The sequence below is a fragment of the Enoplosus armatus genome, chromosome 23, assembly GCF_043641665.1.
Source record: "Enoplosus armatus isolate fEnoArm2 chromosome 23, fEnoArm2.hap1, whole genome shotgun sequence".
NCBI classification, from domain to species: Eukaryota; Metazoa; Chordata; class Actinopteri; order Centrarchiformes; family Enoplosidae; genus Enoplosus; species Enoplosus armatus.
The window spans coordinates 5974096-6118274 of NC_092202.1; the positions used below are offsets into that span (position 1 = coordinate 5974096).

The 144179-nt window shown below is 41.0% G+C and overlaps 3 protein-coding genes across 4 annotated transcripts; 2 read left to right on the forward strand and 1 right to left on the reverse strand.

Moving 5' to 3' along the window:
• Window positions 1–4081: 4081 nt before the first annotated feature.
• On the reverse strand, window positions 4082–9973 carry cckar (cholecystokinin A receptor). The gene is made up of 5 exons (XM_070929890.1): window positions 9847–9973; window positions 9078–9329; window positions 5952–6213; window positions 5310–5437; window positions 4082–4689 (listed from the first exon to the last, which is right to left on the reverse strand). Exons 1-5 carry the CDS (start codon window positions 9971–9973, stop codon window positions 4082–4084), a joined length of 1377 nt encoding a protein of 458 aa, XP_070785991.1.
• A 1608-nt stretch (window positions 9974–11581) lies between these two features.
• tbc1d19 (TBC1 domain family, member 19) lies at window positions 11582–25938 on the forward strand. The gene is made up of 21 exons (XM_070930078.1): window positions 11582–11677; window positions 11841–11913; window positions 12041–12086; window positions 13687–13762; window positions 13932–14006; window positions 14439–14502; window positions 15586–15632; window positions 15747–15857; window positions 16043–16115; window positions 16843–16881; window positions 18633–18745; window positions 20142–20216; window positions 20453–20515; window positions 22436–22520; window positions 22766–22810; window positions 22976–23008; window positions 23144–23253; window positions 23363–23454; window positions 24427–24542; window positions 24746–24816; window positions 25864–25938. Exons 1-21 carry the CDS (start codon window positions 11582–11584, stop codon window positions 25936–25938), a joined length of 1578 nt encoding a protein of 525 aa, XP_070786179.1.
• Window positions 25939–30715: 4777 nt separating this feature from the next.
• stim2b (stromal interaction molecule 2b) lies at window positions 30716–68109 on the forward strand. Of its 2 annotated transcripts, none has more exons than XM_070929554.1 (12): window positions 30716–30848; window positions 47254–47384; window positions 57915–58026; window positions 59185–59296; window positions 60818–60933; window positions 61072–61249; window positions 61448–61625; window positions 62041–62202; window positions 63233–63333; window positions 64192–64430; window positions 64526–64769; window positions 65724–68109. In XM_070929554.1, exons 1-12 carry the CDS (start codon window positions 30716–30718, stop codon window positions 66352–66354), a joined length of 2337 nt encoding a protein of 778 aa, XP_070785655.1. In that variant the 3' UTR covers window positions 66355–68109. The 2 variants fall into 2 exon arrangements, with proteins under 2 accessions (XP_070785655.1, XP_070785656.1); XM_070929555.1 differs by having other exon boundaries at window positions 64526–64715.
• The last annotated feature ends 76070 nt before the right edge of the window (window positions 68110–144179 follow it).

Genomic DNA, 144179 nt, shown 5'->3' on the forward strand with positions numbered 1-144179 from the left:
GTACAAAGTCTCCCCTTGTCTTATGTCAAAAAGAAAAGAAAAGTGCATTATTGCCCGTGCTGCCTAGGTTGGCCTGGGACTATTTTTTTTTTTTTTTTTTTTTATAAAAAGAGGCCACTTCCTGTCTTGTTCCTGGAGTCGTGGAGGAGTCGGTGCTGCAGCGGTAGTGTAGCATCCAAACCGAACATTTTTGCGCTCCTTCACACAGAAGTCTTGTGACGAGCTGCAGGTCGACCTGAACCCTTTACTCTGCAGGATGGAGGTCACGAAATCTTAACTGTAGATTTTTGACTTGAGTGTTTTTTTCTATGTTTACTAGCTCTAAATTCAGCCAGTTTTTAACATAGCCTGTGCATTAGCATCACGCCTACCCCCTCCCTGCCTCCCTCCCCCGCCCCCTCGAGCTTGGATATTTTTGGGTTTTTGTTTACATGCCGAGTCGCCTCTTTAGGCCAACCTCCCCTGGCTCCTCTTCATCTCCTCATGCGAGTCTGAACAAAAGCAGCTTTGTCACATTTGCTCAAACTAATAAAGGGGGTGATGCATGCTTTTAAAAAAAATAAATAAATAAAAAAATGTGTCGCCTTGACAATCCGAGCTGGTTTACAGTTTATTTTTCTCTTCAAGCGTCTTGAGTTTGAAGAGATAGGGAGGATACAGAATAACTTGATGACACGCCTCGCTCATGAAAGGGGATGAACTGTCAAAAGCGGTCAGAAAAAAAATGTTACATGCCTTCGTAAAAACGCACGCTCTATTAACCTGGCGACAAAGCTTTCAGAGAGAGAGAGAGGAAACAACCGCCATCTCATTAGCGATGCTTTTACAAAATATCTTAACCGGTTTCTTTCTCCGTGTGTGTGTGTGTTTGTGTGTCTGGTCATATTTGTTTTTGCTCTTCCAAAAGCAGCTGTTCTTGTGTTTTGTTTTTTTTATAATGAGCTCTGAACAATGTATGTATCCTCTAATATGCCAAATGTCTTTTTATAATGTAGGTTTCATGCACTGCTAAACAAAACAGGGCAGAGTGAGAGGCAGCTTTAAACAAATTAAAAAAAAAAAAAGGAGTGTGAAGCCCTTCTCTGTCGCACTCAGCCTTACTTCTCCTTAAGACTATTTGGCTGTTTGCACTACAGAGCGCTAACCTTTCTTTTTTCTCTCACACATTTCATCCTCACTCTTTATCGCTCATGTTTATGTATGTACATTTGGAGTTTTCTCGCTTCTTCCCGCCCTTCCTTTTTTTGTTTTTAACATGCAGCCTGTTATGCTTAGCTTTGCTACAGTTGGATCACTTTTTTTTGTTCTCACCCCCCCCTTCCTCCTCTTCTTCTTCTCCATGTCCTTTCACTATCTTTCACTCTCACTGTATCTGTGTATTATTCTAGTAAATGGTAAGCAGAGGTGTCATTGTGGTAGTATACTCAGTGCTCCAAAGGGTTGCTGATGGTAGAAACCTGTGCCGTTTGTAACATTTTAGCAATAACGTCAAAACAAAGGGGACGGTTTTTTGATAACATACGTTAGTTTGTTTTTGTACATATTGCAGCTCCAGGTCATGCTCAAATCTGTATGTCATTAAAAGAAGAAAAAAACGAGAAAAAAAACTTGCAATATTGGCATAAAAATGAGAAATAAAAAAGTGATATAAAGTCTCACTTTGTGTTATGTTTTTAATTGCCATCAGAAGCGTAAGCATGTGTGTTTTTTTTACACTTTATCACAAATAATTCTGTTTTTTCAGCTGAAAGAGAACAAATGAAGACACAGACTTGTGTATCTTTTATGTAAAGTATAAACATTTTGTTAAGCCATTTTCACTCCCCCAGTGACGGTTAAGCATCTCCCAGTGGCTGCAGGGTGAAGGTGGGTAGGGCTTTGGGCATCTACCAAGCCCAAATGGAGCTCTTATCCCTGGGAAGAAGTCCCAACAGATTCCCCCTTTTCTTTCCGCCACTTGTCTGGGCCCTAATGCCTTCTGTCCTTTTAGATCCACTTTTATTAAAGCCGTTAAAAGCTCCGAGTTACTCTGCCCAAAGTCTTTGCCGACGCAGTTGCACACCGGGCACTCAAGGTCTTTATATGGTCAGCCAGACGCTGGATTTTCGGAGATGGGTTGTGTGTCTGTACATAACCAAACGAACATAATACCATTCCCAGAATCACTTCCAGATGTAAATGACAAACCTGTAAAATCACTGGGATTACATTCAATTATGCGCCCGCAGGTTTAACGGGACAAAATAGGCACATTATCATGCAACGAAACAACATACTTCAAAAGCGAAATCTCTATTAATGCGTCAAACTAAAAGTCAGTCATTTTAATAACAAAAAAAGGTAATTTGCACAACAATTAACATTTCAACATATTGTTACAAGAAAACAAAGTTGCTACATTAACGCTGCTCTATTTAACAGAGTGAATCAGGTGGCTGATGCTGGGAATTCACTCTTTGAAGAAGAGGGAGGATACAGGTGTTCAAAGTCCCACTAAATGATAAGGCCTCTCCAGTTCCCATAGTACACATAGTACAACCCCCTTAGGTGCGCACACACACACACACACACACACACACACACACACACACACACACAGTGGGTCAAGGACGAGAGCAGAACTATTTGTGCACTAGAGGGCTGTTTTGAAGCAACCGAGTACAGTTAGCGTGACAGTTAGCCGCTGCTGATAATGACAAACAAAAGCCTGTTTACAAATATGACAATGAAAATAAATTAAAGGTCCAGATCTAGCGATTTTTCATGTTCTAGCCAATTTCGTACAAATCTTGAATAGTTTACATTACTGCTGACGATTTTGTGTTTGCGATTCTTTAAATGTATCTTCCCAACTTCCAGGCAGCCGTTACTTACCAATTATTATTATATTATTATAAAGAAATGTGTTGACATTTTGGGAAATAAGCTAATTTGCTTTCTCTCTGCGTTTAGCACGAATGAGGGATGAGGCGCTTAGCTTAGCTTAGCATACAGAGCATTGGTACACAAACAGGAACAGCTTACCGTGTTTGCGTCTCGTTTGTTTAATCCTTAACAGTAGTAAAGTGTTAATTAGTGATCTTTAGAGGTGTTGGTAGTTGGTCGTCTCCCCTAGTTGCTAATCGCTAAGCTAACTGCCTGCCTAACAGCTCTAGCTCCATACTTGAGACAGAACATGAGAGTGGTATCGACCTTCTCATCTAACTCTCCACAAGAAAGCGACTGGGCAATTTCCCCAAATGTCAAACTATTTCATCTCACCTCAATGTCTATTTAGTAGCTGGTTAAGTGCTTTTGATCATATCACATGATTATCATCAGTATATGGAGTTTGCCCGGCTGTCATGGAAATCTGGATGTTCAAATTCTCCTTTTTTTCTGAGCACTTTAAGGACTTTCTGCCCATGTTGGCTTAAAAGTTGAATTTCAAGGTTCAATCTTGACCTTGGACATGGTGTGTATACTTACTTACAAAAGTATAGTATAGTATACTTTTGGAAATTTGGATGAACTGATCCTAGTGTGCAGTCTAATCCTTCTGACACTGATTGTGGTTTTGGATATTTCTCACCTGGTGCACTAAGTTCAAAACAATGAACTTTTTGGAAAGACTATTTGGTCCCTGTACTGTTACATATGCAGTGGTTTACTGGCTGTGGTGGAGGAACAACTAAAAAAGACTATAGAGAGAGTGGAGAACTACATTAATTGGCATTCTGCTTCATAAAAACACTCTTTGCTATGCCAGACTTGAGGCCCTTCAGTGCTTGCATCCAACCTGGACACTGCAAGCTTCAGGGTAAACATCTGGCTGTGTTGATCTTCTTGTTGAAGTGGTGCACTGAATGTACACCACTTCTCTCCACAGTCGTTAACTGCTGTACCCGCGTCATGTCACGCTCCAAGCTAAAGCAACGTAGCTGCTCATAAACTAGTCCTGTAAGCGCTGTGAGGGCTTTACGTTAAAACAACACACCACAGATTCCCTTCAAGAGTTTGCACTCAGGCCAGAGCTCTTAAACACACACACACACACACACACACACACACACACACACACACACACATGTATCAGTCCAGTTTAAGTCAGCTCACTCCAGGCGGATGCACGGATGCCGGTGTAGGTGAAGCGTGTGCTGGCTCCGCTTGGCGGGGTATGACCATTCTGCTCAGTGGTCTTTGGCCCCGCTCTTGATCTGCCCACTTCCCCTTTAGCCGTTCCGATTCCGGCTGACCTCCCTAAGCCGCTGCTCCCTCCGCCGCTCCTCCTTAAGCAGCTGCAGCAGGTGAACGTTGCCAGCATGCCCTGGCGGAAGCGCTTGTTCATGAAGCAGTAAATGATGGGGTTGACACAGGCCGAGGTGTAGGACAGCAGGTGGATGAAGGAGATGGGCGCGCCGGTCAGGCGGTAGGCCGAGCGCCGGTCGAAAGCCTGCCACGCGTTGACCACAAAGACGGGAGTCCAGCACAGGAAAAAGAGGAAGACGATGACCAGGAGCATGCGGATCACGCGCTTCTTGGCCATCAGGTTGGCGGTAGAGCTGCTGCCACACACACGGCCCACCGTGGGCTTGCTGCTGGAGTTGGCGAAGTTGCTTGTACTCTTTGTGATGCTCTTCTTCTTAGACGGCTGCAGGTAGCAGCCATCACTGTCCCCGGGCTTGATGCTGCCGCTGCTGGATTGTCTGTCTGTCAGGGGAGAGATGTGAAGAGAAAAAGACTGGAGTGTAAGAGTGCAATTTTATCAGAGCCCTCATGACTTGGAAAGTTGGGGTCATGTCTGTCACTTAAATGGATGACTTTCCTAAAAGCCAGGGCTGCATTTCTGAAAGATTAGGGTGAACTTTTACCTAAAATGAAAGAAAATCTGGTGATGTTCTATATTGTCAAACAATGAATTGAAAACTATTAAAAACACATCAATAAGCTACAACATTGCTCCCATTCCTTTTTAGTATCATGGAAATGGGCACTGTTTATTTTGAGTCAGTCTCACAAACACCGTCCTGCTGCTGCACAGTAAACACTCGCTTGAATGTTTGCTCAAATCTACAGTGCCCACCTGTTTTATTTGTTTTAAACTGAAGTTATATACTTCTGATGTGGTTTTAAAGATGTATGTCTTCAAAAGAAACCAGAGGGCTTGTAGCTGAATACCACAGACAGATGGACACATGGACTAAAACGTAGTTGGTTTTCACGGAAGTTCACAGAACTTATTGACAAAAGGAAAAATACAGAATAATGCCAGCCTTACCCTTCAAAAGAAAGTGTTTCTTTTGACCACTTGCTATGTTTTATTTTCATACCTCTGCTAGATTTCCTGCTGGACACCTCAAACTTGATGCCCCGGTAGAGCTCCAGGGAAATGAGTCCATAGGCTGTCATCATGACGATGCCGGGGATTAGGAAGAGCAGCAACAACAGGGACACGTACCTGCAAGGGACACATTTGGGGGAGTAAGTAGACGCAAACGAGCATTCATTGTATCTAATTTAGATCAACACCGGAACCAAATTGCTTTGCTAATAATAAAAAAACCCTGTCTTTGAGTCTAGACTAATATCATCATGTATTTGATGTGCTTTCTGTGTATTATACCTTTTATTTTTCTAAACAGGTCCATCATTTTTAATAATAATGTAAAACAACTTTGGTCAACATCTGTTGTTTTTCAAATGTGCGCTTTAAGTAAATATACCTGACAAATTGACTTTATTATTTAAACAAAACGTGCTTGTATTTAAAATATCTGTGTCATGCCAGAGGATTTCCCCAAGTGGTCGTCTCTCACCAGCAACACGAGACTGAGAAAATCAATAAAGTGGCCATTTGGAATTAGAAAAGGGCTGCTTCAGCTGCCACACAATCTGAGTGCATCTGAGTGTGAGGACACCCTGGTGGGACAGTAAAGGTATGACGTTCCATAATGCACTTGTCTTCAGCTCACCAGGACTGCTGGATGACGTCATTGGGCCACACCAGGCGGCACATGTGCCCGGTGCTGTTGTTGAGGCGGGTGAAGGGCTTGAGGGTGCTAGAAATGGGATAGGGCAGCATCAGGATGAAGGACGCCACCCAGGTGGCGGTGATGACCTTGGCGGCGTGGGATTTGGTCTGCCACGTCCTGGAGGTCAGCGGGTTGCAAATGGCGCTGTAGCGCTCCAGGGAGATGGCCACCAGGTTGAATGTGGAAACACTTACTGAGAGACCTGCACAGATGAGAAAATCCAAAAATGGATGACCGTCACTTTTTCAGTTTCAGTTTTGAGCTCTGATTTGTTAAAAAACATTCATCTGAAATATTGGACGTATAATGTAATAATAATAATAATAATAATAATAATAAATCACAGAAACAGTCAGTTTTGTTAAAGGAATAGGCATATGAAGCCAGAGCCAGACGATGGTTAGCTTAGCTTAGCATAAAGAATGAAAACTGGAGGAAACAGCTAAGCTAACTGGCTGCTGGCTTTAGCTTCATATTTACCATATGTCACTGCGTCCAGCCAAGAAACACTCCAAGTTAGCTGAGAAGATTGATACCACTGTCATGTCTGGATGATAAACATGAAGGTACAGCCAGCAGCCAGTTAGCTTAGCTTAACTGCCACAGAAACCACTTCAGTTTATGTGCGAAATAGACAAACGAGATATAACGGGTTAAGTGTGGCGCTTTAGAGGAGCTGGTAGGTTCATTTTTAACCTTTGGACAGAGCCAAGCTAGCTGTTTCCCCTGTTTCAAGTCTTTATGCTAAGCTAAGCTAACCTATTTAACGGAAAGACATGAGAGTGGTATCAATCTACTCATCAAACTCTTGGCAGAAAAAAAGAGAATTAAGTGTATTTCCAAAAATTTAACTATTCCTAGGTACCCTTCCCCTTCACCTTGGTCTTGGTTTTTCTGCCATGGGCTTTGTAACACCCAGAATGGTCAGCATCCTCTCAACATGTCTCTCTGTTTACTGGAGTGCATGTGATGCTATGGCACATTAATGCTTTGTCACATTAAATTTAACTGCTGAGCAGCGACAGGGCACATCCTGCACTGCCTGTTACCAGATCAGCGTTAACACACTCAGTAACAATAACAAGAAGAACTATAAATACATTCAAATTGTCGCTGTGTACAGTAAGAGAGGAGTGACACGTAAACAGATAAACATGGGGACAAATGAGGTAATAATCCCGGATGGCAGTGCTCTGATCTCACTGCATGGCTAAATGGAGCAACAGGAAGTAAGGAGAAAAGTGAAAATCAGATTTCCTAACGGACTTGTAATTGGATGAAAATGAAATATTAGTCAAGGTACACCATCTGTAATGACTGCACCTTGTTACAAAGCTCCCAGAAGAGGCTTTCTTGGGGAATTCATCAAAATCACAAGCAAATTAAAGCCACAGAGAAGTTGATTCACATCCTTTATCTGATTGACTCATCTCCCCTGGTATAAAAACTGTGTGATCAGTCATTTTCTTTCTAAATGTTGTGCTTGTCCACTGCCATAAACACTAACTCTGCGTTACGGTTTTAAAGTCTAACAAGTTTAACAAGCTAAACTAAAAGCAGGCATTTTGGTTTGGTTATGTCCTACTTTTGGTCATATTTAACACAATTATGTGATTTACTTGAAGAGGTAGGCTTTTGTCCTAATTATTTTATTGACCATTAAAGTGTGCAGAAGCTAATAATGGTTTGAAAGTTAAGTTTGTGGCTTTTGTCTGTCTCCCCTCCTTTGGCTCTGTCTCATTGAAGCAGGTCAGGCTGTGCTGTTTACTTGTAATGAGCTTATGTTCAGCTGCTGTATCTTAAAGACGTGTCATACAAAATCTTTTGCTTTGAATGACAATTTGTGTCTGAATTTCCAAATATTGTTCATTTCTGCTGGACACAAGATGTTTATATCAAACCTCAAAATGTAACATGTGAAAGGGGTTCCTTCGTGTAATGAACCCACAAAGAATTATCTCTGCAGAATGATGAATGTTGATAATGTTGCTCCATGACTGCTGGATCTGTAAATAAACAACTGTTTGCATACACATCAACTTAAAACATGTGTTCATAACTTGTTTGTGCTGCACCCAAGTGGCCAAAAAAATCAGTTGTTGCATGTTTAACTAAGAGGTTTTCAGTCTGTGCGCACTGGAGGGTGAATCTGCTGTAGTTTCCACATCACACTTCTGTAAACTGCATATTGGACCCCGCTGGATTGACTGTTGTGATGTCACAAAATCCTGCTTGTCCAGACATGTCTTAAACTCAGATTCAAAGTGAGCACAGAGAAACTTTCTCCCTTCAGCAGATGAATATGAAAACCGACTCTGCACATGCATCATTCTGCACTGTGGAGCTCAAACATCCAAATATACCAATAAGCAAAACACATTTTTGAGTCATTTCGCTCAAGACTCTGCTTATAGACTCTTTAATTATTCATGAATGTGACTTTGAGGATGAACGACTGTAGAATAGAACAGGAAACAACAGACTGCACATAAAAATCATAAATGTAGTAAAAACTGGAAAAACTGAACCGATTGCTTCAGGTGAATCTACTTTCTGACAACATGTTTCCTTCTACCAGAACTGTCTGCAGCTCATGTTTAGCTCGTTAAACCACCAGGAGCATTTGAACGTGTAGGGAAATGAACCTTGCGCAGGACATGGCCTTAGATGACTTCTATTACCTATTGTCTCCGACATATAATACAATTACCAGGGCAAAATCATAATAATAATAATAATGATAATTCACCATGGACATGCAGGCTTTAATTGTTTTGCATTGGGTATTTTCCCACTACAGTAGGATGAAGTATGAGGAGATGGTGGATATTGTAGAGTCAACATAAAACTGTAACAGTATGGCAAAGGTTTGGGTATGGCTGTCAGTGTTTTCACACAATATTAAATAGTAGGGACATTAATTGTTCCCTTATTTAGCTAGAACATCATAAAAATGTGTAGCTTGACTGTAAAGGAAGATGTAAGACCAGAGGAAGACAACAACAAAGGTAATTTAATTTAAAGGTAACCAAACGCCCAAATAAAAAATAATCTGATATTACTCACCCATGAAGTACATGACCAGCTTGCATATGCCGGTGCCGAAGATGAAGTCCCTCATGAGGTTGGGGATGAGGGTGAAGGGGATGCAGACCAGGGACACCATCAGGTCGCTGACGGACAGAGACAGCAGGAAGAGGTTGGTGACGGTCCTCATGCGCCTGTTCCTCACCAGGACGGCGATGATGAGGCTGTTGCCCAGGACGCTGAGGAGGAAGATGAGGCTGTAGAGGACGATCCGCACTGTCTGGTTGATGTCTGAGACACAGTGTAAGCAGACGCATGGGCACTCACGCACAAACTACTGGGAATGTCATTCTTAAAATGTGACCTAAGTGCTGTTTGACTCTCTTTCTCTCTCATACACAGACTCTTCATTTTCTTAAATTAATTTACATTGTTCTTAAAATATTTCTTAGGTTGTATCCCTCTTCTTGGGGCTTTATCCTGCATAAAACTGTGTGAAATTTGTGCCATTTAATTCTCTACTCTGTTGCCAGTAAGTGGCAGTTCTATTCTCTTGACATTGGCAGAGGCAGTGGTCAGTGGCAACACGTGTCACCACTAACATATAGCAGACTACATTAGTTTTATGGATGACTTGAGCCGTATGCGTAATGCGCACTGACGCAAAATAAAATGCCCAAAGCAGTCGCTTTTCTGGCATAAACTGGAGACAACTGCTTGCATTTGGAATAAAATGAATATCAAATATCTGAATAGAATAATCCACTTTTGGACAGGGTGGAATATAAATAGATGAAATCCTCTGTACCTTGAGGTTCAGGCGAGGGATCCTGCTCGCTCTCGCACTCCGAAATGTTCTTGATCCCTAAATTACATAAAATCTTGTTCAGGTCAGTTGAATTCACGAGCATGTCGTGTATTGTAAACGTCTCCATTTCGCTTTCTCTCCCTGTAGCCTCAAGTGAAGTCAGTCATACTGTACGGACGGCATTCGTCAAGCTCTCACAAGAAAAGAAAGAAAATGCTCCAAAGGATGTGATGTTTGAAAATTGTGTTTTTCCTCTCAGCCGATTTGAAAAAGAAAAATTAGAATAATGATACAATGAGAATAATAATAATAATGATAATGATAATAATAATAATAGTATTCTCTACAAGTTCCCGTGCGCTCCCAGTCTGGTGCGCTGCGCTCCACCAGTGTTCAGCATTTCCAGCGACTGCCAACATGTGGACGGGTCGCAGAGTGCTCAGCCCGCCTTTAGGGTCTGTGCAAGTCAGCATCTCCCCCCTTTTTTTTATTTAAAACACCCAGTCGTAAATCATTGCAGCAATAGAGATGCTACACGGTATATGTTGTCTGCATTGAATATTCTTGTGTTCTTATATAATATCTCAAATATTTCTAATTTCCCGGATCACTTACACGAGGAGAAATATTTAAGCCAAAAAATTCAAGTAAACAACATAAATTAAATTGACTTAAAGCAACAGCAGTGTTCTGTAGTGCAGCTACTGTGGGATCTCCATGTCCATGCTTCCCTGGCACATTTCAGAGCATGATATTGCCTGCTGTGGCATTTCATGTGAACATGTCAGCAGCAATACGGAGGCTCGTTGACTCGTGCTGTAATTGTTCTGATGGGTGGAGAGATGGGCTGTCATTAGTGCCCAAACAACGCCAACTCCAATATTTTGGAACCAGTCACGTGTTGAGCTGCAGTGGATATTGTCTTTACATCCCTGCCAAGAGGCAAGAAATTATTGTTATTGCTCGATGAGCTCCTTCAGAAAAGGCTTGGGAATGAAGCTGCTAACACGTGAGAGAGACAGTTAGGGATCTTTTTAAATGTTTTTTTATGATCTGTTATTGATCAAACACAAGAGATGAGTGGCCTTTTATGGCAAAAATAAGTACCATCACAAAATAAACCCTGAACCCAGTTAAGCTCAGTTTAAGCAGTCATATGTCACTGTCACTGAGTCTTTACATAAGTAAAAGTAGCCTACCAGAATGGACAAATAACCCATTATAAGTAAGAGTCCTGCATTCAAAAGCTCACGAATAAGAGTACAGTAGTATCACTAACAAAATGTACAAAAGGTATAAAAAGTAAATGTATTAATTCTGCTAAATGACTGTATATGATTGCATATTATATGTTCCAATGCATTATATTATATTATAGCCTGTTTCAAATGTGATAATGTGTGAAATGTGTGTATTTTCTTGCATTTAACCTGTGAAATCACACAAAAATAATAAAATGAAAGACTACTAATGTATTTTTTTTGTTTTTACCAAGAAGTCTAAACTTGTCCCCCTTTCATATTGCTCTGACGTCCCGCCGGAACAGAGATTTTCAGCTCGGAACCAAAGTGATGGCTTCCTGTTTCCCCTGCACGCGCACTGGCAGTCCTCAGTTGCTAAGTAACCTCTGCAGGGGGCGGCTGCCGCATCGCCGGATGCTAGCTAAACAACTAGTGTACAGTAAATCAAACGGTGCCGTTTCACACGCAAAACTAAACTAGCGTTGATAAGGAGGATGGACGACGGCACCGAGTTATCTCTGACCATCGCTCAGATCGTCCAGCGGCTGAAAGGAAGCCATTTACACTCTCAGATAGAGAGACAAGCCAAAGTGAGTGAGTTAGCATGTGGCTAACGATGCGGAGCAGGTTGCTGTCAATCTCAAAGAGTGTCGCCAACAGTTGAATTTGTACTTCTAGTTTATCTTAATGTAAGCACACAAGCTACACAACTTGTAAAATGTATAACTTTATTTTTTCCCAAATGTCATTTAGGAGTGTTTACATCAACCTGAGATAAAATTGGAGTCCCTTAAAGAGGACGTACGCAGTTTTCTCAAAACATCAGGTGGGCACATTTCAAGGTCGCGTTTTCAGCATCTGTAACACATACACTGCCAAAGCTCACTGGCTATTATAATAAAAATAACAATTAGCTTTTCTGTGTGGTGATGACATGTTTCAATGTTTTACAGGCTGGGAAAGAAAGCTACAGAATGCAGTGTACCGAGAACTGCAAGTGTAAGTTACATTCAGTATAATGTGGTATTTGTGTGAAACACTGGCATACACAAACATAGCAAACACACCTGTATACACACACAGACATGTGCTGGGAGTCAATTTGATTCCTAGGGTTTGCAGCTGAGCCGTATCACATTTGTAAATATTGCAAATGATGCATGAAATTCTCAATATTAAACTACTGTAGGCTGTTATAATATACACTCAGGTCTGTAAATACTCTCAGGAATTGCCCCTGTGCATATCAACAAGAGGGACACAGATGCGACAAAAGGCTGTCACCCACTTAGCAGCTCGGCGCGCTCTGTCCTCTCATCAACGCTAAATACTTATCCTCTCTTGGTCTTTTTATTATGCCTTGTTCTGAAGCGACATAAATAATATTGAAAAGCAAATGCACACACGTACGTTTATATACACTATATACACGGGTGGTAGACGGAGGTTTCTAAAGATGTTTATGCATAACTACATCCAATAAACTCCATTAAACTATAAAATACAGTTTATAGGTATTTATTTTAATAGTTAAATTTGATGTATTTCTGCCTAAGGCCTACTGTAATTTCAGGTTGGCTCAGCCACAGAGAGAGGGCGGGCAATAGCCTATGTGTAAGAATTAGCATAAAGCTTAGGAAAGTATCCCACATGAGGTAAACATGCAGTTTGTGTGCAGTGTGTTGAGTTTTCAGTATTATAGCTTGGATGGTATTTGCACTTTACATTATTGTCTGAGACACACAGAGAAATGTGCAGTGTGTGTTTTTAAACAGAGGGATTACAGCACAGGCCCAGCTTATTGCTCTGCCCCTGCAGCAACTCAGCGTCTTGCTGACATTATGTCTTGTTTTTGTCACCTTCCCCTGTCAGTATTGTTGGCTTCATATGTTGACAGAAAACACTGAAATTAAGGCTATCAAGAGATTTTTGCAACTTTAAACACTGATAGTTACTCATAAGAATCCAGATTTATGTTCCCTTTTAGTTCTCTTCAGTAATCTTTATTAGAATCAAATGACTAAATCTCTTGAAAACGTTTTGAACTTCAATAAACAGCTTTGAAAAGTGTCTTACCTTTGAGGGTAACAAACCCTCCTTGCTCTCTCGAGGCTCAGACTGAAACATAGGACGCTTGATGCTTTGCTTTTAAAGGATGACATATAACATTGACAAATGCCTCCTTGGCCATTAGTCAGCCCTATGTGCTCTTATAGGTGTTTAGATTAGGTTGAATGTTGTTTAACGCACTGAGACCTTGAGTCATTCAATATGCCTGGAGCATGCTTAGTGAGGAAAAGACGAGACTATTGCTGCATCTGGTGGAGATGTGTTCTGACTCATCTGAGCTCTATGTGCTGGGAGCTAATGGTGACCGACTGCCTGTTTTTAAGAAAAATCTTAACATTTGTTTGAAAGCTTGCTTCCACTTCAACGCAGTTCTTTCTGAAAAATGTGTACGCAGTGGCTTCAGTTCCTCAAAGCTGGCAGTTTTTTGGTAAAAACAGGGGCATTTTTATGTATTTACTGTACTTGATCAACCCTTCTGCTATTGTACTATAACGCTCCTCACCCGCGTTCTTGTGTTTGCTTATTCAAGCCAGCTGCCCCCGAGCCATCCCGCGGCTCCTCCAGAGCATCTCAAAGAGCCGCTGGCCTACATGCGCAAGGCACAGGTCAGTCTGTCTCCTCTTATCTCCATCACCCCTCATTTATTCTTCTACCTCTCTGACTCTTTTTTTTTGCTTGCCGAATTTAAAGAGGTGGCCCCTGTTTTTTTATTGCCTAGGTTTTTGCAATATGGTATCTGAAGCCAAATGTGTGTGTGTGTGCTCTCTTTCACAGGCCAGCTGGGAGAAGCGTGTCCTCAAAAGCCTGAACAGCATGAGTACAGAGCTTGAAGTGCCTCTGGCTCGCATGGTAGCTACAATATTGTCAATCACAGCTAACATAGCATATTTACAACAGCTCTTAATTCAGGTTCTCTTCTCTAGTGCAGGGGCCTTGATAACATTGCATTTTTGTCATATGTGCGTCTTATTATTATTGTTATTATGATCATATTAACCCCAAGCTGCCTGAGCTTTGAATTGTGGCTGAGTTTGATAATAGCCAAGAGCTAGTTAAGCCCTATTCAGCAATGTTAGCAATGATTCTGTAGCTGTAGAGTGATAATAAGCAGGCAGTGCTGTTTGGAATTTGTTTAGCAGTTTTATTATTTGGTTCTGTGCACACATGATTGTATTCATGACCAAAGAACCCTCATTTCTGATGTGACATTTTCAAGATTGGTGCCGTTTTGGCTGTATGGCATTTGTTTGTTGAAATCCTCTCTTTCCGACTTCTCCACAGAGGCCCGCGGTGGAGCAGAAGGAGCTCACCAACAAATGGAACGAGATGGGCACAGATGAACCAGGTCTCAAGACATTACCCAGGGTTTTTTTTTTGCCCTGGGCTTTTATGAAAGATTAGTGTTGGTGTGTCTGTGCGCTGGTGCATCAGTCATACACTGGTGTATTTTACATCAGCTTAACACATCTCTGAACCAGATCTGCCACTTCCATGTTTGCTTTTTAAGTGGTATTTATCCAGGGAAGGTTTTCTTGGGAACTGCGCTCGACACTGCAACATCTGAAAAGTATTTAGAGTAGTTTCCAGATGTTGACTTGGTTTTCTGTCTTTACAGATAGGTGCTTGCTTATATCAGGTCTAAATCACAGCCTTTGGGTGAGAATAACAGCTAACAGTACATGGACACATTGACACCTTGAGGTGAACCACAGTGCAAATTGTTATTTTTAATTTTAATTATCGCCCAGCTCAAGTGTATGTTAGTAAATTAAGAGGAATGCATGCAGTATATTGACATTTTTTATATATAGCATTTAGTTTCCGAAGACGTCACAAGGAAAACCTCAGTTGTCTCTCAATGAACCAACCATTTGCACCTCAAGCCAGTACATTTACAAAGAGCATGGTAACCTTGAGTCCTAACAATGCTATCACAGCTCAGTGGCATATAATAACATTTAGGATGTGCCGTCCCCTGGCTATAAACACTTTGGACTGTGAATATAGAAGCTGTCCAGACTCCTTGGGCAGAGCTGCGATAACGAGCAGCACCTCTCCTTCCGTCCAAACCTTAATGTGCCCTCGTTCCGGGGATGCCACGGCACTCGAATTTACTGCAGCGTTACAGAGACAGTGTATGGAAGTCCCACTTAAAGTGGCCCTGTACTATTCTATTGACTGTTCCATAGGAGGCCAGCTCTGGCTGTGCAAGTGTCACAGATGTGTTCTGAAATTCAAGTTGATTAAAAGGACTGTAAGGTTGGATTCATTTGTGTAGTCTAGCTTTTACAGCTGTTAAACCTGTTCTGGATATGTAAACATTGTGTACATGTAGCAGCTGGATGTACCACTTCCTAGGTGTCCTTTAGAAGTGCTACTATCAACTCATGTATTATAGAGATACTTTAATGTCTTTGTGTCTCTACAGATTTAAGTCGCTTTAGGCCTGTCTACGCTCCTAAAGACTTTCTGGAGGTGAGCATATTTCTTGAAGCTCAGAGTATTCAATTTAATGTATCTGACGTAAAGAAAAGCTCTTTAAGTAAGAAAAAATGGTTCCATTAAACTACATTATTGCTTTCTACACAGGTGTTGATCAGCCTGCGGAACCCGAATCATGATAGCAGCGAGGACATCAGCGCCAGGAGCCACTGGGGTCTCATCCAGGTTCCCCTCAATGTCAGGGACATCCCACAGCTGGTAGGGACCCATGTGGATGTCTGGTTCATTGTCATTGCTCGTGTGTGTGTGTCTGCAGCTGTTTTGTCCATTAGTGACCTTGTGAGTTCAACACATATAACAGTATATCCTATTAAGCTGCCCTTGAAATGCAATGGATTTGAAATCAGCGCATGTTTTGGTATTTTTTTGTGTTAAACTCTCAGAGGCAGGCCTACTCAGAGCTGAACCTGACCACTGGGCAACTGGGGATTGATGACCATGCACACATCCATCCAGGTACTCACAAAAGCTGCAAATATGCAGCTTCAGGCGCCATTGTACTTAAACAAATAGCTCGACATTTTAGGAAATAGGCTCACGTTTTCTTTTCGTCTGTACGGTAAATATCTTTATATTTAGTGGACAGACATGAGAGTGGTATTGATCTTCTCTTGTAACTCTTGGCAAGAAAGGGAGTGAGCACGTTTCCTAAAATGTTAAACTATTCCTTTAACAAGCCAGTTAGTGTGCAGGACGTTGTGTCATAGCTGAATAATTTCCTTTGGGACATTGGGCAGCTGAAATGACTTTTTACAGTATTTAACTTTTTAGAAGACTTTTTATCCTATCAAATATATATCATATAATATATGATTGGTAATAAAGAAACCTGACATTTTCATATCAGACCTAAACGCATTTTTAATTCTAGCAGTAATGAAAACAGAAATAAATATGTTTACGTTATGAACGCTGGCGTTTAATGGTGCGTTCACCGGTCTGGCCTCATATCAGCCTGTGTTCCTCTGCTGTGCCACATGGCTGTCTGGGTTTTCTCCAACAGTATCTTTGTTAAGTCCTGATATTGACATTGTTACGGTCTGGTGTTTAGGCTTTAAATAGAATCGTATCCACCATCTCCATGTTTGTAAATCAAAGAGATAACATTAGTTTGAAAAACGGAGCCACTACCAGACGATTATTGACGCATCTGTTTTGCTCTTTTTTTCTTTCCCCTTTGCAGACTTGTTTGAAAACGATTATGTTCAAATCGGGAAGAAAGGTTAGTGTTTGGTTCTTGGTTTTAAATTGTTTTCATGTTAAATGTCTTTCTTTAAATAGTTTTCTTGTATTCTAGCTCTTTAATTGATGTATTTAAATGCATTAATGTGAGACATTTTCTCTACAAATTGATCTAAATGAAGTATAAATACTAGACCTGCAAGTAGGTATATCTGGATCAGTGTTTACTCCCTCCAACTGGGTAGTCAGTAGAGGAACCTTGTCTGTCAGTATCGTGTTATGTAATTTTGTACTTAATTTAGACCATTAGAGATTAGGTTTTATTTTTACATTAAAGAGTGTTTGTCTGGACATAAGTGTCAAAAAATCTAATTATATCCACTGTGAATCCATTTTTTAAAAGAATAAGACCTGAAAGAGAGGGGTGAATACTTATTATAGGCACTGATATAAAAAGTAAAAAAAGATGCTGTAAAGATATATATATATATATATATGTGCATGAAATAATATATCCAGTATATTTAGAAATGACCACCACATAATAGCAGAGTATCTCCAACGTCAGCTCCTTCCATCAGTGAATCCTCCTCTTTGGCCTCTCAGGTGCCTTAATCGGCATGAGAGACACTTTAACTCTTATCTCATTGCTCTGCTATGAACCCAGTGTAAACACCGACCTTATTATGGACACCAATCAGACATCAATCGACAAGAGTCTTAAAAACACAAGCTGTATTTTATACACACAGCCACGAGGCCCCAGTCCACTATTTTACCCTCGGTTGGCTGTGTGTTGGCTGCTGAGCTGCGAGTTATATTCCAAGCAAAGTGTTAAGTGCACTCAAATAGGAAATTTAAGAGTCGAGGAGTGTGTTCGTTTATGTTATGACTGGCCAGCACCTTAAGTCAAGGGCTGCATGTTTTTGGCTACTGTCACAACAGAGATTTAGGGTAGAATGGAGATGTGGGAGAGAGTGTTTCCAGCATGTGCCTGAGTGTTTTTGGAAAATTATGTAGTAATCACCATTATGGGATTGTCTGTGTTATGATTTTTTATGTTTATACGTTTTCAGAGGACTAGAATTAAGTAGTGAACCTGTGTGCACAGTTTTAGAGTTTAACTGCCTACTTGTTGACGTACAGTCATTCAAGATGTGCAGGTGTTTGTTTTTCCAGCTGATTCAGTCGGCTTTGTACCATTTTGGATGACTCTGCTGTTTGTACATATTATGTCATTCTGGCAGCAAATCACAAGGCTTTCTGTTGATTCTCGTTGGTGAGATGCATTCTTGGTCGGCAATTCATATTTCAGGATTTTATGCATTCTTTGTTCCTCCAGTCTTTTGTTTTTAGCTTTATAGCTTGCCTTCAAAGGGAGACTATGCAACTTTTGCTGTATAGTGGTCACAAGTGACAATTGTGGGATAATGCTAAATGTTAAAATGTACTGTAACAGCAGCACAAGTAGAGAAGAGTCATAAAGTCTGTTAACTGACTGAGTAATGTCAGTTAGACAACAGAAGATTTACCAAATTTTTGCTACCATTAGCCACAGAAGATTGATACCACTGTCATTTCTATCAGTTAAATAAGTTACAGCCAAGAGATGGTTAGCCTAGCTTAGCATAAAGACTGGAAACGGGGAAGCGGCTACCCTGGTCATTATGCTAAGCGAAGCTAATTATCTCGTAACTCCAGCTTCATATTCTTAATATGTGTTTCTATCGCATGTACCCCCCCTTCTATTGTTCTGTTTTGTGTCTAACGTTTTGTCTCTCTCTGGTCTAGTGGTTGTGGAGCAGGACAGTGCAGCAGCGCAGCAGTACAGCAGGCAGGGCTGTCCCACTGGGCTCCGGGCAGACCTGTGGGCCCTCATCCTCAACTCTACTAACCAGCCACAGGTACTATGTGCACATACACACAAACACACAGCTGAGTTTTACCCTGGTGGTGGCTGTCAGCTGTCAGTGTTTGTTATAAAGCAGCCGTGCACACACAGCTGCAGTGATTCCCAGACTGCATGTTTACAATTTTCAACTGCAGTCATTTTCGCAGCTAATAGTCGGGTCTTTTTTGGGCCTCTTGTGTAATTGTATCAGTGGAGAATTCTAATTGCACTGCTCATTTTGGATCTTGGGATTTACACTGTGCATTAAAAACCAACATATGGGACACCAACTGACCTACAGCTCCTACGTAATCTGTGTATTAGCCCCTGTGTTGTTTATCTTAGCTCACTGTGGCTTGTCCTGTGTGTACAAATGCTAAGATAATCAAATGCTGGCGATTTAGCACAGTTAGCCCAAACAGAGCAGCTGCCTGCCTGTGTGGCAAAGTGCTGTGTAAACGCTGGAGTCCAGAGTCTCCTGTTGAGGCCAAGCCGATAAAACAATGCTTGTGATGGGAAGATTGATTTGTGAGGGAGAGTTACCGGGACCTGACTGAGGTCTGGAGAGTGTTAGCGCGGCACTGGCAGGCACAAGGGCAAACACATTAAACAGCGGGAGTTGGCTAAGACAGTATGTACATCAGTTTTTTTGAGTAGTGTAAAATTGTGTAACCTGCATCTTGTTCATTTTTACAGACAGCCTTCACAAACACCAAAAGACCCAACGTGAGGTTCTTTGTTCATCCAACACCAGTATTCTCTGAAGAAATAATGTATTTGTTTCATCTTGGCTGATTTTATTCTTAATAAATACAGCAATAGTGAACTGCCATGACCCTAATTTCTTAGATATATAATCACTTTCAAGTATTTTAGCAGAACCTATTTAAGTCTCCTCCAGTGATGCTTTCCATATTACTGCAATGGTTTCAATGTTCTACCTCAGCTGTCAAAATGACCATCTCTGTTTCTGTTCTCCTCACATCCGCAGTGCTGATCATTGCCAAGGCGCTTCCCAACTGTCATAGAGGACATTTTTATCGCTCCATCCACACTGTTGCCTGTTTCTTTTGTTCATTTATGATAACCTGTCTCAAACCGGAGACACGTTTGAGTTTAACCATGTGGTCGGATACACGATACCCATCCGTTAAACTTGGTTTAGTCCTTCTGTCATGGTTGTCAGAATACATAAAGTTGGTTCAGCAGTATCCGTAGAGGGGGGGGGGTCTTTTATTTATCACATTTATCAGAGAAGTGGAACTTTTTGTCCAGAGAATTGCATTATAGAATTAACACCACCTTCATTTTGTCAACCGTTTAATTTATCAACAATACCACACACACTGGGTTCTGGATTTTTTATGTAAGTTATTACACACATGAAACATGTTGGATCTCTGTTTCAGGATGTGATGCACTATGAACAGCTAACGGCTGGAGTCATACAACATGACCTGCTGGTGGACAACCTTATCTATAAGGTACATTTCTTTACTCTTCACTGTTCATGTTTATGACGCTGCATAGCTGAGATGTTACAGTGAAAGCTTTGCCTTTCTGTTGAATTTATGGAGTCCCACCACCAAAACATTTATCCTGCGTAACATCAACTTTGATACCAAAGTGGTTTCCTTGAAATATTTTCTGTTTTGTTGTCTGATAAGGTGTATGTACATGTACAGTACTTCTGTTTTAAACATTTTTTTTCTTTTCCAAGGATGTGAAGCTCACCGCCAGTAATGACGACTACTACTTTGTTTTTGAAGATTTCCTCTATCAGGTAGAGTTCAGTCTCTCACAGTTCATCCATCTCTTATTACTTACCATACCAGTGCTCTTGCTTAAAACCCCTGAAAACTCGGTTTGAAATATGTGTGTTTTCAAAGTGTTTCTCTATAACAGCAAAATAAGCAACAATCACAGGTAAACACCCTTATTATTTATTAAGACTTAAATTAAAAAAAAGCTCATCTAATCTGTTTCATCTTGACTGTGTGGGTGTGGTTTGATCACACTTTATTGACAATGGCCTGGTAATATAAGCAAACCATCCCAAAACTGTCATCACATTCAATTAAAATGTTGCTGAATCCTAGTTGGTGCTCGGAAATATGTGACATCACCTTATCCCAACTGAGCCCACGTCAGACCAGCGAGGAGACCACAGAAAGAACACAAATACAGAAATCGCTCATGTTAAATTACTACAACTTTGGCAGAAAGGTGATTGTTGGGGGATTGAGGGATAAAATTGCTTACAGCAAGAAACTAAAAGTGTTTTTAGAGCCTTTAAATGCACAAACCTTGACTCTCAAATGATTTTCACTAACTGTTTTTTATAAGGGTAATAGCTTTATTATTTGACTGGCCCAAACCTATCAACTTGTGTCATTTCACTGTCATGAAAGGAAATTTACTGTATGACAGCATTCCTCTTCACTTACAGTCACATATTCAGCCCTGACAAGGATATAACCTGTTGTTATTAGCCTCTCTGGTAGTCACTGCTCTGTTTGCCTTTGCCGCGCAGCTGATAAACGAGCATATATACTCGGCAACCGGTTTATTCAGCAGCTGTTAACATGTCATTCTCCTTGGTGGCTAACCGATGAGTACACAGGTGTAGCAACAACAAAGCTCCCGTATCACTCTCAATGTTGACTGATGGCAAACTCACTAGGCAGTGAAAGAATCCACTAATTGTGTGGTGAGCGTGGATTCACACAGATCTTCAGAAGTTATGCAAGAGGAAAGTATAGGAAGTTCTTAAGAAGTGCAATTCCCCAGAAATGTTTGAAGAGAAGTCACTTTGTGGCTTTTTATGATGTGTTCCTTCATGGATTATTAAAATAAATACATTTTCAACACAGGGAATAGATGATGAATATGTCTCTACAACACTGAGTTTATACTAAATGAAATGCCTTTCTGCTCTTTCAGACTACATTAAGTAGATATAACATATGCTGATCTGTGACATCAAGGAACAGCAGCCTATTTACACCCACTTTCTTGTGATTTTTAAAGGTGAACAACATTTATTAAACTCTGTCTTGAGAGAATGCCCCCCAGTATACAATCACAAACAGACAAAAACAAGTACGGCGATAGACTACCCTGTTTTTGTACCCAGCAAGTACTCTTAAAGGTCAGACAGGAGGCAGCTACAGTCTTATTAGCTATTTTTTCTTATTAATCAGCTGGTATGAATGGCTGGTCTCATTTTTGCCCTGACAGATTATTCCCCCCCGATGTAATTTATCTTAAGTGGCCGGTAGAAATGAAATCGGTCCTCAAAAAGACACAGAAATGGGACTGTAATGTAAAGAACTCCCACTCATACTGTAATTTTGTGAAACAAGCAGCCTCTCGAGACTCTGTTACTGTCTGCTTCAGTACATCCTGAAACGCTGGCTCCAGGTGTACTGCTTTAATATAATTATTACTCAAGAGGAAGCAAGGCCACTCAAGGCCATCACCGGCTCCCGAACAAAAAAAAAAGTGTATTAACTACTGTGTCCCTTATCCCTGGTCGCCAGGCAAGGATAATATTACATATGTGCATGTAATCCATACATACGTGTGTGTGTGTGTGCGTGAGAGAGGAGGGCAGCACCTTTTTAAGGTTAAAGTTCCTTATAGCATTATAGATAAATGTATGTGCGTGAGCATGTTTAATACCAAACCTGTGTGTTCCCAGGTGTTGCTGTGTTTCTCTCGGGACACCGCCGTCTTGGATCACTTCAAATACAACAGTGCCACTCCTCCCAAATCCTACATCCAGGGTGAGATGATGTGCCCTTCGCCGAGGACACACACACACACACACACACACACACATAGACACACATCACACATATAGACACACATCACACAGCTCACAGTGAGTGCCGCTTCACTCAGATGACCTTGTGCAACGTGTCTACACACAGATACTTGTGCGTGTACATGACAGTAGTAATGAGGACAAACACACACACACACGGTGCTGTAGGTCTTGGTTACTGATGTCTGTGTGTCTGTCTGACAGGGAAGGCAGGAGATGACGAGTGTGCTGTTGTTTATCCTCCTAACGGTGAGCCTGCAACTTGTCATTCACATCATATTATTTCATATGAGAATTTCAAACAACAAAAATATGTATTTGGGTTATCTATGAAAGTTTTAAAATAGATGTTGCTTATCTACATTGATAATACAAGTGTTTATGTGTATTAACTGAAAAAACTCATTTGAACAGGTGTAATCCCTTTTCATGGGTTTTCAATGTATGGTGAGTATGTTTTGTTGACGTTAAAGTTCTCACACTAAACTTGCAGGAGGAACTCTGCAAGAGCAAGAGATAACGGGGTGTGTGTGTGTGTGTGTTTGTATGTGGATTTGTGGGATGTGCGTGTTTGTCCCACAGTGGCACCTTTGTGTTTCTTGTACAACGAGCCGTCCAAGCTGTACAGTGTATTCAGGGAAATGTACATCCGCTACTTCTTCAGATTACACTCCATCTCCTCCTCTCCCTCGGTGAGCTCACAGATTTTTGTATGTGGCCGCTGCCAAATGTCAAGATCAAAATATTCTGTTTGTGACTGCACACTTACATTCATGCATGTATTTAACTACCTCCTCGCAGGGTATAGTGTCTTTGTGCCTGCAGTTTGAGCGGCTGCTCCAGACCCACCTGCCTCAGCTCTTCTACCACCTTCGACAGATCGGGGCGCAGCCGTGAGTAAACCGCACACTGCTTCATCCTGTCTTTGTGGTCTTTGTGTAGCTTCCCAGTAAGGTGTGGTACCAACACTACTGAATGAGGGGCTTAAGAGATTAAATCATTCGCAGACATGTACTATTCATCTACTCATCACAATGATAAAAGTGACTGAGAACCAAAAGAGCAAAGAATGTTCCTAAAGTTCCTAAAGTCCTGAAATTCATTTGAACATGCAGTTAAATGCAAACAAATGCTCAATATTTTTTTCTCTGAAAAACATTAAGGTTGATTTCAGTATCTGAAACTAAATAAAGTTCTCATTCAATTTTCATTGCCATGGAAACTCACTATACTGAATCGCTTCTTCTCTCAGTTCTTCCTACACATGTGTCTGTCTGCAGTGATAAATCTAAGAGACTTCCCCTTCATGAAGAAAGTTCAGTAGCTAGTCTTTGTGACAGGATTTCTACCTTGTCAGGTCCATAGAAGTCATATATTCATCTTGGTCCAAGATGGTGGAGTGGTCATAAAAGATGCCTTTTCTTGTTTTAACAGTCTATTCCTATCTGGGTAATTAAGACAAAATTGTATTTCTATGTTTAGCTGTTGTTTATATGGTGTAGGAGTCACATTCCCCCTGCACACACTGCATATTTTATTCTTGTAGCGTGGCACTCTTGTTGCAGTCCTTTAGTTATGAGCTACTGCCATCTTGTGGTAAATTAATGGAATCACAATTTCTTAACTAAAAATAAAAAACATATTCATGAAGCTCTTATGAGCAAGATGCAGTTGTTTTACAAACAATTACATTACCTATATATTCAATTAAAAAAAAATGAGAAAGAATTAAAGAAGTTTGTGTTTCATCTGAATTCCCCTGGTTAGCTCTCAGAGTATTATTTTTGCTCGCTGTAGACCTCAAGCTCTGGAAGCCCTCTTTAATGTTTCGACTATGCAAACAGATGTGATGTGTTTGTCCCCAGGTTGCGAATCGCCTTTAAGTGGATGGTGCGGGCCTTTTCTGGCTATCTGTCTACTGACCAGCTGCTTCTTCTCTGGGACCGGATCCTGGGATATGATTCACTGGAGGTGGTTGCAGGTAAGAGTTGTCGCGCTCATAACTCATCTACAAACTGCCGTGATATTTGTATGGACACTATTACAATCTGACAGCTACTTTTTCTTTAATTTACTCATTCCATTATCTGTCTCTATTTTAACCCCCTCCCTTCATTTTCTCTCTTCGTTCCCCAAATGCCATCCTCCACTTCTCTTCTATTACTTTACACACACATCCTCCAGTCCTAGCAGCTGCAGTGTTTGCCTTCCGCGCCGAGAACCTGATGGAAGTGACGTCGCTGGCTTCAGCTGAGGTATGTCCGTCTCACATTAGACTTGTGTGTGTTTGTGTACTTTGAAACTCCAGTCCTGTCCCTGTCCCCCCACATACTCTTGGAAGGCTGTAAATAGCCGTTGATGACCAGCCAGTACCAGTAACCCAGTCTTCTGCTTGCACATTGCTGAAAAAAAATGGCTGGCTGGACATTTAAGAACCCTTACCCTCTTACCCCGCCCTGTGTACGAGCCCGCCAACACTCCCCAAGTCCTCTGCCGCCATATCCCAGCACCACCTCCACTGAAAAGGAACAAGCTTGCTATTTCACGAAGCCGATGCACTGTTACACAAGCCATAACAGATGCCATCTTTCTGCAACACACAACTAACAGTTAAACAAGTGCCTCCTCTGTTAGCTTCTGCACTGCCACTCATGTTGCATTATTACAGTAACCAGTAATGTAAGTCTTGTGCATGCCTGCACTGTATACCGCTCCCATACTGTGATCCCACTATCATATGACTGAAACCAAGAGTAAACCATACGATGACTCGCCTCACTCGCTCCCCTTTCCCGCCCCATCCTCCCCTTCCTAAGGGTGAAAGGGTTAAACTACAATATGACGCATTGGGGCGACAGGCTGATCTGCTGCTCTAAGACGCTGGCCGGCACTATTTGCTTGCTCATTTACCACCTGCCCCAGCAGAGAGAAGATATCATAACATACTGCTCCTTATCTTATATTTAGAACCTCATGCCCAGCGTTGAAATATTAAACCCTCTCTCTAAACATGATAGGGTCCCTAAATTTAATCTCCACCGATCCCAAAAGGACAGAGTGGGGAGCGGTGCACTCTTAAACAAGGATTGTCGCTTCCCAAGGATCCTGCATCATCATTATGCATGTCGCTCTGTGTGGTTCTTTTTTTAAATCTTGAAATATGTCTCTTGAGAGGGGGTAGGGTGTGCTTTATGGCCCTTCTCATGGGCTTAGTGGGCTCAGGTAAGATTTCTTTGGTCAGGAGGGGTGTGAATTTAGATGACGAATCTTATTTGTGCTTTTGTTTGACATACACACTGCAGGCTGTCCTCGCTGACCTCTCAACTCTGAAGGTCATGCCGCTCATCCAGATCTTTCTATTTGCCACCGCCATCTGAGGAGCATTGAAACTATAGTGTGTGAGTTGTGGTATGTACATACCACTTGGAGGATAAAGGGACGCTACAAAAATGCCACTTTGCAATGCCGTAACCACACCAACACTATCCATCATCCATCAGGAAACACCGGGCTAAATATTGAAGATATCAAGAACTAATGAAGGAAAACCTACACAGGCATTACACACCTCATCATCTTGCACTGGTTCAAGCAAAAAGCCAAATCACTCTTTAGCATGTATGCCCCATAAATAGTGAATACCCTGTATCATGTTATTAGATATTATACAGTATGTAAGTATAGCCTACAAACCAGTAAGGTTAAACTAACCTCCTTAAGCCATATGCTCTGCAGGAAAGATGATCTGCACAGCAGTGCTAGGATCAGCTGAGCAGCTGATTAGGCGATGAGTTGCATGAAGCAGTAATTGTATTGCGATAGCAGCGTGCGAGAGAGAACAACAGTAACATCTCCAAGCTTGGCTAATGAAGTGTTAATTAGCTCTTGCAATTTATTCTGCTCTGTAGCTCCTACTTGTTATAACACTATTAGATAATGCTGTTGCTGATGAGCGAGGAGATTGAAAGCACCAGTGTGTTGAAAGAAACACAAGCTGGATTAATATGTAACTCATATGATTAGAAGCTGCAGTGTATACACATATTTTATTGGATTGATGAAGAAATTGCATATTACTGCACTCTTAAGGGACATTTAGCACCTCCAGTGCCAGAATGTATTTGATTTCATTATGAACATTTTATGGTTATTTTTCATTTTTAAATTATGCATTTAATTCCTGAATGTATTCACCTATTTTGTACAGTTTTTCAAAAAGAAAAAAATACAGTGTATGTCACCTTTTGATTTAAGTGCAATCAAATCCTTTGTCAGTCATTGCCAATGCCGTTCATCCAACACATTTTAATGTTCATTGCGACTTCAAACTGTTTTTTAAATAATAAAATAAAATAACATTTTGTTGAATTGCTTCCTCTGGGCTATTGTATAAAACCTTAAAAGACCTTGAACTGTTTGACAGCTCTTCAGTCAGTGTCGCCTCAGTACTGATCTTTCCTGCTTCTTAATTGAATATTTCTCTCAGTTTGTGTGACAGGGTAAATATTTGGACAGGGTGTACTGTATTTTGGAAGCTCACCATAGGCAGAAGAAGGCAGAAGGAGTAAGTGACAGGTAGCAGCTTTGAGGGACTTAACCCTCTGCCCCCCCCCCCCCCCCCCCCCCCGCCGCCCTCCTCCTACATGTAGCATCTGCTCTGTTCCTCCCTGGTTGTTGGCTGCCGTCCTCCCTGCTGCCCCCTCTGCGGGCTCGTATCGAATTATGCTGTTCTTCTCTTTCGTGTCTCCCGGTTCCTGCTACATCTGCCACCTGTTTACTAGGACTCCCACGGCTTTTATCATGCACCTCCTTTGGCCCCCAAGAGTCTGTTCCTCCTGAGACAACCATTACCTGCTGTGTAGTTCACTCGTGCAGAGGTCCCTCCTGGTGGCTGCTGTATTGCAGGGAGATGGGCCTTCTGTCCTTCAGCGCTCTGAGGTTGGCCATAGCTGAAAGATTTGTCGTTGAAAGCTGTATCGAGTGCAGAGAACTTAATAAGTGTTTTGACAGCAGCACGTTGCTTGTTGTTTTTGCTTCATGTTCTCATCACTGATGATATAAAATGACATGCCAACGATGAGGTTTGCCCTGTGTAATGCCCCTGTCCCAGTTTTGTTTAGACAGATTATAATTACATACTAATTTGTCTTATGCTGCATTTAATTGCGTATGAAATACTGTGGATATAGTAGTGTTCTAACTAAAATATTATTAATAAAATAAGTTATATCTGAATTCAAGGTTTCAGGTTCAAGTTGCTTATTTACCAAAACAAAGGACAAACCATTGAAGTTTTTTCATATCTGGGACTCCTTTCTGACTTAATCTTGGAGCTGACGGGGCCCAGGCCCTTCATAGTGGTCTCTACAGACTAGCATGGACTGAGATCTCGAGGTACACTTCCATGTAGGTCTTTTAATGTGTTATTATCCCTTCATTATGCCTGATTACCCTTGTTATATCTAATTGTATAAACCTTCTCCCTTATTTATTCACTTTGTTTCTTTGTTTGGTTATTTGTTTATTTATTTTTTGTGTGTGTGGAGAATATGTTTGGTGTTGAGGGTAAGTTGGAAAAAAGAGTACATATTTTTATCATGCCCTTTCATTCTTAATTGTTTGACCTTTTGGAAATCAATAAATAAATATTAAAAAAAGAAGCATGTGTCAGAGAATTTCACAGAGTAACATCAAAATCATGTAGCTCAGTATGCAACAACATGAAACAGAAGTCAAACAAGAACAGGACAGGGGGCTTCCTGACACCCCCGGCCACCAACCCTCAGTAGATGCGAAGCAAAAAGTATATTAGGAAAACAATAAGAAATTTGGGCACGCCATGAGGGATCCCAGACCAGGACTGAGCATGCAATAAGCCACACGAGACATGGAAACGTCAAGGGCTGTTTTAACACAAGGAAGCAAATGGCCTAATATTGAAATTAACCTCTACCTAGCATGGGATAGCTCAGACAGTCCCCAGGCACGCACTGCGGGAAACCCTGGCTTTAAGGTCCACTTACTAACTTTCTTACCTTTTAACCAGAGAAAGATTTTAAGTGGACCTTGAATTTAGATTTTTTTTTTTTTGGTCAAACAATCCTTTTTTGTGTGGCAAAAATCAAAGATGTTTACATCTCTCTACATCTCAGTCAATAACTTTGTAATGTGTTGGGCCCAATTAGATTCATTACATTTACATAACAATTGTTGTATTATCCTTCAAAATACACCCAAATAACACATTGCCACAAACCTGTCTTAAAATTAGCTGCTGTCTCAGAAAGACACCAAAGTAAAATATGGATGGATGAGTGCTGTCCTGATTTTTTTTTGTCATACTATATGAGTACATTTGGTAATAACAACAACTTAATAATAGCTTGGTAGCAGTGTAAATTAGTAGTAGTAGTGGCAGTAGTATGTGGTTGGATGGGGGCATTTGTTATTATTAGTATTATGATTATTGGTAGTATTAGTAGTAATGCTAGTATGGGGTGGGATAGGGGCCCAGAATTTCCAGTTATACCCCTCTACTGACCAGAAATAAATGGCAGCAGATGGCTTCGAAGTAAAGAACATGGCTATTGCTATAAAAACACCGGTATTATCCTTTAACATCACTTTATTTCCCGCGCTGAACGTCTTCAAAACCCACAAAAAAAGTGCCGTCGGAAGCAGCCAATCAGGCTCTGCCATGTTGGGACACTCCAGCCAATGAGATGCGTTCAGCCGGGAGAGAGAAAACTTGCATGTCCTGGAGTCGGAAAGTGAAGAACAATGAAGCGGGTATCATCATCCGCGTCACCATGACAGGATCAAAAAAAAACCCGTGAAGTTTCTGTGGAGGATTCCTCAGAATCCATCTCAGCCTGTCAGCTCAGCCCAAAACACCCGGCGGCAGCGAGTTGTGTTGCCCACTACCACTGCATGAAACCCGGGGTAGCGTGGGAGTGATGCCCCGCTGCTCAACAAGCCCCTCTGAATTTTTCTAAAAACAAAAACAAATCCCTTCGGGGGGGGGGGGGGGGGGGGGGGGGGATCCTGCACGCGGCAGTACCCCGGGCCAAATTACCCCCCCCCCCTCTCCTCCTCCTCCTCCTCCTCCTCCTGATGTCAAACCATTTTGCATACTGACTTCCGCCCCGCTTGGCTCTCCCTCCCTAGCCTGCATCAGCCGGCGAGAATATGACAGGAGGATACGGTGTCACACGGAGCCACGGAGAGCTGACTTAAAAACTTCATTTAGAAAGTAGGCGGATGTCGTGTGCGTTTGATATAGGTCGGAGAAGGATTAGAGGAAACGGAGGAAGAAGAAGCGAGTGTGTTTTTTGATGCGATGGGATTTGCTACTTTCGTATGAAGAGGCGGACCTATGAGACGCTGCGAGTTCAATATGCTGAAGCTGTCCCCGGTGTTTGTGTACTGTACGTGGAAGTACAGGGACTGTTTTCTTCCAACTCACAGGCCTACGTAAGGATTTAATACAGCACTTGATATTATTTGTAGCTCCCGGATATCCACGGTAGAAAAGCTACTACCATTTTCTTTTTTGGGGTCTGTTTTTGTTTTGGACAGGGGATTCCTTCAGATAGGCTGCATGTGCTTCGCTGTCTGTATTCACTATACGGTCTTTTTTCTTTTTTTTTTAAGCTAATACATTTTTCTTAAATTGATACATTTAGATATGGGGGTCTGGCTTGTAGCTCGCAGCAGTCACCCCTCTGAAACAGCCAGTAAACCCATTAGAGGCTATTAGATTTTTTTTTTGAAGGGGGTCTTCTTTCAAAGTAGTTTGGCTTCTCGTTGACCCACGATGAACTATCATTTTGTTGGTATTTTTCACGCTCCTGTAAGGTTTTGTGACAGCAATGACTGCTCCTGGTTTAGCTGTTAGCCGGTAGGTTTGCAAACTAGTCTACTGCGGGTTTTTTTTTTTTTTTTGTAAGTTGGTGCATTTTCCAGGTGTCTCTTTTTTTGTGACACCACCGTATTTATACTTCTGCTTAAAAAGACTCATTATTATTATTATTATTATTATTATTTGACTGGCACTGACACCATTTTTGTGTGTGTCGGGATTGCCCACACTGTGCTTGAAATCCCCACTCCCACGGATACGAAAGACTAGATCTTCATCTCCTTTTTTCCACCATGAGTTACATTCACAAGGTATTGAATGTATTGCTACGTGGACTCGTCATCTATGCGGTACTGGGCTTGGAGTGCACTTACTCGAATGATCTACCCAGCCACTCGTCTGATGCTGCAAATGTAGCCCCCACAGGTAAGCGCAGTCCATGTCGGATACAAGTGTCTCCAATTTACTTAAGCTTGCACAGCATAACCCCCCCCCCCCCTTCTCCCCCATCTTCTTCGTGTTCCCTGTGGCTTTCTCGGGGAAAGCCGAGGAATGCCCTGCGCAGGGGCTTAATGGAAAGTGATGCATTTCGTGTCGACATTCACCTTTTTTTTCCTCCTCCTCCTCCTCCTCCTCCTTCTTCTTCTCTCCCCCTGTGTACATTGCCGAGGAATGCATGACATGACAGGAATGCAGGATGCATCCTCACAGAGGGCATGGGTATTTACTGTAATGGTACTCTTCAAGGGTGTTGTGGAGGGTAAACCTTCCCATCCACGATCCATACACCCATGAATAACAACACACAGGCAGTGTAGTAAGGAGCATCACAGGTATGCTACAAGACGACAGGTCCCTTCTAATGAAGGGAGCTCACCTAAATGCTCTCTGTTTGCATTAGTAGGTGTTTTGAGTTATGCTGATCATTGCCACAAGGCCACAGGTGACCCCCCTCTGGAACTGTGCTATTGACATAACCTAATGAGAGGAGGCTTTCCATATATTTGCATCTGTTTTAACCAGGCAACATCGATTGGCTGTTCATTTAACAGGCTTTTGTACACGACAGGTGCCTTAACTGACTACGATAAATAAATGCATGTAGAAAGTGTTAATTTCTCTGTTTGATAATTCAACATGGACAATCCAGATGAACATTGATAGACAGGTAGACATTTTGATAACAGATATAATGTATCTATGGCATCTAGCTGAATCTTAATTTGCAGCTCATGTCACTGGTTTTGATTTTAAAATGTAGGTTAATTTAGGTAAAAACAAGTAAACCAACAAATAGACAAGACAGACTGCGTGCATGTGTAATGTACATATGCACATGATTGTGTACACGTTGACATATAGGTGGTGACATACTGTATACGTGTATCTGTATATATGGAGGTGTACACGTTGGAGCCATTGTTTTAGTTGTCTATTGGAAACTTCTGGTAGTGTGTCTGATAGCCTATATTCAGTGGAAAGCTACTTGAACCCTCCTGACTGAGTCGGATAATAACGCAATGCTGATATGTTAGTAAGCTGAAGTTTCTGTCTGTTAGTGGTGGTTAGTTTTAGTTCGTATCTTATTTTAAATGTGGATCACTTCCTAGCTACTTCGACCGCGGTCAGTAACAGACAGTTGAATTGAAAGTGACCACAGACGAAGGTCAAACAACACTCAAGGTATCTGTAGTGACTGGTCTATGTGTAACTGGAGTGAACATTCATGTAAATATTTTCAAAACGCTGATCTATTTTGGACAGGCCTGCAGAGATTTGTTTATGGTTGTGCTTTAAGCCTTTTGACTTCTTTTCATGCGCTGGACAGTTTGTTGTAACGCTGCTGTCTCCGTTAACAAGTCTCTAAACAAAACAGCGCTTCAAACACAACCTAGGATTTAAAGGGATAGTTTGATATTTTGGGGATATATGCTTATTTTTTTTTATTTCTTGGCTGAGACCAGTTGCCAGGCAACCAGCGGGGAGTCCAGGAAGTTACTGGTCCCGGCCAAGAAATAGTCCGACACAAACCCCCTGTAAAATGGGGAATTTGTGTTTTTACACTTTGGTTTTTGTACAGGTTAAACAAAGAAGATATAACGTGTTAATTAGTGAGCTTTAGAGGGGCCGGTAGGTGGATTTATAAGCTACCTGGCCACAGCTTCACATACAGATAGATATGAGAGTGGTATCAGTCTTCTCATCTAACTCTCTGCAAGAAAGTGAATATGTACATTTCCAAAAATGATTCCATTCCTTAAATGGACTTAAAAAACAAACCAAATCTTACTTGATTCTTAGCACAAGCTCTACTTATTGGGAGATTTCCGGAGCTTTCAGGCATATCTAGTAGCCTACATCAGAGGTTGAGGTTTGCTCAGTTGTCATGGAGATGGTACAGTCTTGAAATGACATCCTTGAAAAGAAATAATGGTTATGATCTCCCCGTTCATGTATAACCACCTGTTATCAACAACTCAACCATTTCTGACAAGTGAACAAACTGCACCCACTGATGAAGGCCACCAAATGCGGCTGAAAGCTCCAGAAAATGTGCAGTTCTGAGAATGTTTTTGTCAAAAATGTGATTTCTAAGGACAATAATGAACCTTCAAGCTCAAACCACATCCTCGTTTTCACATCGACACGTGTGCTAGTGAAACATGCGCCTGCAGCAGATATCCTTCACCTTCCTCCGCTCACACACACCTTACAGGCAGATTATCCAGGATGAGTCAAATTAGGTGTCACTGATGCAAATATTAGCATTCATTTTTAGCACAGTTTCAAGTGAAATCCCATGGAGGTAAATTTAAAATGTTAATTTCATGTGTTTATTTTTTGACTCTTTCGCACTTTGGGCTGTTTACACAAATACTAAATGAGTTCTGTGTTGTACTGCCAACATTGACAAAACACAGCTTGGCGCTGCAACTGAAGACACACACAAAGTCTTGCAAGCGGAGGCCTATAGACTCCTCTATATATTTATGTTCATCTATCACATCTATCCCTGCCTGTCTGTTAAGGCTGCTGGAGAAAGTAATAAAGCTCGTCCCAGACAGCTGTTAAGCATTCATGACTGCCTGTTTACAAGTGTGAAGCAGCCCCTGAAAATAAACCCGGGATGTTCAGTATATTGATTAATAAGGCAAAAGCACACTTGCCCTTTTCGACAACAACAGCTCAACAGTGTAAAAGTGGCCCGAGGGACGATGTCAGCTCTCTCTCTCCCCGCAAACAATGAGGTGTAGTGGATGCAGAGATCGTGGTGACTTAATACAGTGTCAGTAAACATGACCGCAGCGTCACCCGTTTTCCCAGCCGGCTCCATGGAAAGGTCAGCTGCCTTTTCACTGGTCTTGGCGTCAGGAGACACACAAGTCTATGTGTGTGTGTTCATGTAGCTCCTGTAAATGCAGAGTTTCCTTTGTAGATTAGCAGCTGCCTGAATTCTGCTTGTGTTGTTATGATGTACTTAAATGACCTTAATCTTGGTTTTAAGGTGTGATATATTTTTTCACAAATCTCCTGAGTTGTAAAGCTTTAATGCAAGACTTTGTAACTTTTGAGAGAAGAAATAACACGTTGTTCCTCTTACAAATTAAAAGTTGAATTTATAGGGAATAAAACACACCATTGCTCAATTCAGTTCACTCCATATTGGTCTGTTGCCCCAGCCTTAGTTGGTCTGGTATGACCAGTAGCTTATGGTGGCTAATATAAGCTAACTTTAGGTAAATGTTGCTGTGAAACAGACATTACTGAGTCAGTTTGCTGACTTTAGGACTATAGTCCACTTGTGCTACTGTTACTGTAGCTTGACATTTTAGCTAAATGCTAACAGTAGTTTAGCTAAACTGCAGTTTGGCATGTAGCATTAGCATTTAGCAAAAGTTAGATGGTGTTGCTTTAATGGTATGATTCTTTATATCTATGACTAGGATGTTTGCATATTCAGAAAGTAGGTTACAACACTCAGTGATGCTTGTCTTTGGGAATGGCTATTTGTGCCTGCAGGTATATTTACACACACACACACACACACACACACACACACACACACACACACACACACACGTACCTCAGTTTGTACCTGTAATTGCGACACACATTCAGTAGTCATTTCTTGTCCTGGTAACTAAGGTTAGAGATGAGGCTGTTGTTACTGAAGCAGTTGAGAGTTCAAAGCTGCCATTTAGCATGCTGTGAGTGGTGAGGGGGTGAGACCTGGGGGGGTATTGGGTTTAACATTTGGTGGGTTGGGCAGCTCCCTTGTGATCTTCAAAAGACCAGACCAGCGTTTAAGAGAAGCTGGAATTTAGTTTGTTTTTAAAGCAGGGGATGGAGGATGATTACACAATACAATAATAATGAGAACACATTTCAACACCAATATGACTAAAAGAATAATCCTTGTGTAGATTATCAGCTTGTGTGACAGCTAATTGTACCATAGTTAATAGTTGGCAGTCATTTCTGCAACCGCAGCTAGCTGTCATCATGTTGAGCATCAGCCGTCGTCTTTGTTGCCGTCTAGAAAAGGTATGTAATTTAAAAATAGAAAATGGCCGACTTTTGTCTTTCAGGAACTTCCTTTATCTTGGAAGAAAGACAAAGATGAATCAGGCGCTGAAGTAGTAGCTGATGTTGGTGTTTCAGATAACCAGTTGCACATGATTTGAGTTGAAAGTCACGGAGGTGTTTTTTGTGCTGGTGTTTAACTCATTTCACAGTCTGCCTGAGTTGGAAGTAATGAGACATCTTTCAGGTCTTTGTCCTGCCTTTCCTGGCTGGTTCCTCATTGCTGCGTAGCGTTCCTGTTTTTTTGTAAATCTGCTTGCATGCACTGCAGTATGCATCAAATGTTTTTAAAACACGGGCCAAATTCAGAGCAGATGCAAACAATAGGAATCATAAATCATCTCTAAACACCTTGAGGAAGAAAATGGGGTTAGAAATTTTAAAAAGCAAAAAGAGAGGAGTGGCGATGTGAACGTGGTCTTCCCCTGTTTTAATGGTGTTGTGTATTTAGCTTGTTTAGCGTTTCAACAAACAAAGCCCTTCCCTCTGGCAGCAAGGAACATCCAGTTCTCAAGTAATGTGCCCTCTGGATGATAGCTGTCTCAGATACAGGGCCCCCGATTTGGCAGAAGCTTTATATAACGTACAGATGCAGAAAGTGGCTGCTGTAGGTTAAATACAGACTCAAATGTAGTAAAGCAAACACGTGTAGATCTTTCTGACAGCTTATTTGTCACATACTGTATTCCTGCATGATTTCATTCAAAGTTGACCAAGTTTGGGGAGAATTCACTGAATATTGTTTGTTTATGTAGCTAAATCAGAGGCGACTGCATTAATAAAGGGATTTGTTTGGAAAGGAAGTTCAGCATTTACCTATCTATCAGCGCTTGCTTAAGTACTGCAGGGATCATAGGAATTTGCATTTTGTGATACTTCCGTCGCTGCTGGCTGGCCCCTGTTGTATCAAACCAACACACACACGCGCGCTTGAGGAAAGCCAGGCTTTCTTACTCACTGTGGTGTTGGAGGCTTTCGGGTTCGCTCTGGGGGCTAATAGTGACAGAGTGTCAGAGTGAACGTGGAGCGAGTCATAATGTCCTGGTTCTGTGGTGTACAGCTTAACAGGCAAAGCCATTTCCTCTTCCTGACTAGAACAGACTGTTCTGAAGGGTTCTTCATGAGCCAACAACAAAAAAAAAATACTTTGTGCTTCAGAAGTCAAACTTTACCAAAACTGTGCAACATAAGCCTGAAAGTCACATCAAGGAGAAGTGAAAAGTTGGCACATTTCATTACTTAAAGCTGCAATAATAAAAACAGTGGATCAAATTGTTATATGTGATGTGAGAGAATCATCACCCGACGCTGCAGTTTCTCTCAGCTGAAGGATGTTAAAGCGCTCCATAGTTTTAGCATCTTTCAGCTCATTTTGGTTTTGCTTTTACGGACTGCAGCGTTGATGTTTTGGTTCAGTCTCACCACTCTCATCGGCCTGCAACAACAGCAGGCGGCTCTCAGGAACCAACTGTACGCTACCTACCCAGCACCAAACGGCAAGTTAGCGAACCTGCTGTCATTAGATGGCCAGAAACGTATCTGCTGGACGGGTAAATAGGCAACTGTTTGCTATTACATCTCCCATATCCACTGATATATAAGCTGATAATATGTTAGTGTTGTGTTCATAACTTGTTTCTGCTGCACCCAAGTGGCCAAAAAAATCATTGACTACTGCTTTAATGCAAAATCCATCTGTCAAAAGAGAGCATGTGTCCACTTAAAGATCATTAATAACCTCAAACGAAAGGCCGCACTGACGCCGCTCAGCTTCCCAGCCGGCTTCCAAAGGAGGACAGCTGCTGCCCAACTCAATCAGGGGCTTTAGGCTTGTGATCCAACCTAATGAGGCTGGTCACCAATCAGAAGACAGTCCGCCATCCCTGGTGTATTTATAAAGCCACTGGTGAAGTTTTCCATGTGCATTTTCCATCACGCTCCCTGTTGTGGCTGCTGCTGACCCAGTGCTGACATTGATGCGGTGGGTTCAGAGTGTTTCTTATTATTGCTGAGATCGGTCGCCGCCGCACCGGGACCAGTCTCGACTCTCGACTGGGCTCATCGGGGAGATAATGGGGCTTTATTTAATGGTTTACCACACTGTGCACACAGCCACCAGTCATGGCAGAGGGCTGATACTGGATTTGAAGTCACCAACAAGCGTAGGATTGTTAAGTTGCTCATCCCCTAATTCTCCCCTAATAGTTTATGATTATGAGTAAAGGAACATCATTTTTTTGTATCACTGTCAACTAACTTCAAGGTTACACTGAAACAAATGCTTGTGTTACATTCTTGAATGTCTAATGCTCTAATTCTAGATAATTAATTCATAAGCAGACAACAGCAGCAGCCAGTAAGCTGCTTCACTCATGCAGAAAGCGCCTCAGTAACAGATGTAGGTCACTGTACTCAGCTGTGCAGTATTTCCTGCTGTGAGCGAGTGGCCTACAGTAGCAGAACCGTCTGCCCTCTCCCAGTCCAGAGGGGGGCTATTGTTGTCCCGCTCAGCCACACTTTAAGGTGTTGATCCCTCGAGCTGGCAACGCATGGGCGCTTATCTGGGTGCGCCCTTCGTGATGGATACCCACAAGCTGGCAAACGCTGCATGCAAATAGGCAGAAAAAAGCACAAAAACATACAGCGATGTGTACACGCAAACAACTCGCTCTCACTTCCTCTGTCTTCAGCTGCTCTCAGTTTGATGTAGTCAGGTGGAAACGCAGTAGTGCTGAAAAGTTTAGTAGACAGAAAATGAATCGCAGCTATTTTGATAATCGTTCAAGTCATTTTTGAAGGTAAAATTGGAAACATTTGCTGTTTGAGGCTGATAGGGGTAACGACCTCGTCCTGTTATGAGAGTGGCGTCCTGCTGTGATAATACTCGTCACCTTAACACAGGAAGAAGCCAATGCCATGCCCTTCACAGAAGCCTAGAATTGTCCCCGTGGCTTTCTCGCTTTGCATGTAATTTCCTTGCTAATCACATGTTTTTACTGAAGCATTAGTTTTCTCTGCGCTGCAAGTGAATTCTTATATTTTATTTGTTATGAGATTTAACCTCTTTTTGTTTTCCAGTGTGAGACTATTTGTGACTATTTAGAAATGAGGAAGGTGAACAGATTTCACATTTTATATATATATTTATATATGTACATATATACACACACATATATATGTATATATATATACATATATATGTATATGTTTTTATTTTAGTGGGATTTAAAGTTAGATATTGGATGTGAGGAGCGGTCCCCTCTGATTTCAGGGACTTTCCCTTGGCAAAGGGCACGTGATGTGGTGGCCTGGACAAGAGGGGCAAAGAGCGGTGTGGATTTCTTTGGCATGCTGTCCCCTCTCAAGTCTGTCTCCACCAATGTTCGTGCTCTGGCCTGGGCTCATAACAAACTACTATACAAGTAGAGAGCAAACATAACAGGGAGACTCTGACACAAATGTAATCAATGAAGAAAAGCAGCATATGGATGCATGCCTATGTGCTTTGTCTTGTGTCAGTCACTTTAATTAAATCTGCTATAATCAATATTTTTTATATTAACACTATAAACACTATTAACACATTAACACTACACATGATTATCATCCCACTCTTTTGATGACGATCTCCTGGTGGATGTAAACCTGAATATTTGTTCAAAGTAACATGAGATCCAGCTATGAAGCAAGCCGATGACCAGTTTTTTTTCCACCCCATGTCTTGGTTGGGCACTGTAAGGCTGTGGTGAGTTGACTGCTAATCCGTCGAAGTGCTGCTAACAGTAGCATGTCCGGACCAACAGGTGGGTTCCCAGGAGCCACTTGGCCTTCCCCTTGATCTGCTCCAAAATGGGCCCAGTTTGAATTACACATCAAAGGACCTGATTGCAACAGAATGACTTTCATTTGTTTTCCTCTTCTTGTTGGTCAAAGGTCTGCCAGAGGTTCAGTCTTCTGTCTGCACATGATTTGTCTCGGCTCTGTGTCACATCAGAGACAGCAGCTTATGTTTGGTTGTAAGATGCAGGCAGTTGGTAACCTTATTGCTGGTGTGAAATGTAGCATGTTGACATTTTGTCTTTGTGTTGCCACTGTTAATCCTCTGCACGTGTGTTGCATCACTTCACTCAGCTGCTTTCCTTTGTTCAGATTTGATTGGCCTGTATTTGGATTAAACTCCTACGAATGTACTTTTCTTTTGTCTGAAGTGTGTCGCTTATTCTTAGCTTCCACACGTCCATATTTAGGAGTACCGAGTTAAAAAAGAACCAAACATCAGAATCCTGTCAAGCAGGAAGGTAAAAGACATACACCGGAAACTGGCAGAGAGCCAAACCTGCTGTCTGCTGTCAGCTACAAATCGTCCCAGCGAGACGTTCCCACGCTAACGCAGTGACGGGGAGTGTCCAGAACCATTAAATTGTTCTTTTAGTGCCACTTTTCAAAATTGAAACTGAAAACGCACATCCTTGCCCACTGAGCACGCAGACATCGTCTTGTTTTGACAAACCTTGTTGGTTTAGAGGTAGCAGTAAAAGGTTGAACAGGCTGTTCTCAGTGTTCCTTCACATAAATGTCATTTTAAATCTTTCTCTTCCAAGGCCACGCAGAGGTCTGAGCCGTGGACTCTGACAGTCCAGATATTTACAATTTGCACAGGTCTTGAACGACGCTCCGGTAATATAAGATCCAGCAAGATGTAAACATTAGTAACAATCCTGATTTTAAGTTGGGTTTTTTTGTGTCCAGTAGTTTAAAAAAGAACATTGTAAAGTTGCTCAAATAGCCTAGCTAATCTAAAATTTCAGGTCAGATCAAAATAGTGTTTCTGCTGCTTATAAGATTCAAACCATTACAGCTATTATTAGCTTCCATACACATCTGGTTTTCCTTCCTTTATTTGCTCCACCAGTTTGTGACTAGGTCAGGGAACATGGGGTACCATACCCTAAAAGAGATGCTTCTCAGAAGTCCAGTGGGAAAGTCTGAACCCTCAGCTTTTCTTTCCTGAGGCCACCACACAGACGAGGAACACTTAATCCCAGCTGGGGATATCCAGACTGCGTCTTTCGTACACTTGTGTGCATGATTTATACTACAATAATTGATTTTGCCTTGTGATCACTGCTGTTCAAAATGCTCACTAGTTGTGCTATACATAGGTGATATTACTAAATGGCCAATGCATGTTGAGCTCTCTTGATGCTTTTCATTGTTCATTGTTTAGCTTTTAAAGCCGGGCATTTGATCTCTTCCTCAACCCGGCCCTCTGCTCCCTGCCTCGCTTTCTATAGACATACAATCCATTAACCTTCTATCCAGAGGAGCATGTCGGAGGCCGAGCGAGCTAATTAAACGAGTGCTCGGCCTCTTCTTGTCTTTTCATTCTCCCCTCCTGCTTCTCTTCCCCGGGCCAGCCGCATATATCACACATCTCGTGTTCAGGGCTGTTATTGAAACATTCCTGGGACGCCCGGGCGCAAGGAGCGTCTCCTTTTCTGGAAGTTTTTAGATCAGACTTGACCCCCCTCCCACTTATTTGCCCTCTTTTTTTAAAGCTGTGGCCTAAGCAGAGGATTACTGATGCTCATTAAGGTGGTTTAGATGGGTAAGGGATACCCTGTTTCAGTGGAAATGACTGGGTTCAAAAGGTCAAAGACGAAGAGCTCTCTATCCCCTCTTGGACCAAAGATAGGGAAGTAGAAGGCTCAGAAGTTGAACTGTTTTAGAGTCTACTTTTTCAAACTGTGCAGATGCCCTTTGGAGTTTTCTGGTAAACAAACAAAGGTTCTGTTTACATTCAGGTTTCTCTCAATCTAACCAGGGACCCACTCCTAAAAACCCAAACTTTACGGGGTACCTTTAACGTGCTCAAAACAGTCAGACCTTTATTCATACACTGAAAATGCACACTACTTTCCTTCTTTAACTGCAGCAACCTGAGCTCATCCAGCCCCACCTCCACCTGTTTTACCTATTGTCTCTTACATTCAGCAAATTGCGACAAAGATAATACAGCTCAGGGTGGATCAGGTTTAGTTGAGACATGTCGAACGTCTGGAGCCTGGACAATGTAGCTAATGTAGCTTAGTGTGTGTGTGTTTTGCAAGACTTTGTTTGGGCTGGGACTGGGACTCTTGTCTCTGTGTAGGTGGCTCTTAAGAAATCTGGATCACGTTCATGGTTGCATGGGGTTTCAAAATCAAGGTTTTGACTCTTTGACTTTTTGTAGTTGTGCGTTTGTGTGTGGCACTGTGCTTTTGTGTTTGCTTATTGATGATTTTGCAGTACAGCGTTCTCCTGCCATGCCCTAGGGCACCCCGGGGAGTTCGAAAACTCACCTGTCAGCATAGCAGGAGCTCAAACATAAATAATGCTTTCTTTTTGCAAGTGCATCAAGACGGAGAATCAGTCGGAGACTTTTGCTGTCGTCTGTCAGATCCTTTCCCTCCTGCTGGCTAACTTTATTTAAGGCACCTCAAGCTTTTCTTTTTGTAAAAGTTTCCCGTGTCACTCAGTTGAAAAGGTGACAGAGGTCAGTTTTTAAATGTGCGCGTCCATTTTAACGGCTTGTGCGAACTGAGAGTAACACTTTCTGTATCTTGTTTCTTCCTCTTCAACTACTCTCTCTCTCTCTCTCTCTCTCTCTCTCTCTCTCTCTCTCTCTCTCTCTCTCTCTCTCTGCACTAGCTGGTGGCATTTGTAGGCAGCTAATGATATTTGTGTCTTATTAATGGCTGCTGATGAGCTGAAATGGTAGACTCTCCAGAAGCTTTATTTACTTGCCTTTAATACTGACCCGTCAGCTTGACTTATGACACTGCCATATGGGCACAGGCTACAGGGGACGAGTCTGGTACACATTGACATCACACTCCTCCCCCCTTCCCCCCCAACTTTCACACAGTTTGGAGCATCTAATTGGAGTATTGAACTCAGTGCAATTAAGAATTATATCAGCTTTATTCACAAGACACACAGGCATATGACTGTAAGTGATCACAAGACGGAGTCAGACATGTGAGAGCAGAGGTTGTCTAAGGCTCCTGAAGCCTTCAATAAAACGCAGGAATTTATCAGAATATACTTAACATCTCACTCATCATCCATATGTGCATACATCATAAATGTGTGAAAGCTGATAAGAGTTTGGCACGGCGCCTGCAGGATCTGATGAACTGCTGACACGGCTGGCACAGTGAGGTAATATATTCACCCGCTGGATGCACCTTCCTGCACGGAGAGCGGAGTGACGTGCAAGCTGGAGGTCGCCTCAACTTGTAGCTGCTGTTGTTACGTCAGGGCGGAGACAGAGTTGGAGGAAATAAATGAGACTGGGAGAAAAAGGTTCAAGGCTGAGAGTCTGCGATGCTGACAGTCATGGAAAGTTTTTTTTGTCAGACAACAACACCAGAAATATCATTGGCCACTCTGGCTTGTTCTACAGTCTATCTGGCATCTTGTGTGTCATAAAAATGGTGGTTCCCAGGATGTTTAATAATCCCTATAATTGACCAATTCTAAGCTAATGCTAGCCAATGTTTCTTGATGAGGAAAATGCAGTAAATGTAATGTAAATGTAATTCTGTGACAGGAAATATATTTTTAGGTGGTAATTTTAGCTTTGGAGAAGGGTTTTGGGTATGAGTCTGAGTAGCATCTGAGATGTGTTCACTGTCATGAGGCTGAAATATGAATAAAGTGAGCTCACTCTCATCTGTTTTAGCGTGTTTGCTGACATTCTCTAATCTGCTTCCGCATTACTTCATCCTGGTCTGCTCGTCGAGTCTGCCGCCACCTGCACCATGTTAGATACTTGAGAGTGTGTATGAGTAGGTGCTGTATGTGTGCGCAAGGTGTGTGTTGTTGTGGAGACAGTATGTGAGCAGGAAATAGCTGAGGACACGGGAGAAATCTCGAGCAGTTTGCGGGTAAGAGGAGGCCACTTCAGCTCCCCAGAGTCGCATGTCAAGCCCATCATATCTTAATTCCACGTTGGCTCTCGGCCCACACCCACCAACGAGATACTCTGACACTGAATCTGGCCTCCGCTTCCAAGATCGGGTTTGAAGTGAGGCGGAGGGAGAGGGGGCGTGCCTCTCCTCCCAGGTGGAGAGCTCCCACTGTGGGCTACGGGAAGCGGACATGGAGCCTCTACTGCTGGTGCTCCGAGCCGAGTTATCGACTCCTTCTATTTATCAATATTTGATGGTGGAAAATAGGTACTTTCTATGTGAAATATGTCCATCAGGCAAATGATCAATGAAAGTGCAGGGAATCTCAGCTAGACAATGTCCTTATTGTCTTATTTTGTACATTAAGTCTTAAGTGGAGAAATCTTCCCTACCCTTCCTGTGGCACACAAATTTATTAATTTTACTGCCATGCTGCCACTTTTGTCATATTACCACATCAAACCTGCATGAGAAAATGTTTACCTGCCGCTTTGTGAAGATGTCGCTCTCTTTGAACATATGAACAGACCACACACCCAGAATGCAGTGGTGTTAGGGAGCTAGGTCTGACGTATCTATTCACTTATATAATATGTATAAACATGATGTCCGCATCTCTCAAGGGATCAGGTTCAAGGAAGTCCCCCAAAAAAGTCACTGTAAACACATCAGACACACACTCCTCCCTGTCTGCTTCTCATTCGTATATTGTGTGAAAAAAACAAAAAAAACCCCAACATATTTTGAAGTGTTGGGATTCACTTTAAAGGAAGCAGCTGACAGCTAAATGCTTTTGTTATCAGATTCTTTTGAAGCAGACCTGCCGCCCTGTGTGACAGCTTGCACACATTAGTGAGTTATAGCAAAGTGAATTACGGTACAACTGCTTTTCCTGCTTGTGTTTGCCTGCTGCATGTGTGTGTACTTAACATCTGCTTGTGTGCGTGTGTTTGAGCAAGGGAGACCTCTGCCATTGTTGGGCTTTTACATCCTGACAACTGGGAGCCTGATGGGTTAAAAATAACCCAGCGCTTTCCAATTTTGTCATCTTTTGGGACTACTTCTCCCGGCTGTTTTGATTTGCCGTGTGTCCCCCTGGAATGCTCGGGGTCACCGACGGCCACTTCCTGTCACATGGTCTCTCATTGCTCGCAACTGTCCCTAAATGTATTAAACATACTCAAAAATAGGACACCAGGGAAGGAAAGGCTTGTGCTGTCATATTTCTGAATTGCACACTAGGTGGCCCAGCCTAAATACTGTCAGTGAATGACAGCGTTTTTTTCTTGTTTTATCTTCGAATTATCTTTTCCTCTATGAGCTTCTGAAGATAAGTCGATCATGAAGGGTTCTGCACACACGCAGAACAGAATTAGGCCACCAGTATAGAAAGAAATGACAATGAAAAAAAAGATCAACATCAGAGAAAGTTGTTTGTAAAAGTGTTCCGTTATCAATTTTGATGTGTCTGCCAAACAAAGACTGAAAGTTAAACAGGGATTCACAGCAGGATGTGCAGTGTGTGTGTGTGTGTGTGTGTGTGTGTGTGTGTGTGTGTGTGTGTGTGTGTGTGTGTGTGTGTGTGTGTGTGTGTGTGTGTATGTAAAACACAAGTAAAGTATTTGAGTTTTGTGCCTGTTTAAATAACCAAACAGCCAAATAGATATGCATGCTATGCAAACAACAGGCTATGTAAACTGCACTGGCGAGCTAAGCAAATGCATTATGTAACTCGTTCTCAAGCATCAGATGCTTTTTGACTGGAGATGGACGGACTCTAATCTGAAACAGCCTTATTGTGTTGATAATCTTTCCTGTCACAGATAGATGTGCATTTTTATCTTGTGTGGTGACGTGAACATGTGAAAGTGTCAACAGGGCTTTTCGCAGTGTTTTGTGGTTGTTTTGTCCCTCAATGTTTCACTGTTTTTGTAGTGCAGTGTTTAGAGGAGTTACGGTACGTGCGATTAAACACCAGACAGTTTGGTCAAAAAGGCCGATTCTTGATTGGTTGTCATACCAGGAAGTAGCTGGTGATTTTCTAATTGCAGCAGCTTAGTCAAAACACACGTTAAATATTGTGTTCAGTGCTGCCACACCATCATGTTAACAGGTGGAGATCTTAAAGCCACTCTGGTTTCACTCCCTCCAGCCAGCCGACTGTGTCCGTTTACACAGAAACAAATGACCTCTGTGTTATCCAACCGCCGGTACTGTATCGTCGTGAGGCCCAGTCTGGTCGCAGCCCAGTTTCTCCATTTGACCTGGACATCCTCCCCAGCGTCCTGTCATCCAAACTTAGCCCGGGCACACGTCCAATCAAATGTCTCCTTTTGCTTCTTCTGTGGATTGCCAAGTGGCAACTCTATAACTAACGTGTCAAGTCTTGTTTCAGTAAACAGATCCTACATCAAAAACCCACAGAAAATGCCACATGGTCGCTTATACACTATACTGTACATGCTTATGCATTTTACATGCATCCAAAATAGTTTGGACTTATTTGCAATATTTTTGCAGTATTTTATTATGAGCTTTCTTTTCAAATAGTGTGATAGTTTGATATTTTGGGAAATCTTATTCGCTTTCTTGCTGAGAGTTAGATGAGAAGTGAAAAAAATAGTTTGAGTTTTGTGCATAGTGATATTCACAATATTATACGATTTTCTAACTGTCTCCTGTTTGCATTTTTCTGGTGGCTCCTCTAATACATTACTCATTGCCAGCAGCAACTAAAAGCTGTCTACTTGTTGTTTGGGTGTTTCCCCTTGGCTGCTGTGTGGCTTTGTGTTTGGTCTGAAACTGTTGCCAAACAGGGAGCATCATTAATTGTTGGGCTTGGACAAGGCCTTGGCACCACTTAGACTGACAAACAATTTTTTTTAACTTTTAACCGCTTGTTTAATGTCATTTTGTGTCCAGTTTATGGAGTGGTGTAATTAACATTGTGACTTAAATCTTCATAAAATGTGGTTTTGTGCTCGTATGTATGTGTATATGTGTGTATGTGCCACTTTCTGTGTGTGTGTGTGTGTGTGTGTGTGTGTGTGAGAGAGAGAGAGTGTGTGTTTTGTGGCTCCACTGAGACAGTTTGGCACCTGGCCAGCTCAAACTGTCCGTCGCTTGGAGGCCTGGAAGTAATGGGCTCATTTCCCCCGTGGGACGGGGATGCCTGGGGACGCTGCGGGAATGACAACAGCACACGCGAGAGTGCTATGAAACACATTTCATTACTTGTCCTTATTCCAGATCACACAAGGAAGTGGAGTGCATATTAATAAATGCCTGGAGGACAGGTGTGGTCACCCCCTTGGAGGCAGGTGGAGCCACGTTAGCATTAACTGCCCGTAAGCGGTGCGCACAGGAGGAAAACGACTTCCACTATTCTCTTAGGAAAGCAAATATTATGCAAGGCACATCTTAATATACTTCACTTCTAAACCACAGCTGGTGACTGTGTTATCCCGACATGTGTCTCAGCATTATTGCCTCTTTACTGCAAAATCAGAAGTTTAGTGTAACCTGTCAGCAGATCACTCTAAAAGCTGCAGCTCAAAATGAGTCTGTCATTCTTTCTTCACTTTCTATTGCATGGATGCCAACAGGAATAAGAAAACAATGAGAAATATGCATCACAACTTCCAACCATCAAATTTTTGGCCTTTTTTGCTAGAAAAAAACAACTTAAATGATTAATCAATTATCAAAACTGTTGCAGATTCATTTTCTATCGAGCAACCGATCGATTAATCAACTAATCCTTGCAGCTCTGTATGCCAAAAAAGATTTTATCATGTCAGCTTATTCTTCTTGACTCATCAAATGTATTTACAAGTCGAACACAAACACAACCTAATTTTGCTACAATAGATGTTGTGTCTCTGTGATTGTTTTGTTTGGAAGGCATTTTGCAGCACTTATCATCTCCTGTGTGCCAAGTATGCAGATTTCAATCAATCACATAGCAGCCAAGACTTCCTCTTCCATCATTGTCAGACGATTCTGTATCTATATGGTGTTTTTGAATTAGCATCTCTGCTAATTCTAATTTTGTTGGCTGGTACAAACTCCTTTACCTGGAAGCTACTGTTTGCAAACCATAAATCCACACACAGCAATATATACTGCTGCAACTAGAAGTGACACGTAAACGAGGAAGGATGTTCATTGCTAATCTGTTTGCTCCTGACACGTAGTAACTGGACATGTGATCACTGTGTACATTTCCTCCAGCTGCTTCTTAACCGTCATCTGACCTGTCACCACTGACCTGAATCCTTTGTCCCCTGCAGACCCCTGTCTTCTAGTGATGCCACCATGCATAGGTGAGGCCGACCGCTTCAGTCTGGAGGCGCTGCGTCACATCCACAAACAGCTGGACGACGACAACGACGGGGGAATAGAGGTCAACGAGAGTGTGGAGGTGAGCCTTGGGAATGTACATTCATGATTGTGGGCGTGTTGCCTGAGGACACATGACGAGGCACATGGATTGTAAACAACACTTAAGGCAAAACCTGGGAGCTTTTTAGGTTTAAGTATTTGTCTCCAACCTGGGGTCAGGACCTCCTGAAGGGGTCCCAAAGTATTTAAAGGGATAAGGTATTTCTGTTACACAAAATTATGCGTACTTTTAGTGATTGTTATGTAAATGTAGCCCTTTTCTTGTGAAATACTGAATGATTTTACCTCTTAAGGCCTTTAGAAATCCTCCAGGAGGAAGATCAGTTAACTCCGGTTGGACTCAGAATTCACGTACACACGAAGGCCATGAACGGTGATGGAGGTGTCACAAGTAGATATTTTATTTTAAGAGGCCATGGGCAAAAAGGTTGGGTACCGCTGGGGTAAAGGACCTTCAGGCCTCATATTATGTCAAATGTAATAATTTGGCTCTTCATCCTTTAAGACGAGGCGACCTTTATGACTGTTTTGTCACCGTTTGATTTTGATTGGTTCTTATATTTGTGGATATTTGCCCACTATTGCCGGCTTTCCCATGTCACCATCTCAGCAAAAATCCAGTATTTTGTAGATCTTCAGGTTACCTAAGCCAAACCGCTTGTGAGTGTTTTCCAGTGTTGACACAAGAATAGTTGCCGGCTCTGAAAGTGGATTGGCGCGTACAAGTAAATATTTAATTTACAAAGCTAACAGTGAGTAACAGCTCGTGGCAGTGGGTCAGGCTTTTGTAGCTCTCCTAAAAGTCAAATCATTTTTAATATCAAACAGTTAGTCATCGGGGGAGACAGCCAAGCTGGTGTCAACATTTTTAACACAGTGACACTGTGGACAGTGATCATCAGAAACTCACACGCAGATCCTTAGTGGCAATTTTACAGACATTACACCATCATTTGAAATAAAAAAGGTTTAAATGTTTGATGTTTGTAGAGAGAAAGGCCTTTTATTTGAGATTTTGTGCCTTATAACTAAAAGCAAAAGTTGTATGGTGTATAGAATGGTGGTAGTGACACTGGGTCTTTGTGTGTGTATGTGTGTGTGTGTGTATGTGGTTGGGGGGTCTGGAGAGAGAAGGGACTGGTTTCTCTGAGTGACTAGAGGGGCAGAACTGACACCTGAGAGCACTCTGACCTGCTGTGCCCTCTGCGTCTCTTGGTAATCAACGACCTCTTACGTTCAAAAGAAACCATGGTCACATTCTGTGCGTGTGTGTGTGTGTGTGTGCGCGCGCGTGTGTGTTGGCAAGAGTCATTTTTAACTGCCTGAGAAGTGCTGGTGTGAGAAACGGTTATACCCTGCAGCCCCCAGCAGTGGCCCCTCAGTAAAGAGCTGGATGCTGTATGAGTCCTGCCTTAAGACCCCTGAGGGTCTGCAGTGTGAGAACTGGCCCCCAGCCCACATTAAGGTGATGTGCGTCTGTGCATACATCACTGATGCCGGTGTGTGCTGCACTGTATAGGTGTCACCTGTTACCCCCCGCCCTGTTTTCACCCTTTTGTCTTTATAAGGGCAGAGAGTCGTGTCTGTTTCTTTCCAGTTGATTTTGGCTGCCGCTCATTACTGAGGATTTCCAAGCTTCTTCTCTGGCCTCCGGTGGCGGGTAGAGCCGGGTTTCATAACATGATGGATGCTCCTTTCACCAAATTAAAGGCTGTCTATCAGTTAGTTTTATGGAAGACGGACATTGTCATGTGACCGGGAGCGCAGGGCCGAAACAAGTGACCAACAGTTTCTTCCCACATGCCATAAGACTTCTAAACAACCAACCCCCCCACCCCGCCGTCAAGTGAAATTAACTTATTTAGCACTAAAGCCACTTTTTGTATCGTTGCACCCATTTAACTGCCTGATGTGCCTCGAAATTAGAAATTATTACTTATTAACTTATTAACTTATTACTATTTATTGCTATATTACTTTTAGATTGTTATTTATTGATTGACTACGGCTCTGGGGATGCTGTGCTGTCTCGTTGTTTTTATGACAATGACAATAAAGAACTTTGAACTTTGAACAAGTTAACTGATATTAAGTGAAAAGTCTTTGCTGCAGGGGTGTCAGTCACTTATTTTTAATTAATTTCGTCGGACTGGCTAAGGCCTCAAACTCAGGGTCTTTATGCAACTTTGAATCAAATTTCCTAAAGCAATTATCCTTGCATTGAAAGTTAATTAAAGAAAGGCCATGTGTTATCAGTTTTACAATGCACTGTGTCAGCCGATGAAGTAATGCTATGACCGAAAGTATCTTGATGGTATTGAAAATACAATACAGTACAGACAGATGGTCTGACCTCTTTGACTTTTAAACTTTCAGTATGAGATTAGGAGATCGACTCTATGTTTTACTTGACGACACAGCCTTGGATGTCACTTTTAACATCAAGGGTAGCTGTAGCTCATTTAAGGTTGGGGTTTGATCCTCGCCTCCTCCTGTCCCCCTGCCGAAATGTCCTTGAGCAAGGCACTAAACCCCAAATGGAGTCACTTTGGTCACTGTCAGTTTCAGTACACCGTCAGTCTCTTCCTGGCAGTGAAAGGAGTGACACACTATTATGAGGCAGGGTAACGAGTGAGGGGTCTGGATGAGCCCTCGTCACCCCTCGCCCCTTTGCCACCTGGCTGAAACCTTACACCCAACAAAGATCTCATTGGCACTTCCTGACCCCCCCACACCCACACCCCCCACCTTTACCCCAAAATCTGAGAGGATGCACATATTTGTAATGTTATAGCCGTGGTCAAGATATCCAGTTTTTCATGACATGCGTTTCAGAGATTCTTATGCTGGTGGTAAAGATGACACGAGTGGTGATATATGGTGGCAATGACACCGGGGGCTTTTGGCTAATGTTGACCTGTTTGTGGAGCACGTTGAGCGGTAAAGGAAATAATTTATGAATATTTTGCACAAAACCAGAAAAACAGAAACCCCATCTGTAAAGGCGGATTTGATGGAGGGTGAAATTATGTTTTGGAGGTTTTTGATGGCATATCTGTTTTAAATCCAGTATTTTTGGAACTTAACTGGACAGTACACGGTGGGTTAAGAGATCAATTTATAGAATATTAAAAAAAAAGAAACAAGGAGATTAAGCACAAAACAATCATTAGTTGCAGCTGTAAAGATCGTGGGTCTTATTTCACAACATGATACTGTCAGCACGTCAAGGTACGTGACTCTTGGTTCATGCTGTCTCTGTTGCTAGATTCAAGGTAGCATTAGATTGTCCATGTATTAATGGAGCTGCGGCAAGAAAAAGGCCCCAAAATATCAGAAATAGGTCAGACAAAGACAATATTCTCGGTTTGTGTTTGTTCAGCTAGTCTTCAGATGGAGTTCCTATCTTCCAGCTTTGTTTCAGAGTCTCGTGATCCTGCAAGTATCTTCAACTCACCCAGGAACTTTGGCTGCAAACTGAATAGTTTCACTCTTATTTATGGTATTGCTTGACCCAGACATTGACTAAGGGGGTCGTGATAGCATGATAACATGCCAAAGTCTCAACTGGAGGATCTGAAACGCTGTCTGCTCACCTTTCAAGAGATAAATATTTGACTTGCCATAGTGAAGCTTATCGTAGTAGTTTGTTTTTACAATGCAATTTTGAAATAACAGACTTAAAAAGTGGCCTTATCAGTTACTTGTGAGTTACCTGGTAGCGCTGAGATGTAAAGATTTGTTTTACCCTTAAAATTCCCCTGTAACTTCACAACAATCAGTGATGCTAAGTTACAGGGAAATGAACCCTCACAGGTATATTATTGCCTTCCCATGTATCACCACACACAGATAAAACACACACAGACACACACAGATGATTTACAGGTAGCTGAGACGAGTTGCATTGGTCACAACAGCAAGATGATCCAGAGTATTAAAACGCCTCTGCATGAAAAGGGCACCCATTAACATGTGTACTTGCACATGTTGACACTCGCTGTGGAGTGGTGGCAAACAAGCGAAGTGGTGAGGCCGACAAATGTCTCAGTTTCCTTTACAACTACAATATTCACCGACAAGTCGCGTCACAGAGTTATCAGTCAGGATGTTGAGCAAAAAAAAAGGCTTTGGCGGCTTTTGAAGTTGATATTTGGAGAGTTGGCATGATGAGGGTAAAAGGTCGATTTTGGCAGTTTTCTAGTTGCACGAGATTATGTGATATTTGAAGATGTGTGAAATAAATGTATTTATAGTCTAGTGTCCAGAAATCTCACGGAAAGTGATTTTCCAGAAAGTTTGTCTCAGATCTAGAACTATCTCCCCTCTACATCTACATCAGGCTAAACAAGTACAGAAACGATGTATTTATAGTCTCAAAATCAAAAGTAATCACTTTTTTTTACAGTCTTCCCGAAAGCGTCTGTCATACGACTACTGTGGAAGAATCTTATTAGGAACCAAATCCAGCTGTAATCCTGTGAAACATAATCCTGTCTCTGATTACTCTGTGAGTCTGGGCGTCGTCGTCGTCGGCGGGGGGGTTTGAGTGACGTTTGGGGGTCTGTTGCTGAGTGCAGTCCGCGGGGACGGCAGGTGGGCGTCCTGCGTGCTGCCCGTCTACCAAGGAGACGCTCGGCTGGATCGTGTTGCATCACTTTGAAATTGCAAGAACCCAACCCGCCTCACAGCAGGGGGGGGGGTGTTGATGGTGCTGCTTTTGTGTGTATGTGGACTTTATTAGTTCTTGACAGGCCATGGATAACAAGTTGGTGGAAAAATTAGGCTTGCATGTGAGTTCTACATCTGTGCAAGCATACTGTATATGTGACTTGCTGGTGTTTAGGCGGGTGAGAAGAAACCGGAGGAGGCTCGTGGAGCGTCTCGGTCATATCTATAGAAAGGACGAATCCCAGAAGGTTCAAGAAGGTGTTTGTTGACTTGTCTGGGAATGTTCTAGAGGGAACATTCAAGAGAGAGATTTTATTTATGACCTACCGCTTTGAATGGAGGCATAGAACTATATCTAGCAAGTTGTTCAACGTTTTGGGAAATGTGGTCAGTTTCTGAGATGAGAGGATTGATACCGCTCAAATGGACCTAGAGCTAGGAGGTGATTAGCTTAGCATAAAGACTAGATGCAGGGTGAAACTGGTAGCCTGGCTCTCTCCAAACACCTTTAAAGTGCAGACCATGTCATCTTTACATGTCTGTCTGTGTATGGACTAAACAAATGCAGCGTGTTAATAATTGAATTTTAGAGGCGCTGGCAGGCATATTTTTTAACTTTGGACAGAGCCAGGCTAACTGTTTCCCCCTGCTTCCAGTCTTTATGCTAAGCTAAGCTAATCGCCTCCTTCCTCTGGCTCCATATTTAACACACAGACATGAGAATGGTATCAATCCTCTCATCTAACTCTCAGCAAGAGAGCCAATAAGAGTACTCCCCAAAATGTGAAACAATTTCTTTAATAAAACACTCGATATGACTTTCTAACAGATGATATCTGAAAATGTATGATATCACAATGTAAATCAATATAGAAATATAAAATGATGGACAAATAAAACCAAAACTATTTTCATGGATATATTTTTGTAGTTTAGACCCTCTAAAGTAAAAAAATAGAGATCTCTGCTGCTCTGAGGATAACCTGATAAAATCTTGCAACAGAGCACATTGTTAGGCAAAGACACCCACTTTTGATCTTGGGCAAAGCAACAGGCCTCACTGAAAACAACAAGCCTCTGAAAAACTCGAGGAAGATTTTATCACACGCGCGATGGTTTCACAGTCGAGGCTGCCCAGCTGTCATGTGTGATGGATCAGCTGTGCTCCAAGTAGCTCACGCGTTTCATAAATCATATCAAGTACGGCATACTTTTTGTCCCAACAGATTAACAACAATTAATCAATCTAATAAGTTTCACATTGCTAGCAGGTTTGATTAATGTTGAGGTATGATGTTGGGTAAAAAAAAAAAAAAAATTGTTTTGGGTTTATGATGATAGGTAAGAGACGGATGTAATAACTTTCATGAGTAGATGTGGACAGATGGACTGATACAGTAGATATCAGGCGTGAATAGAGTCGCAGCCGACTGTTGGAGAGAGCAGAGGCTCATGGGTAGAGTCTCTAAGTCTCAGCCAGCTCCCCGCAATCTGGAATCTGATAGGAACAAATATGTCTTTGTCTGCTCCTCCCTGTGCCTGAGCATGTGTCATACCCTGTCTGTGCTGGGCCTCTGTCTGTGTACGTATTGTATTGTCTTTTCAGGACTGACTGTCGGTCCTCAGGCTGAGTTCTCCATCCCATCGTCATGTTTGCGAGACTTGCAACTCTTTTTGTTTCAGCGTTTACTATCATATCAAAGTGTAAACACAATCTTGAGACCACCTTATTTGTTCTCCTTGCAGGAATTTCTTCACCTTTTGACGTTTCAATAGGCTTCACACCATAATTATCACAGCCATCACATTATTTGAACTCTTAACCGCAGAAGCTGTAAGGCCTGTCTTTACACAAGGACCTATCTTTATATGTGCGGCTCACCACATATTTTATATGACTCCATAAAGCATCATAAAGCTGTTCTTGACCGTATGCAAAGCTGCTCCGCCAGCCTGTCCGCAAGTGGAAGTTTCATGCTGAGACGGCAGCACTTGAACTAATTACATTTACTTTTAATACTCTAATTAATTAATTCTAAATAATTGTAGTTTTTTGAGGAGAGTAATCTTTCTTTAATAAGTGCAAATAGTTTACATGTATCGTTTGTACGTTTTCTATCACACAATATGTCTTTAATAAACCGGTGGCAAAGTAGCCATTAACCCAGTTTAACTTTTAAAAATGATCTTTTATAAATGTCTTAATGTCTGAGAATAAAATGAAGACAAATATAGACATTTAAAACTTTTCCTAAAGAGAAACAAAATCTGTCAGTTCATTCGTCAGACCCTTTTCTATTCTTGTTCATGTGCTCTGGCAAATGTCCTTTTGTGTTTGCATCTTTGCAAGCCGGACGTCATTGCTCATGAAGTACAGTGAGCATTAAAGGCTTTGCAAGACATTTGTTTGGACTAGTATTGCACACATTGTGGTCCCTCCAGTGACTCAGCAGACATTTGGTTGCTTTGGTTGGTTCCTGGCTTTACGTCAGTGAGAAAACCAATTTGCATTTGTATTGTGTACGAAGAAGGGGAAGGAAAAAAAACACTTGGCCAAGATTTCAGGCTCCTCAGAGTATTTTGTCCACTACTGATGTGCTGAAAGAGCTTTTCAGACCCTAGAAAAACCTTTGACGTAGGTGAACACAGGCTACGACAACAGCTAGAGTTACTATAGGATTATTTTAGGTTCAGTACAAATCTGTAGTTTCTTCGTGTGGTGGACTTTGCATCCAGCGTCATCTGCTACTTTGACCTGCTCAAAGTTTTCATTTATTCAGTGAAATATCTCAAAATTTTGTTTTATCTTTTAGTTGTTTAGAACTTTTGAGATAAATAGAAAAAAACTACAATTCACCCAAAAAGACTATTTGATAAAGGGATTTAAACGGTTTTGTATTTGCTAAGCTAATGTGATACTGAATTCAGATTCTAATAAACTGCTATTAAAACCCAACCGTACTGAATAAAGACAAGCGCTGCATGAGGTTGTCAGCAGTGTCTGACAGGTTAAATCTCCATTTAGTTACAGAGAAATACAACAGCCATATTGAACAGAGAATTATACTGAGTCACATTTAAATCTGTGGTTTTAGCATCAAGCAAAGAATCATGCCACTTATTTTTCACTATTGTGTGTTCAGTATCCTGCGTCACACACCAGGTGTGGGTGTGTGAAGGTCTAATTGGACTGCTGATAAAAACACTTAACATCACCAGTTGGCACACCTTTATGCCACAGGCTGGGGCTGACATGGGTGTCGTCCACTCTTTTCTTTTTTTTCGAGGCATGAATCATACAGACGCTGAGCGAGCACACACATTTTGTCCATTACTGTGCTTCAATGCCACCAACTCCTTCCATGTAAGAGACTGATTGTGTGTTGACATTTTTTTCTTCACTCTGGCAAGTATCATCCCTTCACATCTCTTGAATGTGTGATTCGAATATGCATGTGAGTGCATGTGCCAGAAGTGAATCTCACGGAGGACGTTTTCAAACGATTTCTTGATCACAGAGGGAGATTTTTATTTTTTTTTCTGTGACAGGAAAAATGTGTTCAGTGCTGGAAACATTTGTTGCAGGCAGCTTCTCAGCACCAGACTGTCATTATGTATTCAATGTCAAACTCGCAGCTCTCCTTTAGACTCTCAGTGTAGATGTGTGAATAAAGCACTGGTGGATTTTAAAAATGATGGCCACGTGTACATGTGCATCTATGTCATGATAAATACAGTTGTTCAAGATGTATCGCTGAGTGCTTTTAGGACTATTTCAAAGAGACTGATTGATGATAACTTCTGTCTTATAGCTCAGGCACATGACATTTTTCAAGCTGTGTTGGACTCTGGGTGTGCTGTTGCATCAAGTCAGATGTGAAACTCATTGATCTGTAACTACTGTGATTCATAATGGTGTGAAATGTCAGCTACAACATTCAGTTGATATTGTAGTCTTTATGTTTGCCGATGAGGTTTCTCCTCTAACAGCAGTTCTGTACTTTCTGTTCCAGATTCAAAAGGAGGCTCTGAGGTTATAGCACCTTTTTTATAGACAGTACATGCTAGCACTTACAGACAGCACATTCAGCTCCCCACTGATCACACCTAGGTACCTTTTAATTCCTCTGAGAATGTACACTTTCGCTTAGGCATCTTTACTAGTGATTCTACCAGCTAAGCTTCTCTTTATGTGTCCCTTAGCAACAATTAACAGCCTCTAGCTGCTGACCTTCCTGCTAGCTTACATTATATATGTAATATATTTATATTAGATTGTTTCATGCAACTTCAGCATCGCTTATCTACCAGTATAATAACAAACAAGCTTCGGGTGGGTTTATCTACTTTGTACACAGGTCTTAAGACATTATTAGGAATTTTGTTGCACCAATAACTTAGGCTTCCAAAAGAGGACATAAAGAGGACATCCAGATAAGGTTGTGAATTCAGGGAATAGTTGAGACATTTTTAGAAACACGCTTATTTGTTTTCTTGTCGAGAGTTAGATGAGAAAAGATTGATACCACTCTCATGTCTGAGCGTCAAGGAGCTGGAGTCAGGAAGCATTAGCCTAGCTTGACGTAAAGACTGAAAGCGGGAGGAGACCGCTAATGTTAGCCTAGCTCACCTTAAAGTTCACACACAATTGACACATTTTATCTTGCTTGTTTAATCTGTTCAAAAAAGACAAGTTGTAGTTTTACAGGACTTATTTCTGGTCTTAACGCTAAACTAACTCTGGCTACAATGCTAGGAGGACTAGAACATTCATGGACTGCTACTACAATGAAAAGTTACATCAATATTCACATGTAATATATGTAATGACAAAGTAGACTCATCTTTTCAGTCATTGTGGCCAATTAAAAAAAAAAACTGTAAAAAAATCTAGGTGCAATGCATGGCTAGTATAATGCTAATCTTCAAAATATGGTATCCACCTTCGCAGTCAAACAATGTAATACATGCTTGAAAACCTTATGTGGAAATTCATCGTCTAATGATTAAAATTAGTCAATTTGTTTACATTGAATTGAGTGATAAAGAGTTATAGTATCGTACTTAACATTAGCCTAAAACTCATATATCCAGTTGCAGGACGTCAGGTCATATAAGGTCTTGTTGACATACAGTACCAGGAGAGCGATCACCCATCAAAGCTACAGTGCATGCTTGCTAGCATATAATACTTTACTGCAGTTATATCAAAGGCTAATTTGTTATCTAAAGCAGGTAGGTGCTAGACAGGAGGTATTCATTTTTTAGTTTGTGCCAAGGCCACACACACACACACACACACACACGTAGTGCTACAAAATGAATGCTTTGAGGTGTTTGGTTGTCCGCCATGGTCCTTTTCCTTTTTGTTGTTAATGCTGCTGGTGCTCCTGCAATTCTTTGGTGGGTCTGTTTGTGAAGGATTTCTCTGCAGGGGCATTAAGTCCTGAGCTACCAAAGGAGGACAGCCAGAAACTGAAAACACACACACACACACACACACACACACACACACACACACACACACATGCACACACAGGTGGAAGTGGTGGGTCTCTTTCTCTTTTCAAAGTCCCTAAAAGGAAAAAGGGAGAGCAAAAAGAGTGTGTGTGTGTGTGTGTGTGTGTGTGTGTGTGTGTGTGTGTGTGTGTGTGTGTGTGTGTGTGTGTGTGTGTGTGTGTGTGTGTGATCCAAAGCCAGACTTTTAGGCAAAGCCAACTCTCTACAGCTTTCTCTGTCAGAACCACACATGGACATACACAGACAAGCACAGCCGTCTGTGTCTCCCAGAGTTCATAGTAAAAAACACTCATTTTGAAATGTTGTAAACCAACAAAACTATATGTAAAATTCAACTCCGTCTCTCTGTGTTTTCTAGTTTATAATAGAAGACATGAAGCAGCAGCAAACCAACAAACACAGCAACCTGCACCGTGAAGACCAGCACATCACCGTGGAGGAGCTGTGGAAATGCTGGAAGACCTCTGAAGGTAAAGCAGGAGAAGTCAACTGTCTCTTCCCCAAGGTCACAAACACAGATGCCTCTACATTTACTGCCCTGTATTAAGATCTTCTAATCAAGCAGGAAAAAAACCCACAGGTTGAGACAGAGAAGGATCCTTTTATTGTTTTACGTGTCAGTCCCAGCGGCCTTTGTCGAGCTGCTTAAAGATGAAGGGACACGCTTCACTATATAAATACAGGTGTGGTTCTTAATAAGTAATCTGCAGGTGCGGCATCTTCTTCAAGCTCTCATCGACTATCCCTTTGGGAGAATCCCTTTGGGACTTTCCAGTTCTCTGAAAACTCAAGTGGACACACACTCAAGGTCTTTCCACTTTGATCCCACAAACTTTCCCTTTGAATGACACCATGAAGTTTGATTTAATCATATTATTGCATTAGTTTCCTCTCCACTTGTTTCTCTTTGTCCTACTTTTCTTATTTGAATTTCAGATGGGGACAAAATTTGACCCAAAGACTCCTTTTTATAACAAATCTGTGGTTTATCTTCAAACCCCCCCCCCCCCTGTATTTGACAGTGTTTGTTTTTGACTCTGAAAATATGGGTGGAGCTAACACGTTTTTAGCATGCAGTCGTGCTCCCTCAGCATTTGAAATAAACACACACTCTGCAGAAAATAATCTGTAGCTGTAGCTTTTGGTGCAGGTGTTCTATGGTTGCGAGGTTTTTCTATTACCTGCCACCTGGCCACCATAATCATACACATTTGATTTTTTACTGTCTTCAGATGTTTTTCATAGTAAATAATATATATTATGCAGTTTTTAATCAGGTTTTCATCATCTTAAATGAACCACTAGATAAAACAACCTAACAGTATCTAAAGTAGCTACAACAGCAAATCTGCATAGTAATACTGTTAATACAACCTAATGATATAATATAGAACAACATATCAGTCACAGGGTCAATTGTTCTGCAAGTACTTTTACTTTGATACTTGAAGTATATTTTGCTGATAATACTTCTGTACTTTTACTAAAGAATGAAGGATTTTTACTTGTTGAATTGGTACTTTTGCGGAAGTAAAGGCTCTTAATAATTCTTCCATTAACCTCCTGTTCCTCTGTGAGTGGCTCAGCAGTACAGTAATGACCTTCATCTTTCCCCTTTCCTCATCCAGTCCACAACTGGACCACAGAGGACACGGTGCAGTGGCTGAAGGAGTCGGTGGAGCTGCCGCAGTATGAGAAGAACTTCCGGGACTTCCGGGTCACAGGGAACACCTTACCTCGGTCAGTACGGCTCCCTCACAGCAGCAGACACATATTGACACGACATGTGTGCGTCTGCGTAGTGTCCTCTCTTTGCCTCCAATTAAGATGTTTTGCTTTGCCGGTGAGCAGTGAAGTGTGTTTATGAACAGTGACACCATTATGGTCTTTGTTACAATACCCAAAGGCACCTTTAGTTTTCATTACTCTGTTTAATGCTGCCCACTGCTGGTCATAAAAGGCAACACAGGGGGGAAAAAAGGCTTCTGGAGCAGGTAGATTCAGCCTCAGTGTGTTTGGTCTTCTGTTGCTGTGTAAGAAAAGGTTCCTCAGGGCTTGTAGACATTTTTATACCAGGCCAGATCACTTTTCAACACATGATCTTAAACACAACCATCACTGCAATCTGTAAATGCTGTGTAGTGAATCATAATGTGATAGTTTAAGTCCTTCGTTCAGCACAGTAAAGATGAAATTGTGTACAAAGTAATCTGACATTACAGAAGACGTCGGTGGGACACTTGTGGAATGTGACTCGCTGCAAACTGCATGTACGGCATGAGTAGAAGGAGGGGTGGGTGTGGGGGTGGAGGGGTTATTGAGGGGTTTCATGTTACGCCACAGGGCTGATGGGCGCTGACTCATGAAATGATGTCACAGAGAGGGGGTACAGTTTCCACAGGCTGCCATGTTGTGTGAGCCGTTTAAGATGGTGGTGGTGGACGGTGAGCTCAGACGGAGAAAACACTTGAGTGACAGCAGGAAAGAATACTGCAACCATTAAAAGACACTGGATGAAGTTGCTTTACATGAGCTCTCCATTTCAGCACCCCAATTATTTTTACCTTTGTTTCCCCCAGTGGTCTTCTGCTTGAATACTGTGTGTATTTATATATTATGTTACATTATTTGTTTATGTTTACAGAAAGAATCCAGTGAAAGGAGTTTAAAAGTTTTCTCCCACATTGATTTTTCATAACTCATTCAATATTGACTTCTTCCTGGATGAATACACTCACGCGTGTCAAAACAGCCTGGCAGCAGGTCTTTTTCTTAGCTGCACCTTTTATACAAATCAGATGAACTGCAGTCCGCACTTGTTCACATCAGTAATCCTCATAAATACCCCTATAAATTGGAAAATGTTGTACCCCTGACGGTAATTTTCAGCAGGCTTAGTAAATACTCCCCTAAAACTGCAGAAGTTCAATCACAGTGGTTGTCCATACAATCCTGATACGTTGGTATACTGATATATATACTTAGAGGACATGCCTTAATGTTTTATTCAGTCTGTAACCCTTAACATCATCCCTATTGTGTATCATTATATAGGGTCAAACAAGCCCTGACCCTAACCTTTAGTGGTTACACTAAAGTTACATTTGTTCTGTACACAACAGACAAACATTTTAAATGCTAAGGAGGCAAAAACACAGACACAGACAGATACTTAACTGTCCACACAAAGACAAATGTGACGCACACTGGGCACTGAAACTGTTGAAATCTGACAGATTTTTCTTTTTCTCCGTATTTCAGAATAGCGGCAAATGAACCGTCGTTTATGTCGATGCAGATGAAGATATTAGACCAGCGACATAAACAAAAACTAAACCTAAAGGCACTAGATGCTGTGCTTTTTGGCCCTCCTCTCCGTAAGTATGCAGTGTATTTAACTTGGACCCCACTTTGTATATGCCTATACTTTTTTATGTAGCTAGAAAAATGTAATGAAACATCCAGTATTTGCTAAAGCCAGACATATCTTCTGTTCTTCTCCCCTCCCTCTGCAGGTCCACAGCACAACTGGATGAAAGACTTTGTCCTGATGGTTTCCATAGTGATTGGCGTCGGGGGCTGCTGGTTTGCCTATGTGCAGAACAAGTCCAGCAAAGTGCACATCTCTCAGATGATGAAGGATCTGGAGAGCCTGCAACACGCTGAGCAAAGCCTCTTAGACCTGCAGAGCCGGTGAGAAAAGGAAATGTATCATTCGTATTAGAATGTGAATATAAACACACATATATATATAATATATATATATATATATATATTCACCCTGTGTAGAAATTGTGTGTGTAAACATGCTTACTAAACCTACACCATGCCAGACTTTTATTCTGCACTCGTCCAGCCTCATCCCGTCTTTCCCCCCGCCTCATCTCCCAGGCTGGAAAAGGCTCAGGAGGAGAACCGGACGGTGGCCGTGGAGAAGCAGAACCTGGAGCAGAAGATGAGGGATGAGATCACCGGAGCCAAAACTGAGGCTCACAGGCTCCGAGAGCTGCGAGAGGGCGCTGAATGTGAACTGAGCCGCCTCAAATATGCTGAGGAAGAGCTAGTACAGGTAGGGTCTCCCACACTGCCACTTGAAAACAGATTTATCATTATTGAAATGTATTTACATGTTCTACTCAAATAGCCAGTATATGGATCATCCCTGTATATGTATGTAAATGTATTCATTACTGCTGCTAAAACACCTTGAAATGAAAAGATTAATTTCACATTTTTCATTTCTTCCACAAAATACCTCCTTTGCATAACCACAAGATTTCTCTCATTTCCCTTCACATAAAAAATACAGCACCAATATATCACGAGTTCCTCTACTTACTGAGGATTGGACTCATTTTCACGCAGCGGATTATTGTATTCACCCTCACTTTCAGTAATGATCTCGCGGGGGAGGTTTTTAAATATTTCACAGTGAATTTAACTTGGACCCTGATGTATCGTGGTCCTCCTCCCTCCCCGCGTAGGTGCGGAAGGCTCTGAAGCGAGCCGAGAAGGAGATGCAGTCGGAGCGCTCGGTGCCCGAGGCCCTCCAGAAGTGGCTCCAGCTCACACACGAGGTGGAGGTTCAGTACTACAACATCAAGAAACAGAATGCTGAGTTTCAGCTGTGCGTCGCCAAAGACGAGGTAACGTCATTCATTCATTCATTCATTTATCTGTTGACTGTAAGGTAGGACTGTCAGCAATGATTCCTCATACATAAGGTGACTCATAAGCAGGTAGGGCCAGTCAGCAGTGTTGAACGGGTTCATTTAACGTTGGTCCAGATCAGGTCTGGCAGAGATTTTACAACAGAATGAATCTGAATTTATCTTGCTCATAAACCACTGATTTGAAAAATACCTTTGTTGAATGAATGCATTTGATTTCGGCGACTATTAACATTTAATAATCGATGATTTAATCGTGTGGAAATTTGAAACAGTTTTTAACAAATAAAAAAAAGGGTTAGGGTTTAGGTTTTACTCACATCTACAGAGGAGACTTTTGCCTCCTGGGTGTTGACTGGCAGGATCCAACCTAACATACCTGCTGTTTTCTATTAACAAGTCACAAACTGAAGTAAACAGAACTGTGCCTTGCTCATCTCTTTCTGTCTCCATGTGGTGAAAGAGCAGTAAATCATGTTCACTGCTACCATCAAGCCACCGGTGCTGCAGAGAGAGCTCAGTCTGCTCTCTCGTAGACAGACAGTATTGTTTAACAGCTGTGTAACGCAGCCTGGCTGGCCTACAGTATTAGCAAACAAGAAAAGAAATGTGTGTTAGGAAGTTGAATGTTAATCAGGAAAATAGATTTAAATCACTTTCAATGAATTTCAAGCAAGTAAAATTTGAAACTTCATATATATTTTTTTAATTAAACAGTTCTGCTGCTAATCTCTTTAATAATTTATATAATTAATGGTTCCATTTTTCAAATTTGTTTTTATTAATGAAACCTTCAAACCTTGAGGTCAAACCTTCAAGCTGGGGTGGACTAAAAACACAGATTGCTTGTTTGATTGATGAGTTGACTTCAGCCACATTTCCATTTACTTTCAGTTTTAGAGAAACAAACCTGAGCGCTGCATTAGTCTGGGTCACTGAGGGGAAACGTTTGGGGCCGTGGCGACATTGTTACGGTCCAAATAATACTGTGAAATGTTTTTTTCAGGCAGAGAAGATAAAAAAGAAAAGAGGTTCTGTGTTTGGAACTCTTCATGTAGCCCACAGTTCATCGCTGGATGAGGTGGACCACAAGATACTAGAAGCAAAGTAAGATATGAACACACTCTCTCACAAACACACACACACACACACACACACACACACATTCAATGTGACTGCAGGAGAATTCATTGTGCGTCATGTGTGTAATTTGTCAGCCATGTCTGTTTAGCCCGTTCCTATTGATTTGCAATAATGTCAACCAATCACAAGTGGTTATTGATGCAAAATGTTACAAGAAAGGTCCTTGTGTCATATTGAACAGCAGCATGTTGTGATGGCATGTTATCAATATGGCAGTCAGTGTAAGTGCAGCAGCTGTAGTGTTGTTTGCAGTGTGTATTACTTACCTCATATACATTTAAATACAAACTGTATATGTTCAGAATCTGCTGATAGATTAAAAGAGGCTTTTGGTGCCACTTGACACCAACAGTGACATTATCTTTGTTTGTTCAGGGATTCAGTTCTTTGCTCGAGCCATCAGAGCACTCACTGCACAGGAAAAAAACCCAAGCAGTGACGATATCTGACTCTACAGAGTCAAGTTCTCGCTCAGATTTGAACACATAATGCTATTACATTTCTTAGGCAGACACCAAAAGTTTTATTCCAGATATATTTAATATATTCAGAACTCTTGTATAATCCAGGCACAGATAAAGAATCCCTTTGTGTTTTAAAGCCTAAAAAGAAAAAAGTCACATTAAAGAAAGAACGAGGTGAAATCTTCTGCATGACCACTTTAATAAGTAATAATAAGTCCTATATCATAATATCACCAGTCTGTGTGTCTAAATCCTGACGAATCAAAGCAAAGACGGCTTCTTACTTTGTCTGACACAAGAACTTGAACCAGTATCAGAAACAGGATCACTTTAATTCATCTGTGTTTTACTTTTTTAGGAAAGCCTTGTCGGAGGTAACGGCGTGCCTGAGGGAGCGGCTGCACCGCTGGCAGCAGATCGAGAAGCTTTGCAACTTCCCTGTAGTCAATAACTCGGGGCTGCCGAGCCTCACGGCCAGCCTCTACTCAGACCACAGCTGGGTGGTCATGCCGCGGGTGTCGGTGCCTCCCTACCCCATCGCAGGAGGAGTGGATGACCTGGACGAGGACACGCCTCCCATCATTCCGCAGTTCACAAGTGAGTAAGACGGCAGAGGACTTTGACACAAATGAACGCAGTGAAATCGATTGTAATATTTTTTCTCTTCTCTTCTCTTTTTACTCTTCCCCCAGCGACCACGTTGATCCGGCCCTCGCTGACCCGCAGCAGCAGCCTGTGTCGTTCCCGCCGGAGCCTGCTGAGCTCTCCGCAGTCCTCGCTGATGTCCCCGGACCCCGACCTGCTGTCCATGGCCGGCTCTTCCCTCTCCTATCGCCCCGAGGCCGACGACGAACATATCATGTTCAGCTCGGATAGGAGGGGGTATGTAGCGGTGGCCGGAACGCCGCGGAATGGTTTTACAGTTTGGACTCACAGGTGTTTTATCCAGACATTCACACTGATGCTTTCAGCTTGGGGTTAAACGGCGCCATTTGTTACTGGGTGCCATCGAGTATGTGGAGGATGCATGAATTACCTCTACATGACACACCATAAACAGTTAATGTCTAACATAATTAGTTAGCAAGATCTCCACTTTAATTCCTGCACTTTGCCCCAGTTTGTTTTACTAATGTGTCAGTAAAGACTGAACCCCGAGAAAACTCAAAAGGTGGTCATATTCATGTGAAATGCACAAAAAACATCTGTTAGAATTTGTCATTTTGATGACTTACTCTTCTGTTTGCTTTTGGGCCTCTGTTGATACCCCGCCCCCACCCACTACCCTACCACCTCTGTGCATTGTGTATGTGCATTGTGTCACCTCCCAGTTCCCATTAAGTACAGAGCACACAGCAGACTAATACTGAGCATGATGCCTCCATTACATGCGCAGAGACCAACCAGAACTAACTGGCCCCAAGTTTTTCTGGAAAATAGTTTGTGGCAATTTGATGAAGAACCTGTGTGCGTAGAATATAAAATAATAAACATGTTTAAAGTAGAGTCAGACACAGGGCCCCTCTCCAAGAAAGGGCCACAAAATTGCAGCTCCTCCCTCAGTTTATATTGTGCTGAATTTGTCCACGCTAACCTCCATGCTAACGTAGTAATTACAGGCATATCTATTCATATATCCTTATTATCTGTCCTATATTTTTCCTATACTTTAACTTACCAAAGTAAAGGTAAAACATGTCCCAGCAGATCAGTGTTATACACCGAATGATATTGATTTAACATAAACGTTTTTTCTATAAAGAATTGTGTCCGAAACACTTACTGTGACAGACCTTTTGTAGGCAGTGTATTAGCCACATTTTCTTTTTCTTTCTAATTTGTTGGGCCATGTTTCTGGGTTGTGACCGTACGTCTGCTCTCCTCTCTCAGGGAACCGGCTCCGGAGGGCAGCTCCGACACGGACTCTCTCAACTCCTCCATGGGCCGCAAGCAGCTGCACAACCCCTGCACACCGGGCTCGGACACCCCGTACCGCAAGATCTCCCGCGAGGAGCTGCTGCTGTTCGGCCAGAGCTCGGAGCTTCCCGCCTCCGCCTCCACCACCCACACCACCAGCAGCAGCAGCAGCAGCAGTCTCAGGGACTCCACGCCTCCACCTCTGCCTCCCACTCCGGCCACCACCCCCTCCGGCCCGCCCTCCACCTCGCCTTCCCCGGCCTTGGAGCACCACCCATTTGCACACAGAGGCTCGCCCGACCTCACCCGCATCATACCCGAGTCCCAAAGTGTGACCTTCTCACAGGGGAACGTCACCTCTCCGACGGGCAAGGGCATGTACAACGGCATCCTGGAGAAGTCCTACAGCTTCGGCCAGCTGCCTGCGAGCATGCTGCCCAACGTGGGGCGTTACCCGTCTCTTACCTCCCTGGACTCGGAGGGCCGAAGCATGGGAAGGGAATACAAGCTCCAGAGCACCTCCTCCCAGGACTCCAGCGACAATGGAGAGAAAATCAAGCGCTCCTCCTCTAAAATCAAAAGCTTATTTAAGAAGAAAAAATAAAACTTGCAGAGTCAGACATAGTGTGAGAAAGAGAGAGAGAAATAAAATATAAAGAGTTGTTTTAGCCCTAATACTAAAAAAAATGGACATCACTGTAAGCTAAAACATTTCATTTTCTCTCTTATTTTTCTTCTTTTGTTGTGGTCAAAGATGGAATGTAGCTCAGTCTGGGTGCCTTCGAACGCCTCAGACTGGTAGCCTTATTTTTCAATAATGCCTTTTTATTTAGTTCACTCATAGCCTCACAGGGAAACCTGCCAAGGTCAAGGAAAAGTCAATGAAAGGTCAAAGGTCATGGTAGCTGTCATCCAGACAGTAAGAACATGTGACCTGTTCACTGTCTTCTAGTCATTTTGGTTTGAACCAAGACGCCACTATGTGTAAGGGTCTAAAGGTGCAGTCCATAAGTGTATTCCTAAGCACACAGAATGAGGTTTGCTGTTCCGACTGAAACTATTTAATTCATACTTTCAGCGGCGACAGCACAACGTGAACCCCACCCAGAAAAAAAGCTCATAAGATTTCTTAAAAACAAATTCTTTCTAAAGCGCCCTCACTACTTCTTCCCGCTCAAATTATGGATTGCATCTTGTGAAGTGTTTGAGTCCTAAACTTGATTAATTTCCTTTGAATAATAAAAAAAAAAAAATCCTGCTAAAAGTTTGTTGCACTACTACTTTCCTGGTACTTTGGGAAAGCACCGCTGCTTGCGGAGTACATATTGAATAAAGATATAGAGATGAGAGAAATACATGGGCAGTGGCTGTGGAGATGCAGCACATAATGCCAGAGCCAAAATTATCTGACACGTCTTCAACGCCGCTACTCATGGATGTCTCAATATATACACACACTTTGTTTTCACATTATGTTCTTATAGATGTTTTTAAATAGATTTATATTGGTGGGGGTTCCTACGAACTGATCTTTACAGAAGAAAGTTGATTGAATATGCAGATTTAACCCGCACCAGTCATTTTACCTGTAATCTAGCTGTCCCTTATTACTTGATTAACTGTGTCCTGTAGCCATACAAACATGTCATTTCCATTTTTTTTGTCTTAAGTACCATGTCACCTCTGTAAAATGTGGTGTCACCACCAGATTTTGCTCAAATTGTCTGTACAAATAATTCTTTTTGTGGTTGGAGTGTGGCCTCTGCCATCTGAGTTTCCAGGGTTTTCTAAAGACAAACACTAAGGATTATCTGTTCAAAAAAAAAAGGAACTATTTGATCCAGATCTGATCGATACACCAAGAACTGCCCCCCCCCCCCCACCCTTACCACACACACTAAGCTCGAAGCCGACCCATGCAATACGGTCCTGTTCCTGTTCCTCACCTCTGGGCCCGCACCGAGCGCACTGATGTCAAGAGCTCCTGCTTCACACTGTGATTTCTGCCTTCTTCCCTTCATCCCGGACCTGGCTGCTGTCACTGCTGCAATCTAAACACGACGGGTCATGTCACGGCCGCGACAGAGGCGCTGAAAAGTCAGGGGGGGTGACGCCGTGTACGAGGTGTGTCTGGGTGACAGGACGACATGATGAGGATCCAGTGGCCTCTGTTTTTAAAGAAAAAATAATAATATATATATTAGACATTTGTGGCAATACGGCACACAATGAAGGAAATAGAAGACAGAACTGCAAGACGAGGAGGACATGAATGTTTACGAGACATTAGGGTTTTTTTGAGAACATTTTGTGTGTGAATATTTGTATACTGTAGAAGAATTAATAAAAAAATGGAGGCATCAAAGACGTTTCAGAGTGGTCTTTGCTGCGGTGTTTCGTGCTTGTTATGGTTCAACTGTTTACTATTTTCTATGTATTTGAAAAAAGCCAATTTTAGAAGTTATTTTTTCATTTCTAACTGCTCTGTGTGATTGTCACTGAGCAAGCGGACAAATAAGCATTTAAAGGACAACATGTCATTTTTCTTCTCATGTTACTTCCAGTTAAGTTAATTTGTCACAAGGAGCTGGTTTTTTGTGGCTCTGTGGGGAACTCTCTGTAAAGTCTGGAATAAATAACCCTGATGATATCATTATGTTTTTGACTAAAAGTCAGGATATCTCGATATCTATCTTGTTGCTGATTCATTTTCTGTTGATCTACTAATAAAATTGTTGTCTTAGTATTACACTTGTCTCCATCTTGATCAGTATATCAGGATATCTGGGACCCTGCGTTTGGAGCCCACATCCTCCTCACAGCAGAGCGCAGAAGTGTGGGGGACAGTATCACTCTGACACCCCATTCGTCTTGAGAGTGAGGAAACCGTGATACACGTGAAAAGCATGCATGATTGCTTTATCAATATAAAGTGAATGTGATGAAACTTGCGTTGATGGTTCATCAATTCAGCACACTGGGAGAAGAGCGAGGGACGTCTGCCAGTGATGAATGTGTTGTTTGGGCACAACTGTACACAGCAACAAATCCCAGCCTCTCACACCGGCCCACCTTATTGGCCCTGGCCTCGTAGGTGCGGTTACTGAGACGGCCACACGGTGTCAGCAGAGCATCAGAGGAAAGCAACCACTTCAGCCACACCCTGACAGTGAAACCTACAGTGGGTGTTTGGTGAAGACCGACAGACCATCATATTTTTTTCTGTCAAATACAGTATTTGTTGGTGGAGTATGCTCAGAGATAAATTGGAGGTACAGATTCTTAGTTTACTCCTCAGGTTTATACTCACCTTCGGAAAATTGACTTCCTTCACATACATACATTCATACATGTACTTTCACTCGAAAACACATCCATACATTCATACATGTACTTTCACTCGAAAACACATCCATACATTCATACATGTACTTTCACTCGAAAACACATCCATACATTCATACATGTATTTTCACTCGAAGACACATACTTACATTTATACATGTATTTTAACGAAAAAAACATGTGCATACATTCATACATGTATTTTTACTCGAAAACACATACTTACATTTATACATGTATTTTCACTCAAAGACACATACTTACATTTATACATGTATTTTAACGAAAAAAACATGTGCATACATTCATACATGTATTTTTACTCGAAAACACATACTTACATTTATACATGTATTTTCACTCGAAGACACATACTTACATTTATACATGTATTTTCACAAAAAAAAACGTGCATACATTCATACATGTATTTTCACTCTCAAAAACATACATACATGTATTTTCACTCGAAAACACATAACATACATTCATACATGTATTTTCACTCTCAAAAACATACATACATTCATACATGTATTTTCACTCGAAAACACATCCATACATTCATACATGTATTTTCACGAAAAAACATGCATACATTCATACATGTAATTTCACTCTCAAAAACATACATACATGTATTTTCACTCGAAGACACATACTTACATTCATACATGTATTTTCACTCGAAGACACATACTTACATTCATACATGTATTTTCACGAAAAAACATGCATACATTCATACATGTAATTTCACTCTCAAAAACATACATACATGTATTTTCACTCGAAAACACATACATACATTCATATATGTATTTTCACTCTCAAAAACATACATACATGTATTTTCACTGGAAAACACATACATACATTCATACATGTATTTTCACTCTCAAAAACATACATACATTCATACATGTATTTTCACGAAAAAACACATACTTACATTTAAACATGTATTTTCACGAAAAAACATGTGCATACATTCATACATGTATTTTCACGAAAAAACGTGCATACATTCATACAAGTATTTTCACTCTCAAAAACGTGCATACATTCATACGTGTATTTTCAGTCAAAAACACATACTTACATTTACAAGTATTTTCATTAAATAACGTGCAAACATTCATACATTTATTTTCACTCAAAAACACATACATACATTCATACATATATTTTCACCTGAAAACACATACATGTATATATATATGTATTTTCACTAAAAAATGTGCATACAATCATACATTCATACACTCACAAACACATATACAATAATACGTGTATTATATCTCAAAAACATGTGCATACAATCATACATTCATTTTCAGTCACAAACATATACATACATTCATACATTTATCTTTACTTGAAAACATATACATACATACATTCATACATATATTTTCACTTGAAAACATATACATATATTCATACAAGTATTTTCACTCACAAACACATACATACAATAATACATGTATTTCCACTCGAAAACATACACATTCATTCGTACATGTTTTTTCACTTATGTGTGAGTATATTAGAATGAATTATGGCTTCTACAGCCCCTCAGACATTACAATAGTGAAACATAGAACTTTGTTGGGTATTATCCCTTACATAGTAATACACATGATTTTGGAATGAGGATTTAAAAAAAAAAAAAAGTGTCCACATACTTTTGGTCATTTTTTGTGGCTGTGTCTTGTGGCTCAATTGAAGCAAATCCCTGTGACCAGATCCCAAAATCTTATGGAAAGTCTTAACGGAAGAGTGGAGGCAGAAGAGCCATAGTTTTGGAACGAGATGTTCAACAATCACACATGGGTGTCCGCATAATTTTGGCCATACAGTGCTATACAGGGGTGGTATAGCACTATACCTCCCCTCACTCCAAAACCTTGTTGTTTTTAAGATATTTAACAATGACATATAAGTATAATATTTGGGTGTCCAAATACTTTTGACCATCTAGTGCACTATACATTTAGCATATTTGAACTGCAAAATGTATGGTTTTGCCACGAGATGTTCAACAATTGGTGTAATGATTGGGAGTCCACATACTTTTGGCCATGTGGTTAAAACAGACACTATGATGTAGATATAGGTAACATGTTAACAGACCATAATCCAATGATTCGTTCCTTGATGCTGTATCTGTAAATCTGCATTATGAATTCATTCCTTGACTCGTGTTAGTGTTACAGTCCTACAACTATTCACTCTGCAAACAAACCCGTTCACTGTGATCTGATTCTGGAGCAGTACATTTAAAACCACATTCAGCTGCTCCTTTGTCCCATATTCTCTTCCTACTTTTCTCTTCTGTGCTCCATCTCTTTCCTCACAGGGGCATTGCAGGTTGGGGACATGTGGATATTTATGGCCCCGAACCGCACCGCAGTGTTGTAATTGGCCCCAGAATGACGCTAATGCTCAGAAAGAGGAGCCGTGTATGAGCAGAAAGTGATGCAACGCTCTGGCAGAAGATGGCAGATCCTCCCCTTAATGAATGCTGGTAGAAAAGGTAATGAATAGACAGAGGGGCTTAAAGGCGCACATACGTAAAGTGAGTGTGCATCAGTGAGGCTTTTACCCAACCTGCCACTGCGCCTCATCTCTCCCTCCTCAGTCTACCACTCCTCTCTGCCAAAATCAGCCTCTCTCCTTTCTTCATCCCCATCACTCAGCGCTCTCTCCCTCTCTCGTTTGGATCCCATTCCATTGCAATGTAATGGGTTTATTAGTGTGGTTAATGCACTGTGACCTACTGGGGCTTGCCGTCTACCTTTTTCATGTGCAAAAAAAAAAAGAAAAGAAAAGGTGGAATGTTTTTAAAAGGGAAGCAGTACAGGAATGAGGTATAAAAGGGCAGCATTGAAGATAGAGGGATAAGAGCATTTTAGAAACAAAATCATAACTAAAGAATGAAGTAAAATAAGAAATAATAACGAAGAAACTGCATTTAGAAGGAGGAGGAAGAGGACGTGAGTGCTGGGACGCCAATGCAGATGTTCACATTTGCAGCCATTACAACAAACTGCAGCAGAGAGCTGGGTTCCTAAGCAGCCTGTGCTAGTCCATGTTGATAGCTGCCATGTTTACCCAGACTGGGACAGACAAAGTCAGCTTTGGCACCAGACGTGCTTGGTGCAAATGAATGTTTCTGCTCCAAAACTCTGCCAGGGAGACTTGCAGCCAGTTTGTGGTACAGTATAATGAAGCCATTTCAGTCGGGACCGTGGTGTTCCTGCGTCTGCAAGAGCTGAGCCAAAATAGAGGTTTACAGAGTGGAGGCTTTACCCGAGAGGGAGTTCAGGTTTAAACAATGAGAGGCATCAGAGCACATCTTTAAGGCTTGATTGAAGAGGTTTAACCAGAGCAACAAACTGTCTCGTGTGTTGTATACAGTACAAACCAGGATTGTAGTAAAGACCAACTTAAAGCTGCACCTGTAAATATTTTTATATTTACAATGTATAAATAGACTTATATGAAAGGTGTTTGTATTGTGTTTGTAATTAAATTAAACGTATTTGAGTTAAATTGACTCAACTTTCTCATTTGAGTTAATTTATTTCACTTTTAATTAAATCTATTTGAGTTACTTCAATTTAATTTCCTTCTTCTTCTAACTTCAACTTAATTTGTTTGAGTTCATTTAAATTAATTAATTAAATCCTATTTCAGTAAATGTATTTCGTTACTTACCACCAGTGGAATATACTAATTCCAGTGCTATCGAATTAATGGTTCTTTAACCCAGACATCTGAAAAAATTCCAAGTTTAGCCCAGTTTTAATTTCCAGACCTAGTGACTAAATAAAGCACAGAAGACAAACCCCATTACTAATTGTGTTTGGGAGATGAAGGCTGAGAGAAATATATCTTTGAAAAGGTCATCAGGAAAAGAAAATACCAAAACCAAAAATAAATAAATAAACAGTGATGGCTTCCACAAGTACCACAAAGATACTCATGGCTTCAAAAATTAGATACTAATCTTTAATCAAATGAAATAATTTATCAGGGCAGCACATATGCACCATGCAATATGTAGCACATACTGTAGAAAAATTAAATTTGAATGAAAAAATATTCAGCTTAAATGTCATCCTCAATTTTTTAGCAAAGGTAGGCTTGATTAAAACTGCTTCTAAAAATAATATCACTACAGTCAAGCGCTGCATACATCTTTTTATTAAGCAATTATGAGTTTAATTTGTCTGCCCTAAAGCAGCTGAAATAGATCAAAGGCCTCATTAATATAAATGAACAAATCATAAAAGTGTTTGTCAGGACCAGAGTCATCTAAATGTCTTTTGACTTGAATGATACTGCCCTGATTGATTTGGTGTGATTAAACAGGGCTTAATCAGATTTGCATAGGTGATCACAGCAATCACATCAGCAGAACATTAGTCCTCCACACCTTTCAGCTGACACAAATAAGCAGCGCGCCTTCATCACGCAGGATAACCCTGCAAGACACGATGCTTTTCTCCCGTTATTTCTAATTCACCACATGCACGTGACTTATAGTTTAAACTCTAAAGTAGTCTGATTTATGTCATGCTCAAGTTCCTGAAGCACTTGTAAGGACAAAGGTGGGACTGTTAAAGTGTGTTCATATTTAATACGAATTAAATTTCTGATCCCGTGCACTGCCTGTCGAGCTATACATGACTGCAAACAATAATCAAGCATCTACTGGGAAGCCACTGGGGCATCCTATGTTTAATTAATTGAGAGTGTTGAATCCCCAAGAGTGCCTGCAATAAGAAGAAATATATAAGATTAGGGCGAAAGATAACTTGCAACGCTTTTTAAAAAGTAGTTATTTAAAGGCCCAGACTGTTCAAGTGTCCCGGTAAGCCATGATAGTGTGACAGGGAGCCAACATGCAGGACCCTGAAACTCAGGCAGCAAAATGGAATTCATCCATCATTCATTTTATTATTTACACCTGTGTTTTTCCTACTGTGACATATGAAAAAAGGCCTACATGATGCACGTTTTTTTACACATTACTCTATATTACATTACACATTACTCAGTTCCTCGATATAAAAAGAACATTTTCTTGCTTTTACGAGATATTTATCATGTTACACTGACATACGCTCTCATTCCTTGTGTGAATGTGATTTTAAACGGTCTGTGTTACACTACACGTCAGCCCTATGATAGACTGGTGATCTGTGCAGGAGTAACGCTAGGCAAGGCAAGCTTATTTGTATACATATTGCAGCTTTCAACAAGGCAATGTAAAGCTGCTTCATATAAGACATAAAAGGCATTTAAACAAGACATAAAAGAAACACACAGTAACATAAAAAAACATGTATAAATAAGATTTCAAAGAGTGAAATCAAATAGAAGATAGTAATAAAACAGCTACATTGCAGTGCAAGATATGAATGAATAGTCCCAATGTGAATTTAATAAAAGGCAGTGGCAAGCAGGAAAGTCTCATTTTTAAAGCTTATTTTTTATCAAGTCATTTTGGTATGTAGTAATGATGAGAACAGCCAAAATCAGCCAGAGTGAAAACACCTGTGTGTGGGGTCACACAGGTGTTTTACCATATGTATGTTAAAACACCTGTATATGTTTGTGTTAATGACATGGTCATTAAGCTTTCACCTGTCAAATATTTATTTTGTGGCTTTTTTGTGCAGTGTGTGTTTACTTAATTGTAACAGTTACATTTCTCTCATGGCTAGCAGCGTTGCGATATCCTGTACTTTACATTTTGACAGTTTTGAAAATGTACCTCACTTAAAACCTTTCACACTATATGAATGTGCGTGTTGAAATGTTGTTTCTCTAACCACATTTCCTCTGCTCTCCTCCTGCTCCTGTGTTCATCCAGCCAGCTCGACTACAGTGTTTCTGCTGATGATTCACAAAAAGCTGAGTCCTAATTGTAGTGTTTTTGCCTGTCACCCAAAATTACGTCTGATTGTTACAGTCAAGCTCTTGGAGTGACACCACGGTGACAAAGTAAGCCTCAACCAAATATCAAAAACCATCTTCTAGCAGGGGAGGATGTTTTTTTTCTAATAGGTGTCAGCTCCTTTTCTGAAGCAATTACCTTGTTGTCATCGTCAACACTGTGTCAGAAGTTGTGATGAAGTCCAAACAGTTAGTTAGTGTTGAGCCACGCTGAGGTCTAACAGATGTGACATGCCACTGACTGACTGACTGCGGCACCTATTAGATTAACAAGGACACCTCTCCTAACATGAAGCCTTGAGAGACCAGTCAGCAGCCTCCAAAGACTTTTATTCTTCGTACCCAGTTTGCTTAAATTTTACCTTCTAAGCCTGTACAGTGAGTGTAATGGCAGGGTAAGAGTTTTTTTTTCATGACATGCAACTTTACAGCAACATTGGCTGTACACTGTGCCTTCTCCCTGACTGATATTTAATGTGAGGCTAATGAGGGGCCTGGAGATGTATTTAACATAATGATGTGTGATCATAAACTGCTCAGAAGACAGAAACACTAACGAATTTTCCTTTCTTTCTCCTACAATTACAGCATATTTACATGTTAAGTGTTTAAACTTACAGAATCCACCTTTTGTTATGCAGGATGCTTAAAAATATAGCACAAGTTCAAATCAAAGTGATACAAGGTTGTTGAACTCTTCCTGTGTTTTATTGTACATACCAGCAAAGTGTTATGAATCTGAATTTTATTTTTCCTTACCACTGTAAAAGGCATTCATTAAAAGAGCCAGTTTTACTGTCCTTGTACATGGGACTACAGCTACACTGAGAATCTGAGTAGAGACAACGAGGGGGCACTCATCTACATTTTAGTTCGTTTTATTTAGCCCTAAAATCTTATCCAAAGTTCAAAATCTGCTAGAATATTGAACCTGTGTCCAATGCAAATCTATTGTCAGGAAATAAGTGGCATTATCTTGCAGCGGTCTGTCTTTGTCTTCTGTCAAGATACTCTTTCTCATTTCTAGAAAATGTCTAAGGACATTGGCATTAAGAAGAGGAGGAATTTTCTCACTCTATATGCAGAACTTTTGTCTCGTTTTAAGTCTTGAATGATGAACTTGTGATGAAATGAAAAAGGTTAATCTCCCCCAAGGTCAACACATTGACCAGAAACGGTACATTTTCTTTTATTATTTTATTTCATTAAAGCATTTACATTAAAGCCCGCTCCATGCTGTCAGGAATGAAATTCTGCCGTCAAAATGTTATCTCTTTATTGTTGTTGAAAAATAATTTCCCTGTATCAAGTGCAAATAAAGATAGGTGATGGAAATTTAGCCTGCAATTTCTTTGCCAGCTCTCTTTGAAAAATAAAAGGATTCTATATAACCTTCCAAAAATAAGTCTACTTCTATACTTGCTGTACTATATACCTACATTATCATACATGTAATTACTATAAGTGTTTGGCACAGGAGTTGCACGGCTCAATCCTTGAGTGGGAGTTCAGAACTCGACAGTACTGTAACTCTGTGACATTGCTGCAGTGACCTGGATCACATTATGAGCCTGGCTGACACTCGCAAGTCGCTGCTGTGATACGTGAAGTGAGTCTAGGGGTTTGGTTTAATTTACTTTAGTTGATGAAACACAGTGAAACAAGACAGAAGATAAAAGGAGAACAAAAGAAAATAGAAAAAAAAATAAAAATTTGAGCAGATGAGATAAAAACCCAAACGTGCTTCATAAAAATTCCCTCTTAATCATTTTAAATTCCTGCAGGGCTCGACTTTATTGAGCACTTATCGAGTGATGAGACCTTTCTGGCAATTACTGCATTGTCCAATCTGGAAGCAAAACAAATCCAAAGACTTTGCAAGTCACATCTAACCTCGCCATGCGCTTCTCCAAAAAGTATTTGAATTTCTTTGACAGCAGGAGATCAGAGTGGGAGAGAGGAGGGATAGAAAAAATCTGAAAGGAGAAGAGGCATGAGAGAGAGGCACACAGGATGAAAGAATCGCAAACAAAACAAGTGAATCAGCAGGGTGCCAAGGTCACCCGAATGTGAGAGCGACTGGCTTATCGAGAGACAACGCTGGAGCAGATTGTGTGTGAGAGTGAAAAACTGAAAGTGAAACGAAGAATAAAAGGTCCCATGCAAGATTTTGCAATGTAGACGTTTTTGATGGAAATCATGAATTTGTGGGACACAAAACAAACATGTTCAACTCTCACGTTGATTGTTACGTTTCGAAATGTATCTATTTTCATTAAACTCCCCCAAAAAACATCACTCTGTCCTCTCTTGAACTCATAACTTTCTCCCTCCCTCCTTTTTTTTTTATAAGTCTAAGAAATCCAATCATTTCTATATGTGTCAAACCTCAAGCTTGATCTCTCAAACAAAGGCGGGCGAATTTGATTTGAGTGAATTCAGGAGCTTTGTGCCGATGAATAAAACATTGCTTCTCCTTGATGTTACCCGGACTTATCAAGTCACAGATTCCCCCTTTGAGCTCAGTGGTGACACAGTGCAGGAACCCCTGCGCTGGATGAGACAGAAAAGATGAAGCTTCTACTGTATATCTTCAGGTTTGGCTGCGAGGAAAGATAACTGCACAAACGAGAAAATATACAGGTATGTGCAACATACGCGGACATGATGGAGACTGACTTTTGATCAGTTTTTGATGAATAAAACACTCGATGAAAGAAATAAAGGAAGAAAGAAAGCGAGAAAGAAAGAAATGGAAAGTTGATTTAATCTAATCTGTCATGTACAACTTGTGAAAATCCCTTCAATTGTGCAAAAATTGGATATGTAGGGATTAAGAAGACTGCGTGGGAGTTACACAATATATACATTCTTCCTTAATCCACAGTTTCACTTGCAGGCTTGCTGTGATTAGTGACTGTGTGTGTGTGACATTCATACATATTTAAGTGCTGAGGGAAGCTGCTGTGGGTCAAATTAGTAATTGAAATGGGATTTACTTTTTCTTAAAGTAATCAATCAGAACGGGAATGAACAGCTTTGGGCCCAGAAATTCAAAATGGACACCCACGCAGAATTATTTAAACAGATTGTTTGACTAATCTGTCCTGCCTATTGTCAGTGCTGTGGTACTGTACAAGTAGGTAGGTGGTTAAATTGCTGCTAAGTAAAGCAATGAAAGAAAAACATGGTAGTGGAATAATATTCCTATTGGATCTCTACCTATTTCACCCCCCATCCTTCCACAATCCTTAAAAATTGACAGTAACTGCGCCATTTTTAAAACTTTTTAGGCTTCATTGGATACTATAGAGATAAGAGAGGATATAAATGAGATAACAAATAATACACAAAATGTTAGATGAGGTAAAGTACACAGCAAAATCAGCAAACACTAATTAATTAACTAATTAATGCTAGAGTTCATTTAAACACACTGTGAGGCCAATCACTGTTCATTTTAACACTGTAAAAGAGTAATTAATTATTGTGTAGTGTAGTTAAAATGTAAGGTCTATGTTTGGTCTAGACTGAAATATTTACTACTACAGGATGGATTATCATGAAATTTGGTACAGACATTTATGTTCCCCTCCAGATGAATTGTAATAGTTTTAAGTTCTCTGACTATTAATCTAGCGTCATCATCAGATCAGATCAGAATTTAAAATTTTCCAATACTTTTCTTTATGACTCGACACTAGCAAAACTTATGACGTTCATCGGCCTAGCTACACTTTGTGTTTTGTGCTAATTAGCAAATGTTAGCATGCTAGTACACTAAACTAAAATGTGAACGTGGCAAACATTATACCTGCTAAACATCAGCATGTTAGCATTGTCATTGTCAGAATGTTAGCACGCTGACGTTAGCATTTAGCTCAAAGCATTGTACAGCCTCACAGGACCGCTAACATGGCTGTAGACTCTTAGTCTTCTTTCAGAAGTAGTGTGCAATGTTAGAAATTACCTCTCAAACAAGGTGTAAATATGGTTATATATACATATCTAAAAAAATCAGGGACATGAAGTAAATTGTGATAAAAAAGAGACATGTTTTTTTTGCTTTACCTTACAAAACATGTAGCAATATTTCTTGTAGTACAAGCTGGTAAGTATAGTGACATGACTGTTTCATATTAACATTAGCAATCCTGTAAATAATCAGTTAAATTCATTGCTCCGTAGAACTTCAACGTCTTAACAGCAGTCCTCAAAACTCAACTTCAGCTAGCATCCCCTTTATGAATCACTGTAAATGTAGAGCTGATTAGCTTTCCATTAGCTTAATTTCATCAGGAAATACAGTCAACATGAGACAAAACCATCTTTCAATATATTATGAATAATATATAACAGGTGTTGCAAAGGGGGAAACAAAACTTCTGTGCTTCTACTGTATGTTGTACTGTAAAACCACCTCATGTAGATATTAAAATATCTAGCTTTAATTGACAGTAAGCAAGCAAAAAAACTGTTTAGCTAACCTTAGCTGAGATACAGCTGCTTTAAATCACACCAAGCAAGATAAAGATGAATATCTGCATTACAATACAGAGCCCATATGCCTCACAGGAGATGCTGAAACTCTCCTCTCTCTCTCTCAGTAGATGGCAGACTTGCTCTGCGCAGGCTTTCAGTCTCAGATAACACTCAACCTGCTCCACTCTCTACATTATCAACATAGCTGGTATGTCTGACTACCATATCCACACCTCCTATGTGTGTGTGTGTCTGCATCCAGAAAGGAGGGATGGACGGAGAAAGAGGTGAACATTTTTGTGTTGTACTTATTTTTGAGATTGGCAGTACCAGAAAACGGTGTTGGATTCATGAAACATGCATGTAGCTTGGAAATTGTCCTGGTCCTAAAATTTCCCCCATGGGGGATCGTTAAAATTTCATTTAATCCACATTACCTCGTAAAAACTCGAGTCGGACAAGTGTCAAAAATTCGTGTGGTGTTTCCTACGTTTGGACGTAAACAAATCATCCCTTTGGTGCAACTATTTTCTTGAATATTTTGCTTTCTGATAACAGAATAAAGAAGCATCTACATACTATACACAGTCTTTATAATCAGCATTTATGACATTTGCCAAACACTGTATCAGCAGTGTCAGAGTGACTTTGCTGCTCGGTCTTCCTGATTAAGACAACACCATCAAATCAAGTGAAGATAGACGTTTGGCACAAATCAAATCATCCCAGTGATTAGCTGACCGTAAGTGCCAGAGGTGCAACAGGGAGTACACAAACAAGCTCTGACTGCTCTGATTACCTAAGATAGATTTACATTTAAATAGTACACAAATGGTAAATTAATTAGAATACTTTCTGCAGGGCACAGTGTAAGGTGCAACAATAGACTACTGTACTGTCATATGTACATTTAGTGTGTCATCAAGCAAAGATAAAGGTGAATCAGCAATTTAGTGTTCTTCCATAAAGTTGGTAAATTCACAAGAGACAGATCTAAAAGAAAAACCAGAATGGCCAAAATTAAAACAGCAGAGGCTGAAATATCCACACTTTTAGTCCTTAGTATGGGTAAACACTGGATCTTGCAACTCAAGATCTCGTTTTTCATTACATCCAACACACACAAAAACTCTCAAACTGTCAAGACTGTGGAGGTGATTTGATTGACAGTAACCAGAAAACCAGATTCAAAATGAGCTAAATCTTGATTGGTGCACAGAAGTGCGTGACATCACCTTTTTCCAACTGAGCTCTGCCCTCTTCGAGCAAGTGAGGAGACAACAGAGAAAAATAAAACAGAAATCTCTCATGTGAAATAACTGGAACTGTTCTAAGTTTGGCAGAAAATTGTGTGGTCATGTAAGATCCCATTATTTGTTGTAAGAAGGGATTAAGAAAATAACATTTCAGGGCCTTTAAACCTCATGTTTAAAATTGGTGGAGTACCCCTTTAAATGTTAAAAAAACGCTTGGCTGTGAGCTTGAATAGTAATGATTACATATTACAATTCTAGTTCTCTGAACACATACGGCTCCCTCTAACTCTTACTCTAGCTTTACAAAGTCTGTTTACTATTCAGAGATATATTTTGTCTTTTGTGTGTGTGTGTGTGTGTGTGCCTGTGTGTGCGCACATGTAAGTACACACCTGTATTTTTCACGGTGCACACCTGAAAATTATCACTGCTCACACAAATCAGAACTTCTTACTGTAGCCTGTGAAGTGAAAAATGTCCTGCTGAAAAACGCCCCACTCCTGACCAATCATCTTGTTTAGCATTTCCTTTGACTGCACTGTGATTGGGTACCGGTTGCACCAAAAGACTGCACCACACTTGAAGGCTGTGTGAAAAATGGGAAAAGTGCTCCACTTTTCATGAACTCATGAACTAGTAATGCAGTCGAGGAATTCGTGTTAGCATTGGGCCCTGTGCTGCAGAATATTTTTGAATAATCCCATGCGAGTAGAAAGCTTTCTCTAAGGCTCAGTTGGTAAAGCGTGACAGTAACACTAGCATGGTTAGTGGTTTGATTCCCTCCGTGGCCGAGCGTGATAAAACTGTGCACACACATGGCACCAAGAGGTGATAAAAGCAGCCACCAAATGGTATGTGTAGTGAATGCTAATCTTCAGTGAAACAGCAGTAATACATAAAACTTTCACAGTTTGGTGTCAATGTCTTGACTTGCACAACTGTAGATCAATGTAGGTATAATGCAGCATCGGCCCATGTTCAAGGTAAAATATCAGCCCTATTAGTCCTGTCAAAAATTCAGCTGCTCCATAGTCCATTCATGTACCCTTCAGTGGAGACAGATAATGAGAGGAGGACAAAAAAAATCACAAAACCACGAGAGTATGGTTTGAGAGACAAAAAGGAAAAGTGCAAGAGGAGAAAAAATTAGGGGGTGATGTGGTTGAGCAGCGGTGTTTCTCAAAAGTAAAGGTAATGTTTAATGGAAGAAAAGAAAAAACCTTGACTCAGAGTTTTGTGGTATAAGAGTAAAGACATGAAGAAGGTGTGAATGAGTGATGAGAAACACGATGAAGAATGCTCTTTTGAAAAAGACAGACATTAATGGAAACCATTGTAAATGTCAAATTACTTTTTTTTAGTTAAGAGCCTATTTCAAAATTTAAGCTGAAAGACTTTATAGAAGGTGAATAGCAGGGAACAAGAGGTCTAAGATCAGACTGTCTTCATATTAACCACAGGTTAATGGCATGAATACGCAACAGAAAAGACACAGGAACAAAGGGGTCGCTCTCTTGACCACTGCCTTATATTACTTTGTCAAGTATCTCCACAAAGCACAGCACCCATGTCTTCCACTAGTTTGTCCGCGTGAGTGCAGGCGACCATGTTTGCACCACGCCCTCTGTGATGAAGTGTTTCCAGGAGCAGAGGGGAAAGCTCTGCAATTACAGTTTTGGTTCACTCTCACCCATCTCATAGTGTCATTTCCAGACACAGAAGGCAGCTGTTTTCAGCGAAATAGCCCTGGCTAAACTCACTACACCACTCTCACAGCACCAAACAACAGGCAGTCAAAGTTAGCAAGTAGCTGGTGAACATATGGAGCATTTAGCTGCTAAAGAGCCAGATATCTTTCTCAGGAGTTGGTGGAGATAAAAAACAGCTGAAACGAGACACTGACACTGACAAACGATGCCGTCCTGACAATAAGGGGTGTCAGATTAGAAAACGCTAACATGAGTCACTTTGGAAGTAAGTATTTTGTCCTTTAGTTATGTTGGGTCATCTACACCCCCCCCCGAAATGCCTATATCTCCCCAAGGCAGTGCCTGCCCTACAGTCTCTGAACAACTGACATTGAGGACATCTGAGCAGAAGATGGAGGACTGTGTGCGCTGCATAGCACAAGAGTGATAGTGTGCTACAATACCATTATGAGCCTCACATGAATGCAAATACAAATGTACCACACTGTTTATATGCGCATGAACATCCATTCATAAGATTTAGTACATGTGCTTCACTGCATTCCTACCCAATGCATTCAGCCCTTATGTGTCTATTCACATGGCTTACGCGTGGGCATCCATTTACAAGTTCTGCTATTATGTTTTTCTGCATCTGCGTTTATTGTTTTGTGCTTGTTACCCAGTTCGCACTGTTACCGCACTTGCCCTCCATTATTCCCATAAAGCCAGCCCTTAAATCATTCAGGAAGCCTATTCAATTTCAAAAGTGAGCACCACTGAGGTAATTTAGGGGCTCGTGTACCGACCCACTGAGGGTACCTACATGCCGCTTCTTCCTGTGCTTCACATTGCCGATCTGATCAACTGTATTCACGTAGCTGAGGATTCGAAAAATACAAAAAAACATTTAGAACATTTAGAACCAATGAATTATTACGTTTTTTAAATTACAACACATAGCATGTGTGTGCTTTGCCCAGGCCTGTATAACCTAGCTACAGTAACATCCTGTTTAGATGACATATGAGTGGGCTTTGATGTGTTTGGCATTACAGTCAAAGCTAGAAAATGTCTACATTTATAGCAAAGTATATGAAGGGGAATAATATGTTTTTCTGGCACTGCCTGGTAAACCCCGCCCAGCTGGTAACCAACTGGGTAAAACAAATGTTAAAAATAAACCGCAAATACTATTGAACTGATGAAGCCCTTTATACATCTCCAACTCCACAGTCGAGTGGACAGTTTCATTTCTACCTGACTACATGGATGAATGAACTCTACACATGCTATTTCACCCAGTTCTGCTTTTCCACCTCTGTGAAATGTGAATACAGACTTCTGAGTGTATATGCATGTCACTGTTTGATAGAAGAAATGTAATGGCATCTTCCTAACTTGGACCGCTGGACTGTCAAAGAGCATTTGAAATCTACTAAGAGGTGACTGGATCTTTCCTTTTTTCTTTTTATCCATGCTGGCTTTGCAATATGAAATGCCACATTCCAATTTGTGTCCTGACACTTTAATTATCGGCAATGTTAAGAATAGATTCAGACATTTCTAACATTGGTGCTTTGTCCTCCAATTCTGTGAGGACATGGCTTTGCAATAACCAGCCATCCTGGTTAGACTGAGTCTCTGCACCCCCCCCCCACGTCCACAGCAACAATCCTCCCAGTTGGCATTTGCTTGACTCACTGCTGCCGGTCGCTCTTATATCCTTTGCAAAATCTCCTCAGCAGCATATTGTAGAATATACAATAATAGCTGAACTGTGGAAAGTATGGAGGAATATGTTGTTGACCATTAAATATTCAACACTAGCATTCACCTCTGCAGCCAGCAGCCAGATTTTGGGAAATAAGCAGAGCTGCTTGCGTATATGCCAGCATTTTCTGAGGGAATCCCATAAACAGCCCTACTCTGACTGAGGGGAGACCACACTTAAATGGACTTAAATTTGGATTTTGGGATCAAAATCTGATAATAAAGATCAGATTTGATGTTTACATGCAGAAGACCTGATGCTCCTATTTTGTACAGTATGTTGTAGTCTTCACTACAAGATGTTTAAGTGAACTGAGAACAATAATCTATCACTTTTCCACCAGTAAAACCTGTGACCTACCAGTCAGAAACCTACTTATGTGCTCTATTTGAAGGTTTGTTCAGGCTCTGTTCAAGGCCTCTAATCAATGTGATTCTAAGAGAATCTATCTTGAAAACAAAGACCATATAAACCGTTTTACAAAGCATGAAGAAGGGTCAGTAGTGCAGATACAGCTAGCTGTCCAGAGTCATTAGTCATTCAAATACAACGTTTATACCAGATGGCAAATGATTAATTGAATTAAATGGATAGAGTGGATATGTTAACTTGTGGCAAGACACAAAAAGGTTATCCTTAAACCTGTGACACATTTATAAGAAATCCTTAAGGGGTTTGTCTTAAGGCGTCAGTATGCCGCATACAAAGTGCTTGTCCGATCTGACATTGAAATTTACTTGTGCTTTACTTGAGTTTTATAACGTTTTATACACTATACCAGTTATGTTGGTAATCACAAAGTAATTGTACAAGAAAACTTTGAAGAGGACAAGACAAAGAGAAAGATGACAAAACACAGAACCCAGGTTGCAGCAGGGTACAGTAGCCATCTAACGGTACAAGACAGGTCAAGACAAATTACACAGAACAGGACACAAAATGATCTATTGCACCCTCATACTTCTTTGAAAAGTGCTTTTCAAGAGGTATGGCCTTGAAAAACTTCTGTCATCTATACTGAAACACAGAGATTAGTTACTGAGCTGCGTTCAGAGGTGGGAGGAGTGTAAAAGCTGTCCACTGTTTTAGATTATGGCTCATGAGTGTCACTTATTCTCACAGTAACCAGTGGCAAAGACTAATGATAGAAGCTAAACTGGGCCACCTAAAAACGTGATTGAATCAGGTTGTTTCTGTGGTGGCAGGCACTCTTCACTTTCTCCTAAATAATTCATTCTAAATTCACGTGTCTACTTGTTAGAGCAATGTTTCAACAGACTACAGCTATGCTAGCAACGTCTGCGTGCTGATATGCTCACAGTGACAATGCTAACATGCTGATGATTAGCAGGTATAATATTTGCCATGTTCACCGTCTTAGTTTAGCGCGTTAGCATGCTAACTTTTGCTAATTAGCACTTCACACAAAATACAGCTAAGGCTGATGGGAATGCCGTTAGCTTAGCAGGAGTTTGGTCACAAATGTAATTGAGAAGAAACTTGATATTTGCTGTGAATTTGACAAGAAGAGTCAGCATGTTTAATATTCTACATCAGATAAAATTGTGCATTCAGTAAAGCCTACAACAAGTGCAACTCTGCTAGTATAAAAATGCAAAGCACAGGCCTGTTTTCAGTACACCACAGCAGAATTAGTTGTGATAAGACATTATCATATGCATGATATACAGCATGACAGCAAAACGCCTAGTGTGACTAGTGTGTTTTGTAAATCAAGCTAGAAACAAGCTACCCTGTAACCGAGCTGACTGAGCTAATATCTAATAGCTCTAAATACTGCTTTTGTCAGAGAGAACATCAATATGGAGCCGAACTACAAGAAAACACAGTCTGGAGAAACAATGAGGAGAAATAAATGGGTAAAAAATGAACGCAACTAAGTGGAAGAACCAAGCAGCATGAGAAAAAGATGGACTCGGCGGCAGATGGAGAGCAAGGAAAAGATTAAGAACAATGAGAAGAAACAGAGATAAAGCGAGCGTGAGAGGGGGAGTCTGGTGACAAAGAGGGATTGCAGCTGCAGTGAAAGAACAAAGTTTGTCCACGAGAGAGAGGAAAGGGAGGACGTGACGATGAGAATGCAAGTGAGCAAGTGCCAGAAATACATATATCATTCTGAGGTGCAAGAGAGAAACACAGAGAGATGGATAGAAGACCATTTAACCTGGTACAATGCTGCTTTTCAGTGAAGAGTGGTTGACATTTATCAAGCAGCAGACTGAATGGAAACCTGAGGACTTCAGTGACTGATCATACTGTGTGCTCTACTAAAGAAACCCCTCTAAGGACCTTCAGGATATTTTCTTGTCAGTGTTTTTATTTTGAAGAACACTGGTAGCAGCCTGTTGGCATTTGTTAGCAACACTAGAACATATAATGATATGAAGGTAGGAGCACTGTTACACAAATGAGGACACATCGAGGTGCACTCAACACCACATTCAGTCAATATCAATCACTGAGCAGGAACACCATCTATTGGCAAGAAACGTGCAAGTGGACACAAGTCTTTTTTTACACTTTTTGTACGGATTAACCAAATGACATAATGTCTTAATCAGTGAGCTCTGGAGGTGCTGGAAGGCAGATTTTGTTATCTTTGGACAGAGCCAGGCTAGTCGTTTCCCCGTTTCCAGTCTTTATGCTAAGCTAAGCTATCTGGCTGCTGGCTCCAAATACTTGTTTACCATACAGATATGACAGTGGTATCAGTCTTCCCATCTAATGCTCAGAATGAAAGCAAATAAGTGTATTTCCAAAATGTTGAACTGTTCCTTTAACAGTGTCCAGCGTTTCATTACACTTTCATGAAATTGGACTTTTTGGACGTGCTCTGCCACAGCTAACAGGGCACCCCATAACTGCTTTAAACTAATTGAGATTACTGACATGAATGAGTTCCATTTAAATGTGGGGAAAGTTTAAAGTTTGAAAAGACAGAAAAATGAAAAACCCCAAAACATAAACCTAACATCTTTGTTGTGGAGATACTGAATGATCCATTTCCCCATATATTTACTGTTTTTAAAATCTCAGAAGAACAATTTGACTTGTTATAACAATGTCTAGAGGGGACAAACCTTGCTCAGGTAACCTACTTTGAGGTTTAGTTGGAGCACATTGTGTGGGATGCTTTTTTAGAACAATTCAATCAGCGATTTCTACACAGTGTAATTTGGATCATATTTCCGGGGAGAAAGGAAGGGTCAAGCACATAACCTTTCAGTTATGGAATGGCCTCTGTTGGTCAGACAGGTTTCTTATTAAATGTTGAGAGGAAATGAGTGGGAAATGCTGAGTTCTGTTATTTTGTTTGCTTGCTCTGTTTGCTGCTCTCATTGCCACAGGGATCTAATTTAGGGAGCGCTAGCGCTTCCTCTGGGTTAAAACTGTAACTTTAAGGTAATGGTCACACATGAAATAAATGCATGGGCTTGTCTGCATGGGTTAAAACCCAAGGGGTTTGTAAGGATGGGGGGGCTGGGGGGTGGGGAGGGTATGTCCCCCTCACTGTTATAGTTTCAGGTTGATTTACTCACTAAAGTCTCTGTAAAGCATGAGCTGACTATTCAACTGCCAAGATAAGAGAAAAGAGGAGCTGCTGAAAATGTTGATATGCTCATCGGTGCCGCTTTCAGTTATTACCATGCAGAGCAGTAAGCATGGTAATAATAACCCTGTACTAATAAGAACAACATTAACAAGCCGCAGTGACTGCCTTATCCCCTCTCAGGCTCTATACATGCTGCCCTACCTTATTGGTGGAGGCTGTATTCAAAATGACACCTCACAGTTACAATTAAGTTAGCATGAAAAAAGTTTTAAAACCTCTGAAAAAGGATTTGTGTTAGAACTGAAAAAGCTTTTCTACTTTAGCCAATGTCTCTTGTCTCTAATAATCTCCCCCACCATCATTATATATTTTACTTTAAAGCCATGATTTTCTGTAAATGTGCGCATATACTGTAGGAAGGTTTCCCGAAATAAATGCATCACTAAATGTACAAATAATCAATGCTGAATGGCACTGAAGACTGTATATTACTGACATTTCTAAGGTGTTATCAAAGGCTAATGCACATTTCATATATCTTATATTACCTTATAGAACAAAGTCCCTCGTGACCTTTGTCGTGCATCTTCTTTCCCCTCATCTATTTCCTCTCTTTGCTCGTCATCTGTGAGCTTTAAAGCGGAAATAATCTTTAAAAAACTACAGATCAGTTAGTCCAACCACAATGATGAGGCGAGGGTGAGCTGTCCCCTCAAAAGATCTCTCAATTGGTCGTATAAGTCTTACATAGCGGCTATTTCTCCAAGACCAATTAAAGAGCAAGTGGACTGTGACATATTCTGAATATCTCTGACAATATCTTAACTCCAAACACTGACAATTCATCATGCTGTTCTATTCTTTAGCCTGCTTCCAAGTAAAAAAGTATAATTTTGATTCAAGAATCCTCCATTGAGACTTTGATTATATCCTTACAAATGATGTTGTTAGAAGTTAAAATAATAATTACTGGGTTTGACTCGAATAGTCTTTTTTAATCCAACATTGTGCTAAGTGTAATTTCAGTCAACCTTGTAATACTAAATTTTCCAGCTGTGATGTGCAGGAAGTATTTTAATGATTTTGGTGAGATTTAAGTTTCTTCATCCCTAATTAGCATTGAATTAGTATTCTGTATGTTCATTAAAATGCAAGCATCTCAGAAGTCTTTTGAAAGTTGCCAATTAGCCTATATATTTCTGCTTTAAATAAAGGATTTCAGATTGCTTTCATTTGGCTCACACAGTGCGTCTGACCTATTTTTTAAAGAACAGGTGGAAACTCTGTAAATTGGTTTCAAATCTTATTTTGTGATCTTTGAACCTGGGGAAATTGAAAATCGTTTGGCAAGCGGAAACATACACACAGTATACACAACATAAGATCACCGTTCTAATATTGACTCGCAGACCCTTTTTTGCACAGTTGACTCGAGGCTTAAACGCCCCTCCTTTTTAGATTCATTTCTGAAACGTCCTTTAATCTTCTCCCCTTCATCTGCATCTGTTATTAAAGAGATAAATGGATTTGATAGATAAAATAAATGAAGAATTTCAGCGTTACTGGAAATGCGGTGTGTATTCTGAAACTAAATCCTAACCTTGTTTTTCATTTGACTCTCCAGCCGCACTAAACAACATCACAATCTAATACAAGCTCTACACAGTTCAAAGCAGTGCACCTAATATACCGCATGATCGCAGTTAACACTGAAAGCACTGAAAGTGAAATTTTCACAGCGATAAGTAGACAACTGTAACCCAACATGTGGGCCCAGCCTTCCCGAGCTGTAATGAGTTTAAGTCCCTTTCTGGCCGACTGTGCTGTCTCATTGTTTGATAGCAGTGTTATCCACACTCACTTACCCTTTCTCTCAGGCACTGGAGGGCCTCGGGGACTCAGTTCGCTTTGTGTGTTTACCAATTCCCAAACCTAGCCTGGACTCTCGAGGCGTCTGTTGGAAATTACATTTCGTAAGGTCCCCGAGACTATTTAGCTGGCTGGGTGGTAATAATTGCAGGGCAGAACAAGTGCAACTTTCCACACACAGTGTATGGACTGTTGCTGGATGCTGGATGGAAATATGTGATATGACACAGATTTAAACATCATGGGTACATCAAATTGTACATGCATTCCTGTGTTGGGATGTATTTAAAGTTAAATGAATCTGATTCATGACGGAATTTAACAAAAGAAAAGTGACTTCATGCTAGCAGGGCTACTAAGATTTAGGTTAGCAAGATGTATTTAGTAAAATTACATGTTAAACTTGCATTCAATGAACTTTTGATTGATGGCCGCTAACTTTGTCTGACTTTAGCAGGTAGTACATATTGGGTTTATCGGAGCTTTTTTGTTGAAAACAGCTGCCTGCTGCATCTGATAATGACGCTATAAGAGCGGCGAGACTGAATCAAACGGTAGTTTTGAGCCAGAAAACCAAAACAATGAGCTAAAACACGCTTTATAGAGTTGAGGGGAACTGCAGAGTCAGGTGATAATTTTCTGTGGGTTCGTCTCTACGAGCAACTCCTTAAAAATACAGCTTTAATGTGAAATTTTGGAGTTTATAGCCTACACATTATACATTTACCATTTACAAAACCATCCAACTTATAAGAAGCACTGACCTGATACCCTGCATTTGTAAGGCTGAATACGTTTCTCCATCCAGATGTAGACAGTTGAATGGCCAACTTAATCTTTGGACTCCACCACATTTCTTCACATGAAATGCCAAATGTCTGTCTATTTGACCTATCTCCCCGCTCTGAAGAATACAATGACTGACTGACTGCAGGAGCCAAAGGTAAAGAAAGAGTGTCAGGAGAGGGAGGGGAGAGGCTGATAGAGCGAAAGGCCATTATTAGACTCATTCTGCATTTTTGGTGTGGAGCGACTCTGGAAATTGGAATTGTGCGACCTGCCAGCGACCGATAGGAGCCCTTTCAGTGAAATAAATAAACCAAAAATAAATAGATAACTTGGGCTATTTTTAAATTAAAACAATCAATCAAAGGGAGGGGGAGAAAGAGCAGGTGGAGTGTGCAGAGACTGCCCATTAAGACAGTGGTGGGGTTGTTATTTCTGCACCTGTGGAAGGGCATAGCTCAGGCGTGTGAGCAAAGCTGAATATGAATGCAGTCAAACATACTGGACAGTAGCCATTATCTGCCCCCAACACGTACACAGCGCACTAGTTGCTGGGGGAGCTCTTTTAATCTCGATGCAGTGAATGTCTCCACTCACTGCGACATGACATGCTGGAGACATACATCATGAATTATGAACAATAGCTCAATGCAGGCTGTTGTGTTTCATATTTATCCTTTACCCAAAGTAGCTTATCAGATTTCTTGTCATATTTACTCACTTATATGAAGCCGTTTTCCAATAAGCAACAGAATCGATGATGCAAGAATCGATGTCGGATTTTAAATAAGGTTTGCGGGAACACCTTTAAGCTTCCCTCTACGGAAAATGTGTAACGCGGACAGGCTGAAGGGTGGTGGGATCAATTTTAACAGATAAAGCTGCATCTACTTTGCTGTAATGGAGTCCCATGTGTGACCTTATCACCCTGTCACACATTCGCCATAACAAGGCGGTTGATGTTATTGTAAACAACTGATATTGTTAGTCCCCTCAGCCTCCTGTCCTCTCCATTCAGCGCAGGCCTAATTAAGGCTGGATTTAGATGGTGGCATTTGGGTTTGTGTGGGCTGAGCGATGCTTTCTGGTAAATGACCACATTAACGTGATGATTCCTCTCTCTGTCTTACCCCCTCCCTCACCCTCTTCTCCCTCTCTGCACTCTGTTTCTTTCTATTTCCCACCATGGCAGTGATTCAGCCAGTGATCCATGCAGATGTGAGGGGCCCCCACGCCGGGGCCTGTCTAATTGTTATCATATTTTGTCATCTGCGGCCTGTTATTTTAGCCAGCAGTTGGGGATGCATATAAATACCCACTGACGTTTATTGAATGTCAAAGGCCACTGGGCGGCTGATTGATTTTGACCCCTTTTCAGTGATGTCAGAATGTGATTTGTTGCCACATCATGGCAATCTTAAAAAGCTATTTTCCCCGCCAGTGGAAATACGAACTATCACTCTGAGAGGAAAGCGAGACTCGGATAACTCCGGAATTAAGATTAATGGGCATTTTAGGAAGCCTGCCAGAAACTATGAAGATATTTTTTGTGATGCATTTAAAATAGAAAAGGGAATGTCACAGATGGCAATAATTAATAGATTTTGGGTAAAACTATGGAGAAAGGGTAAGGCCTTTGTATTTTCAAAGGTGTGGGGTTTGCGGCACATGAAGTAATAGTCCTGTGGATTAATATCCAGATTTGTGGTGGTTTTAGTCAACATTAATAAAATGAGTGTAAATATGAGCGGCATTAAAGTTTCATCATCCACCTTTGAGACATCTTTATAAAAGAGGTCTATATAAATAACCTGAACCACAAATATCCATGTCACATAACCAGTCTGCATTGAAAACTGCACGATCAGCACTGACATCACAAGGGGGACGGGTCTGACTTGCTATAATCCATGCAGACACTGAATGGATGACGCCCAATTCTGACCCCGAACTTGTTGCTCCCGGCAAATGTTAAAAGTTAGTGTGACGCTGAGTTTGAGGGGCGTCACATCTGACTGATTTCTAGCATGTCAGAAAGTTTGAGCCGCCTCGATTTCCCACATGACTGCTCAAACGATCTTACAAACTGTAGTGAACTTGTTTTAATATTATGGGAGCAATATTTAACATGTTGTGTTGAATTTGGTGTTCACTCCAAAACAGACTATTTTAGAATATTTTGTTGGCATTTGCAGGTCCATATTATACTTACTTATAAGTAGAATTGCTCAAAGTAACGCCGCCCGTTTTTCACTGTGCAGTCATCTTGTTTGATCAAAACTTTAATAGAACTGTCAATGGACATAACAGAGTTTACGCTTAATGTGCACACCCATGTTGCGACAGGTCGATTGATCCATACAGCGTGAGCATTGAGGTATATTTGACCATATAATACATGCTGATCGAAACATGTGCCGTGACATAACACAAACAACAAGATGAATAAAAGTGCCAGAGATGCAAGGGGAGCCAAAGTTGAAAGTTCTGCCACGCTGATGATGATTTATTTTAACCATGTAACAATTTAAAACTTTCCAATGCACCTTTTTATCCCAAATATAAAACCTGAAGCACCAACATCAATAGAAGTCCACCCAGAGTGGCTACCACCACCACTGGCCTCGTATAGGAGGCTTTCATGTCACTTGGGTGGCTGTGGGTGAGTCATACACTCCTGAAGGACAAACAAGAACTCCTTTGTGTCAAACTTTGCCACATTTAGGTCCAGTGGCCTGTTTTCATGGCATAATTTTATAAGAATAATAAGAAGACTTCATGGTGTCAAATGTTTGCAAGGAAATATAGCAGATAATAAGACAACCAAGGCAAATGTTAGTTGTTACAAGGTTTTCTATTCCAGTGCCTACACACTGACTAGTCAGGCCAATGAAGGGTAAATCAACAGTGAATCACGGAGGGCAGGTGTTTTCTCTTTTGACAGCTGATGAAAAAACCCCCCATCTGCTTTAGAATTACTGATAGATACTCTCCCACTGCAGACAGGCCCAGCAGAACTCTGATCAGCTCTGGTTCTTCAACTTTGTTTCCCTTTCAGCTGCTTGCCTTTGAAAATATCATTAAGGCCAATCAATTGTGCAGCACGGTGGCAAACACAAAGCACCACAAACTCTGGCAAGCTATTACCTGCTCATCCACCCACGTTGTCTGTCTTATCACTTCCTCCAGTGGACGGCGATACAAGGGGAAGACCAAATGACATTTTACAATACAGATTAATGAGCACAGGAGTGTCGAAAGAAGTGAAGACGCGCGACAGAGGTCAAGCATGTAATGAGTGACCTCAAATTCAGTGGTATCCAAAAGGTAAAGCAAAGTGTGTGTGTGTGTGTGTGTGTGTGTGTGTGTGTGTGTGTGTGTCTGTGGGCGTTCCAAGTGGCCTGTTACTTTAAAAAGCCTTCAAACTTTATTTATTTACCATCTGCCATGTTTTTCAGTAGGCACTGGCTTATGATTTAATGTCAGCCGTTCCTGTTTGGTTCAGTGTTTTTATTGCTGTCATTTAATGACTGATATGCAGAATATACAATCCGTTTTTATTACTAAAATCTGCTCTGACCTTTATTGATATATGGGATCTTTACAGCTCACGTGGGATCACTGATACTTCAATTTCATTGAAACACAAATGTTCTCTGGTCAGCTTGTTGGTGGAAGATATATGAATGTGTTGAGAGCTTTTTGTGTTGAATTACTCTTAAAGCCTCTGAGCCTGACAATCCACAGATTTGGACTTCAGTTAATGTGTGTTCAAAAGAAATGAGATGTCTTATTTTGAAGTAGCTCTTCTTGTGTGTTTGTGGTTGCCGTGCTGTTGCCTGTGTTTTATCAGCAGGTCTGTGTGTGCACGGTTATGGCTGATAATAGAGGGGTTAAAAAAAAAAAAAGACAGCCAGTAATATTCAGATTTTAACATTCTTCTCTAGAGAACACTGCTTTCATAGCTCCATAAAAATGGGCCCCGCCTCCACCTGTACCCAGAGTAGGTACGATCCGAGAGCCTTCTCTGGGGTACGCGGGAAGACGAGACAGCCCAGTTGTGCTTGGGAGTCTGCTCCCTCTTCTAACTGTAATAAGAAAGAAACTCTTACACTCTGTGGAGCAGGATGAAAATAGACACGTGCTAGACAGGAAGACTTTAATCTTTTCCTCTCTCCCTCTTCCCTCACTCCTTCTGCCACTGTCACACAGCTGAACAGCGTCTTGGGGTATAGGAGTATGGGATTTGAAAACCTATATCTGCTCTGTGAGACAGAACTGGATCCCGCTCTTCTTTTGTGTTTCGCTGCAGTCATAAATTTTGCATGTGGGAGCGTGGGGAGCGCTGCTCGCTGAGCGAGCCTCGGCAGGCTGCATGCTGCGCCAAGAGAGGACGGCTGGGGCTGCTATTAAATAGCGCCACAGTGGTTCTCGGGCTGCTCAGGGGGAAGAAGGCATTTCTGTGGGAGGCGATTGGTGAGAGTGACCATGTGCAATCTGTTCAGCTCAGCGGCACTGGAGGTGCAAGCCAAAGCCTTGTTTGGTATTCAAAGCAGCGGGCTTTAATGCATTGATCCATGAAGGGACGGGCTGCACAGACAGAGTAGCACATGACTATAAATCCACAGCCAGCAAGCTATTAGGTGGTAATAACACTGACCGAAGAGGTGCATATGTCTACATACAAAGAGCCTCTGCAGAGGATGTGTGTGTTTGTATTCTTATCCTTAAACACGGGTACAAACACATGTGCAACCTGCATGCATAATGTCCTACTGCATGTGAGCACACACACACACACACACACACACACACATGCAGCCACACTCAAAAGCCAGGGGATAAGGATGACTCTTGTTGTCATAGTGGGGGGGCTCTCGTTTGTGCTGCTGTAAAATTAAATACTTTGTTGTGTGTGACTGTGTTAAAGATTCATGAGAAAAACTGCCTTCCACTGCTTTCTCTGCTGGTTCAAACTGACATCCCTCGCACACAATCTCTCTCTTTGCTACTATCACACACACACACTGCCCATAATCAAAGCTCTTCTTCTTCTTCTTCTTCTTCTTCTTCTTCTTCTTCTTCTTCTTCTTCTTCTTCTTCTTCTCTCTCTCTCACACAACACCTTTCAAAAACAGAAGCAAGATGAGAGAGGGAGAGGTGAGAGAAGCAGGTCATAATATTCTGTGTGATCCTGCCTTCAAATCTTGGCCCTCCCTCCCTTCCTCCAGCCTCCCACGGGATCACGGGAAATAAATGACGGCTCTTCTCTTTGCTATGGTTTACACATGATCGAAGGCGATGTCAACCCTTTGGCTGGCGAGGGGAGAGTTCGGTGGTCCATGGATTAGTGTGCCAGGCTGGGCGTCTTAGTTTATGTGCGGCTTGGAAAAAAAACGCCCCATTTTTTGGCCACAAATTACCTCCTTGCTCCCCCTCTACTCCCACCCATGCCAGCCTGGCTGGATTTATTGCACCCGGCTTGCACCTGACACCAAGAATTTACTTAGGAGGGCTCAGTTTTTCTCTCTGGTTCAGTTGAAAAAAGGTTTGAGTGTAATTGTGTGTGTGGAGAAAGAGAAAGACATGTAGACACATGTGAAAGCAGGTTTCAGACTCATGTGGTCAAAGATACAGAGATCCCATTCACAACTGCTTTTAAGTAACCATGTATACAGTCTGGATACCAACAATCCAATCATGCTCTTTGTATTTGCATGCAGGACTTGTGGTGTTCTTGTATTGTGCTTTCTGCCTGTGCTGAGATCAGTTTTCAAACACTGAAGCAAGAACAAAGGCGGAGACAATAGAAAAATGAACGTGGTGGGTTGGTATGTCATGAAGACATGATGCTGTCAGGTCCAACTTTATTTTTACAGGTCTGTGTGAGTTTAAGTGTATGTTGTGTCCTCATAGTTTAGTATACAGTTCCTATTGTACTTTGCCACGGTAGCTAATGATACTTGTTGCTATGGACACCACTTAATATATTAATTGATGCAGATACTTTACATTGGTGACAACAATGGGGAGGCAGCTGCAGTGTATGAAGCAAGCCAATGTTCTTCAAGCTATTACTTTCTTGTCTTGTTTGACTTGGAAGCCCAAAATTGCTTGATGGGAACGACACTTTTGCACATTTTATTGTTTAGTTGAGGATAACGATAGAGTTTGTCAGTGAGGTAAGTGAGTTGTTTTCTGTATAAGCCCACACAGCGGCGGGAGGACATGCCACTGTCCTGTTTCCCAGCACTGACACTCGCCGAGTCTCCAGGAAATCAGCAGTTTTATTACGTTAGCTCCGCAGATCAGCATATACCAGCTTCTGCATCTTGACTTCTTCTGTTTTTATGGCGCGTCTGGTGTGTGTGGCCGCCGTTTTCTGGGCATGTTCAGATACAGATCTATGTCTTGTTTTGTCTTATTTAGTTATTTTCAGATACACGCGTGCATCTTGGGTCGGTGTAAAATTTTGCGAAACCCTGTATTGTTCAGCCTGTGTTTTCCTCCGCTTTGAAGACTTGTCTTTTGTGATTTGTCTGTAGGATGCTGCAAATTAATAGTCATTACTGATGATGAGGTTGAGTTTAGCTGAAGTGAATTAAATAACATCTTAAATCCTGATGTGGCACTTCTGACAAATGTGACCACACATTTCATTACCAGGTGTAATTGAAGTTAAAAAGTACAATAGCACATAGTACCAGACTTTCTCAGTTCCTCAGTTGCTATTTTCTCGTGTGTGTGTGTGTGTGTGTGGGAGGGGGCTTGTACATGATAAATGCTGCAGGCAATTTGCAGCGACCTGATTAGGATTTTGTGCATCGCAGGAGCAATCAGACATGTTTGAAATGACACACACATACTTACACACACATGCCACGAGGAGAGGTGGCTATCCCACAGGTGTCTGTGTGCTATCGTCTCCGCTGTCAGCTGACAGGCTCTGCTCCATTGCTTCTTGTCACGCACACTGACCTTCTTTGTCTTCCCCTAAGCCTCACACTCAGCCCTGCTCCTCTGGACTCACTGAAAGGCTACAGTATGTGTGTCTCACCCTCTCTTTCTTTCCGTCAGACAGACATCCACACAGAGCTTTCTCAAACAAGGTAGGGTCTCCTTAATCAACAGGTTGTGCAGCATGTAACAGCTGAAATGAAAATCGCAAGCCAAATTAGAAAAGTTAGACTCACTCTGTCATGTACAGATTGTGTCATACCCTGGTAAAAGTAGAAAGTGACAAAACATGTTTGGAGCTTGTTATAGTATAGTATGTGTGTCATTTGTAAGCAATTTTATTTTTTGAGCATCTCTTCTAACAGTAAAGTGTATTTAATGTTAAAAAAGACACTCATGCATGCCGAGGTGAGGGGAGGTGCTGACAAATGGATAAAAGTACTAAAGAAAAAGAAGAAAAAATGAAAGCTGCACCTTATTCATTGCTCCCAGTATGTTTATTAAAACTCTTCTTTCACTCTGCGAACGCGCTGGGAGTAGAGAAGTCTGTGTGACACAGCGGCAGCTTTCTTTCAGCCCCCGAAACTATGCTACCTTCAATCAAACGGCACAAAAGCAGACAGTAAAAAGGATAAAGTCAGAGATGGAAATCCATTCTCCATTCACATTGCACAGCCTGTAGACAGGGGAGGTGCTTGACTTCAGTTCAAGGATTCTTTGCAGATGTTTTATGAGTAGTTGCTCCATTTTTTCCCATCCATAATCCTCATCTTTCTATTAGGAGTAACAATTTATTAAGATTAGATGAAACTTTAATGATCCCTGTCGGGAAAAATGGGTCGATGTGCTGGCAAAAACTAGAGTGACAAGAGAGCACACTGAATATTATACAAGAAAAAAAAAGAAGCATATTGAAAATAATTGAACAAACAGAACATTCAGCTTAAGTAACACTGTTTGATTCTACAGCCGAAACTTGTAGCACTAGACAAGTTTGAATTATTAGAATTTGTTTGTTTCTAGCAAATATATGATTTCTTGTACAGTTTACATTGTTGAAATTCAGTTTCTAGAGATACATGTTTTATTTTAGGTTGACTTACTTCAAAAGAAAACATTTATCAATCAATTCAACCTTTCAAATAAAGTCATGACTTTAAATTCATGCTTTCAGAGTGGCTCAGAACATTGCATTTATTGTTTGTTTCTTAATATAAGGCTAATAAAATGCCTCAGCAGAGGTCAATCTCCTTACATGTACGGCAACAGTAATCATATTCCCACTGCTTCCATAAAGATATGTTCATGAATACTGTGCACATGAATGGCGGACTCCACCACTGCCAATGAAAACTACTATGTAGAGAGATAATTACAAAATGTGAATACATTTAATGGCTATTGCTGAATATTTCTTTTCTGAATTATTGCAGACCATAGATTTCATGAAGATCTTGGCTGAAAACTACAACTAAGTGACCCTCATGTGGACACTGACGGTCAGTGGTTCAGGATTTCTTTTAAAATTGCAGACGGAAGACAAAGTAAAAGAAAAACCAAGATAAATTAACAGAAAAAACACAACAAATGCAGATGCCTCCGTACAGAACAGAAGGGATTACTGATTGGTATGAAAAGACGTGAATCATATGCCTTGGCCTTCACATTCAACAAATCTCACCCCCCCATCAAACACCTGCGTGAGATTCATCCATCATCAAAGCACTAACTGAGGGAATATATTTGGCAGAACTTCCTGCAGTAGAGAACTAGAGACTTGTAGAACCTATGCCAAGGAGCATTGAAGCTGTGCTGGTAGCTTATGGTGTTTTTTAATTTGACAGCCATCTGTTGCATGCTGTTTGCATGCAAGTTTTATATCACCCAACCCATGTCACATAGATTCCTGTCTCACAACTGTCTGCTACTCCTTGAAGAGTAGTTAATACTCCAACAAAAGAGGCTAAATATAAGTGGCTCACGAGCAACATAACTTTTAAACACAACATTTTAAACTCTCCGGCTGTCAAAATGGTTTGCTGTTGGTCAACAATGCTAATTCCCAGGTCAAAGTTCACCAAAGGTGAACTAGACGTGAAAAGATTGTGCGAATGTACTTTGCGCTCGCGAGTGAATCCACTAATTGTTGTGATTCCATTGGATTTAACTGGAAATCTTTTTATTCTGTTGTGAGTGGGCCTTGATAGGAATTATACAATCTTATTGGTATTGAGATGAAAAAAAAGATCTTTTAAGTAAATACCCCAAAGTACAGAGAAAGACATGAAACAGACTTCATCAATCATATCTGTCAATCTGCACCCATCTGTCCCTCCAGCACCCTCCACTTACAACCCTCTTCAGTGCCAGCTCATCCCTATCACACGGTTCCATCAGACGTCTCCCACCGCTCGAGCGAGAAGCCGTGCAGCTATCCAAGTGAACATAATCAATTCCCCCTTCAATGGAGCACAATGCGACCGTTACAGCCCCTCACACCGCCATCCATCCTGACGCTGTTCACCTCAGCAGCAGCCGGCTGTGCCACACAGATGGGCCTCTGCTCTGCCATGAAATGAGCTCGGTTTGCGCGTGTGCATGTGTGCTGTATATACTGTGTATGTATGTGTTTTTGGTGCGCAGCAGTGGCAGGTGAAGGTGATGACAATGTGTGATGTATTCTGGCGGGTTGCATATGAGAGTCACCACGAGACAAACTAGTGTGGTTTCGCATTCTGTCAAACCAAAGGTCGCTCTGCTGTCTGGTCGTGTCAATCACTTGCAATGCCACCAAAGGATAACAAGGATAATATTGATGCTTTTGCAAGTTGTCGTGGTTTTCCTGTTTTTCTTCATGCCGTCATGGTTGGAGAAATCAGGGCTTGTTTTCTTCCCTTCAGAAGAAACTGTTTGATGCTATTTCATGCTGCTACTACCACAGCTTTTAAATTTCCTGAGCTGGATAATTTATCACAGTAAATGTGCTTTTGTTCAGACTTCCCTTTGATTTTTATTTCATTGTGCCCAAATTGATTGTTTTCATATCGGAGACTGCACATTGGACGTTGCATAGGTTTTTCCACATTTACTGACATTTCTTGTGATGACCTCATGTGCTGGTTGCTTTCAATCGTCTAAACCCAGAGTATGAAATCTCTCTAGGAAACACCTTTAAAAACTTAAACTTGATCAAAACTGCCATTCGACTTTGTCAGAACATCCATGTCTTTTTAGCTGCGCTACCACAACATTTCATACATTTTCACATAGTCATTGTGAGCATGTTAGCATGCTGACATTTGCATTTAGCTCGAAGCATTTCTGTGTCCAAGTACAGAGTCACAGAGCCTTTATAGACATTTAACAGTTTGTTATTAACATTTGCTCCTCATGAATAATATACAGCATGCACATAAAGAGGGAAGTACATGACAAATATTCTGAATAATGCTAAATGTTTCCACAACTTAAAGGAAAAACCTGAATAAATGAGTGGAGAAAAAAAAGGGGCTTCCAAACAGGGCACAAGTGAATTGTTTGATGAGTAAAAATGATGTCACAGTCATCAGATCTCGACCAAAATTCAACACCTATGGGAGATTTTAAAGTGTTTGACAGCGCTCCCCCACCATCATCAAAACACCAGATGATGTATGGCTTGCAACAGAACAACCAGCGCAATGTTTTTAAAGCGTTGAGACATACCTAAGAAATGCAGAAAAAAAGTGAGGAAATTATTAATTTATCAACAAGAATAAAGTAGTAATGGCAAGAGAAAGGGGGCGGAAGTGGATTAAAGGTTGCAACAATGCAACACAGTGGATCCACAAGGGTAATTCCTTTCCTGACCCTGGCTACACACATAACATACATTCGGATTCGAACACAATCATATTCACATATTGCAAATGCACACATGCACACACATGGCTCCTGTCACATCTGAGGCCTGTCACTTACAGAGCACAGTACTGTACGTTAACTTCCACAGCCCCAGTCGACTCTCCGCTCTGGGAAGGACGGAGCGCTGTCACAATTTCCAGAGGAGTGGAGAGTGCTGTGTAGTTATTTCTCTGCCCAGAAACTGATACATATAATTACGGCAGAGAAACGTAGGGTGAAATAGTGGGGTAGTTGACATGTCGGTGTTTACTCTGAGCAGCTGCTGTCAGAGAGCAGGGAAACAAGGCGTGGTGTAAATAAGCACAGTGGAAATTAGTCGCTGGGATGCACTTTTTGTGTGTCTTAGGAGAGAAAACGGAATCTAACAGACACAAAATGAATGTGGGGAATGAAATAAATGTGAGAAGCAGATGAAAACAATTCAGATACCAAAAAATACATCAATTCGTCTTTTAAAACTTTTTTTTTCAACCTGGGTCTCATTATGGAAACAACATATATTGGCAGAAGCTTTCCACATAAACTTAAAGTGGCTATAATCAATATTTATTTATTAACAACATATCATATGACTACTTGTATGTGAATTGGAATTGCTTGTAATGATGAACCCAAAGAGAACTATTGCAGACATTTCACCTTTGTTAAATATGGCAGAGGCTGAAGCTCCCAATTCAAGCAACATGCCTTTAAAGTGCCTCTCTTAACACAGAAGTCATTACTTACACCAACATATTATCTGACCTCATTGTTCCTTGTGTATCCTTACGTGCCCTCAGATTGCAGTCTGCTGGTTACCTGACTGACACAAGAGAAAATCGGCAGGCAGCAGAGTGTTTTCCACCTGAGCTCTCCATCTCTGGAATCGACTCCCCCTCCTGTGATTAGGGAAGCAAATTCTGCGGAAGCCTTAAAATCCAAACTCACAATTTATCTATTTTCACTTCCTGGCAGGGGAATTTTTCCAGTTTCTTTTTCTACCTCAGCCCAGACAGCATTAATGTAGAAACCTACTGTTGGGAGCCCAGTCAGGGTTGTGCACATGGCTGAATGTATTTGTTCTGAGTGTGTGTTTGTGTGTGGTGCTCTGCTTATCTTTTTTTTAGGTCTGACACAATTGTACTGGCAGTGGATACAGATGTTCCAGGTACTGTATCTACACCAAAGTCCTATCTCTTTGTCATGACATGGTTATCTTCATTTTATCTATGACTACTGTTGCTTATATCAGTGTCCATTTTATTTAACCTTTCACCTGCTGCACTCTCAGGTGATCTTGCATGCGGATCCCACTTTCAATTGGTCTGTTTTCATTTTTCTATCCTAATATGATGAGATGTTTCACAGGCCTACTGCACTGCATTATTTTAGGCGATTTATAACTGAACAGTTTTATATAATTGGCTTTGCAAAGTTCTCTGCTTGTAGTAAAAGGCGACATAGAGATGAACTTGATATTTGTGGCTTGTAAATACAACGTGCAAAAGTGCCCCTCCATCGACATGAGAAGTGCCTCCTTGGACATGATTGCCAGTAGTAAGTACAGCGTAAGTAGCTAGACTTAGCAGAACTAAATTGTAGTAGAACAATATGAAGAGTTATTATATGCTGCAGGATATCATTATATATGCAGAAATAGGCAAGGTGGAGGCAGTGACAGATTCTTGTGATCTTGGACTGCACAAAAGTCAAAGTGAGGAGGTCAGGGTGGACGGTTGGTGGGTGTACAAAGCACAGGAAACTTTGAATGAAGTTAGAACGGAAGATTGTTGTGTTAACAATGAAATGTGTTGTCAGTGAACATTTTGCAGATATGTTCAGTGGGAGAATTTGGTGACTTTGCAGATGCATTCATTAAAAACATGTCCTTGCTTGTTTGCTGGCAGTATATAAATGTAATTTTGAAGAAAAACAGAGTTGCCACTTATGAGAGTCAAAACAAAAGAAGCTGTGAAGCTGTCCGTTTTAGTCCATTTCATCATAAGTGACAGTAATATACCATGAAGCAGACCTACTGTTGCTATGGTTACCTGCAGGGGGTAAATTGGGATTTGTGTCCAATGAGGCTGGGGGGTTTGGTATGGATGGGGTGCTTTCCACAGAGCACACAAGTAGAAAGTAGTTCTGTGTTCTGAGGATGTGGGTTGTGCAGAGTAACAATGGCTCTGTTTCTGGAAAGAGATGTTGCTGATTTTCTAAATGTCATTTTTGAAAATGCTGCACCACAAACTGCATTGTCTCCATCGTTTTGGAGAAATTTCAGAGACAGACATCTCAAATTGAATCTAACTATCTAAATGCCCAGATACCACTCGGGACAAGCGAGGACATTATTTAATTTCATTTATCTAATGTTATATTTGGGTGAAGCGACCCTTTAAACGAATTTTAGGGGGAAAATAGTTCACTTCTGTGAAGCACTGTGAAGTCTCACAAGACAATAATACAGAACTCCAAATATATAATATATATTTGTGCACTGCATCCTCTCCATGTGCATGAATAGATATCTATATCTTTGCACCACAGTATCTATGGTAACTTATATGCTTAGCACAATAACTTGTGTAAGGCTACCATAAGATCACAATGCCACATCAGAAGATTTTTTTGGAGACACGTATCAATCCTGCTGCTGTGTTTATGGCCACAGCTATTTAATAAAGTTTAAGAAAAGGATCTACATTCTACATCTGATCGGTCAGTGTGACACAATGGGCCATACGAGTTGAGTAGGACACATTCAGGATGTGTTCATGTTGTTTTAAAGGGGAAACTCCTGCTCAGTGGCTGCCAGAGTAATAGTGGCAAAGGGGAGAATTAGGAAAACAATGGGAAAAGTTGAGTTCAGCAGAGTAAATGCACTGTAAGACCTTCTTGTCACCGGAACAGAAAGCTCTCAGCACGGCTTATCCTGCTGCATAAAGGTCTGCTTCTTCCTATTGTGCTCGGAGACTGCTGCTTTTCCAGTCCTCAGCGAATGACAGCTCTTTCACAACAGCTCCCTGAAAGAATGTAAACAGGGAGATATGTGACATTTTCAACGGCTTTTACTGCATAATTACTTTCAGTTCAACGCTCAAAGCCGCTCCCGCATCTTTGAGACTCTGCCATTTTATCTCTGGTTGCTTACATTTTGAAGTCCTGATGTGGTATCCGTATCACAACCAGCATGTTTAGCTGCACACAGGCAGATAAATGCCTCCTCGGCTCAACTGTGATTTGTCAAAGCAATTTGTGTTTCGGCGGGAGTCTACTCCTCCTCTTAAACAAGCCAAAGTACACAACAGTGAGTCTCCATTTTAAATAGATTCTGTCAGAAGAACACTCCTCGACACAATAAGTTAAAGGATACAGTGGTGCCTCCAACAGCATTTTTCTCACAGCTTTTTTACACCAACCAACCAGCGTTGCGTTGAAGGCGTGTTAAGCTATAAGGAAGAAATGATTTCGGGTTGAGACCGGTGACTGCCATTAATTTCCTACCAACCCTTGTGTGCTAAAGGTAAGTATTAAAGATAAGTGGCTTAGCCTGATTACCGTTTAATAACTAAGAGGTGTCATAATTAAATTTCCATCAATCACGCTACTCCGCCTCTAACAAATGTCTGAATCATCTGAATCATTATGCAAATTAATAAGTAATATTCTCAGAATAAATTGGGCTATTAACCAATGGTACATGCTCTATCTGGTTCAGCTCAGTGGCGCCGGGTTGTGTGTGCGCGTGGTGGGTTTTAAAACACGCCCATGTGTGCCATGTAATTGCAACAAGCACACCTTCACTTTTTTTCCCTCCCTTTCCTTCAGAAGCAGACCCACGCCGCCGCCGCCGCCACACTTCCGGCTTGTTGTGCCAGTGAGCTGTGAATGTCAAACATGAGGGGGAAAAAAAGAAATGCAGGCGAAATAAATAACAGCGTGGAACATGGTCCTCTGCAACCTTTTCATTATGAAAAACAAAAGCAAAGAAAAAAAATTAACTGAGCAAAACACCTGCAGTCATTACAGCTGGAAAGTTAGAACACAGTTATTAGAGCTGAGAAACTTTTTGACGCTGCTGACTGAGGCTTCAGGAGCATGAAGGAAGGAAGAGTAGAGAGAGAAAATAGGGCACAAAAATATCAATATGAGATATGAACGATGGTGGGTGCTCCCTCCCTTTAAAATGCTGGTGGCGGGGGCCACTCAATATTCATCGATTAGAGACGCTGCGTCGGTGGGAGAGAGAGCCAACGTGTAGTGAGAACGCTCCTCATCGAGTTCCTCTTGTTTTTCTAACCCTGCGAATTACTTCTTTTGTCTACAAGGCAATTTATTTCGGAGATAAAACAGCCTGTGGTTAATCCAGATCCCAGCAGAGCCTTTTGCCTTTGTTTTTGTTTTGATTTTGTCTCTGCTTATGCACGGGGTGTAAATTAAGGTAAACTCACAGTCAGCCTGACCCTGATTGGTTCCGCTCTTCAGCTGAGGTGTCTGGTAACAAAAGTAAGTGTTGAAAGACGAACGAGAGAGAGGTGGATGTTTGAGCTGGTTCCTACATTCTCAGCAACTTAGCCTCTGCTCTTGCGATGGCAGGTGAAGGCGTCGCTACGTCTCGCAGCTCTGTCTTCTCTCTGACTCCCTCACTGTCAATGTCTGTAGTGTCTCTTTCTCTAGTCGCCGTTCCAAGGGCCTCTTTGGCCCACTCAAATGTTAATAAAAAGCAGCCATATTCAAACCACTTACACATCTAAAAGGTAGCCTCTGCAAGAGAGATGGAATTTAGCTTCCGCTTCCTTTGATTATCGCTGGATGTTAGCTCTCTATCTGCCACCAGCTCCTCGGCTGCCTTTCCTTCTGCTGCTCTGCCTCGTGGAAGGCGCACAAACACACATGTACTATAAGAGCAAGAAGCGTACAGGAACATGCGGGCGCACAATGCACAAAAAACACGCCGCGCTCAACTGCCTGCCTGTCTTTCACATGGCACTTTTCTTTTCTTGCTGTCTTATCAGTTGCTGCGTTTCAAAGCTTTCACATGAAAGGAGGAACTTTCACACCTTCCACCTGCTTCTTTCCTCCCTCACGCTCACTCACTCAGCATTATCTCTCTTGATTGCGCTCGTGCCATCTGCTAGATTAATTGATCAAAAAGCTCAGAATGTTCCTCGATGTTTGCTTGATTGAATTTGGGACAGCCGGAGCCTTGGTATTTTTCACCACCGGCGTCCTGCGCCCCCTCTGCCGCTATCACACACTCCTCATCCTTCTGCCTTTTTTTTTTTCATTGTCGCTCTCTAGTTTATACCCCTCTCCATTTTAACACCTACACACCTGGTTATATCCCAGATAGTATATCAAACGGGAGGAAAAACGACATTTATGTTGCGAGGAAAACCCACAAAAAAAAAAGAAAATAAAAATGGAGCTGAATGGACTGTAGGGAAAGTTGAAGATCTTAAACTTGAGGCAAACCCTTCAGAGATTAAATATTGTTTTGTTTTCTTTTATAAAAGAAGTGTCTTTTAAGGGCCACATTACAGGCTGCTTGTTCTTTCCTATGGAGCATGCACAGGGAACCCCTCTGGCCAATCAAAATGCCAATAAAAGACCCTGAATCAAGCTAGAGCAAGGACACCCGTGTGCTTCTGTATTGGCATGTGCATTTGAGCATACACTGCTTCTTTTCTTACAGCATGTCATTGCAACAGTCAGACTTTAACTTTGTGTTCTGCCAGATAACCCTGCAGTGAGCATCCATGTAGCACAAGTCCCCAATGCCAAACAGCAGCCTCGCATCAAGTGACCCTGAGAGTGAGCGCCACGCGGGGCTGTCTGAGTGAGCTATAGACGCGCAGAGACAAATATAATTAGATAAGAATTTACACTACATCTTAGACGATTAGCTGGCGTTCTCAGACTAAAGTGGCTGAGAATAAGCAGGTCTTGTTGAAGGTAAGGACAAGTGGCTGTTCTGGAGGGTCAAACGTGTGACAGCACTTACAAAACTACACAATCCTGCTGTTTTTTTAATGTGTTACCTTGTTCGTGCTCTCTTGGGAATTGAATTTGGAAGCATGACGTGCTCAGACATGAGGTGAACTCCTCCATCAAGGTTCACTTTGAAATCTGGAATGTATATGTATAGTACTTGGAATATATGTCGACCACTCGTGCTCTTTTTCACCACTGCTCTGCATAACATTTGAATGTTTTCACACCCAGCACAGTACATTTGAGGTTTATTTTTCCCATTAAAGTTTGTTGACATTTTTTCAACTTTTTGGATGTAGAGCATTGAATGTGTGTAGGTCCTAAAGGTGAAATCAGTTGATTTGGCAACACCCGTGGTCACCGTGGTAACAGCAAGTGCCGTTTGATACTACATCAAACACTGCTTGAGCAGCTACTTTGTCAGAAATGACAAAGTTCACGTTTATAGACATTAGTATGGACATATGGCCTCAAGTTCAGACTCACATAATTGGCCAAAGTGTGAAAACACCCTTAAGTGCTACACTTGAACCACAGATGTTGGTCACAGTCGGGAACCACACGAGGAACCGTGGTTTTAGTGCTTTGTTAAACGCATCAATAACTGATGTGAAAAGAGCTCTTCAGGTTATGTCTCTGTAGTTGGTCTCGTCATTTTCTCTTCCCTTTTGTCAATTTCCATCCACAAAGTGCATGATTTGATATAGCTGAAAAAGCTGGTCACTTTGGTATGAAAGAGGAAAGCGTCTCTGAAATTACAACATATCATATGGCTTACAGACACAGTTGCCTGCTGGATATTATAGCAATAAGCACATTTGTTGCTTTCAACCCTCTTTGTGATGCACATTTGCCAATATACTGCAGCGCATCACACAATACAGATGTTGTCATTGATTTGTAATATTGGTTACCTTGTCAGACAACCTCCTGAGCACAATATAGAAAATTGACTGAGATCCTTGTCTTCTGTTCATCTTGGTAAACAGGTAGCATTTCATACAGAAAAACTGAAATGTCCCTCTTTAGCGTGGACAGAGAACAATACAAAAACAACATGGAATACATATAAATGCCAGCTCCAGTTTCTATCTGCTCATGTGTTACCATGACATTTAATTTGCAGGGCTAAGCGTCCCTACTTCTCAGAATAAAGGAACACCCGGCAATCTCTGAAAAACCCAGAGGGTCGTTAAAATACACTTTAAGTATTTCCAGAAGCTAGAGGTCTGTTGCACAATAAAAACGATTATTATTATTATTATTATTTATTATCATTTCTGGGATTAGGAATTAGGAGTAGGTTAAAAGGTTTTTTCTTTTTTCTACTTTATCATGCAGCAAACAGAATTTGTTTTTATGCAGATTGTTAGAGTCTTTGAGGATTCTGGAAATTCCTTCAGAACAGCAGTTAAGTGTTGATAAATGACCTTGTTTTTCCAAAGATCGCTGGCTATTTATTTTTCAGAAAATTGGATGCTTAGGTTCGTGACTCAAATGTAAGGGCAGTACATGAATGAGCTAGCTTTAGCTCCCATTCACACAGAGAAACACATGACGGACTTACACCTCAAAACAATACACTGTTTTAGACCCAGTGATGAAGAAACTCCAAACCCTTCTGGTGAAACAAAATTCTGATTATTTGAAAACAATGTCAATATTTCTCAACCACAAAACTTTCCTAAAAGAGGACCCAGACAATCCCACTCAGTCATTATCAGTGGAGCAGAGTTAGAATCTGTCGATGACGCCTCGTCTCTTTACTTTGCTAACTTTCTGTAAAACTCTCTTGTTTCTACGTTCTACACCGGGCTGTCTAACATCATGGGAATAACGTATGCAAATTTTGATTTAGTTTGACGTTCCCTTTCAAGCCTTGCCAATAAAAGTGCCATGTTTCTGACAGAACAAAAGCAAAATATGGGGCGTATCAAAGAAAGCGAAAATGTATGCAGCCGGGGCGTCAATTTGCAAGTGACACTCAACGCGCAGGTCTTCAAAACTCATTTGTAGACAAGACTGCGAAGACATTCTCCATCAAGCGGCTTTGACATTGCGGCTGAAGAGGGAAAAATGCGGCCTTATCTTCATGAACATGCCAGCCCAGCCCGACTGTGATCAGGAGAAACAAAGAAGATTGTACACGGTGAAGAATAAGCCTGCAGGTTTGCTACCGATACTGATACAGCTACTGTAGAGAGAGCAAACACTGTAACAGAATGAAGGTCGTGCACAAAAAAAGGAAGAGGCTAACTCTCAGAGATCAATAAGAAGTGTGTATTTGTGGATGTCTGTGCGCATGAAAAGACGGAGAGACAGACAGAAAGGGAAAATGCAATCAGTGTGCATATGAGGTTTCTCCAGAGTGAGGATTTGGGTCATTTGAAAGAACGCGGCTGAATCAGCAACACTGCCGCCACCGCTGAACTTAATCTACTGAATAGTCCTGCAGGCGGAGACTGAGCGAGAAAAAGGAGGAAGTGAGCGAAGGAGTGAGGATGTCAAATGGGAAGAGAGGGAAAGAGAGGAGGAGATGAAACAATAGGAGGGAAGGAGATACAAGCGATAGATACAGGCGAGATGGGAGAGGATGAAGAAGAAGAAGAAGAGATGGGGAGAGACAGAGGAGGTGAAAAGCAGTGGGTGAGAGATTTATTAGAGGAGATGGCAGGAGTGGGAGGGGTGATGGAAAGAGGGGAGGAAGGGAAAGCAACAGAGAGAGAGAGATGGAGGCAGAAGGGGCAGAAGTGGAGGGAGGGGGAAGAGATATGGGAGCCAAACAAGAGGGATATAGAGAAAGCTCACCCACTGTCTGCCGGCTGCTGCTCTCTCGCGGATTGTTCTCTCCATCAGATTAACGAGAAAAGCGGTTGAGAAGTCTGCACCCCCACCCACCACCAACCTTTCCTCCCCACCCTACACCGCTCACCCTCTAAGGGGTGCTGTCCTGCTTATTTCTTTATCTTATGACATTTTTTTCCGGTCTTATTCGCCACATCCTTTCCAGCGTTCCGTCTGTGACACACAGAAAATGTTAATTGTTGTGATTTGAATGGGGGAAGAGGATTGGAATAGCGGTAACTCAACTCTTAAAGTGCAAATCAACCCCTGAATCACGCATCATCATGCCCATCGCTCTTGAAGCATGCTGCACTTTAAAGCCCTGGTCCTGCTTTGCTATCAGACAGGACTTAAACATTCCCAAGCATCCTTAAAACTTGTTCAGGGAAGAATGTTGAAGACTCCAGAAGTGGAGAGAAGGCAATCTTCTTATGAAAACAGCAAAAAATGCTGCATAAGTGGGACAGTGCCATCCTTGATTCTACATGGCTTGCACTGACTCTAAGAGAAGTCACCTCTCTGTCAGAGCAAATCATGTTTTTACATCAACCTGGCACTAAGTCACTAAGAAGATTGCCTCTCCTCTCCAGAGTGTTCAATATTCTTCCCGTAACAAATTTCACGAGTGCCTGAGTGACTGAAATGTTTGGGCTCCCTCTGATAACCATCCAGGACTGTGACATGTACTGTAGTGTGACGGCTCTGGATCAAGGCTACTTGTGCTTTGGGCCACAGCCCAAGCCGGTGTTTTCCATTAGCTGTCAGAAAAAAAACACTTGCTGCGATGCCAACAATTAGCTTCATTCAGTGACTTAAATGCACAATACAAACATGAAATAACTAGAAAATTACTTCACAGGATCAAATTTTTCGTATCATGGTCAGACATGGTCACGTTCAGTTTCAGGCAAGTTTGCAACATAACTAGGACTCTCTTGTCTGGGTCTATAAATAGCGAATTAAGATAATTTAAGTTATATTAAAATTTTCCTCTGAGGGCATAATAGGACATGTCATTAATTCGGTATGCCACACGAGCATAGGTGTTCAGGTGGCGTACGACTACATCCTCCCGGTTTAATACGCAACCTATGTGTGCTTAAATGCATATGGACAAATAATTAAATTCACAATATATCTCGTATTTGCTTCGGTCGTACCATTTTTGTCTCCTCTCTCACTACTGAGTATTCACAAATCTGTCATTTTACGCGTACAGCGTACTCAACGGAGGGCAAAGTAATTAATGACATTTACTGGCCTTTATCAACAAGCAGGAGCTGCCACATATATATTGCTGCTAATACAATAGAGCCTGTACCCTCCTCTTCCTATAGCTTTGGCTTTTTCCCAAACGACCCACCTTCGCTGTGCATCTCAAGAGGCTCTTCAGATGCAAAACTGTATCAGTTTATTTCATGTACAAAAAAAGTAACTAACTGTGGAAAAATGTGAGGTTCACACCGGCTTGTAGTTGAAGCAAACAGTTGGCGGGGGTCCTGAAGTTCCAGCTGGCAGGAGGTTTTTGTACCAATATGGGCTGCACAGTTTAGAAAGCTCACAAAAATCTCATTTCATAGCAAAGTAATCATCGAATCAATGATATTGATCAGCAACTGTCAACCCTCTGAAGATATAATATTTCAGGTAAATTAGACCTACTAAGACTTTGTGTGTGTTTTGCGGTAAGAAATCCCCATGTTGCATTTAATGTCTTTAAAATGTCAGTTTGTGGAACTGACGTATGCTGCTGGCCACGTACCTGGTTGTGTATTCATTTGGGGGCAAAACAACTGAACCACATCTAAAAATAATGCTGACTGGCTTATTGGATCAGTACCTATTAAAGAATAGCTCTAAATAATTGGTAATAAGCAAGACTGTGTTGTGCTGCTGTATTTCTGAATGGAACCGGACATGACAACGGCACGAATCGGGGCCAGATCCAATCATACCTGTTCAGCTGGGAGAAAAAAACAACTTCACAAACAGGTACTCTATTCTGCTTTCAGCAAATTGAATGGAGATTTGCCATCAAGAACCCAGCTCATGAACACCAATATCCCCCATCTCTCTCTCTCTCTCCCTCTCTGTGCATTCAGTTCTGCCTCCTCACCACTAGATGGCAGACATGCTATGTGCCGCCGTCGAACGCCCCTCTCCCTTGGCTGAGCCTAATGGCATGTGGCGGCTGGTGCCTGTGAGTAATGCCGCAGGAAAATGCGTTCCATAACCTATTGTTCTTATTGGAAAAGAGGAAGAAGAGAGGAGAGGGACACAAACAAAACAAACAAGAAAGAAAGAGAAGATAGAGAGAGGAAGAGGAGGGAGGTGAGGGGAGAAAGCGAGTGACACCAGGCGAGCGCTGTGGGTGAGGTCCAATCTTCTGACAGGAGGGTGGGGAGGGTTACTGGGAGATACAGAGGCAGAAAATGGTCTGCTGATGTAGTTGGTGTATTTAACACTTGTGCAGACACAGACAGGCACACAGCGACACAAACAGAACACATGCTCAGCTCAGAGATGCACAACTTTAACTTGGGAAGCCTTTTCTATGTATTATAACATTCCTGATTTATGAATTTACTGCTTTGAGGCGCAGATTTATTTGCAGCACAGGAAGGCAGACTGACTGACTGAATGTGGACATACTTCCATTGTGCTACAAGCTACTGTATCTGCTCCCACTAATGAAATTGTTTCACGCGGCTCAATACGCAGATCAATGGTTGAGGCTTTTCTCTCGATCTTTAATGAGCACAGGAGTTACTCAACATTAAGAATGTTCAAACACTAATTTTCCTAATTTATGTTATGTTACTTTTTGAATTTTAGGGAAACTTTAGATGCTGAGCAACACATTTTTTTGCCTCCCTAATTTCCCAAAATAAAGTCTCCTGTGAAGCTAATGGGCTGCAATTAGCCCGAGTTAATGACAGAGAGCCACGAATATGTTTAACAAATATTAGAGACAAATAACCTTAAAAAGTACAAATGAGCACAAGGGGATTGGCTGCAAAAAGTAAATAAGGCAGCGTTTGCAGTAATTAGATTCCTGCTGATGAATTCTTCCCATCGCGCTGTATTGGACTGGGGGCCTACAGGCAGCAAGTGGATCAATCAGCATGAAGGCTGCATCTAAAATCTCTGACTACTGTCTCACACACAGCAGGACTGAGAGCTTGTGTTGTCTGAGGGTGTACAGTAAACAGAGTGATGATGCAGCGTGGGATCTGTGCAATGCCCACAAGAACACTGTGTGAGAAGTGCAGGAAACATATAGATTATCCTCATCTAAAGATCGCAAAGTCTGTTGACGCTTATAGCCATATTTATGTGATTAAAACCTTAATAGTTTAAGTCTTTAAAATACTTTGATTGTTACTTAATCCCCCTTTTGTTCTTTATTATCTGATAAATGAGATTTAAGCCAACTTGCATTTCGTTTTCATCTCCACTATTGGATTATTTTAGAACCCATCAGATATTCAAAGAAACCTGCTGTGGTTTTGATCTCCTGCAAACTTTAAAACACAAACATATGCAGCCATCACCCCGACACCCACCCACACATGCACACTATAGCATGTCAGCACTGCGGCGAAGAAGAGAGAGGGGTACTTGTTTGTCACTGCCACACCTAATCATGTAAAATACCCTCCCACCTTCTCAAAATCTACCTCACACCTCCCCCCTCCCCCTCTGTGCCTTACTTACACATCCTCTTCTCATCTGACGCTCCGTCTTTTATTCCCTAATGTCGGATGAGATGAAAAGCAAAACACTTTTGTTTGCTCAAAAAAAAGAAGAAAAAAAAAGAGGACGAGGGTGGGGGGTGCGGCTGGTGGTATGACTCATGTGCAAGGCTTGATTTCTAGATCGTTATATCCTCCCGAGAAGCTTCTGAATGCAGCTCGTACGGCGGAGGGAAAGGCAGGAAGCCGTCGCGCTGGAATTTACTTTCCCTCATCTCCCCACTGCTGACCGAATAGGGGTTCCCCATTAAAGTGCTTGTGACCTTTGGAAGAGAGGGGCAGGAGTTTGATTGGGCTTTTTTGTTAAATTGGGCACACAACGAGCACAGGCACAGTGAGGGCCCATTTACTGGCTGCAGCCACTGAGTGTGAGGCAGAGAGCTGTGGTGCCCACACTGCTAGTGCTCTGAGTAAGCAGCTGCAGCATTGGGGTATTTGTATTTTCACATTTCTGGACAGATACTGTATATTATAAATAACACTTTACTGTGTACACTTGTAGTTAAACCCTTTGACGTAAGACACAATACTTAAAGCTACTGCTGTATGTGTAGAGTTAAATATGATAAAGCTTTTTTTTTCAAACTATTCTGATGGAAAACATTTTGTTTGTTCGTAAGATAACTGCATTGTTTGATACTACCATTGGGGGGTGCCAGAATCGTAAATGTTTAAATTCTACATAAAGTGGCTTTAATATGCTAACATTTGAATTAAAAACCACCAATGGTCTTTACAATAAGGTGATCTCTTCATGTTAATGGTCCTGAAGTAGAAACGTGTATTTGACAATAGTAGCACTGACATGCCTTTGATGTGTAAAAATGCTACAGATAGCACCTTAAATGCACTTTGTCAAACCACTGTATTCACTGTCTCTCACTCTCTCTGAGTGCTTTAAATTTTTCAAAATGGCTTTATCCATTTATATGTGCATAATCTTTTGTCAAAGTCTCTTCTTCTCTCATTCTGTCCCTCACTCACAAGACCTGTCATCCTGAAATCCACTTGAAGCTGTTTCTTGTCAAAGCGAATCAGACAAAACCGACATATGGAGAAGTAATCAACACTCACCCACTCTGCATCCATCTGCCCTCTCCTCTTTTGTACTGTACCACTCTCTTCATTGCCCTCCCTCCCTCTCTCTCCATCTCTCTTACTTTGCACCCGTGGGAGTGTGTAGCTGCCTGAGCCAGATGTGGAATACTACTGTCCCTGTCCTCACATCTGTGTAGAGATAAATGCACATTCACCAGCGCAGAGCTACATGATAGATACAAAACCAGACACACACTTCACTTTCACACATTTTCACATGCAGCTACATGTGCCTGTAAATGTGTACGTTCATATATGAGTGTCAAAAGATGCTGCCGTGTTTATCTCCACCCTCCATGTCACTCCATGACGTGAGTGCGATGATTTGTAGAGGGAAGCCGTACACCCCCCATTTGTTCGTCAGGTTCAAGTAAACACAATAAATCCATATATCAGGAAAAGCCTGAAATAAGCAATATAAGGGCACGAGAGGGAATATGAGTGAAAGTGTGTGACAAAGGAGATGTAGCGAGCAGAAGAGGAGAGAATTAAGGTGTCAGTCTAACTAAAGAGAGGGAGGGTGAACTAGGAAGAGAGGAAGTTAAAAGGGAAAGAGGGTGGTGTGGCAAAGAGGAAGTGCAAGAGAAGAGACAGATCTGCTGCGGTAAGGAAGGCCGCTAATAGTCTTGGCAGACTTATTGCAGCATTTGTGTCTAACTTAACCACCTCTCTGTTTGGAGCTGCCCTCAGCTAACGTGTGCAGCATAGAAATTCCTCTCCGGTGTCAAAGTGCTACCTCAGAGCGGAAACCTCTTCTGCACTTTCCTCTTTATCCCTCAGTTAAAGTCAATTCAATCATATTCAGTTCATCAAGACTGAAAGCAAGAAACGAAGGGATGATGGATGATGATAATCCACCCACCGTGTTGGCGATAGCGAGGTGAAAGTGATACATCCGGAGGAAGCGAACATGCTCATCTTCTCTAAATTAAAAGGCTGTCCTATTGTTTTTGTGTGGGCATGTGCGTACGCCTGTAGCTTAATCTAGCTGATGCTTTTAATCACCACATCAGGTAACAGTGTAGCTGTGACTGTGTTTAATAAATGAAGCGTCATGTTTCAAATTTCAAATGCACACTCACACACACACACACAGAGGCACATGTGTTAATCTGAAGCAACATTGACTTTAATAGCCACTTTGAATGTCTTTATTATTTTAAAGCACTTTATGAGTTGCCCCTGGCGTGGAGGAGTACAATATGAGATTCTACTTGAATCACAGCAACAAAAGATGGTGCAGACAAGTTTATGTCCTCGCTACCTCCTCCCCTTGTGCCATTTTGAGGTTGCAGTGTGAGTACAGATGAGGAGTTAAAAGGCTAATTCTGCTTTATTACAACTTAAAGTGGTGCGCCAGAGATTTAGTGTCTCACTTCCATAATACTTGGGTGGGAAAGAATAAAAAAAAAGGTCAAAATCACAGTAACAGTGGCCGACACATCAATATCATATGAGAATGGATCCTACGATTCCCATAATGCAATCAATAGTGTCTCCCTGTCTGTCCTTTATCTGTCAAACAGCTTGTTACACAGGCTTTCAGTAGAAAAAGTCTCAAGCCTGACATCATCATCCTTCAGAACCACAGAAGACATTATACAAGTGTTTTTACAGGCTGAGCAGTCCTCTCCATAACGACTGAACTGTCTGTTTATGTGTGAAATTGTTGGAGTCTCACCTTTGTAGTTTTGGCCATCATTCCTATCATGAACAACAACATTGTACTCAGACTTCATTGCAGACACCTTGGAACGCGGCGACACAGCAGGAACACAAAGGTGAACAGTAACGTTACCCAGAATCTACAGACCAGCTTTCTGCTTTAACATTGACCTGTACTGTATTTATTAAGTTTATTAAGTTTTCCTGTGCGCTGGTGTGCTCACCTTCAACTGTTGGCTTGTTTACAGCCATTTCTGATTGTCTGTCTTCTTTGACGTCCGTCACTTGTCCGTCTCACAGACGCATCCATTTTATTAAGAAAAACAATGCAATTGCTATCTTTTATACTCATGATGGAGTCTGCTGCAGAACTATTTTTGTCCAGTAAATTTTTGATGTTATTCAGCCTAGTAACAACCAATTTAGCAATTTCCCATGTAACCATGTTTCAGCAATTATGTTGGTGAGTAGTGTTATCATATAGAAATGATGGCCAAAGCTATGAAAATAAGACTCAAGCTGTAACCAGAATTATGCTTTGACAGTCAAAACAAGTCCTCCAGGCTTAAAAAACAACAAAAAAGCTTCCCTTACAAGATAATTTGGAAGGAAACCTTTCAAATTGCCCTAGAAAAATGGCTCCTGGTATGGCTGTACGGAGAACACTACTGATTATACTCATTGTTATTCACTCTGGATGCCTGAAGTCCAACTGCAAATGAAGACAGTACAAACACATCCACTCAGGCAACTACTTGAGAACGTAGGCATCTATATGTGCACAAACATACACGCCATCATCATCATCATCAACACTTACACAAATACATCGGGCCTGAAGCCAGTTTCCATCACTGCATTTCTCCACATCTCTGGGGGTTCTCGGGTTGTCTTCTCTCTCTTTTTCTCGACACAAGCGGCTGCGTTTTAAAGACCTATAAGTCGCCAGTAATAGAGGCGCACCACCAATCAATGAGAAGTCTATCCACCACGGAAAAGAGCCTCACAAGGAGAGAGCGCACCATTCAGAGCGTGCGACCTGAAGGTGCTGTAATGGTAAACACAGGTAGTCTAACCCGGTTATGACCTTCCATCTAATCAGTATTTTTAAAGCGGCTCGTGTTTACTTTTAATGCATGACTGAAAAGCCGCTGATAAAACGATGTTGCTTAGTTGAGCAGATTACAGGGGTACAAGAAGGTGTCAGGGAGGCAGTTAAATGCTCCGCACAGGTCAGTAAAATGTGAAGACACTTCCTTATCCTGATGGGCCTTTTTTTTTTTTTTTAACAAAAAAGGAGACTTTTCATTAGAAAACTCATAAATGGCACAATAAATTCACGTGTCTAAACTGGAGACAGAGGAAGATTACCTCCATCGCGCCACTAGCAAGTGGAGAGAAATCTCACAGACACATCCATACACTTATCAGCTTCAAAATGACACAATGCTGGTACCAGGGGGACTTAAATATTAATTCCCAGCCTGGTGAATATAAAAATAAATCCTTTTGCTAATCGCACCGGGAGATGCTCAACGGTGGTAAAAAGGTTTTGTGTAAATTACTAAAAGATTAGTTCCTTCGCTGGTTTATCTACAGGTCCAAACCGCAGAGGTGCATTCCTCAAGCACCTAAAATTCCTCTTTAACTTCCAGACAGAAATTCAAGGATTTACCTTGTGTGTGTGTGTGTGTGTGTGTGTGTGTGTGTGTGTGTTTGTGCATGTAATGTAAATGTCCCAGCAGCTCCTTTGAAATCCTGCGATTGTCTCTGGTGAAACAAGATAGCGGTGGCGCTTTGAAGGTGCAAAGCTGTGACAGGATGGTATTACCTGCGCAAGATACCGCGACGCAGGAAGTTTCGGCCAGTTGGACGTTTGTCACATGTGACGAGGAGACGCTGTTTTGCCATGGGATTAGAGCGCATTAGCCAAGGTGGGTGCCAGTCAGAAACACACCCAGTTGTATTTACTTATTTATTTTTAATCTTTGGCAGGAAATAAACATTTAAAGCAAAAAATAATTTAAGCACCCCATAAACTCTGATTACTGGCCCATTTAGTGGACATTTTGCTTTGAACTTGGGAGATGAAAAAAGTAGAGGCATATTTTGTATCACACGCTCAGCAAAAAATGTTAAAGCACCTTAGCAGATTACCGCTTGCTTAAGGCCTCCCTTGGATATGATAATATACAGAGGGGCCGTTGAACAATGTGCTTAATGATGAAATAGCCTATTTGCCAGGTTATAATATCCCAATAAAAACAGGTATCCTATCACCCTCCGCAACTGACCAGCCTCAGCACTGTTCTGGGTAAAGACGATGTGAAATATTTGCCTTTTAAGTCAAGATTTGCTCCTTGTCGCACATAAAAGTTTATGAATAGCTTTTACGCTTGCTACACTTAGAGTATATAGCCCTCCTTGTGCCTCTCTGTGTAAAAAAACCCCTCAGGACTGGCTTCGTGCAAGAGTCAGAGCTGATCAATTAAAAGCTTATTGATCTGTTATGGAGGCGGCGGGAGAGATAGCGGCAGGGACGTGGGAATTACTCCGCCACATGAAGCCTTTTCCTAAACCCACCTCCTCAACGTTAAATACACACTCGGAATTAATAGTAGATCCAATTACGTCAGCGATGAGGCTTTATGGGGTACGTTATGGTGCTGACAGGTGATACTTTAGCAATGCATGGTCAAGGTGATGTGAAATGACAGGACACATGTTGCTTTTCAGATATGGTGGGTCTGAATGAAAGTGTTATTCAGTTGAAGGTTAGAAGACGGGTGCCTTATCAAAGCATGTTCTCTGTGAAATCTGTACGTTTTGTTCCTGAGAATTCACCATGAATGTGCTATATTTCCTCACACAGGCATGCATTGCTTATTGTTGCTCAGAATCACATAGATTACTGTGATTGGTGCACAGGCATGGAGTGTGCACACTTCTTATAGATGCCTCTTTTAGATACGGATAAAGAGCTTATGCCTACATACCTTTCTTTCAACCAATTTTTCCCCTGAATTTTCTTTTTTCTCCTTTGTCACTTTCCCACCCAAACAGAGCACAAACAGAAACTTAGACAGATGTACACACACACACACACACACACACACACACACCCCTGGAGCTTAATTTGCAATAGAAGACTACTTCATTTGAATGTCTTTGATGTAGCGTGGCTTTGCTCAAATGAAGTATCTGATCCCAATCCCCTGGACAGATCCACGTGGGCGTATCGGTGTAACCAACCACCACTAGCATCCCCGTTGTACTACCAGCTCCTTTTCTTTGTGTTGCTCACCTACAATTCATATGCCATCCCTCTCCATACCCATCACCCATCTATCCATCTCCAATTTAATTCATTTACAATTTTAACAAGCATGCTTACGTGCCTCGTCATCCGGGTAATTTATGGAGATAGGGTCTCGGGCTCGGTCCCCTGGTGGCCACATGGCCTTGACACGTTGGCAAACTTGTCTTTGGCTTGCATAGGTTTAAGGAAGAGGGCAAATGTTGAAAGACGGATATGGCTGCAATACGGATATTGCCTTAACTACAAATCTTGTATATTTTCTAAACCATTTTCAATGCTGTATAGCTATATTATGACTTATTTTGCCATCCCACTCTGCAATTGGTTTTAATTCATTTCCATATATTAAGTATAGAGCAAGAGCCATGAGGCGTCTCGTTTAGCTTAGTATACTAGAAGCAAGGGGCGGAACAACTAGCCGAGCTCTCTCTAAAGTTCAAAAATTAAGTTTCCAACACCAAGTTCAATAATATGTAGTATAACGTTTATTTATCCAGCACAGAGACAGAAATGTAAAACTCTTGGCTCAACTCTTTTCTTGGTGTAGTTTTGAACTACAGTTTTCAAGTAACTTGCCCAGAACTGGAAATGAGAGTATATAGATCTTTTCTTTCTGCCTTTTACTTAATACTGTAATATTTTATTGTTTAGTTTTTATGATGTAGACTTGAGACCTTTTGCAAAAGAAGGTTCCTGTTCCACAATGTGTTTGCAAATAAAGGTTATAATGTACTCATCTTACTTTTAGAAAGAAAACGAACCTTTAATAATTTAGGACACTAAATAACTGATTGGGTTTGGGACATTTTTGGTGGTAGGTTATTCAAACGTCAGTGGCACACACACTGATACAGCCATGCACCTCCAAAACTACAGCAAATTCCAGTTTCAGCCTAATAAAGGGATTAGAGCATCCCAAAGCCCAGGTCTGTCATTGACTGTGAACAAAAAGCAGAATAGAAAAGGGGAGCTGAAAATGTGCAGATTAAACAAACAAATGCGCCGGTATTTTCCAGGTGCTTGAGGTGCATGCATTGCTGGAGTGGCATAGAGCGAGAGCAAATACACACATGCTCACACATCCAGTCTCAGAACCATCTTGTGCCTTATTGGGGCTAATCCTATGTGTACACCCTCACAGGCTTACAATGCCCCTGTAGACTCCACCAGCACCGACGAACACATAGCGCATTGCTGAAGAGCATGAGCACGCAGCAAAATGTGTTAAAATGTGCAAACAAGCTGGCAGTCAGCAGCCCCAGAAGTACTAATTATGATGATGAGGGAGTGGGCAAAAGCTGAGACATATTAAATGGCATGTGTTGCACAACAATATGAGTACTCTGCTGTTAAATCATTTGCTAGCCTCGTGCAAGTTAATCATTGTAGGCCTATTCTAGGTTACCACGGTAAAGTATAATTAAGGGTCCGCTTGGGTCTGCGTGGCATAAATTTTGCCATCAAAGGGGATACACGTGGGCTCTGTGCAGACATTTTGCCACTACGCTACAAGGGCGCCATATACGCACGCACTGGAAAACCAAAATGGACGCTGTATTAGAAGAGAGGCTGTGTGAAGAGATCCGTCACTACCCACATCTCTACAATTAGTCTTTAAAACAAAATAAATGTGCAACAATTAGTGGAGCAAAATTGCCCAGAGTTTCCTGTAGAGGGAACACGTCCCCCAAGCAGACTCCAGAAAGTAGTATAAACAGAACTAGTCCATGTCAGTCTGGCAGTAAAATCCAGCTTTAAGGCCATAAACACAACATCACACACATTTGAATCAAGTGGTCACTCTTTAAATTTTCGCTTTCTTGCCAAGAATTAGATGATAAAATGAATACTGCTCTCAAGTCTGTACGATAAATATAAACCTACCGACAGCAGCTGATTGGTTTAGTTTAGCTTAGCTTAGCACAAACACCGAAAACAGGGGGAAACAGCTACCCTCTAAAGCTCATCGATCTTCTCATCTGACTATGACTTCTCATCTGACTTTTCAAACTATTCCTTCAAGTTGTTTGTCAGTTTTAATAGATCTTCTGAATTTCTTTAAAAGCTTAACATTCATGGAAGATTTCCTTGCAGGTTCAGGCTTTTGATCAACATTCAACTTGAGATCTAAAACATACTGTATATGTGAATGTGGTACAAAAAGGACAGAATATCTAAGGAGAGATATTCTCGAGTCAATCCGTCTGGGTCCTTAATCAAAGGTAAAAATTTCAGAGACCCCCTGTGTGATTTCCACCTCAACTGTCATCTGTAAATGAGAAAATCTCACCTCGAGTTTGCACTTTCTGCCACAACCTTCTTGACCTTCAAGAGTGTACACAAGGCGCCCTCTCTGAAGTGTTCATTCAGTGGGTTTGTGTTTGAAGTGTGGAGGGCGACATTCGTTGAGGCTAAACTGGGGAAAAGAGGGTCAGCATCAAGTAAGGCTTGAAAGGATGCAAAGCGTTGAAGTGTCTTATCATAAACACTCCTTCTGTGCCTTGATTATTCCTCGGGGCCACTGATATTGAACCTGCGCTTTGACTGGAAATCGAACACGATTTACAGTAACATTGACTTAGCATATCTCCTCTCTTTTGATCATGTGTGGAAAATGTTAAATCTCTGAAGAGGATACCAGATCCACACTAACCATGGCAGCCATTTTATGCACTTTAATTTGTTGTTATTCGCACACCTGATAGAGAAAAGCCGCCCTCTGGCTCTGCATTCGTTAGAGGCAGGGATTTCTGGAGTTTAGTTTTGATGTTGTCTGGCCTTAGTTTGCTTGTTTACCTCTGAGGACAAAGGGGAGGCTGATAATGTGGCAGCAGAGTCATGGCCGCTGGCCCTTTTTGATGAGCAGAAAGGTCTGTTTGACTAATTACCCTGGTGGTCAGACCACTTGTTTTTCCAATGCCACATTTTTATGTCTTCTCTTCCTCACTCAGGTTATTTTTCTCCTCGGTTCCTGGGCACACGCACTGAGCCATGACATCTGACGCTGATATTTGCATTTGAATTAGCACTCCGAATCTACTTATTGATTACCTGCAATTACCTTTCTTTTCTTCCTAGTTTCACAATTTGTTTAAGGGTATTTTTTTTTACTCCTTTCATGGAGTCATTTCTCATCCTGCCTGTTTTCACTTTCTTATTTTCGCTTACTCTTCTTGGACTCCAGAGTTTGGGCTGATTTAGTCCAAACTGCAGTTCACCTTGACCACAGGTCAGAGAGAAGGAGAGTAATACACAAACCATTGTTTGACATGAAATCCATAATCTGCAAAGTGGATCAAATAACTCTAATAAATAAACTAAATGCATCAATCAGCAGGGAGTTATTGATGGCTATTGCATCGGCCTGCAGAGGAGAGAGAACAAAATACTATATTTATATGGGAATAGTGGGATCACTCCCAAGAGTTGACGACTGGGCATATACGTAGCCCTCACATGCACTCCAACAATAAATAGCAATGATGATCTGATGTTTCATCACAAATGGTCTATATACAAATCCTCACCTCTACATGAAGACCACCAGGTATGCTTGAAAAGTTGGGCCTCATGCAAGAACATTTTTCCTGTGAGGGTTGTTGTTGTACCAATGTTCATTCGCCAAACTCTATTAACAGAACCTCTCAGTGAATTGACAAGCCATTATGATGGCATGGCGAACAGATTCTTTATTTATCAGTTGATTTTGGTCACATATTGAACATCCAAACTGATTGAGAATGAGGCATTATAAATCTTCCCTGTGAAAAGAGGCTTTGTACCGATGGTGAATTTTGTTCGTACCTAAGAGGAAATTCAAGATACACAAAAATTGGTGAATGTGACAAACTCTCTTGTATGTACCTTATATGTGTTTTTTTCTGAGGCCCATTCTCAGTCATGTGCACATAAAATAATTTGATGTGGGTATTTTTCAAATATGGCTTACAAATAGTGATATTGTGCAATGCTCTATTTTAAAATGCAAAAATTCAACTACAGCAACTTCAACAAGGCCACATCACATGACATTGAAACTCCTCTGCACCACAGACGACTGCATTATAATGCTTCAAATTGAAATGACTGTTGCTATTCTCTGGGCACGCAATCCCATCCTGGCCATGGCATGGCCATTTTCAGGAGTTGGTTCCATCTTGTCTCCTGATGAAGAGCTTTGTATGGACCACCTGCGCTCAGAATCTGGGCAAGCAAAATCTCTGATTGCAAGGTGGATGGAGCACATATGCGGCCAGAGAAGCGGCACCATGCCGGGGCTAAGTGGCACTTTAACATCGGCTCATCCTGGGGGTCTGGCTGTCCACCTGGACTACGGGCAGGGCCATGATGCAAGAGATTGGCTTGTTGAAGGACACAGAGAAGCAAACAAACCAGACAGCACAGAGCACAGGGTGCCAAACAGGAAAGATATTAAATGTTTGTAACGACGATAAAATCAAAAATGAAACACAGTGATTAAGCTTTCATTTCTGACCAAAGCAACGCAGGGATTGCTTGTCTTTGGATGAGTATGTGTGTTTATGTGTGTTGGGACAGATGGTGTCTGTGGGGGTGGTGAGTGATAAAGTGTGTATAAACCCAGTAAAGATAGTATTAGCTGGGAGAGCTGCAGGTTGCTCATCATGATTTTTGCCCGCTAAACTGCTGACTTATGTCCCTGGGTTAAAAGAGACAATAGTTATCTACTGGCGAGTGGAAGGTACTATTTCTCACTTACTGAGTCTCTCTCCCCTCTCTTTCTATATATTAAAGAGAGAACTCTAATGATCCAAAAGAACTGGTCAGTTCATTTGTTTTAGAGATATGCAGCACTGTATATTGATTTGAAATATATAAAAGTGGACTTTCGACTGGCGGGTGAGTAAAGGACGACAGAAATTTTAAAACAATAGAATGGAAAAGTTGGTAGCAGGTTGCGTGCTTCGAAACTGGGCAGACAAAATACTTTTCATCAATGAACATTTCATTTAAACTCAAAAGTGAGTCATGCTGCACCGCATGGTTAGTAACGCTGCTCCGAATTGTTTTCCTGGAAGAATCGCAGCTTTCTCCTTGTTTAGTCAGACATGCTAACATCAAGGAATTGATCATTTGTAGCATTTTGTGCCTCAAACAGTCTTAGCAGCAAGGATTCTGCTGGAGAAATAATCCCCCCTTAACATACATAACCATTCAATCAACAGGAAGTTGGGGTGGTGGAGGGAGCTGCAGCAGTGATTGTGATTGTGAAGCATGAATGAAACAGCTGATGCCAGTCAGCTAAAACAAGTGCAACCTCGGTGCTCTGCCTGAACTAACGCATTGCTTCATTACACGAGAAAGGAAGAAGTTGCAATGAGTCAAAAAAACCTCTCTTGAAAATGTCCTCCAACTTTTTTTTTTTTTTTTTTTTATATATTCAGTGAGATGCAACTGTAAATCAGAATGCTGTTGGTCTTCACTGTGTGGTCATGCTGGCAAGTTGCAGAGTGACTCTTGCTGAATGCTAAATACAGAGAGCCGAAGTGAAACTGAAAGTTGCAGGTTCTGTTCCAGAACTAAGAAAACCAGTATGTTGTAGTGCACAGTTTATATGTCTAGGTAAGGATGATAATTTTTTTAGCTGCATTTTTTACACACCATTTCCCATGAGCCCTAAACCACTGTGGATTAAACATCGCGGCTCAACAAAAGAGACCATTTCATGGATGAGTCGAGACACTGCGGGTTAGTGCAGGCATGTTTGCAATAACAGCAGGATAAAGAGGATCCAACACTGTAAAAGACTTTGGAACAGAGCTTTGATGACTTTCACAGATATGGACAAAACCAAGTCACAATGACATAAGTACCCACGCTGGCAGGTTGTTTAACTTTGTTAAAATCCTGAAGGTTTCAATTTCTGATAACAAGAATGTGCAAAGTAAACACCAGGAACATGCTTCATTGTTTTCAGAAAGACAGATGAAAGAAATGCTGAATGGGGGTTTGCATTGAGTTACAGAAGCTAGAGGAACAGGTGCTGAAATGACGATCAAATGTAAACAGCAAAAAAGCCTGCACACTTGGATCTGTGCACTGTATCTCTTCTGTCTTCTTCTACATTCAAGGTTTTTGTTATACACCTTCTTCAGGTGGGTCATAATGTGTGGAAGCTTGTAGACACACTGTAAAAAGTAGAGTTAATAATTCTTAGCTCTTCCCACATGGTTAAATAAAAAAACAAAAGGCAGCTCAGCATTTGCACAGAGGTTGCTGAAGAATCCTCGAAGTTCAAATCGTTTTCTTGCCAACACGGTGAACTTGTGTCAGCCTTCAGACCTTCGGGCAGTGGTGTGTCCGTGGTACATGTTGGCATCAAGACCGAGATCAAAAGCATACTCGTGATGTAGTAAGCACAGTGAAAACATCAACAATGTCTTTACGTCTACATTACTGTGTTTTCTGTTTCTTTCCTTGCGGTCCGAGTTTTGAGGATTCCACATATGTAGAGTCCCCTCAAAAGAAATTGTATCTGAATGCTACTTGACTGTTGCTCAAAGAAAGATAATTACTGTCACTGACCGCAACTAAGTTGACATGCCTGCTGGCCTTGCATGCGTGTGTCATCATGTTCAGGGCTGAATGGAAATGAAGTTTCCCCCGTGCCATCAAACTTCAGTTGATGGCTCCAGGTATATTGTGAAAATTATCTGGTTTGTGTAGGCAATTTGCTCTTGAGTCCATGAGTGGGAGTGAATTAAAGAAATGTCCAACCAATATTATGAGGGAGAGAGAAGAGAGATAGAGAGTGGATTGGCCTATGCATGAATACAGATGCCCGAGAAGGTAGATGTTGGAAGATACATTTATATAACCTGGGTGGGAAAAAAAGATACAGCAGTGAGGTAGAAGTGGGGCGAAGAGGAGAGGAGCGGGGAGATTAAGTAATTATCCTTTCAAGCCTAATTTAAGGTGCTGTTTGAAATTAACCTATGCAAATGAAGTGGCTAAATCACATTGTGGACCACAGTGACTCAGACTCTACCGGAGCAAGATTGGTTTTCACATCTTATCACAATACTATCAAATTCTGAACAGTAGTAAAATGTTCAAGAAATGTCTTGAGGAACAGTGTTCCATAGCATGTGAATGGGTCGTATTGCAGATACGGCAGATAAGTCCGCTTATTTGATTGCTCTCTCCTATTTATAAAATTAACCCTGGAGAGTGAGCCGTACAATACTCATTTAGAACTAAAGAAACCATCACATTGCAGTAATATCATGCATGTTCACAAACAGCAGCACATCAGACTATTTTCACATCACACGGCATCGAAGCACAATCCCACGACTGTGACCTTCTGTAACGACCTACAACAGCGCAGGATCCCCGGTGTGCGTCTGTGCGAGCACGAGGAGCAAAGAGGAAGTGAGGCGCATGTGTTTAACTGGCGGAGATGAAATTAAAAGTGGTGATTTCCCTGTCGACTGCTCCCTCTAAGCAGCTGTTTGCTTCTCTTTATGGTGAAGATGTCGTTATTTAATTCATAAAAGCATTTTTTTTATCATGCTCTCTCACCCCTCTGCGCATCACCACTTGCCAACTCTTCTGTTTACTCAAGCTTGCATTCTTCCAGATTTAGTCTAATCTGGTTTGTTCCTTCTCTCCATAAACACTTTCAATTGGACAAAATCAGGTTAAATTTATTTATCAAAAACAATAAAAGCACAGGGAATTCTCTAGGTGACATTGGTGTCCTGGTACACAGGGACTTACTGTATCACCGGGTAAGGTGCACATCATTCATTCTTATTCTACACAAGACGAAACAAGCAATAGTGCAAATCAATCAACATTTCTACTTACTGTTGTATCACTCTATGCATCCGTGCAGCATGGCTGCAGCTTTAGAAAGGGATGAATGGACATTATGAAGAGCTTGCTTGGGATCATCTTGCGATCTAAATGCAAATTTAGGAAGGGTGTGAAAGCACTGAGGAAGTTATTACCTACATGGCTGGCTTTGATGAACAGCTCACGGCGTTTGACGCAAATACCAAAGTGGAGGATTGCATCCATGTGATTAAGATGATTAATTACTCTTTTAAGTGTATTCCTTTTTTTTCTCTTGTTTTTTTAACACCTCCTTCAACCTGAAGCAATCACAGGAGGTGTGTGCAGAACCCGTGGTGCCACTTGTTTGAAAGTGCGTTGTGAATTGAAGTGTGGCAGTTGGCACAAGCTTGGGGAGCCAACATGTAATCAGTACAGATGTAGTGAAGTCAAAACCATGCAAGGTGAGGATATATACAGGAACTGGCGGCATGATGTAAGATTGACATTTGAATGGTGAATAGGCTCAGACGGATCAAGCAAACTTGCCTATTAAGAAAAAAATCTCATTAAAAAGGCAACTTTGAATGCTGTGAAATCTTAAAAAGAATCATTAAAAACTGTGCTGCCCTAATCTTATTTATGTAAAAGCCACCAATTTGTGTCCTTACTGTGCCATGAATCCCAAGGACATTTCCACAGACAGCCCAAAACGATGATGTGACATCACTCGCTAACAAACCCACGTAAAGATAAACTCTTAAAAACACACTTTCAGAAATAAAAGTCACCTTTACGGGGGGGGGGGGATACGGAGTGAGTGAAATGAAAGCAATTTTTCTCCTTTTGAAATGTAAATGCGCAGCGATTTGCTGAATACCTTTGAAGAAATCATGTTATTAAGAATCAGGTGTCGCTATGCAGCCACCAATGATATGGAGTTCATAATTTTTAAATGAAATATATTTCTTCCTCTTGCAATTTCTTCACCCTTTTCACTTCTTCCTAAGTGGAGAGCTGTCTTTGTGTGAAAAGGTCATATGGCTTTCATGGAGCTTGCACTCACCCGCTGACAGGCGAATGTCATCACTTTCCTTTAAACTTAGTAATGATTCTTTTTACAAGCCTACATGCACTGAAACATCTTAGTGTGGTGCTTTTCTTAAAAGTATTTTGCCCCACACAGTATGCACATGCAGTGCAATATATAGTTAGTTATCACTTTGAGAACTTCAACCATGATGGAGAAATTTATTTTGGTGCTCGCCAGTCTAGATGATATCATGAAATAACATCAGGTACCCAAATCGATACAGATTTTTCATGCAGCAGCCATTGTGATCATGGCTGTAAGGCACTATTGACAAGAATACTAATAATACAACAAGGATTATCAATATCAAATTATTCAATACTTCAAGCCTTGAGAATGTGAAATGTGTGTGTCACATGGAACACTGCACACTGAGGGCATTTATTAACGCTAGATCAAAACATTGACTCCACACAGAGTATATTAATCACTCTTTCTTATCTTGTTGTTTTTTCTAATTAACAATGCCATGAGCAATTTTAATTATGTCAAATTTGGACATGAGAAATTAATTAAAGTACAACTGTACAGGCCAGTAAAACTTATAAAAGCATAAATTACCAAATAAATCACATGAGATATACTAACAAGACTAAGAGTCTACAGCCATGCCAGCTACTCTGTTAGACACAAAGCTCAGCTGAGGCCGGTTATAAAGCTTTGGACAAATTAATTTGTTAACCTGATGATAACACTAAATGAAAAGTTAGTTCTCCACCAAGATACAATTCATCCTGAGGGGAACATGAAAGCCTGTACCAAATTTTATGACTATTCATCCAATAGTTTCACTCAAAACCACAAATGTCAACCTCATGGTGGCGCTAGATGAAAAGTCAGGGAATTATCAAAGTCAGTAGACTTCATCCTCTGGGAACCATTAATATCTGTACACAATTTCATGTCAATCAGTTCATTAGTTGTTGAGGTTTTTCAGTCTGGACCAAAGTTGATGATAAATTTTGCATGTTTCAGGTGGGAATTTTCAAAAACAGAATATAACTTTTTCAAGAAGAAACAGACTCCAGATGTAAAGAGGCACTTGCATACTGTAATTTAGCAACTGGCGTGAGAGCTTTCTCTTTCCCAGTCCAACTGTGTTCATATTCCCTCCATGGAGTTGCATTTGTCATAGAAACTACTACGATTCCATTGAGAAGAAACTCCAGCAGATTGGATGACTTATTCTGTTTGTTCACAGCAAAACAAGGTTTCAAAATTCACTTATCTGTGACTCAGGGGTGCTCAAATGTTGTCTTTCTCTGGTCTGATGAATGAGGATATCACAGCGGTTGTTTGTTCTGCAGTGTCTCCGAAAAAGTAGCTATGAGCTCATGTCATGAAAGACAGTTGTGAGAGAGCTTTGTGGTTTATGCCTTGGGATTCACATGCTGCTCTGGAACACATTTTTAAGGCACTCGTATACGTTGCTCAAATGCACCTTGAGTTTGAAGCGGGTGAGAATAGATCATGTTTAATTCCTCACATTTGCTCTGTAATTAAAAATAAGCATATGCAGGACTGGGGGGCACGCATATCACTAAGAATACTGCACCAGGAACAGGTCTTAAACTAGTACCAGTTCCTGACTGGTTAGAATTAAAATACCAACAAGCTTCTGGGCAGTCACTTCTGCAAACTTTCATTTATTTTAACAAAGTTGTTATTATCTGTATTTTCAGTTTGCATAAACTTTTACCGTATATATGTCTAGTCATTCACTAATGATTACTCATTTTGAAGTGACACACAATTGTGGTTTTGTTTACCTTCTCTAAATGCTAATTATGGTGGACAGGTTACATAAATTCATGGTTCGCAAAGCACAAAAGTGAATGAAAATGCCGCTAATGCAAATGTACATGCATAACAGTTTGTAATGTGGTACTGACGATCTAATAGAAGAACAAGTCATACATTTGGGGAGCTGAGACTGTCCGTTTTGGATTGTTTTCCCCCCAGCTCAAGTTTGTTGGCAAGCAGCTCAGTCCCCCCAAAAAACATGACTATGAGTCTCACTTGCTAACATTCACTGTTATTACTCTCACAACATGTCCTTCTTTTATGTAAAACATATTGAAGATGTATTGATAAGAGCATAGAGTATGGGTATTGATAAGCGGCATTGGCATTGGCACCAAACTGATCCAAACTGAAAATTCTATTGATAGCCATTCCTTATGAGGTTCATTTTCTACACGTTGAGTATACCTAACAAGCTTGCTAGTGTTAGCTCACAATAATGCTCGTAACTTGGAGTGCTGCAGACGTCTTAGCCAGAAGGTTGACATGTCACACCAGGCAAAGCTGTGGTGTAATTAATGAAACTAATGATGGCTGAATTCTATTTAGCTGCTTCAGTTTCACACTTGAATGTATGCATTTAGATGCAATTATAACCCATGGTTACACCGAACACATAACTGAACTTTTACAAAACACGTAGAAGTAGAAATTGGGAGCTCAAAGCTGTTGCATAGCTAAGCATACTGAGGTCTTTCAAAGGATAAAGAAAGTCACTACTGTACTTTGAAACATGACAATATGAACGATACATTGTGAGCTATTATTTTTTACATGCAATGCGTTACACGAATGGGAATATGGGTTAACACCTTTGTTTCCACTAGAGATGATTAATGTCTTGAAATACTATTTATAAAACTCAATACTCAGCCCTATAATTGCTGCCACCACCCACGTGCATTCACAAACCTGCCAATCCAAGTGAATCAAGGCTCCCTAAAATCTCAGTTTAACTCCCAGGTGTGCGCTACACCCTCCTAAAAGTCTTCTTCACAAGTGTTGTTACTACAATTTAGACTTACAATTTGGAGCTGTTTAAAAACTTGTCTAGAGCGAGGCTCATTGCTTTGCTGTGACCTCCATTCCAGCATTTCCCTTCCACGCTCCCACATGCAATCCATTTTTCATGCCGGCTCTGTATTGTTTCAGCCCGTTTTATTTTGCTCCTCTGGAGGAGAGGTGTGTTGTTTTTTCAGGGAAAGCAGTATGTGCTGTAGCCTGCTGAGCCCAGGCAGTTGGTTGGGTACGCCATGTGCTTGCTGAGCACTGCTGCCGTCTGGCATGGATGCTAGAAGTCATCCCTACCAACGCTTCAATGAGTCTTTCAAACTTCTTTACTTCCTTGTCACTTATTCTATACGTCTTTGCACACTTGGAAATAATTAAGTGAAAGAAAGACTAAAAACAATGTGTTCTGAATGAGTTGTTGCAGGGTGTTCCTGAGCAGCAAACATCACATTTAACACTATAACAAACTTCCTGGCAGTACCTCAAAGTACCTCACTAGTCTGTAATCTCAAGAACATTCATGAAGTTTGTTCCCATGGTTGCCCCAATGCAAGGCAATGAAATAAAAGCATTTCAACTCGTAAAAATCAAACATGTGGGCTTTATACCTGCGATTGAACATCAAGCTGAAAGGTATAAGGGAGCGTCTGCTTGGCTTTATCACTAATGGGCCCCAAACTGCAGCGCTTAGACTGAATATGAATGTACCCCCGGTGAATTATTAATGTTGTGGTGCGCTTCGTATTCTGCCTGGCACTTCCAGAGGTGATCCACCTCCCACGCGGATTGGAAGCTGTCACCCGTAATTGGAGAAATCACGACAGCACGGAGTTAAGTGCTCCACAGTCCCCGGGTGAAGAATCTGACGGTGCACACTGCAGTACCAAGAGGTGGGAACATTATCCTATATGGGTTTTTTATGCTGTTTTTTTTCTCTCTCTCTCCATTTCTTTCCCCAATATTTTTCTTTCTCTTTCCCCAATCCTCCTATTTAAGAGTCTGTTTCACTCTCTCTGAAGGGATATTTAACTTTAGTTGACCATAAAATGTCTCATTCAGTAAGCAATGAGTTGTTCAAGAAATTGAGTTGTTCAAGAAATACTTACGAAGTCAGTACTTCGAAGTCAGATGACAATGTTCAGTCAGTGTTCACAGATCAAGATAAGCTACAACGACTTTCATGACCTTTGACCCTACCCATAACCCACGCATTCCACTGAACTGCGTGAGATCAACCGTGTCTGATGAAAAACATGGTAATATCGCAGAAGGCACCATTCATGAAGACTCTGTGGTACATTTTTCTGACAGAGTGACAACTCTGTGCAAAGCGCGTGGATCCCGGGCCCCGCAGAGTGCCCAGGGCACCATCAAACCGACAGCTCATAGCACACATGGACCCCCGTGTCCCAAAGATAGAGGCGAAGTTGTTGGCACAGCTAGGAGTTTTGGTAGTCCTATTGCCCTTGAACAAAGGATCTGTCACTTTTCATGACAGGAGCAAGATTGCTGGGTTTCATTCTGGACCGGCCAATAGCATCTATGATCCATGGTCAAACAGTGGCAGATTCATCTCAGCTTCAGCAGACATGGTTCTTGGACGCCTGTCTGTCTGTCAAAGACAAGATTGGTGATTGGGAGAGACAAGGCTTGTATTGACAGAGGTTCAGGCCAGTGCAGGTCATGTGTGAACTGGTGACAAGGTCAAAAGAGGAAATCCGTCCGTGTCTCGTCTGGAAACCGTCGGGCTCTAGGAGTGATAAGTGAAGCGTGATGTGGCGAGGGGTGTCTAAATTTCATAAGAATCCGAAACTGGGGCACGGATTTTGCAAGTACACACTTTTGTCAAGAGGAATCCTGTGCAGTCTGGTTTTAGCGCCACAATTGGAACTTAATCACTATAATCCATTCATTGGATTATGATGCCACTGCTTTGTGATAAACCATCTGTGTGAGAAGGTGCCTCTGTGTTAAATTTAGAGTTTACCTATCATTGCTTATGAATCAATTTCACTTATTTTGGAGGCTCATTTTCCACAGATTTACTTACTACATGTATTCCCATGTAAATTTCCCTTTTAACCATATGTTTGGCTTTAGCTGGACTTAAATCTAATAGATGCTATTCCCACTTCCAAACCGTATATCTATACATATTGTTGGTGCAAACACACTGACCCTAAAGGCAAAAAAAAGCATTTCATTTCCTCTTTCTCTTTTAGGTGAAAGGGAAAAGGTGCAATACTGAAACAGATAGGAGAGATAAGATGGTATGCTGTCTCTGAAATGCAAATTGAATGGACATGAAAAGGAAATGAGAAGAAACTGAGTGTGCCACCATCAGTTCTGACAGAAAATGAATGAATATATACAACCACAAGAGCAAATTAATGATGTGAGGAAAATGTAAGAAGTCTGAGCAAAAAAGGTTAATATACTGTATGTACACACATTATGTTTAAGAAAGTAGCCATAAATGTTCACCCAACTCTAAGAGGCTGTATTTCTAGATATACAGTATGTCTACTGGTTGAAGAATTTGCCAATAAAAAGCATATATGAGGAAGTTAAGTGTCCTGCTGGTTCAGTGGTGAAGTTGGCACTAGATTTTGAATGAGAGGCAACAGGGCAAAACAACTGAGTTTAAATTGGTACACTGATGCTGTTGCTAATTAGATTGTAAAAATACCATAAACACTGTTTCACATGATCACATAATCCAGTGTTGAAGGAGAAGTGGTCATATAATTCAGGGTATTCAGACATGATCAAAAATACAAATTAACTACGCTGACCATGACCAAAACGCTGTTGCATAAAGTGACATAGTGCATCACACAGGTACTATGGGAGAGAAAGACATCACTAAGCACTGATGGAAAATATGACATCTACAATAGACAGTTTATTTAAAAGGAGAAATGCTACCATGTATGACCTAGCAAACATATGTCTGTCTGCTACTTAATTAGTAATTCAGTGATCATTTATAGATTGCTTTTATTTGTATCTGTATCTGTTTTTTTGTTGTTGTTTTTTTTAACCAAGGGGGCTGTTATCACACATAAATATGGCCATAATAAAAACTTCTAGCTGTTTCCAGTCTTTGTGCTAAGCTAACTTAGCTAGCTGCTCCTGGTAGCTTCATATTTACCACACAGGCATAAAAAAGCTATCAATCTTTTTCTCTAACTCTCAGGAAGAAAGCAAATAAGTGTATTTCCCAAAATGTCAAACAATTCCTTTAACTCTACCTTGTAGCTTACTCGTTTTGCTAAGTTATAGCATAATTCCTACATTACATTCAAACTAATGCTACACTTGAATGTACACGTAGCTGGTTCAACAGACAATAGAAACTGAATCAAATAATTGCTACTGCCTATTTTGGCAAACTTTGCTATTCAAGGATCAGTTAAGTGCGGGAAAGCTATTTATGCTACCTAACCCTGAAAAATATCTTGAAATAGTATGGGCTCAAAATAGCAGACATTATGGACGTTGATTTGGAACAACATACCCAACCACACCAACCCACATGCATCAGTGACAGGAGACATAGTTCTGAAAATGTAAATATATGACGCGTCCTGCAAACAATAGTTTTAGCACAGTATCTCTACATCACTTAAGCACAACAGCAACCAAAGAACCTTTTTTTCCCCAAGTTCCAATATTTAGTTTTTATTCACCACCAAAGGCACTTGAATACACAATAAGTCGCATTTACAGTTTACAGCCTCGGCAAGAAGAGCATACAGGGAGCACTTGAGGGCAGCATTATACCACATCTGTTTTACCTCAGGCTTTTTCGGATGATGAGATACAGAATAATACATTCAGATGTTGAATTTTTAATAAAAATGTATGAGCTAGTGTGTGAAATGCCTATTCGTTTTCAAAGGGTATGTTTAAAAAAAGGCTATAAAATACTGTGTCCATATTTTGAGGGTCAGGGTGGAGGTTGATGGTGTTACCTTGTAACTCTTATTTGGTGAATTTAATTCATTATCATCTCAGTTGAGAGTTTTCGATGTATTTAGAAAGTGATTCTGAACTCTAAACTCTATTGGATAAGTGCACGCTCATTTAGCCAAGCTGTGGAAGTTCTGTGAACTTGAAAATTTCAAAAGCAATAATCTGCGGGTGGTTGCCCGGTCTGATTCAATAGTTAGGGACATTTTTTGATCTGTATGCCTCATGTCATACTTCATTCAAAACGCTTTATGGCGGGACGGGATTGGTATGTACCTATGATTGCCTATAACTTGTTATAGCCAAAATTTACTGTCCAGTTTATAACATCTTTGTCATTGTGCCATATAAATCCATAATGCCTGTTTCTGGTGCAGTTGTTGTTCGCAGTGGTGGAAATAAACTAAGTACATTTACTCAAGCACTGTTTCATTTCATTAATGTAATTAAATAAGATAAATTAAATTAACTCAAATACCTTAAATTGAATAAAAAATGTAATTAAATCTATTTAATTAAAATAAATTAAAATTATTTATACATTTTAAAAATCAATTGAATTGAATTCCATTAAAGCAATTTAATGAAATGAAGTTAAATCAAACACATTGCATTAAATGAATCAATTCATGAAGATTCATGAAAGGAGGCTTTGTGTTCATGCAAAAGACAACAGCTTCTGCATGGCAGCAGGACTTCACAACACAGTAGATGTAAAAGTCCATGGTCAGTGACAGAGATCCAGTCGGAGTTGCTGTTCCTTGAGGGAATAGTTGTTTTCTCTGCGTGGCGGAGCTTAGTCCATGGACCATGTGGCTGGATGGGAAGTGGGAAATGAACTTTCTAGGCAAAGAGCCAAGAACAGAGTGGGTTTTAAAGACACAGCAGTTTCAGTGCTATGTAAGGTTTAGTCACACTTTACACTGACCAAGTTACAATAAAGACATTTTCAGCTGCTGTATTTATCAAATCCATGCATACTGCTGAATTTACTTGTGAATGAGAACATACATTCATTCCAATATTTCCACTGTTACTTTACTATGCATCACTTTTTTTAACCTTTGCTTTAATGAGCATTTAGCAGTGCAGTGGAATAAGAAAAGACGAAATGCAGCATTGCAGTCATATCATCAAAATTTCAAGTAATATCCTGGCAACTTTAGTAGCTGAGGTCTACATTAGTTTCCCATATTGCCTCACAAACACTTAAAGTACATTAACTCAAGTACTTTACTTGACCATGTTCTGCTACTTTATACTTCTACTCCACTACAATTCAGAGGCAAATAATGTACTTTTTACTCCACTACATTATTAGTTCATTATTCATAATGAGCACTTTAAATTTTTGGTACTTTAAGTATGTTTTGATGCTAATACTTTTGTAATTTTGAATGAAGGACTTTTACTTCTAACAGAGTATTTCTACACTGTGGTATTGCTACTTTTACTTATGTAAAAGCTTTGAAAAAATTCCACTAGTGATGTTTAAGACTATAAGATAACTTTGCCCTTCGTTGTATAGACATTAGGAGGCATTGAATGTAGAGTGCAGTCCTTGTGCCTCTCTTCTTCTCTTCTCCCTAATAGATTCAAATGAATTCAGCCTTGCCAAGAGCAACTGACAGAGTTAAGTTATTTGTGCTGGGCAGACACCCCTGTTCCGCTCATCTCTATACAAATTCAATTTCAATTTGAAAAGCAAACTCACTGTTATTGCACATTTGTCAAAACATCAACATTAGCCTAAATAGTCCAGTGGGGGAGGCTCTGGCATGTAGCTTATGATGGTTGTTCCCCTGAAGAAAATAAGATCAAGTATTGTTAATGTCTCCCACACACACCTTGGGTGATGAGTATTATTTCTTTCAAACTGTAGTGACAAGTAAAGCCTAGCAACAATGGCCAGAGTCTATATTTATGCCATTCTAGTCTGTTGTACAGTAGGGGTGCATACATTTTTGGCCAAGTGACAATCAATTCTCCTTACCCTGCATTGTTAACATATGTTAATCACATAAGGGATAAACCAAACTGATTCTTCATTTGTCTTTTCACAGGACAAAATCAGGAACCTTTTTGTTATGGCAATAACAAAACAAATATAGTACATGCATAAAATTAAACGGTTAAAAAGCATGAAACAAACAAAACTGCAGCAAACAATAATGAAAGCAGTAAGCTCACAGTGTAGGAGGACAAGGGGAAGGCTAGTTGGAAATAGAAAGTTTGAAGATGAGACTAAAGTTAAGAAAGGGAAGTGGTGGCAGCGGATTCCCGGGCCAAAGTGTTCCTCAGCTCAGGGTCAGCAACACTAAAGGTTCGATCACCCATGGAGCAGAGCCTTGCGAGAGTGTGGGAGAGACAAAGTGTTTAGGAGGGGGTGTAGGGCTGCTAGAGGTTGCAGTTTTTTTTTTCTTGGATGGAGTGCAAATAAAGATGCTGGAATTGCCCAGGCGACTGTTTGTCAGCATTTTTTGGCTTTCTGGCAGCGTCAGATGAAGAAAGACTTGATAGAGAAAGAAGAAGGTGAATACATAAAAGAGGGATAGTGAAGAGTGAAACATCAGCAGTGGATTTGATTCCCCTATTGATCTTGGCAGACTGACACTCCCTCTCATCCTTGACAGTCTCTTTCTCTCTCCCACCTGAAATCCATTTTTTGCCCATGTCAGCAGGAAGGGAGGAAAGCATGGCTTTGGTCACATGATAAACTTTGTTGTTATGAGCTTAAATAAAGTATGAGGTCAAATAAAGTATGGAGTAAGTCGCTAATCTTTATTTGTTCCTGTGACAGAGTCAAAGCAGTTAAAGGAATAGTTTGGGAAATCTACGTATTAATTTTGACAACAATTAGGTGAGAAGATCGATACCAGTCTCATGTTTAAGCATGTGCATTAATTACAGAGATGCAGCCAAGAGGCGGTTAGCCTAGCTAGCTAGCAAGCAAAAGATGCTACAGATATTGATGTTTTCCAGAAAATGTATACATGAATCCCTGACCTTTTCTCTAGCGCCATCTTGAGATCAAACTTTCCTCTTGTACACCAGAAATATCCAATTCAAATGGGTCCACATTCCCCTCAGGATAAACTATTTCCACACTGAGGTTGAAATGTCAGTTTTTTGTTGACCGTTGACACATCAGCACTCACAACATTATTTAAACAACTTCAACAAATGAAGTGTTTAAGCGAAGTCATATTTGTTGTATTTTGATGTGTCAATCCATTTGTGAAATGTCAGGAAGGATTTCTTTTTGTCCCAGTCTGCCACTGGTGCACAGGAGTGGATCTCATCCGGTGACTCTTACTGTAGAAACACTTATGGAACACTTATGGGAACACTTAATATGCTTAAGGGGTCCCAAGATGCCATGATGCATTTTAAGTTTAAGTCTGACTCATGAGCGTTGTTGCATTACATTCTTTATACTCATACAATCCCCTGTTCTCCCTGCCTTTCTCTACTTTGTACTGTCTAAGAAATTGGCAAACATGGCTTAAAAATGATTGTCACAATAATACCCTTCAGGCTGATCATTTGATTGCCTGGGGGGCTCTCAGATATAGTGGACATCAATTTGGAAATGATTATTCAGAAAGGCAGTGAAGGCAGCAATTTGCCTTCTGTCCCTGCTACTGACAAATACAATTTCAAAATAATGTGCTGAGGAATACACTGACAAATAAAAATTAATTGATAATCTTGCTCTTGCACACTTGGAAGATTGAACTGCAGATAATAATTTCATCACACTGTATATTTTTAAGATGAAATACAAGTTAAAGTGGTCAGGGTCAAAGTAAATGTAAGTTGAATTGAGAATTAACTAGTTAAAGCTAAAGTGGATTAAAAGTCCCAAAACCAGTAGTGCCTCTTCTATCGTCAGCACCATGTTATTAGCTGCATATCTTATGTACTATACATATAGTGTCATGTATTTACACTTAAATGCACATGGTCTGGTAGTTACAACAACAATATTGCTACCACATCTCTCTGAATCTTTAACACTCATTAGAATAAATACTTTGACACCTAAGATGGCTTGTTCAGTAGTAGTTCCATTGTTCCTCAGAAAGGCTATTAATTATCTAAACTTTAGTACAAACTCTAGAAACTCACTAATTAGGATGCACAAGTGATTTATTTATTATTCCTCATTATAAAATTTAAATCCGAAAGCCCTTAGCCAAAATATGTGAATTCTCACAGTGTGACAAACAGGAATCACATTGTTGAACCAAAGCAACTGGTAAATGAAGAAGTATTTCATCAAGGGTTAGTAATGCAGAGACAGTTGCCAGCATAGACTTGGGGCACATGTGCTTAGTGCCATTGTTCAGTTCAGTTCACACTGATTTCTCTATTTGGTTTTCTATACAGGCCTGTGTGGAAAAGATTCATCTAGATATTTCTAGATGAATTGGGAACCATTTAAAAAAAAAAACCACGGCCATTCATTTGTGCCACTCCACAAATAGCCTCAAGGACCTCATATAAAAGGGTATAACTTTTGATCATGGTAAGCAAAATCTCTGCATTATACAACAGCACTGTCCTCAGTGTCAATATTGGATTCGTAACTTACTTAAACCTCTAACTCTCTGCCTTGAGAGTTTGATTATTTGATCAAAATACCTCGAGAACAAATGGCATTGGCTATGGCACGATTGGCATGATATTTAGTGTTCACATTCACCCCACTTATAGGAAGAAAACTATTGATTATGGTGACCGTGTCCTTATTCTCTGGTGCCACCATTAAGCCAAACTTTTCTACATCATTTGTTGTGCTCCCAGGAGAGAAAAATATATTGATTTTGTTTAGTGTCACCACCGTGTGAGACCTGTATCTCCCAATACGTAATTCATAAAACACAGTACTTTCTGTGCACATTCGTGTTCCAAAGAGGAGTAAACAGATTCATTTTAAGACCCCATATTCTTTATTATACAACCATGATTGGGCCAACTTCCTCATGTGCATCTGCTGACCTGTTAGTCATGAACGCTCAATATTTTGCCGTGAACTTTGGACACCACACCCACACTGTCATCTACCCAATACAATGCTTGTCTGTGAAAGTAATGGCTAACTGGGGAGATTATTAGCCCTTGGTGGAGGTCTGCACTGTGTTGAGTACTTTCTTGCTGGCCATTAGTTGCAAGGAACTTTTGACAGTGGTTTTACTTTTGAAGAACAGCTAAAGAGACCAGTGCAGTCCTGCTTCCTATGATTCAGAAACGTCAATTTGTTTTGTCCTATACAGATTTACAGATGGTTGTTTGGAAATCTGCAACAACCTTTATTCCCACCTCAGTCCTTTCCACACTTCACTGTCTTTTCAGCTGCTTACATTTTTAGTTGAACACTGACCCACAGCAGACTGAAATATCTCTACAACCATTGGATAGATTGCCATGAAATTTAATACACAAATTCATGGTCCCCACATGATAAATCCTAATGATTTTGGTGATCCTCTGACCTGTCCACTAGCGCCACCAATGGGTCAAAGTTTTCACTTATCTTAAAAAAATATGTACACACATTCATGGTTCCAAGACAATGAATCCTTCTGATAACTTATATTCCCATTATGTTTTACTTTTAAATGTTGACTCGTCAAGTCCAAATACCAAATCTCAGACTCTCTGGTTTGACGGCTGCTAAAAAGTTGTCAGCTTGGATTAACAATGCAAAGGGAAATACAATTGATGCCATATCCGAGGCGTTGGAGAAAGTTACACTAATTTATACAACCCAAAATGGGAAATAATGCCGATGGGGGTAGAGGAAGGGGTTTTAGGGACTGGAGGAGCAAAGAAGAGCTCCTCTCAGGCAGCTAATGACTGCTTAAATATATTTGTACAGACAATTGTATTATGTATGTATGCTTAAGTAAGAATGTTCAGTATTATTGATGTCTGATGATTAGATAATTGGATAGGATACAGACTGTCCTATTAAATTCAATCTATTCCGCTGTACATTCATGTCACTTTGGGGATTCTCTGGATTTTCATCTAGAGGCATCACAAGGTCGAACTTTCAACCTAATACGTTGGTATAAGCCCAGCAAAACGAATGGCATTCCCATCAGCCTCTCACTAAGATGTTGAATGTGCTAAAAGTTTTACCTGCTTAGCATCAGCATGTTATCATTGTTATTCTGAGCATGTTAGCATGCCAACATTTCACTCAAAGCACACCCAGCCACTAGCATGGCTGTACAACTTTAAGTCTTGTTTTGATGTTTTGCAGCATTCTTTAAATTCACCCCCGTTTCCCACTGAAACTGCAAATCTAACTGCCAAGCCAATTTGGCAGGAATATTTACTCCAAAGTAGCTTCAACCTTTTAGTATAATCTGTCTAATCTGATCGTAGGAAATGTAAAAATCAATCATAAACATCTTTGACATAAATGTGAAGAAAATCAGTAAATCATGTCCATGTCATAACCAGCCTGTCTTCAATATAAATGTCAAAGAATTGGATTTGTCCACAGTATTTCTTTCAGTAAGCTCTGACACACCTTTTTTGATTGAAAATAAAGCTTTGTGATTAACTCCCACTCTTGGGAAAAATGGGAAGGAATAGATGTTTGGGGAGATTGTTATTAGCTCCGTAGGTAAAGAACAGATAATCAAATCAGAACATGATTACATGTCGCTGAGGTCAAACAGCTCCCTAGATTTAATGACACTTGGGACAGAAACGCATCATGGTTAAATATAATATACGGCGTATTATGTCACCATTTCTACTGTTTCCTGATTTCCATTAATAAAACCAGCATTTCTTAACCAAGAAAAGACTCACATGAACATTTGAAATGTTTTTAGAATTGCACATTTCATTCAAAATAGGCCTGTGGTTAATGGAAGCCAAACTGGAAACCACATCACCTTTATCAGCATTTATTAATCAAACAATGAAGATTTAAAAAATGGTCATTGTAGCAAACAGAGTTCTTGACGTCCCCCCCTCCTCTGAGAACCATTTTAATTCAAAGGCATGTACACATCAAACATGTCTATAATGGTGGCCCTGTTAAAAGGGGAAAAGGCTTGCGTAATTTAATTCCCGGATCAATAAGTCATTGAAAATGTTCTAAAACAGATATTTCCCCCGCAGGTGTACATTAAGATTGTAAGCTGTGATTTAGTGTCGGGGTCCTGTTGTTTGTTGTGCCCAGAGTTCCCCTGTCTTCACCTTCCAGCATCGATTTTCATCACACCACTTTGGATTTCTTTCTCCGAATAACTAACTCCCTCTATGCTTCAAAGGACCTGGATTTCCTGTTTGTTCTTTGTACATTTTGTGAATGTTTGTCTCAGAGTTTTCATGTTCTCATCAATGTGTGTCCCTGTGCATATTAGTTGTAAACAGCAGAGGTAGTCTTAGATAGCGCACCATGTTAATATTCACCTCAGCTGAACACATTTCTTAAGCCAAGTCTTTAGTTGTTGAAAAAATGAGTTTCAAATATCACACAGCGCGATCCATCTGTGAGAATTTATTTGAATTCATCTGTGAGAAAAAGAGAGCGTGAAGACGAAAAAAAGAAATCAACAATATTTCCTTCAACAGCTGGTGTAGATTAATCTCCATCCTTGCAAGAGTGGGGAAAGCGTCAAGTTCCAAAATCAAAGTCTTGCAGGTGCAAAATTGAATCTTAAATGTAAATTGATTTGGAGATCAAACATTCTCCAGCCCCTCTATCATTTTAATCAGGAAAAGCCGAGACACTGGCAGAGTAGAGAGGTGCTTGAAATTCTGAATTCACCAAATGCATCTTCCAACCTTGATTAAGGGTGCGTGTGTGTGGATGAGGGTGGGGGCTCAGCTGCCGGAGTCACACTCTTAGGACAGGTTTGAGAGTGTGATAGCTGTAGATTTCTGAATGTTTTGTGGTAATTTTAGTCATTTGAGACCTTAGTGAGGTTAGCAAAGGTAAGTGTGGTGTATTGTTGTGGGTAATTGTTAGAATCAATTGAGCAGGTTGAAAAAGATCTACCCTGACCTCCTAACGCTCATTTCAGGTGACTTCAGAATCTGCAATGCAGATATATGGAAGCAAATAAGGGCTGGAAAGATTTCAGCTATTTAAGCAACGGAATACCTACTTGTTGTCACGATAAATAAAACTTTATTTACTATATGTAAATAAATATTTAGGTAAATATTTAGGGTCCACATATGTTTTGACAGAAAGTGACCAATATTCAAAAACTATATTCAAATTGCTCAAATTCAATAACAAAATTCATTATAGGATTTTAAAAATCCAATCAAGTTCAAAAATCCAGTGGTTTGGATGAATTCAGACACCAAAATGATTCGTCTCTGTCTGCTCTAACATAAGCAGCAAATGTTAGCATGCCACGCTAACAAGTGTTACCATACCATCTAAAGTGTTACTTACTTCCAAGACCAAGGAGCATATCATTAAC

Excerpts from the sequence above, each read along its gene's own strand:
- cckar (XM_070929890.1), bottom strand. The coding sequence starts at position 9,973 with ATGGAGACGTTTACAATACACGACATGCTCGTGAATTCAACTGACCTG. Across the intron at positions 5,438-5,951 it reads GACGTCATCCAGCAGTCCTG|GTACGTGTCCCTGTTGTTGC; the intron begins GTGAGCTGAAGA and ends TGTCCCTTGCAG. Across the intron at positions 4,690-5,309 it reads CAGCAGGAAATCTAGCAGAG|ACAGACAATCCAGCAGCGGC; the intron begins GTATGAAAATAA and ends CTCCCCTGACAG.
- tbc1d19 (XM_070930078.1), top strand. The coding sequence starts at position 11,582 with ATGGACGACGGCACCGAGTTATCTCTGACCATCGCTCAGATCGTCCAG. Across the intron at positions 23,455-24,426 it reads CGACAGATCGGGGCGCAGCC|GTTGCGAATCGCCTTTAAGT; the intron begins GTGAGTAAACCG and ends GTTTGTCCCCAG. Across the intron at positions 24,817-25,863 it reads CGTCGCTGGCTTCAGCTGAG|GCTGTCCTCGCTGACCTCTC; the intron begins GTATGTCCGTCT and ends TACACACTGCAG.
- stim2b (XM_070929554.1), top strand. The coding sequence starts at position 30,716 with ATGAGTTACATTCACAAGGTATTGAATGTATTGCTACGTGGACTCGTC. Across the intron at positions 60,934-61,071 it reads GCTTTTTGGCCCTCCTCTCC|GTCCACAGCACAACTGGATG; the intron begins GTAAGTATGCAG and ends CTCCCTCTGCAG. Across the intron at positions 61,626-62,040 it reads CTGAGGAAGAGCTAGTACAG|GTGCGGAAGGCTCTGAAGCG; the intron begins GTAGGGTCTCCC and ends CTCCCCGCGTAG.